Genomic DNA, 125,929 nt, shown 5'->3' with positions numbered 1-125,929 from the left:
GTAAGAATAAGAAAGAGTAAGAGTTCAAATGTTCCTACCTTCACTCTGCACAGGCACAACCAAGCAGCAGCAAGCAATGACGCAAGAAACCACTAAACTTCCCCTGTTAACTTCCTGAGTCTCTCCTTTTCTCTCACATTCTCTTTCTGTACATCTCCACCATTATCTCCGCCTCTGTTGACTGGCAAATCAATGAACCAGTAAATCACTCAAACAACCAGTCTATTTAGATATCTAGATATTTACAGTATCTACAGTACCATTCTCATCAACGGGGCTGTAGTGGAGCAGGTTGAGAGCTTCAAGTTCCTTGGTGTCCACATCACCAACAAACTAGAATGGTCCAAACATACCAAGACAGACGTGAAGAGGGCACGCCAAAGCCTATTCCCCCTCAGGAAACTAAAAGGATTTCGCATGGGTCCTCAGACCCCCAAATGGTTCTACAGCTGCAACATCGACAGCATCCTGGCTGGTTGCATCACTGACTGGTACGGCAATTGCTAAGCCTCCAACCGCAAGGCACTACAGAGGGTAGTGTGTACGGCTCAGTACATCACTGGGCCTAAGCTGCCTGCCATCCAGGACCTTGACACCAGGCGGTGTCAGAGGAAGGCCCTAAAAATTGTCAAAGACCCCAGCCACCCAGTCATAGACTGTTCTCTCTACTACCGCATGGCAAGCAGTACTGGAGTGCCAAGTCTAGGAGAAAAAGGCTTCTCAACAGTTTTTACCCCCAAGCCATAGGACTCCTGAACAGGTCGTGTGTGCCCCCCCACCCCAACCCCTCTTTTACGCTGCTGCTACTCTCGGTTTATTATATATGCATAGTTACTTTAGCTATACATTCATGTACATACTACCTCAATTGGCCCGACCAACCAGCGACCCCGCACATTGGCTAACCGGGCTATCTGCATTGTGTCCCGCCACCCACCAAACCCTCTTTTACGCTACTGCTACTCTGTTTATTATATATGCATAGTCACTTTAACCATATCTACCTGTACATACAGTGGGGCAAAAAGTATTTAGTCAGCCACCAATTGTGCAAGTTCTCCCACTTAAAAAGATGAGAGGCCTGTAATTTTCATCATAGGTACACTTCAACTATGACAGACAAAATGAGAAAAATCCAGAAAATCACATTGTAGGATTTTTATTGAATTTATTTGCAAATTATGGTGGAAAATAAGTATTTGGTCACTTACAAATAAGCAAGATTTCTGGCTCTCTCAGACCTGTAACCTCTTCTTTAAGAGGCTCCTCTGTCCTCCACTCATTACCTGTATTAATGGCACCTGTTTGAACTTGTTATCAGTATAAAAGACACCTGTCCACAACCTCAGTCACACTCCAAACTCAAATCAAATCAAATTTTTATTTGTCACATACACATGGTTAGCAGATGTTAATGCGAGTGTAGCGAAATGCTTGTGCTTCTAGTTCCGACAATGCAGTAATAACCAACAAGTAATCTAACTAACAATTCAAAAACTACTGTCTTATACACAGTGTAAGGGGATAAAGAATATGTACATAAGGATATATGAATGAGTGATGGTACAGAGCAGCATAGGCAAGATACAGTAGATGCTATCGAGTACAGTATATACATATGAGATGAGTATGTAAACAAAGTGGCATAGTTAAAGTGGCTAGTGATACATGTATTACATAAGGATGCAGTCGATGATATAGAGTACAGTATATACGTATGCATATGAGATGAATAATGTAGGGTAAGTAACATTATATAAGGTAGCATTGTTTAAAGTGGCTAGTGATATATTTACATCATTTCCCATCAATTCCCATTATTAAAGTGGCTGGAGTTGAGTCAGTGTCAGTGCCAGTGTCAGTGTGTTGGCAGCAGCCACTCAATGTTAGTGGTGGCTGTTTAACAGTCTGATGGCCTTGAGATAGAAGCTGTTTTTCAGTCTCTCGGTCCCAGCTTTGATGCACCTGTACTGACCTCGCCTTCTGGATGATAGCGGGGTGAACAGGCAGTGGCTCGGGTGGTTGATGTCCTTGATGATCTTTATGGCCTTCCTGTAACATCGGGTGGTGTAGGTGTCCTGGAGGGCAGGTAGTTTGCCCCCAGTGATGCGTTGTGCAGACCTCACTACCCTCTGGAGAGCCTTACGGTTGTGGGCGGAGCAGTTGCCGTACCAGGCGGTGATACAGCCCGCCAGGATGCTCTCGATTGTGCATCTGTAGAAGTTTGTGAGTGCTTTTGGTGACAAGCCAAATTTCTTCAGCCTCCTGAGGTTGAAGAGGCGCTGCTGATGTGTATGCCGAGAAACTTAAAACTTGCTACCCTCTCCACTACTGTTCCATCAATGTGGATAGGGGGGTGTTCCCTCTGCTGTTTCCTGAAGTCCACAATCATCTCCTTAGTTTTGTTGACGTTGAGTGTGAGGTTATTTTCCTGACACCACACTCCGAGGGCCCTCACCTCCTCCCTGTAGGCCGTCTCGTCGTTGTTGGTAATCAAGCCTTCCACTGTTGTGTCGTCCGCAAACTTGATGATTGAGTTGGAGGCGTGCGTGGCCACGCAGTCGTGGGTGAACAGGGAGTACAGGAGAGGGCTCAGAACGCACCCTTGTGGGGCCCCAGTGTTGAGGATCAGCGGGGAGGAGATGTTGTTGCCTACCCTCACCACCTGGGGGCGGCCCGTCAGGAAGTCCAGTACCCAGTTGCACAGGGCGGGGTCGAGACCCAGGGTCTCGAGCTTGATGACGAGCTTGGAGGGTACTATGGTGTTGAATGCCGAGCTGTAGTCGATGAACAGCATTCTGAACAGCATTCCGATGAACAGCATTCGCCCTTGCTGTCTCTGCCTGGCCGGTTCCCCTCTTTCCACTGGGATTCTCTGCCTCTAACCCTATTACAGGGGCTGGGTCACTGGCTTACTGGGGCTCTCTCATGCCGTCCCTGGAGGGGGTGCGTCACCTGAGTGGGTTGATTCACTGTTGTGGTCATCCTGTCTGGGTTGGCGCCCCCCCCTTGGGTTGTGCCGTGGCGGAGATCTTTGTGGGCTATACTCAGCCTTGTCTCAGGATGGTAAGTTGGTGGTTGAAGATATCCCTCTAGTGGTGTGGGGGCTGTGCTTTGGCAAAGTGGGTGGGGTTATATCCTTCCTGTTTGGCCCTGTCCGGGGTGACCTCGGATGGGGCCACAGTGTCTCCTGACCCCTCCTGTCTCAGCCTCCAGTATTTATGCTGCAGTAGTTTATGTGTTGGGGGCTGGGGTCAGTTTGTTATATCTGGAGTACTTCTCCTGTCCTATTCGGTGTCCTGTGTGAATCTAAGTGTGCGTTCTCTAATTCTCTCCTTCTCTCTTTCTTTCTCTCTCTCGGAGGACCTGAGCCCTAGGACCTGAGCTCCAGGACTACCTGACATGATGACTCCTTGCTGTCCCCAGTCCACCTGGCCATGCTGCTGTTCCAGTTTCAACTGACCTGAGCCCTAGGACCATGCCCCAGGACTACCTGACATGATGACTCCTTGCTGTCCCCAGTCCACCTGGCCATGCTGCTGCTCCAGTTTCAACTTCCACCTGACTGTGCTGCTGCTCCAGTTTCAACTGTTCTGCCTTATTATTATTCGACCATGCTGGTCATTTATGAACATTTGAACATCTTGGCCATGTTCTGTTATAATCTCCACCCGGCACAGCCAGAAGAGGACTGGCCACCCCACATAGCCTGGTTCCTCTCTAGGTTTCTTCCTAGGTTTTGGCCTTTCTAGGGAGTTTTTCCTAGCCACCGTGCTTCTACACCTGCATTGCTTGCTGTTTGGGGTTTTAGGCTGGGTTTCTGTACAGCACTTTGAGATATCAGCTGATGTACGAAGGGCTATATAAATAAATTTGATTTGATTTGATTTGATTCTCACATAGGTATTCCTCTTGTCCAGATGGGTTAGGGCAGTGTGCAGTGTGGTTGAGATTGCATCGTCTGTGGACCTATTTGGGCGGTAAGCAAATTGGACTGGGTCTAGGGTGTCAGGTAGGGTGGAGGTGATATGGTCCTTGACTAGTCTCTCAAAACACTTCATGATGACGGAAGTGAGTGCTATGGGGCGGTAGTCGTTTAGCTCAGTTACCTTAGCTTTCTTGGGAACAGGAACAATGGTGGCCCTCTTGAAGCATGTGGGAACAGCAGACTGGTATAGGGATTGATTGAATATGTCCGTAAACACACCGGCCAGCTGGTCTGCGCATGCTCTGAGGGCGCGGCTAGGGATGCCGTCTGGGCCTGCAGCCTTGCGAGGGTTAACACGTTTAAATGTCTTACTCACCTCGGCTGCAGTGAAGGAGAGTCCGCATGTTTTCGTTGCAGGCCGTGTCAGTGGCACTGTATTGTCCTCAAAGCGGGCAAAAAGTTATTTAGTCTGCCTGGGAGCAAGACATCCTGGTCTGTGACTGGGCTGGATTTCTTCTTGTAGTCCGTGATTGACTGTAGACCCTGCCACATGCCTCTTGTGTCTGAGCCGTTGAATTGAGATTCTACTTTGTCTCTGTACTGACGCTTAGCTTGTTTGATAGCCTTGCGGAGGGAATAGCTGCACTGTTTGTGTTCGGTCATGTTACCAGTCACCTTGCCCTGATTAAAAGCAGTGGTTCGCACTTTCAGTTTCACACGAATGCTGCCATCAATCCACGGTTTCTGGTTAGGGAATGTTTTAATCGTTGCTATGGGAACGACATCTTCAACGCACGTTCTAATGAACTCGCACACCGAATCAGCGTATTCGTCAATATTGTTATCTGACGCAATACGAAACATATCCCAGTCCACGTGATGGAAACTCCACTATGGCCAAGACCAAAGAGCTGTCAAAGGACACCAGAAACAAAATTGTAGACCTGCACCAGGCTGGGAAGACTGAATCTGCAATAGGTAAGCAGCTTGGTTTGAAGAAATCAACTGTGGGAGCAATTATTAGGAAATGGAAGACATACAAGACCACTGATAATCTCCCTCGATCTGGGGCTCCACGCAAGATCTCAGCCCGTGTGATCAAAATGATCACAAGAACTGTGAGCAAAAATCCCAGAACCACACGAGGGGACCTAGTGAATGACCTGCAGAGAGCTGGGACCAAAGTAACAAAGCCTACCATCAGTAACACACTACGCCGCCAGGGACTCAAATCCTGCAGTGCCAGACGTGTCCCCCTGCTTAAGCCTGTACATGTCCAGCCCCGTCTCAAGTTTGCTAGAGAGCATTTGGATGATCCAGAAGAAGATTGGGAGAATGTCATATGGTCAGATGAAACCAAAATAGAACTTTTTGGTAAAAACTAAACTCGTCGTGTTTGGAGGACAAAGAATGCTGAGTTGCATCCAAAGAACACCATACCTACTGTGAAGCATGGGGGTGGAAACATCATGCTTTGGGGCTGTTTTTCTGCAAAAGGACCAGGACGACTGATCCGTGTAAAGAAAAGAATGAATGGGGCCATGTATCGTGAGATTGAGTGAAAACCTTCTTCCATCAGCAAGGGCATTGAAGATGAAATGTGGCTGGGTCTTTCAGCATGACAATGATCCCAAACACACCGCCTGGGCAATGAAGAAGTGGCTTCGTAAGAAGCATTTCAAGGTCCTGGAGTGGCCTAGCCAGTCTCCAGATCTCAACCCCATTGAACATCTTTGGAGGGAGTTGAAAGTCCGTGTTGCCCAGCAACAGCCCCCAAAAAATCACTGCTCTAGAGGAGATCTGCATGGAGGAATGGGCCAAAATAACAGCAACAGTATGTGAAAACCTTGTGAAGACTTACAGAAAACGTTTGACCTCTGTCATTGCCAACAAAGGGTATATAACAAGTATTGAGATAAACTTTTGTTATTGACCAAATACTTATTTTCCACCATAATTTGCAAGTAAATTCATTAAAAATCCTACAATGTGATTTTCTGGATTTTTTTTCTCATTTTGTCTGTCATAGTTAAAGTGTACCTATGATGAAAATTACAGGCCTCTCTCATTGTTTTAAGTGGGAGAACTTGCACAATTGGTGGCTGACTAAATACTTTTTTGCCCCACTGTAGTACCTCAATCAGCCTGACTAACCGGTGCCTGCATGTAGCCTCGCTACTGTATATAGCCTTGCTACTGTTATTTTTCACATCTTTTCACTGTTGTTTTTATTTTTTTACTTAACTATTGTTCACCTAATACCTTTTTTGCACTGTTGGTTAGAGCCTGTAAGTAAGCATTTCACTGTAAGATCTACTACACCTGTTGTGTTCGGTGCACATGACAAATAAACGTTGATTTGATTTTAGATTCAGATTATCCGTTTTATACAGTACCGGTGTAGAGTCAGGTTAGACAACGTACACAGTAAAAAAAGTGTTGTTTCTAGATGTCAAATGTAAAACTGTATGAGCATGTATAGCCTGTTATACTGAAACAAATATTTCATTGCCAAGTTGAGGTGACATAACTTAACATTTTAAGGCAGCAGAGTAACGTGAAAATAGAACTTGGGAAATCATGTTGAGTTATTAACCTGACCCGATATGACACTGTCCCTTATGGCATGAAGTGACATCCCTGAGAGACAAACACGAACTAAACAACACATACTTAATGGCTCCTATAAATGGTTGATCTAAAAGCGCAGATCAAGTCTTTCATTAAATCAAGTTTATTGAATAAAGCATCTTTTTTATGATTTTGTGGTACAAAACACAATGCTACCAGTTGTAAATAGGTTGTCTTACAGTCAGAAAATACACTATCACTATTTTTTTATCTGTGAGTTTTTGGATCAATCAATTCATTTTCTGACTGATTACAATTTGCATTCGGTGTCCTGAGGTTTCTTATGATCCATTTTAACGTAATAAATGCAATCATTTAGGAATTTATTATGGAACATTTAAACAATTGAAATATGACCGGCATGGCCATTCTAGTAGTTCTGGAATTCCGGCGCTCTGTGAGTGTTAAAATGAAAGTGAGGAGCCGTCAACAGTCAAACATGAAAACCATTTCACAAATCAATTAGGAGGAAAAGCGTGTCAAAATGTCTCAAAACACCTTCTGTACCACATTTTCACGTAGAAAGTGTTATAGAAACATCATGCAATTATGTTTTATTTGTTCCATCTGGTCTGAGACAACATTAAACTTGTGTGTGGATCCCCAGGGTATGCAGGTACCACATGTTGAGACACTGGACTCTCTCCTATGTGAGTTCTCTGATGTGACTTCATACTGGAGCGCTGGGTGAAGCATTTCCCACACTGTGTGCACTCATAGGGCTTCTCCCCGCTGTGGACCACAGCATGTCTGATCAGGTTGCACTGCTTGGTGAAACTCCTGCCACACTGTTCGCAGGTGTACGGTTTCTCTCCGGTGTGACTCCGGAGGTGTTCTTTGAGCTGGCTGAAACGCTGGAAGCTCTTCCCACAGAAGGTGCAGCTGAAACGCCTCTCAGTGGTGCCGCCCGACCTCCACTGAGTCCTCATTCTCTTCACCATGTTAAAACTACTGCGACTCAGGCTGTATCCAGAGAAGGTAGAGGTGGTGGCCATGTTTGACCCTGTCATGCACTCACTCATTCTCACAGTTGCTTCTGAAGCCCTGTGCTGATGCTGCCTTGGCTGTAGAGCTAAACTATTTCCTTCATTATTTGAGTTCAGCGTCTCACTGCTCTGTCCTTCTGGCATCTGTTGTCTAGTCTCATCAGCCAATGTCCTGACATGTTTTTTCATGTGTGCTGCTGTACTGAACATGTTAGCATGTGGTTTCCCTCTAGAAGAGTGAATCGATGGCCCTACACCATCTGTCATAGTAGGTAGGGATGGCAGCCCACTGTGAGGTGGAAAAATTGAGATATTCTGAGAGTGCTCTTCTGTGGAATGAAAGGAAAAATCTGGGTGGCCTTCAGGGTCAGTTTCTCGGCCTGGATCCACAGATGTCCACTGCTGCCCATCAGTCTCATCCATGACAAACTGGTCAGGTCCTGCCAGGGCCGTGGTCTGATCCAGCTCCTCCTCTTTCTCATCCTTCACCATCACTAGCTCTTGTGAGTCCTCATCCTCGGCTGGCCGGTGCTGCTCTGTGCTGAACACCTTTGATTTCTCTACAGACATACACCGTGGTGTGCCTGGTTCCTTTGGACCATCAGAATTGGGGTAATGTTCCACTGAGTCTTCAGGAGATATGTTGGGTTGTGTGATGAAGTCCTCATCAAAGTGCCGTTGCTCAAAGGATGGTGGTTGCCCAGGCTTGGAACCAGACTCTAAAGATTTGGGATAAATATAAAAGAAACATTCAAAAAGACACTTAACCCTTTACACTTGTGGGATTTGGTTCTATATGAATAGGGCTAAATTTAAATGTTTTTTACAAAGACATATGAAATGCATAAGCATGGTAGCACTTGAAAGGGAGCAGTTTGGAGATTATGGGGAAATTATTAGACTAACGTTGAGGATACAACAGTTCACCTGACACAAGACTGAATCCAAACATTACACTCTTGATTTTATGTGCATTTTACATTTACTGTACTTTTTGCCACATTTGTTGATAACAAAAATCAGAAAATGTTCTGGATACATTCAGTAACATGATAAGAATATTCCTGGAAATGTGGGGTGGGTGCAACATAAGACAGAAACATGACAAGGGTTTGACTGAGAGGACTAACTGGTGTCTCCAAGTGGCCACACTCCTCTCCAAAGTGTACACAGGTCCTAAGTCATTTCAATACACTTTCATGACTCAAACAAGTCTTCAACTATAAGGTGCTTTGCAGAACTAGAACAAGCACACTTGTAGCTGTTTTGTTTGTAACGCAGCCCTGCATCCCCGCCTTCACACAATTAATGTTGTTGTTTACTTAATCCAAAACCTGACCATTTTAAATTACAATCTGGGTCAGCTGGGCATCATTTGAAAGTTTGTTATATTGCCAACTTGATCAGCTAAGTTATAAAATACAATCTTACAGTGTTAGGCTTTCACAAGGGAATTCAGAGAAACATACCGTAATTTTGGTGCGCATAGAAAGGAGTAATGAGTGCATTCAAGTGCGTGTTCTGTGCCAAATTCTCTTCACAATAGGCCCCCAAAAAATAGGCTCATTCTGTTCAGAACAACCCCATGGTATGACGCCATGTCATCTTGTAACTGTACATCAAACATGGTGATCATAAATGATGACACTGTTTATGACATGGGTTTTATGATACGGAAATGTGAAGTGCACATTTGAACTCACGGGTGTTTGGCTTGCTCGTATCAATGCCGTATGTATTATAATCCTCAATGTCTCCTCTTTCAAAATACATTGAGTCCTCTTAATTTACAGCATTTCACTCACTCAGACAACAACAAATGTGCAAAAGTTTGACAATTAGCGGGAGGGATAGGGGCAACAACTTGTCGCGTGTGGTGCTCATGTCAGAGCGGCTGTCAGTCAAAACACACACAGCACTGTGAAGCGGCGCAGAGCCTGGGATCTGACGTCATTTACAGCATGTTACTGTACAGCCACTACGTTCCAATTTAGGCACTTATCTGTGCCCAAATCTGCCATTTTCAACCCGTATAGAGGTACGAGAGTAAAGGGCTACCAGTAGCAAATCATGACAGCTTTGGAACGGACTGTGTGTGTATGTGCACTCCATATGGCAGAACATAAAACGCCCAACACCAGTGTAGCAACTTGCAACGTGTGTAACACCACACCCACACAGTCTTCCATAGGCAGACAGAGCAGTACCCCTTATGGTCGCACCCACCCTCTCCAGTGATCCTGAGCTCTTCCTGAAGGTCAGTCTTCCACACATCCTCTGCCGTCTCCTCATCTTTGATCAGTATTGGTTCAGTCTCTGCTCTCTGCTCCACATCTGTAGGCTGTAACAGGGGACTGAGGTTATCACTCTGGGACACACCATATTTAACACTTTCATACTCATGAATCACACAAAAACTGTAAATTCTCCTGACATTCCAATAACAGAATTGATCCAAGAGGTCAGGTCTTTGTAATTGTAAAAGGTGATGCATCACACCTGGGGTTGAGAGTCCTCTTCAACAGCCATCTCTCCATCTCTCCACTGTGAGCAAATCCTCTGCTTGTTCAAAACAATCTTGACTGGATATAAAGATCTCTCTGCTGCCATGGGGTAATAAAATAAAATTGTAATCAGTTAAATATTAGGGCTATTCACACATTTGGGTTTTGGATAGGCAATCAAATAATCTAGCTCCACCTTGTTACAGCGGTGATATGTGAATGCTTCTATACAGCCGTTACACATTAGCTAATATAAAGCACAGCAGCCACATTTTGAACTAAGCTGTTCTTGGCGCCACTTCGTTGTCAATTCGGGAGAAAAGTCTAAGTTAAAGATGCCCCTGTCTAATTGCAGATGGTTCTCCAAAAAAACAGAAAAATATTAAATACACATTTTACACTGAATTTCAGCTTCCAGACACATGTAGAAGAAGATGACAGAGTCACATACCATGATACAATATGTATTAACCCTAGATGATTGACAGGGGGCTCTGTTGAAGCCACCACAGAGCCATTTTGGTACTCCTCCTCTAGGGTAAAAAAATCATATTTTGGAAGCTATAGAACAGGCCTATTGCACTGTTTATATCTCAATATTAAATCATTTCTGGGTAACAATTAAGTACCTTACTGTAATTGTTTTCTCATTTAAAAAAAAATCTTAGCTAAGAGCAATTTATCAAGCAAGAACTTTGCTAGGACTGTCAGAATAGTCTGAGAAGGGAGGAAAAAACTGAAAACTAGCTGATTTTGGCAGAGAGGTTTGGAACTTTCTTATTGGTCTAACTAATTTACCAAAACTCCATCCCACCAAAACAGGCTGAAATTTCAGGCGGTCTTTTCGAATGGGTCTTACACTAAAACAGCATTATCATAATTTTCACAATTTCACAGTATTATTCCAACCTCATAGTGTGGAAATATATATAGATCACAGGAAAATCAAGTTTTGGACTGCACTGTGTCTTTAATGTCTACATTAGCTTTGACAATTATATTCTATTGCAGACACCTTAATGCAGGGATCATCAACTAGATTCAGCTGCGGGCCAATTTGTTATTGAGCAGATGGTCGGGGGGGGGGCAGATTTTTAAAAAAAAATGTTTTTTTAATGTTGACCGCAAACTGACCGCAAGAAGCCTAAACAGATATAATATTTGACTAAAACATAATAATTTCAAACCTTGATTACATTTTGGAACATTGTCCCGCACAGGGTGCCTTCTTTCGGATGGGACGTGGTCATTCAAAATCCTATGGAGCTTATTGTAAAAGTATGGGTGTTCACTCAGGTGTCATGGCTAAACTCCCAACCTGGCAATATATATATATATATATATATATATATATACACATACATAATATATGTATATAGATATGTGTATGTATATATAACATATATATGCACATGTATGTATATATACACACACACATACATACATATAAGTGTATATATACAAATATATATATATATGTGTGTGTGTGTGTGTATATATACACACGTATATATGTATGTATATACACATATATATATATATATATATATGTATATATATATATATATATATGTGTGTATATATAGATGTGTGTATATAATGTATTTGTATATAATGTATTAATGTATTTGGCTAAGGTTTATGTAAACTTCCGACTTAGTACTAATGTTACATGTCATTGTGTACTTGAAATGTATAGAAATACTGTTGAATTCCATTCATTCCTATGGAGAACTACTCTGTTTCCACTAAGTTCTATATAAGGGGTTACCAAAATTTTTCACTTAAGCTCCCCTTCAAGCATTGGGGAACATCCCATACCCCCGCCTGCGTGCCATGTCTATTTCTATGGGCACAAGGAATGTTCACGACACAAACTGTTCACACCCCTCTTGCAGGCAGAAAGAAATCTTTGATGGTTTAAAGCTAATTTCCTGCAATTCTATACATTTTGCCATGGGATGGAGATGTTTTATTTTTTTTGTTGCCATTTTGAAGCTAAATTCCTGCTATTCTACACATTTTGCTACGTCTTCTGTGTATTCATGTTATATTTGTGTTACTCAAACGTTACAACAAAATCAATGGGCTAAAAAACTAGCTAAAAAGCGTTAGCTGTCATGGGATAGTTGATCTGAATATTTCTGACAAGTTATAAATAGCGCTCTAAGGTCTGCAATGACTGACATGACAAGAGGAACACTGCGGATGTAATACCCAATTTCAAAATTGCACCTTGTGCATGCTACTATTACAACTTTCAAGAGTAGGTTGAAAGCCGGGTATAGAATAATGATTTGTATAAACCCTGGATTACTGACAACGGGCGCTGTATTGAAGCCCCCATCAGTCATCTTGGCACAGCCATCTTGGCATTCCTCCTCATTTGTAAAAAATATATATATTTTGGGAGCTATAGAAATGCATTTCTTAATGTCTACATTCGTTTTTGGCACGTTTATTCTATTACAGATACCTTCATGCACACTTTTAAATTATATTGTGAGCTAAACATACAAATAAAATAAAATATTGAAATAAAATCCTTAACTTTTTGGGGGGGAAGAGTACTAATGTTACTGCCCCACCACAGGAAAAAAATATATTCCATTCATTCGTATGGAGGACTGCTCCTACTAGGGAGTGCCAATATAACCGACCGGTGGCTTCAAAGCCCCTCAATGTCCAATAAATAACATCAGCAATCCAGGGTTTATATAAATCATCATCACTGGAAACTAGTGATGACCGGACTGTCACTAGTTAACACAGTCACAAAGTCATAATTATGGCTAAACCCCGGCCATTTCCACAATTTATTATGTTACGGTCAGATGTTAACCCTAGACACACTGCTATCATTATGCCTCATCTTAAATTATGACCAGAATGCTACATTTTGAAGCCAATTTTGACTTTGTGGATGTGTTATCTGTGGAAACCTGGGGAATGTCAATATTACAGCCGGTGACTTCGAAGCCTTTCATTGGCCACTACATAGCAATCCGCAATTCAGGATTTAAACATGTCCGAGAATATTCAGAAAGATATATTACATCCACGTTTTGTATCGAGTGAAAACCTTTTGCATGTGTGTTTTGGTCGCACTGAAACAGTGCAAAACAGAGAACTACACACATGCAAAATGAATTTCTCACTCGATACAAGACTTGCATTTAATATTTTTCTGAATATTCTGTTTTTGTTCAGAACCACCTGCAACTGGATACGGACATTTATATGATACCATATTCTCCCCGAATCGAGAACAGAGAAACTATCGCCAAAAACAGGTTAGTTGAAAAATTGCCTACTATGATTTACACTAGCTAATGTGTAACGGATGTAACTTAACGTTATAGAATCATTCACATATCACCGTAGTAAAAGTATATACAAAAATCTACTACCTTTTCTCCTGACTCGTCCTCGCGTCTTCTTCAGCTCTCCCTCCATCATTTGACACTTCCTTTTCAGTCCATCAATATCTCGCTGGCTTTGGGTTACTTCCAAACGTATAACTGCACAGCTATCATCAACTCGTTTGTTTATTTCTGCTACAGCTGCTTTAGCTAATATCTCCATAATGGATACTAACTGCGACTGAAAATTGCAGCTGGCCATCTTGTCCAATCCAAATGACAGATTTGTATTCTCTGTGTGAAGTATATAGTCGAGTATTTCAATGCTAATGTTCAATAAAGAATCCGTAGATGTTAATAAACTGCAACAATTTTTTCAAGTGGGAGATGCGTGCGCAAATGCACACGTGACGTAAGTAAATATTACCGTAAATAAGACTGCAACAGCCCTTCAAAATTCGTACATTTAGGGTAATCATATCTATTGAATAAAGAATTCAGGTTGTAAAACGTATTCTCTATTTAGTGAAAAGATATGGCTACGTGTAGGGGAGAGTGCAGAGCAATGCAGGTTGGTGTGGTTATTAACGCATAAAAAGCCTACATTTAGGGCTCCCGAGTGGCGCAGCGGTCTAAGGCACTGCATCTCACTGCAAAAAAAATATCCAATTTGCCTTCTCTAGTATGCCATGGGCCCAAATACTGACCTGCCGCAATCATGTGGTGACATTGAGCTAGAAATGGAGGAGTCTAGTGGGGGCAAAGGTGGCTGGATAACTGCAGTGACTGTGGAGGGAGGTAGCTGCACTGCAGTACAATGACACTCACATACCCATACACATTTTGATACATATTGTGAATCATCTGTAAACAAGTTGTTATATGAATGATTTATTAACTGCACTGTTATTATGTGTCCTGTTGGTGGTGTGTGGAGATTCCAAGGTGAATATGTGGTTCATGGGTTAACTATTGATTAAATTAGTGTTTAATGAGGGTTTTAGTTGTTGATCTTCAACTAGTCTGACCTGAGGTGGAAGCCAGATAAGAATAGTTTTTTGCCAGTGCCAGGATGGGGCCTTGTTGCACCCTAAAATGTTCCAGCAGCACCATGCTTGCCTCTCCCTCCTGTTTCCTCCACACCCTTAGCCGTTGATCCCTGCCCCGAGATACCAGTAGCTTGGGCTCCTCTGAAGCGAGCCAAATCAGGTAGAGGATGGACACCCGCAGATCCTCGCTAGCCCACGTCCTCTAACCTGCACAATAGGGTTGGGGTGGTTTCATTAGTTCTTAATCACTGATGTTGTGTTCAGTGATGTATTTAATTAATTTAGTTCATTGGCTTACAGAGTTGTTGGCAAACTTGTAAAACCATATACCTGATTTAAGACTCAAGGGTTTCAACCCATCACCATGGTAACCCACTGCTGCATAACCCCCAGTGACAGCCACACAGAGAAGTGGGCTCCGAGGTTGACATCTTCTTTCCCTTCTGAACAACGGACTCCTGTCAAAGCAAACAACTACAATAACAAAGTGATTTTTGAACATCCAAGTGACAGAAATGGACATTGACGAACTACGGCATATCTTGGGATCTCCAAACACATTCACCGAGCGGCTCAGAGCTGGTCACCTTCGGGGTCAAAGGTCACACAGTTCAGAGGTCTAGGACTCGACACGGCTGTGACCAGACTGGCCTTGGAAGATGCATCCAGAGATGCCGTCACAGCTGATCACCTGTGACCTCACTTCCTGTTAACGGCCAAGCGATTGTGCAATTTGAAACTCACATATAGTCCTTTCCTAGTTTGTCAGGTCAGTGACATATTGTTTTTATTGACAGAGGGCAGAAATATACCTGTCTAGTCTTTTTGGATGAGATGGAGGGTCCCCTGTCCAGTCCCAACTGCCATATCCCCACCCCCTGGACTCAGAGGGGAAGATGGAAATCACTGTGATTAGAGGCCACCATAATCTCTAATATCGTCACAACTAGGGTAATAAACAATATACCAACCTCTGAGGTAGCTAAGACAGGTCAATATGGCCTGTAATAACATTGCTGTAAAAATCACTTACACAAACAGCATAAGATAAGCCACTGTACCTGTTCTCCGGTTGAGTATCTTGTTCATCTTTTAGCCACCTCATCACATGCACCCCTTTTCCTCCAATTCCCATCATGCCTTGTGGCCGGGCATAAGCGGGAGTGTGGTGGGGCTTGTTGAGAGCTTGCTGGAGAAACAGGGCTGGTCATGAGGTGAGCACGGTGCTGCAGGAACCTCACACAACCCTTCAGACCACTCTGGGCGTCCTCTTTACAGGAAAAGGAGAGGAAGACTTAACTCAGGGTTTTCTGTCTGAGGAATATCTAGAGAGACTTTGCTATACAGATAGAAACAGGTAGAAAATGATAAATTCTATTACCTGAAGAGTCCGATGAGCCAATACCTTCAGACTCAAACCTCTTGCCTGCAGAGGAGAGAATGATAAAAGAGGAGATGAAAAGCTGTTAGAGAAAACCGATCATAGTTGCCTGGACAGGCTGGTTGAGGCTGTTCACCATTTCTCCATATGCCCAGAGAGGTGACTTACTAAACAAGCTGTAGGTTTCCAGGAGATGGAGCAGGAGGCCATGGCGCACCTTGGCAAACAGGAAATGTTAACTGGAGAGCAGGGAACATAGTGCGTCCCACTGACCTTTCATCTGACCAAAGACAGACAACCAAGAGTTAAAAGTCGTGTTTCCCTGCTCAGACATTGACATAGTATCTATGTCTCTGTGTTTTGTAATATATACATGTCAAATCAAATCAAATCAAATTTGTTTATATAGCCCTTCGTACATCAGCTGATATCTCAAAGTGCTGTACAGAAACCCAGCCTAAAACCCCAAACAGCAAGCAATGCAGGTGTAGAAGCACGGTGGCTAGGAAAAACTCCCTAGAAAGGCCAAAACCTAGGAAGAAGAGAGGAACCAGGCTATGTGAGAGGAACCAGGCTATGTGGGGTGGCCAGTCCTCTTCTGGCTGTGCCGGGTGGAGATTATAACAGAACATGGCCAAGATGTTCAAATGTTCATAAATGACCAGCATGGTCGTATAATAATAAGGCAGAACAGTTGAAACTGGAGCAACCAAGAGTTAAAAGTCGTGTTTCCCTGCTCAGACATTGACATAGTATCTATGTCTCTGTGTATGTGGTGAGTTTGTGTATGTGTGTGTGATCTTTATCCTAGTACCTACCTGCCATCAGAAGATGAGCTTTGGTCCAGTCAGCCTGTCATGGGAGGAGGAGCTCTTTTTTAAAGGCCAGTCTGACTTTAGGATTGGTCAGAGCCAGGAGGTCATTTGGGCCGTGACAGAGGGATGGATCAATCTGGCTGCAGAAGAACAAGAAAGAGATGGACTGTGTTTATGTTCAATTTCCTACCATTCTCCATTCAACAGGGTATAATCACTCATTTCCTCCCTTAATGACACAAACAGGGAAGCAAACTTACCAAATAAGTTGCAGAAAAACTCCTGTAAACAACAAGCTAATACTTTTCAATTCAATGATGCGTGGTCAGTGTCCAGAGTAGCAAGATACAGTATTATTCCCACATGTGCCTGTGCTATATCTGGCTACAGGAAAAACAGGTGCGCTCACAGTCTGTTTATTTCCTCTATGGACACCGTAGGACTTATTAATGATCATATGATCACATGCTCTTCCCGGGAGAGGCTATGGGCGTCTTTATGTTGTTTCTGTCAGTAAGCATGTTGAGAAGGGCCTGTAAGTAAGCATTTCACTGTTAGTCTACACCTGTTGTTTACAAAACATGTGGCAAATAAAATGTGATTTGATTTGAAATAACAAAATTTGATTCAATCACATGAAGGACAAAACACTCACTATCCAGAAAAGGATTAGACTATACATAGGCATCATTCAGTTTACCTAAGTTACTGGGTAAACAATATGAAAAGGATTAGACTACATGTACATACGTTTACATAAATTACTGGGTAAACAATATGCCAAGCAATATGCCAAACGGTCAAATGCATTTGGTATTGACCCGACGATTGGTGTCTGGGGTACTTGCTCAGATTAAGCCTCTCAAATGGCCAGTTTAGAAATCCCCTACAATAACCCATGTGTAGCCTACAATATGTATTCCATTTTATTCACACTTAGACAGTCAACAAAGTTGAATTTGTTTGGTGACAAAAATATAACAGACAAGACAAATTGTGGGCTATAACATGGGAAACAACAATACAGTACCATCTAGATAAGCTATATAGATTAGCTATATTGTCGCAAGTAGGATATTATATATTTATTTGCATTCGAAATTTGGATCACACGTATGCAATTGGATTGTAAGGATAAAGATGTATTTACAGTGCCTTCAGAAAGTATTCATACCCCATGAATTGTTCCACATTTCATTGTGTTACAGCCTAAATTCAAAATGGATTAACTAGGTTCTTTTAACCCATCTACACACAATAACAAATAATGACAAAGTGAACACGTTTAGAAATGTTTGCAAATTAATTTAAAATGAAAAACAGAAAATGCTTTGGTTCTGACTTCAAGTGTAGTTGGTTAGGCAAAGCGAGAGGGATAACCAAGGGGAAACTGCTCCCACAGTTTTGCTTCGGTACTGCAGTTTATTTTACGCCCGGGCCAGAAAGACCATTTCCATAGATGGCCACGTAGAGATGTCAGATTTGAACATTCTTAGCAAGACAGTTTAGTCATTACCTTTGTGCACAAAACATCCATTGTATTATTAGTGGCCCAAAATTTGTATCACTTACTGCCGAAGATATTAACATTTTATATTCATCCAAAGACCAGGTCGCACATGCCCTTAATGCTATTACTGCATTTTCTATTGCATCAGGATTAAAACAGAATGTTTCTAAATGTGAAATCTTATGTTTATTTGACTCTGATGATAAAGAAATTGAAAATATTCCTGTAAAGGACTGTGTTAAATATTTAGGAATACATCTGTCAAAAAACCACTTAGTCAGACAACATTTGAATTTCTCTCCTAAAATTAAGAGAACTAAAAATATATTTAATAATTGGCTACAAAGAGATCTTTCTATACTTGGGAGAGTACTTCTGTCCAAGGCAGAGGGACTGTCTCGTTTTGTGTACCCCTCATTATCGTTATGTGTAAATCCAGCTACTTGTAAAGAGATCAATAAGATGGACAGTAACAAATAATTAACGAGCAGCAGTAGCGAGGCTATATACAGGGGGTACCGGTACAGAGTCAATGTGCGGGGGCACCGGTTAGTTGAGTTCATTGACGTAATATGTACATGTAGGTAGAGTTAAAGTGACTATGCATAGTTAATAAACAGAGAGTAGCAGCAGTCTAAAGGGGTGGGAGGGGCGATGACAATGCAAATAGTCTGGGTAGCCATTTGATTAGCTGTTCAGGAGTCTTATGGCTTGGGGGTAGGAGCTGTTAAGAAGTCTTTTGGACCTAGACTTGGCACTCTGGTACCGTGTGGTAGCAGACAGAACAGTCTATGACTAGGGTGGCTGGAGTCTTTGATGATTTTTAGGGCCTTCCTCTGACACTGCCTGGTATAGAGGTCTTGGATGGCAGGAAGCTTGGTCCCAGTGATGTACTGGGCCGTACACACTACCCTCTGTAGTGACTTGTGGTCGGAGGCCGAGCAGTTTAGCTACATCTAATGCAGAGTATGGGATATATTGGGAAGTGCTGAAATGTAAAATCCGCTCAGCCTGTATTACTTCTGGAAAAAGGCTTGCTTTAAGAAGGAGATGTGAGGTAACTGAACTCTCTAAGACAATTGCGGATATCACAGAGATTGAGCATCTTGATCTTAATGAGAAAGCTAAATTGAATGATTTACAGAATCAACTAGATACATTGTATGAGGAAAATGCTAGAGGAGCTTTCATAAGATCCAGAAAACAATGGCTTGAAAAAGGTGAAAAGAACAGTAGATACTTTTTTAATTTGGAAAAGAGGAGAGGGAAACTCAACACACTTCGGAAATTTAAGATTAATGGGGTTACCACTGAGGATAGAGAGTTGTTATCAGACTTTACCACTAAGTTTTATGAGAATCTTTACTCCTTAGATAACAATTTGAGTGACTCTAAGGATCTCCTTGATTCTATAGAGAATGTTAATTCGATGAGTGAAGAATTCAATCGGTCTTGTTGTCAAGATTTATCCATTATGGACATCCAGTACGGGGTTGCTCAGTTAAAAAAATAACAAATCTCCAGGTTGTGATGGATTAACCTCTGAATTTTACAAAACCTTCTCTGAAGAAATAGCACTATTTTTACTTGAAACCTTTAAGGAGGCGAAAAGAAGGGAGAACTACCTGCCTCTCTGAAGCAATGGGTTATTACTCTTATACCTAAACCACACAAGGATCTCGACTAAAAAATGATAGCCTTAATTTTTGCAAAAAGGTTAAAGTGTTGCTTGAATGATCGGATTGATGAATGTCAACCAGGGTTTATGAAAGGGTGCCATATATTTAATAATCTGAGGCTGGTGTTAGACTTGGTTGAGTATTGTGATCTATTGGATGACTTCCCTGTTATCCTATTTTTGGATTTTCAGAAAGCATTTGATACAGTAAGTCAGAATTTTATCTTTGATTGTCTTAAGCATTTTTTTGTTGATGCTATTAGAACTCTGTATAATGGTGGCAATAGCTGTATGAAACACTGTCATGGAACATCTTCAAGGTTTAACATTTACAAAGGAATACGACGAGGTTGTCCACTTTCACCTTTTTTATTTTTGTTAGTATCTCAAATGTTATGCTCATTAGTTCATAAAAGTCCATTTGAAGGCATTCCATTCCATTCCAGAGAGATCAGATATCCCAACTGGTGGATGACACCTCACTTTAAAAAAAAAATGTGTCACAAGCTAGATTAGCATTGGATATCGTGAAGCAGTCCTCCAAAATCTCAGGTCTGGCATTAAATCTTTCCAAATGTGAGATGTTTGTTTTGAAATGAGCAGATTGTAACATCTCAATCCAGCAGATTGTAACATCTCTGAAAAAGATACTGTAACCTACCTCAGTGTAAAGATCACCCAAAATCTTAAGGCTGTGAATGATCTTAATTTGAACCCTGTAACTGAATCTGTCAAAAAAAAATATCCTCATGGTTAGGGAGGGATTTAAGTCTTCAAGGAAGGGTGCTTTTATCCAAAGCTGAGGGGTTATCTCGTGCATCCTATCTTTTTTCATCTATTGACATTCCCAAATCCACTTGCTGTACTTTAGATAGGCTTTTGTACAACTTCATATGGAAAAACAAGCCACATAAGATAAAAAGAGATGCTATCACCAACAGGGTTTGTGATGGCGGTCTAAATGTCTTAGACTTCACTCTCTTCAATCAGATATCAAAGGTCAACTGGATTAAAAGGTACATAAAAAAAATCCTCATAGTTTCTGGAATATTATACCTCATTTTGTTTTTCAGAAGTTCGGAGGGCTTAATTCTTTACTACAATGTCCATATATTGTGGGTAAACTTCCTGTGAAACTGGCAGCTTTTCACAAGTAGGCTTTAATGTGCTGGGCTTTGTTGTATAAACACAACTTCTCACCTCATAAATGTTTTATATGGAACAATGGGTCGATATTACATAGAAACAAGATGTTATTTAACCATAAATGGTCCTCGAAAAACATTGTCCTTGTCAGCCAATTAGTTAATATTAGAGGGAATCTATTTACACTGAAAGAATTTATGGAAAGATACAACTTTGAGGTTTCAAGCAAGGAATATGACACTGTTATTAAAACTATACCTAGTGGGATAAAAACTTTACTTCAGAATAATGCATATTTTGGAATATCTCCGATTGTAAGCGATATCCAGGTGAATGGCATTGGTCTACTAGATATGAAATTCAACAATCGTTTATTAAAGGATATTTTCTACGGGAAGTCTATTCCCTCTGCGATATTTTGCTGGGCTTCATCGTTTGATGTAAACTGGCACCGTGCTTGGCTCACTCCACACAGATTTATGGTGACCAATAAAGTAAAGGAGATCTCCTTTAAGATTATCCATAGATTCTATCCGTGTAATAGCTTGCTTTCTAAATATATACCTGATGTTACCAGTGAATGCAGTTTTTGTGAACTAGAAACTGAATCTATTGAACACTTATTCTGTCATTGTTTATATAGTGAAGTGTTCTGGACTGATGTAAAACTATATCTTGGCCTCAAATTGCATACAACCATAGAAATGTTTAAGTTTGACATATTATTTTACTACACTGATTCCACAATTGAACGTGAGTATGTCATAAATCTCTTTATTTTATTAGGAAAACATTTCGTACACAAATCAAAATTTATGAAGAAAAAGCCCCTTTTCTTAATTTTTTAATCTGATTTGGAAAACTATTTAGAGTCTTTAAAACGTATACAAAACAAAATGTAAAAAAAATGTATTCGCTATATGTCTGTATTTGAATTGATATAATGTGGATTATTTTTATTTTATTTATTTTTATTTTATTTTTGGATTCGTTTTATTTTAGTTTATGTTTTGCATGTTACTGTTAATAAAAAATAAATAATAAAAGGAGCTATTTCCTTGTCGGAGTTTACCCAGAATACGCCGAGCGGCCCATTGCCAACGTACACCGTGTGTTAACAGATATACTTTTTGAGGAGATAAGAAACTCCTTAGTTATCAATTAACGGCCGCGCGGGGCATTCTGGGTGATTCTGGGACAAGACGAGCTCTCCTACAAGGAGTGAATGGGAGTCAATTGGGCGCTAGTTCAAAAACCCAACATTAGCATGAATTTTGTAAACAAGAAGTACGATATCATTAACAAATCCGAGACGTGAGATAATTAACTTATTATCTGTAATATCGTATAGCTTTGGAATCGGGACAATGTACTTTCAAGGAAAATAGGCAAGTTTCTCGACTCATACCCTGACTTTGAGAATGGAACGTGACGATGAGTTTTTAGCAACCACATGACGCAGAATGACAACTTAAACGCGATTGGGCGACAGTCTGCCTCCATTCATTTCCAAATGAGATTCCCATCTCCTCCTTTCTCTATTATCGCTGGTATTATTACGATTCCTTAAAAGTATATCCGCTCCTCCCCTCAGTTTGTTTTCGCGGAAGTAAAATCCATCAGCGATAGCTATCCGACTATTGTCTTTTCCTACCGAACATTCTTTAGAAACATAACACTGGTCCGATAAAATGTTGTTCCAGGAGAATATGACCAACTGTGTTACTTTTCAGACCAAATTATCATCCGTTATGGATGTGTTGGCCAAAGCTGCAGTGACCGAAATAAGTAAATTGTTTGATGATGGATTTGCTGTGTTACGCTTGGAAATGTGCCACAGAGAAAATGAAATTGAAGCCTTGAAAAGAAAATTATTCATGGAGAACGAACGGCAAGCGACGAGTTCAAAACAGCGAGAAGCAGGCAATTCTTTCACATGCTCTTCGTCTTCCAGAAGGACAGAGCACGGTAAGCCTGCGCGCGTGCTTGCTTACTGTACTAGCTAACTAGATTGACTTATCTACAATGTGTTGTTGTCTAGTGTCCATCTCAGCTCGGGTCAATTCTTCAAGAACATATCAAATACAGTAACAACATAACTGACAATAATTTAGCTCAATGCCTATCTAGTGTACATATTGCCAGGAAACCCAACGTTGAATTGCATTGAATTCTGTTGTGCAGAAAGGAGTTTGAGTCAGGGCAGTTTCCTCTCACGACCTCTGTTGAATACAATTATATTTTAACCTACTTTATCGGTTGTCCGTGCAGTTGGTCTTTTTGGCGTTAGGAATGTGACAATATATCCACGGAAAATTATGATTACATCAACTTTACAAAGCTCTGGTAGTGGGTTCAGATTTCTATCACCTGAAGCATGCACATAACCATGTAAGCACGAGCTCGGCAAGTATGCATGCATTTCATGAATGTATTTTATTATCTTGTGCACATGCTTCAGGTGATAGATACCCGAAAGCACTGCCAGTGCTTTAGAAAAGTTGATGTAATTATACTTTCCTGTGGATATATTGCCTCACATACCTACCTCCAAAAGGAGCAACCACACAGACAAATATCAACAAGTTCAAAATGAATTTTATTCAACATTCTGACTTGGAGAGGTTGTGAAGGGAAACGTTCCAGATTCAAACACTCATTTCTGCCCTACATAGAATTCAATGCAATTTGAGGTCAGGTTCCCAGGCAAGTGTAGATAATGGGTTTCAGTTCTATTGTTGACCTTTTGTTAAGTTGTCCAGTACACTCTCAACTTTGTTTTACAGTGCTTATGACATATAGCTACTGACAGTTCAGTTAAACCTTCCCTTTCAGGGTCCAAGGGGTCTGATGAGGATGCTGGTGAAAGGACTTCATTTGAGCAGACCACCAGGGACAAAGTAATCACACCTAAAGACAAACAACTGGATCAAAATAGACCACAGCCACCTGCAGAATCAGTAGAGGGGCTCAATGAACAGTACAGGTCTGGCCAGCGAGAGAAGGGTAGTGCACTAGAGTTTGTGAAGACAGAGCACGAGGAGGAGTATGACGTTATTTCACTACATACATCAGGAAGTGAACATGGCACAGAGCTATCAGATCATCAGGAAACTGAGTTTGCCATGGATTGCAGAGAGAGTCATCTGTGGGCGTCTGTATCAGAGATCAACTGTGACTCTGAGGGTCCTGATTGCTCATATGGTACAGAACAATATAGACAGGATCTCAATACAGACATACAGCTTATTCAAAGTGCTGTGGAGGGTCTTGATAGCGATCCATCATCAGAGATGGGGTACATAAACAGACTAATGAAAGAAGAGATGCGAGCACAGTCTGGTTGGAATGACCAAAGAAGGACCCCTATAGATTTGGTTCAGGCACAACCAGGTCATCACAGAGAGCAAACTATGCACCCAGAGAGAAGGGAGGATGGGACAACTACCAGAGTGCCGTCAGACAAACAAACACGAACCAATGAGGGTGCAGCATATTCTAACGTTTGGCTAAACAATGTATTCTCGCTTACCCCAAATGGTTTCAACTCAGCAAAGGTAGCCTCAAGGAGTACCCCAGCAAGAGAGAAGTGGTTTGTTTGCACCTTTTGCGGAAAGAGCTTTGACAGGGTCAGTCACTTGGAGATGCATCAACGGATTCATACAGGAGAGAAACCGTACAACTGTGTGACATGTGGGAGGTGTTTTGCTCAGCAGAGTAATCTCCGCACACATCAGCGTGTACACCGGGGCCTCAGAACAAAGCAAACGAAAAGTAATCACAATGACGAGATGACTAAGAACATTCTAGAGAAACCAGCTGGGGCCCGTCCCACACATTATGAAACACAACCTCATTAATATCAACTTTTTCTAATGACTGAGAACAGAGAGTTCCTGAGAAGACAGTCAAGACACTCGTGCAAAAAGCCGCAGGATGCTACTTTTGTCTTCCTATTCTGTAAAGTGAGAACAGTGCGACCCTACCACAACTGTTACACTAGTGGTGCTAATATACTGTAGGGAGTTAAAGTTACAGGTTTACATCCTCCTGCTTGTATATTTTAAAAGGAACAGTTATCAAGAGGTGGATCTCCATCGTCTTTTAAGTTTTTGTAGGACTATGCCAGAGACAACACATCTGGAGAGAAAATACAATGCACATGCTTTTATCAATGCATACATTTTTATGAATAAACATGAACATTCTCTGAACTTTGAGCCCTTGTTGTTGTTGAAATACACTGAGAATACAAAACATTAACACCTGCTCTTTCCATAATAATAATAATACTTTATACCATTTCTATAGCGCTTTTCATAGAATCTCAGTGCTTCAAGAGCAACAAAAAAAACACGCAATATGTGATGATAGGTGAACCAATAGAGGCCAAGTCTTTGAAAGCTGCATCCTCTGAAGATGGAGAGGATCAGTTCATGGCTTGAGCGGAGAGAGCTGTTCAGAGGATGGTGATGGAGTCTGTTGGTGATCTTGTAGAGGGCACGTCTGGGAACCAGCCTGACTCTTATAGCCACGGGTCTTCTTCTCTTCCAGTCTGTGGAGCGCCCACTTGGGTGATGCCTCAGCAGCTCTGGACACCAGAAAGTACACCACACAAAGTTCAGAATAGTAGCCAGTCGTCCTCACTACGAGCGCTCTGTCTTAGCACTAATATATTCCTGCATCTCACATTCCTCTCACGCTTCAGGCGACTCCTAAAAATTGTTCTCAGAAGATCGGGAATTGGCAGCCAGGAGAAACAAAAAAGCTGGTAATGTGTCCAGATGCATTTTTCAAACAAAAATATTAGCCAGCTAGCTAGAAAGCCAAACAAAAAATTGTTAACCTGTCAGTAAATCTGCAAATTCGTGGCCCTAAAACACTAGATATACAGTACCAGTCACAAGTTTGGACACGCCTACTCATTCCAGGGTTTACTATTTTCTACATTGTAAAATAATAGTGCGACATCAAAACTATGAAATAACACACATGGAATCATGTAGTAACCAAAAAAGTGTTAAATCAAAATGTTTTATATTTGAGATTCTTCAAAGTAGCCAGCCTTTGCCTTGACAGCTTTGCACACTCTTGGCATTCTCTCAACCAGCTTCACCTGGAATGGTGAGGCTAGGGCACCATGTCAACTATAGAACATGACAGACTGACCAGGTGAATACAGGTGAAAGCTGAGATCCCTTATTGATGTCACTTGTTAAAGAGACAGGTTAAAGAAGGATTTTTAAGCCTTGAGACGTGTATTTAGAGGGTGAATGAACAAGACATTTTATATTTATGCCCTTCTTTGAGAGGCATTTCAAAATCTCCCTGGTATTTGTGGTTGAATTTGTGTTTGAAATTCACTGCTAGACTGAGGAACCTTACATATAATTGTGTGGGGTACTGGCATGAGGTAGTCATTTAAAAACCACAGTGTTACACACAGAGTCCATGCAACGTATGTGACTTGTTAAGCAGATTTTTTGTCCTGAACTTATTTAGGCTCGCTATAACAAGGGGTTGAAACCTTTTTCAATCAAGACATTTAAGCTTTTCATTAAACTTTTTTTTTTAATCAAAAAACATAATTCTACATTGTCATGGGATATTGTCTGTAGGCCAGTGACAAAAAAATCTCAATTTAATCCATTTGTAATAACCCTGTAACACAACAAATCAAGGGGTGTGAATACTTTCTGAAGGCACTGTATACAAGAAGCCCATGCTGATGTAAAAAAAAAAAAGACCAAGTAAACCTAAAAATGGCAATTAATGTGAACATGAGGTTGCCAAACACTCACTTCAGTCCAACTGTATCCAAGTTCAGTTCACAGGAGTGAGTAGCAGGCCTCCATGACCATTGGGTTAGGGTAGAGCTGAGGGCAGTTCCCTTTTCAACCAACTCCTTTCACCCCTGTCTAGATATTCTGTCCTCCGGGGTGTAGGAGGATGTTGATGGAGTGTGGTTTTGGCCGCAGAAACCCATTGTTATGGTTGGGGAGTGCCTCTGAGATCTGGTAAGAACTGGTGTCACAGTCAGCCTCATCACCTCCAGCACGTCCTGTCTGTGGCCCCAGTCGCCCCTTCGGTCACAACCTCCCTCTGGCCACCCAGGTCACTGAACATTGGGGGGGGATGTCTGTGGGCCACACACTGCCATCCTTGTCCTGGGGACGAGGAAGGAAGGCCAGAGTCCTGAAAAATAGAGAGCCACATATTGCAAGGCATTAAGATAAACAGATAGGACTTTCAGTTATGACAGAGTAAATTTAGTGTGCATTTTCAAACAGCCCCCCTCATACTCTCTCTGCACTCGCACTAGCTAGATTGGTACAGGACAGGGCGGCCTAGGTAGTCCAAATCACCCTCACGAACCGTCCCCCACTTCCCACCAAGGGTGGATTGACTGCCTTTGTAGATGGGATGGTCCTAACGAGAGGGATCACAATAATCCACAGATTAAACATCAATGAATAAATCAGTATGATACTGTACATAATGTTGTAAATGTACAATATTGTTGACGCTTTTATGAACTCTCACCTCAAGGGACATAAGGCTTTTTTTTCTTCATTCTACTGTCTAGTCTGAGAAGTGTACAGTCTTCATTCTGTGGGTGGGGTGACAAGTAAAGAAAGACAAAAATGATTGCTGGCAGACACTCATTCAAGTAGATGATAACTATTAACTGAAAATCACCCCTCTAAGAAAATGAGAGATGACTGAAAATACGAGTAACAAGTGTTTGAATTGAAAGTACTCTACCTGTCGTCTGGGATCTGTGCTGGAAGAGTTGAGTCTTGAGGAGGAGGCCTGTCTGGAGAGTGTTGATTTCTAACCTATGAAAGAGCTTTTTAGAAACTAAGGAGGATTTAAGGATAGGGAAAGGGGGTTCCAAGTGTTGTGGAAATCAACTCATGAAGCTCCATCTCTAATGTCCTGTTATGGCGTCTATGGTATTAGTTAACTAAGATAATAATGACGATGGCCAACACCCCAGCAGCCACACCTATAATGATCATCACTAGAGTGTCAAAGATCACTTCCTGCACACTCCGAGATGTCTCGGAGTGAGGGAGTGGAAAGGAAAGAGGGAATGCACACAAAATTGTAAACACATACAACCAAAGGTAGCGATTGCAGTGCCATGTACAGTGGGGCAAAAAAGTATTTAGTCAGCCACCAATTGTGCAAGTTCTCCCACTTAAAAAGATGAGAGGCCTGTAATTTTCATCATAGGTACACTTCAACTTTGACAGACAAAATGAGAAAAAAAAATATCCAGAAAATCACAATGTAGGATTTTTAATGAATTTATTTGCAAATTATGGTGGAAAATAAGTATTTGGTCACCTACAAACAAGCAAGATTTCTGGCTCACAGACCTGTAACTTCTTCTTTAAGAGGCTCCTCTGTCCTCCACTCGTTACCTGTATTAATGGCACCTGTTTGAACTTGTTATCAGTATAAAAGACACCTGTCCACAACCTCAAACTGTCACACTCCAAACTCCACTATGGCCAAGACCAAAGAGCTATCAAAGGACAACAAAGGGCCCCACTGTATATAGGATGCAGGTTTGTTGCAACTTTAGTGAGCTCTGTATTTCAGATTATTATCACAAGTGGGCAGCAATATTACAAATATTACTAATCAGGCATCAAATAAAAAAATAAAGAATGATCACATGCGCCAATACAACAGGTTTCACCTTATAGTGAAACGCTTACTTACAAGCCCTTAACCAACAATGCAGTTAAGAAAAATAAGAAAAATAAATAAAAGTAACAAATAATTAAAGATCAGCAGTAAAATACCAGTGTTTTGTTGTTTTTCTGTTCAGATCTTAGCAAAATACAGGAGTAACTTTGCCCATTTGCCCCTTACCTGTAACTGTGATGTTATGTTCTACTTTCCTTGTCCCAACGCCGTTGTTCGCCACATATTCATAAACTCCAGTGTCATTCTGTTTCGGGGCTCGGCCAAACAGAAGCCTTGCTCCATCCACAGTCAGGCCATCTGGCAGAGCCTTTACCATGTACTGATGATGGAAGGGAAAGGGTGAGGAAAAGGAATAGAGGGGTAGAAAGCGAGAGCAGTAAAGGGGAGAGAGAAAGGTTTTGAGGTTCAACTTGATGTTTTTTGTGAGAGATAAATGCAGAATCTCCTCCCTCACCTTTTTGTCTTTCAGTTCATCTTTTCCCCTCTCTATCTCACCAAACTCCTGTTCCCCAATTGACATGTTTTGGTCCAGCTCCTCTTCATCCAATACCTTGTCCAGAACATGCATCTCTGTGGACACCTCAATCTCCTCAGCCATGAGGCTGTCCTGGTCAAAATCCTGACATGTCATGAGGAAGAAGAACACATTCTGTATACTGCCATTAACTTACATTGTCAGAGAAACATATGGACTCAGAATCACTTAACCAATAAATTGAGCATCACAAATGTATTTTATTTCAAAGATTGACTGTATTGGAATGGACCTTGGATAAACTACACCACAAAAAAAACAGACTGAAAGAAAGGGATGGGCTTATGGGGCCACATACCACACAAATCTCTTCAGAGTAAGACAGCACGTCCTTACAGGCAGACCGCCTTCCTCATCCTCCCATTATTCATCCAGAACAGGAGGAGGAGGAAGACCAGTAGGAGGCAGGACACCACTAGAGGGTGGTAGGGATGAAGAGGACAAAGGACCGAGAGGGAAGAGAGGAGGAATGAGTGAAGAGGAGTGAACCTCTCTTTAAGAATTGGTTCTCTGTGCTTAGGAGTGGAGAGGTGAGGGAGGAGGAGGCGGTGGGGGAGAGGAGGATGTAGTTGATGTTAGCCTGCAGGGCTGGAGAGACTGGCAGGAGGAGGGCAGTGATGCACATGAGGTCACAGAGACGGCCTTAGGCAGCACAGAGGCCTGGAGTAGGAGTCTGTTCTCCATGCTGTCGCTGGTAGTTGGAGTAGACCCTCCCTGGTGCAGCTTGCTGATCCTGGGCCCCATGAGGATGGAGCAAAGTCAGTGCCTTTATCTCTGGTGGAAGTATCTTGTCCTGGAGGCAGAGCTGAGTGATTTCTACTAATGGGCCAGCGGCAAAGTCAAAACTGGCTATACATTGTAAAAAATTAATGAAAACAAAAATATGTTTTTTTTTGCTTAACCTTAAGATTAAGCATAAGGTTAGCAGTTCGGTTAAGGTTAGGTTTAAAATCGGATTTTATGACATTGTGGCTGTGCCAGCTAGTGACTACCCTGCAGAGCTGCCTCCAGTACATAAGTCATCCCAAAAAATGCCAACCTGTGTATTCACACAGCACAGAGAGGGTCTGGGCCTTTTACAGTACATCTAGGACAAACATAAAACACAGTACCTGACTGGCAAGACATTCCAGGTTCATTATTTAAACAGTCTGTGTAAAACATACAAACTGCAGGTAGCCCAGTGGTTAGAGTGTTTGGTCAGTAACTGAAAGGTTGCTGGATCAAATCCCTGAACTGTCAAGTAAAACATCTGTTGTTCTCCCACTGAACAAGGCAGTTAACCCACTGTTCCTAGGCTGTCATTGTAAATAAGAATTTGTTCTTAACTGACTTGCCTAGTTAAATAAAACACAAAAAGCTATCCCTGTGTTTGAGCCTTTCCCTGAAAAAGTGAGCAGTAACAGTGAAAAAGGTTCACTCAACTCAGATAAAGATTGTTGTCTATATAGTTTGGTTGAGTAGCAGTTGTGTGCTTTAGATAACTTGATCAATAAATGAATGACATCAGTCCAGAATCATAGTATAATGCACCAATGTTGTTCTGGACAGAAAACCAGTCTGAATTGGTGATGATGTTAGATTGGTTCAGGAGACAATAGTACTGTAGTCTGTTCCCTGTGCATTACTACAGTACAGCCCATCAATGTACATACAATGTAATTACATAGATAAACCACTGCCAGACTGGAATATATTGTGCCAATCGAATAATGTATTATAAAAACAGCACAGGGATTAAATCAGAGTTGAAAGGAATCAAAAGGCACAATCAAGTTGGGCTACTCAGAATAATATACATGTACATTGAATGGGCATAATGGTAAGTCTTGGGCTCCCGAGTGGCGCAGGAATCTAAGACAGTGCAAGAAGTGTCACTGCAGTACCTGGTTCGAATCCATGCTGCATCACATCTGCCGTGATTGGGAGTACCATAGGGCGGCGCAAGGTTGGCCCAGCGTCGTCCAGTCGTCATTGTAATTAAGAATTTGTTCTTAACTGACTTGCCTAGGTAAAAAAAAAAAAATCCCCGAGAGACATTAACAGGGACCCAAACTTACTCAATAAATCGTGGAACAACTAATAATGTGGACAACTAGCTAATACTTCTCTCTCATATATATATATATATATATATATATATATGTGTGTGTGTGTGTTTGCGCGTTTAAGATGCGTGTTCGGTGTCCAGAGCAGCAAGACACTGTATTACGTGCCTGTGCCATGTATCTGGCTTCCGAAAAGACAGGTGAGCAGGCGGTCTGTTTTTGTCCTCTACGGACACCGTAGGACTCTTTAATGATCATATGACCACGCGCTTCTCCCATCCTTTGTTGTCGCGGAAGTAAAGACCCATCAGTGGTATCTAGCAAAAGTGGTTAACAGTTAACTCAGGCAGTTTACCTTCCCAAAAAGTATACTTAACTGGGTGTGTCTCCCATAGACACCAATGCAATAGCAGCTGGGTCTGACTTCCATGAAAACAGGAAGAAAAAAAACAGCGAGTTGCTTCCTCTTCCGTCTCTGGTAGTTTGCTATTGTATTGTCTTTTCCGACTGAACATTATCTTTAGAAACATAACACTAGTCAGATAAAATGTTGTTCCAGGAGAATATAACCAATTGTGTTACCTTTCAGACCAAAATAACATCGGTTATGGATGTGTTAGCCAAAGCTGCGGTGGCAGAAATAAGTAAAATGTTCGATGATGGTTTTACTGTTTTACGCTTGGAAATGTGTCGAAGAGAAAATGAAATCGAAGCGTTAAAAAGAAAATTATTGTTTGTGGAGAACGAACGGCAAAGGACGACGTCCAAAGCGAGAGAAGCAGGCTGTTCTTCAACATGCTCTTTGTCTTCCAGCAGAACAGAGCAGGGTGAGACAGCTCGTGTTTACTATACTCATAGAAATAAAATCCATGTATTATATTGCTAAGACTGTACTAGCTAGCTGTGTTTAGAATGGACCAGTACATGGGCTTGAGGAGACGATACATATGACGAGCACCGACGCCCAGGATCCTTCAATTTAAAGACCCATTAACCAGCTATATAAACGTTATAATGTAAAAAAAAAAAAAAAAAACACGTTGGGTTGTCAGCAACATATGGAGTTATGCAGAGCAACTACAGTCATTACTGCCCTTACGTACTCCCAAAAAAGGTAAATAAGACCATTTATTTATTTTTTTACCGCATGCGCCAAAACCACCTCCAATAAAATCACTCATTACTACTGTATCGCATGCTGATCCACCAGCATTACAATATTCCGAAAGGTCAAATCAAATTTTATTTGTCACATACACATGGTTAGCAGATGTTAATGCGAGTGTAGCGAAATGCTTGTGTCATTGATTTTATTGGAAGTGCGTAACGGCAGTAATAATTGTACCGAACCTATTTTGACGTAACGTTCGCAGAGCTGGTTAATGGGACTTTTGCCTCGTTCTATTGCAAGTCGGAAAAAGAAAACTCTGGAATTTCCGACATGCTAACTGTTGTAGCGATACAAGTGCCGCGTTCAACGAATCAGCAATTCGGAAATGTCCGCGTTTCCTACTTCCGATTAGAATGTTTACGCGGCATTTGAATTGAAGGGTCCTGGGCGTCAGAGGAAAGGTCGTTATATTAAGCTTATCCCCAAGCCCAGGTACTGGTTCAGGTATGCCGTGTTCACATGCTAGTCGGAACTAGGAAACTCGGAAATTTCCAACTTGATGTGTTACTACTACCAGTTAGCAAGGTGGACATTTCCGACTTTCCTAGTTCAGACTAGCACTTGAAAGGTGCATTTGAGTAGACCTATCTGAAATGTGTTGCTGTCCATCTCAACTAAAGGGTACATTCTTCAAAAAGATAGTATTGACAATATGACTGACATTTATGCCTAGCTAGTGTAGATAATTGATTTCAGTTGTTGACCTTGTTCAATTGCTCAGTGCTCTCTGAACTTTTACATTGTTTTTGACATTTACTGACAGTTCATTTAAACCTTTCCTAGGGTCCAAGGGGTCTGATAAGGATGCTGGTGAAAGGACTTCATTTGAGCAGACCGCGAGAGACAAAGTGTTCACACCTAAAGATGACCAACTGGATCAAAATAGACCACAGCCACCTAAAGAATCAGTAGTGGGGCTTAATGAACAGTACAGGTCTGGCCAGCGAGAGGAGAAGGGTAGTGGACTAGAATTAGTGGTGAAGACCGAGCAAGAGGAGGAGTATGACGTTATTTCACTACATACATCAGGAAGTGAACATGGCACAGAGAGATCAGATCATCAGGAAACTGAGTTTGCCATGGATGACCGAGAGAGTCAGCTGTGGGCGTCTGTATCAGAGATCAACTGTGACTCTGAGGGTCCAGATTGCTCATATGGTACAGAACAATATACACAGGATCTAAATACAGACATACAGCTTATTCAAAGTGCAGTGCAGGGTCTGGATAGCGATCCATCATCAGAGATGGGGTACATAAACAGACTAATGAAAGAAGAGATGCGAGCACAGTCTGTTTGGAATGACCGAAGTAGGACCTCTACAGATTTGGTTCAGGCACAACCAGGTCAGCACAGAGAGCAAACTATGCACCCAGAGAGAAGGGAGGATGGAACTACTACCAGAGTGCCATCAGACAAACAAACGCGAGCCAATGAGAGTGGAGCATATTCCAACGTTTGGCTAAACAATGTATTCTCGTTTGCCCCAAATGGTTTCAACTCCCCAAAACTAGCCGCACAGGGAACCCCAGCAGGAGAGAAGCGGTTTGTTTGTACCTACTGCGGAAAGAGCTTTGACTGGGTCAGCCACTTGGAGATGCATCAACGGATTCACACGGGAGAGAAACCGTACAACTGTGTGACGTGTGGGAGGTGTTTTGCTCAGCAGAGTAATCTCCGCACACACCAGCGAGTACACAGGGGTCTCAGAGCAAAGCCAACAGTCTACTGATGGTTATCACCATGACGAGACAATTAAGAACATTCTAGAGAAACCAGCTGGGGCCCGCCCCACACATTATGAAACAACCTCATTAACCACGTTTCCATCCAGTTTTTATGCGAGGAAAGTCATACCATATTAAAACAAAATTACAGCTGTGATGTTTCAGTGCAATTTCATAAATTCTGACAGATAATTTGTTTGTTCTACCTTTTTGTGTCTGTAAAATGTATTATGTGAGAAATGACAGTGGAAACACCTTTATGTGCAAATATTAATATAATAACCATATCAAAGTAAACTTGGAGTCACAATTATATTGTGGGTGGTCCTCCCATACGACTTGGGAAACCATGGTTTATTAGGCTACAGATTAAGTTATGAACTTCACAGCCCAATAGGCAAAAACTAGTTGCATCATTGTTTCCATGTTATTTCAACAACAAAAATGTAATCTGATGACGTTGAATCAACCTGGAAAACTGATTGGATTTGCCAAAAGTCATAACTGTAAGGAAATGGTCTTTTTCATCCAACTTTTAACCTAAATCTAATGACATGGTGACATTTCACAGTAGTTGACATCAACCAAATGTAAATATAAACTAGACGTTGAAATTGTCTATGCCCAGTGAGGTGATGAAAGTGCACAGTGATCTTGATGCTCCTTTCCAATAAATATCGAGGGTCTTATTCTGGTGACATGATCAACGCTTGACTGCCGTGCTTGACAAATAAAAATATTCATAATCTCATCATGTAGACTACCCTACCCGTACTGTATGTGAGCTGTTGGCTATAGCGCACATGCCACGACCAGAGTAGGCATATTTGCTATATAACGCAAATGTTTTTGTGACCAAACTATCGGTAGTTGAAAATGTGATGGAAAAGCATTGAACTTTATTCAGTACATGAAAACAAGTCAGTTTGGGGTAAACACTGGTTGGAAATACAAATATTTTATGGGGATTCTAGAATATTCACATGAAAATCTGTCACCAATTGGATGGAAACCTAGCTATTGACAAAAGCTATCAAGAGAAGGTATCAAGAGCCGGATCGCCATCGTCTTTTTAGAACTATGCCAGAGACTAACAATTCTGGAGAAAAAAACAGTGGACATGCTTTTACGAATAAACATGAGAATTCTCTCGAACAGCCCTTTTGATTTTTTAAAATAGAAAGAAACATGAAAATAACATTAACGCACAAGGGTAGGGTATATTTAGTATATCAGAACTAAAAGGTTAGCTAAAATGACAGCACAAGCACAACTGATAAGTGCTTAGACAATACTAGGTTTACAGTTGACAAAGTGATGCTGCAATTTAACAGGCCTCCATGACCATTGAGTTAGGGTGGAGCAGAGGGCAGTTCCTTTTTCAACAAACTCCTTTCACCCGTCTAGATGTTCTGTCCTCTGGGGTGTAGGAGGATGGCGTTGGAGTGTGGTTTGGGCCGCAGGAACCCGTTGCTGTAGTGGAAGTGGTTGGAGAGTGCCTCTGAGATCTGGTATGAACTGGTGTCAAAGTCAGCCTCGTCAACCTCCAGCACGTCCTGTCTGTCGCTCCAGTCTTCCCCTTCCGTCATGACTTCCCTCTGGCCACTCAGGTTGCTGAGCATTGAGGGGATGTCTATGGGCCCCACACTGCCATCATGATCCTGGGGCTTCATGGGGACAAGGGAGGAAGGAAGGCCAGAGTCCTGAGAAATAGAGAGCCACATATTGTGTGGCATTGAGAGAAACAGATAGGCCTTTCAGTTATTACAGAGTAAACTTAGTCTGCATTTTCAAACTTTCACGCATCCTCTTCCTCTCTCGGACACAAATACACACCAGGGACATATTGCTGCTCTTTAGGTACGACTCCACCCTTTGTTTGCGCTCTTCCCTTTCTCCCTCCATCTCAGCCCCCCTCATACTCTCTTTGCACTCGCGCCAGCTAGATTGGTACAGGATGGGGCGGCCTAGGTAGTCCAAATCACCCTCTCGAACCGTCCCCCACTTCCCACCGAGGGTGGATTGACTGCCTTTGTAGATGGGATGGTCCTAACGAGAGGGATCACAATAATCCACAGATTAAACATCAATGAATAAATCAGTATGATATTGTTGAAGCTTTTATGAACTCTCACCTCAAGGGACATTAGGCTTTTTTTCATTCTACTGTCTAGTCTGAGTAGTGTACAGTCTTCATTCTGTGGGTGGGGTGAAAAGTAGAGAAAGACAAAAATGATTGCTGGCAGACTCATTCACAAGATGACGATAACTAATAACTGAAAATAAGAGCAAACAAGCGTTCGAATTTAAAGTACTCTTCACCTGTCCTCTGGGGTCTGTGCTGACAGAGTTGAGTCTCCTGGAGGAGGCCTGTCTGGAGAGAGTGTTGATTTCTAACCTGTGAATGAGAGCATTTCAGAAACAGGGGGATTTGAGTATTTAAGGATAGGGGGGGGGGTTCAAAGTATTATGGAAATCAACTCACATCCTTTTGCTAAGCGCCATCTCTAATTTGCTGTTTTTGCGTCTGTGGTATCGGTTGACTAAAATGATGACGATGATCATGACGATGACCAACACCCCAGCAGCCACACCTATAATGATCATCACTAGAGTGTCAAAGATCACTTCCTGCACACTCCGAGATGTCTCTGAGTGAGGGAGTGGAAAGGAAAGAGGGAATGCACACAAAATTGTAAACACAAAAATACAAAGGTAACGATTGCAGTGCCATGTATATAGGATGCAGTTTTTTTTCCAATTTTAGTGAGATCTGTATTTCAGATTATTATCACAAGGGGGCAGCAATGTTACAAATATTACCAATCTGGTGGTGTGACCAGTGTCATGTTTTTCTGTTCAGATCTCCCCAAAATACAGGAATAACTTTGTCTATTTCCCCTTACCTGTAACTGTGATGTTACATTCTACTTTCCTTTTCCCAATGCCGTTGTTCACCACACATTCATAAACTCCAGTGTCATTCTGTCTCAGGGCTCGGCCAAACAGAAGCCTTGCTCCATCCACAGTCAGGCCATCTGGCAGAGCCTTACCATCCCTGCAGATGGAGACAAATGTACACACATACAGGGGATTAAAGAATAGCAGAAAACAGGAATGCCCACATTAATACTAATCCTCTCAACAATGTACTCATGTAACCTGGGGCAGAAGGTAGCATAGTGGTTAGGTCATTGGGCTAGTAGCCGAAAGGTTGCTAGATCAAATCCCTGAGCTAACAAGGTAAAAATCTGTCATTCTGCCCCTGAACAAGGCAGTTAACCCACTGTTCCTATACCATCATTGTAAATAAGAATGTCCTTAACTCACATGCCTATTTAAATAAAAAATAAATAAAAACATACTCATCATGACTCATGGAATAGCAGACTCACTGCATGAAACAATGGCTATGTCCATGAAGGCAGACACCGTGGGTACCCTTAACAAAAAAAGACTGCAGCTATTCTGCAATTACTGCCTACAATATTCAACTGCAGTTTCAAAACTCCAATTCTTTGTAAGGGCAGGGTTTCTCAGTTCAACAGTTTTAACACAAATCATGAAAAAACAAACATTAAAAGCCTTTTGTTCAACTAGACACTACCAGATTTAAAGCTCTGACAAGAATGTCAGGTAAGCCACAGTAGTAGCCTGTAACTAAATCAAAACAATAGGTCAGTGTGCGTTGGTTAGGTGTTTTAGTCAGTGTTGTACTCGAGACCACATATTCAGTGTCTCAGTCCACACACCACATATTGAGTCTCAGTGTCGGATACATTTGTACTCGATCTTGACTAGGTCTCGGACAGTGAGGACTCTAATTTCTTCCGGAGACCTGGTTTTGGCATGGAGTAGCTCACAGAAGAATGACATCTGTAGCGTAGGAAAGACGTTTCAACTTATGATATTGACCAGTAAATGCCAACTAAGGCAAGAATGGGTATGCAAACAAGGAATTGAACAAGTTTAGTCCAAAGCGTTGGTTAGTAGGCTATTTGTGATGCACAATTGTCATCATGAACTGTTTGCATCAGGGGTGTATGCATGGATGGGCCTGGTTGGACACAGGCCCACCCACTAGGGAGCCAGGCCCTGACAGGCCCACCCAATCAGACTGATGTGGTTTAAGCATTTTTGTGGACTTAGATCATCACATTTTTGTCCTTCTATTAAAAAAAGTGTGATTGAGAGTGTTAATCTGAAAAATCTATAGGAAAACAAAAAAATGTTAAACATAGGAAAACATAGAATGTTTCACACAGGGGTGTTTTTACTTTGCTGGGCGGGCCATTTGGAAACTTTTTTGACAAAATTAGACTACACCACTGCATAGGACCAATAGAAAGACAGCAGTCACACACAGCATGATGTTTGGGATAAGCAGTCCATAAACTCAGACATAATAAGCCAGTAGGTCTCAATCAGAATACAAAATCACAACCATTAAGCATTTCCCAATGGAAACGTACAACTACTACTTCCCATTGCACAGAAATTCACGTTTAGCACACAAAGTAACCGGTGACCTTAAGTTTACAGTGGAACTGACAGCGTTTTAACTACTTTGCAGATATGAAACAAACAGACAATCATAATCAGTAAAACATACAACATTCCCAGTTGTTGCTACAAAATCAACTTTATAAGAGGTTTTAAAAATAGGTTATATTTGACTCAATGTTCCAAGATGTACACTAAGGCATTGTTGGCAGAATAGATGGACGCAGTTCAATGCATGATTAATATAATTCACCAATACTTCTTTGTCATCTAAAAAATATTGCTATCAGGTTGTAAATTACAGCTGGCCTGTTACATTGTTTGCTGCCACCATTCGGGATGCACCATTTCAGTTTCAATGACTCAATATTCTGGACAAAAACTGAGAAATGTAACTAAGGATGGGAATGTCAAGACAATCAAACTAGGATGAGCAATGATCACAAGTCAGTCATAATGTGGCTAATAGGCTAGTGTATCTTTTTATGTATCAAGTTAAAAACCCGGAGCCTAACGTTAGCTAGATAGCTAGCTGCTAGGAGGATGTCATGTCATGCCCTGGAGGAGTGGGTGAGTGACTTTTCCCCCTCATTGTTTTTCGGTGACTATACACAACTAGAGATGCAGGTGTCATTTGGTTAGCTAGCAAGAACTTGAATGACTATTATACAGTTAGCATATCTCTTTCGTTCACAAATTTACTCTGGCTATCTACTCCGATGTGAGAGCACTCTCGTCTAAGAGTGCCAGAGCACAAAACAACTGATAAATTTACGAACTTGCAACACCCCCTGAATTTGACCGGTGTTAGTAAATGTAGGCAAAAAGTAGTAATAATTAGTCAAGAACGCTCTAGATAACATGTAAACAGCCTAACCAGCTCTTCTTTAGCGAGTAAAATGGTCATTTGTTCTCTCATTTGTGTCTGGAAGTAGCAAGCTAGCCAACTTTACCCAGTTAGCTTGGGTGCTTTGTTGGGACAAGCATGCATTGGCAGGCAAGCTGCAGAAGGACGAGGAGGCTACAATTTCCCATCGTTTATCAGTGCAATTTTGACGGTCAACTAGCTGAAAAAGTTTGACAGGGTTTTTAATGTTCCTTCTTTAGATTCTAGCTCATCTTGCTCTTGTTAGCATTAGTTGTTGATCTTGTTGATGTGCATAACAGAGAGAGAGCCTACCATTTCATTGGTTGTTTGATCAATAGGACTATAAAGTTCCCACATGTAAAGAGGACTCGTGGAGTTTACATTTTTGCAGACAACATAATTCCCAAACATTCTAAGAATGTATGAAAACGTGGAAATTACCATATTTAAGTGTTAGAAAACGTTTTAAAAGTGTGGTATTCTTCCTGGGAGTGTATATGAACATATTTTAATAAAATTTCATGATGCTAAAATGCTGTCCGTTCCACTTTAAATGTAACAATGTTTCACACACAAGATATTTTCAAAGAGATGAGAAAAACATCAAAGTGCGCTGCAATAAACCCAGTTCCACTCACCAGATGATGAACATTTGAAACTTAACTTGTTTAAAGTTATTCTTGAAAAGGGAGAAGCTACCAAATTAGAAACAACATCCTCTTTGATAACACCTGCTGCAGCCGCTACAAACTAGTTAGAGAAGGCATACGTTTTTTGTAAAAACGGTCCCTCCCATTAAGTCAAAATGTGATTGATTGGTTCCACTGTCACTCCACAAAATGTTGCCCTAATACAGTTGAATGGCAGATGTCTTTATCTTCTGTTTATTCGTATGGCCTAGTCAATGGCTGATTTAGCTAGCTAGATTTATCTCCCAAGAGACCTGCAAAGAAAAATGCTGATTGGATCTTTTTTTTCTCTTCAGTGTTAACCCTTTCCAACACAAACTGAAGAGATTAGATCAGAACATTATTGAAAATAATAATATAATTATATTATTATAATTATTTTATAAATCCTTAGCCCTTCTATGAAGGCGTTAGAAGGCCAATTGTTCCCCACTGTGTTTGGGTTAGTAATAATTTGTAGAGTGGCTATATTTTCCCTCAGAATACATTTTTTCACTATTCTGAATGTCTAAAGAATCTATATGTTGTTCTGAAATATGAACGCAGACATACTAGATCTTTTTTACTCTTATTATGGTGGTGATTTGACAAATTACAATCATGGTCTTGAATTGGACTCGCATTTTTCTGATCTCGGTCTTGACTCGGCCTCACACGACCCCTTGTCCTCCTCCCAGTGTCGGTCTTGACTTGGACTCGATTTGCTCCAGTCTTGGTCTTGAATCGGTCTCGCTTTAGGTGGTCTCGAACACAACACTGGTTTTAGATAAATGCATTTTCGTTGTATCATGTTGAACACAAAGGGAAACCAACCATTTGCATTCACTTGTAAAATCAGTTTAATTGCTGCTCCTATTGATCTGAATAGGAAATGCCGCTTGGCCTGGGATTTGTGCCTACTATGAAGTAGGGACTATAATAGAGACAAGTATCTGACCCCACCAGGAACTAGGTCCACTGAGAGGGCTCACGTTGCCCTAGTTTCACTGTACCTAGCCGGGTTACCATTTTACTGCTCACCCCAACAAGAAGCTTCTCACATTTCTGTTCTCACTCAGCCCAACCTTCTAACCAATCCTTCATAATGGAATCAACGCCAGAGATTACATCTGACATTGAATATACTTTTTTTGGAAAAGTATATCTTCTTCAATTATATCTAACTACTGCAGAAACAGATTCATGGATTTTTATCATACTACAATAGTGAGTATTTAATTGGGCGTTCTGTAAATTATTGTAATGCTCGCAGAAGAATCTTTAATTACGTGCAGACCCTGTGTTTTACTGCGTATTAGAGTGATATTTGATCAAGTCCTTAAGATGCGCCTCCAACTCTTTCCCCCTTCCTCCTTGGCTCCCTCACTCATGCGAAAATGTCTCTCTCCCAATCGGTTTTCTTATTCTGTAACTGGACACGATGCCTTTTATTTATTCTTGAATGGAACAAGGAGAGAAAGGCACCCTCCTAATTGACATACTCTTCTTTGTGTGTGTGTATATTTTTCACACCAGTATTTGTATAGTATATTTTATAATGCAGATTGTGTTACATTAGACAAATAATACATAGACAGAAACAAAGACAGTCAGTCAGACATCCAGACAGACAGGTAATACCTGGTCCAGGTGAAGTTTTTTGGTTTGGGGTTTCCTCCAGACTCACAACGGAGTTCAGCTCCCTTCAGTCCCATGTACCAGTTGCCATCAAAGCCGGTGACAGATGCATCTGGGGGAACTATCAACACAAACAATGTCACTTTAATCCATCCTAGCGTGGCCATCTAGTTACCACCTTCCCATGGTGACAGCTGAGGGTAAACTCACATTGCACCACCAGGCGGTTGCTGATCCTGCGGGGTTGTTCCAGAGCAGGGTGCCAGACCAGGCAGTCCAACCGCATGCCATTCATGCTCCTCAGGGGGTGCAGGGAGAAGTGAGTGGACACGACCCCGCCCTCGGAGCTGCGGTTCTGGGCCTGGCCAGGAAGGTCCGTGTCCCAGGTCAGGCGGGGTGCAGGGCAGGCCACGGAGCGGCAGGAGGCAGCCACGCGGAAGGACTGGCCCTCCTCCAGAACCACCGGGTCCAGAGAGGAGATGGGGAAGGCTGGGGGGAAGGGAGGTAGAGGGGCACGGTCAATCTGAGGTATATTAGATTGCATTTTATACAGTTAAAGAGTTTTTAAGTAAGGCTTTGGTTAGTCAGAACTGAGAGAGTTCCTTCGGTGGAAATGGCTATGATTATAACAATGAAAATAGTAGCTTGGTTTACATTTAGGATGAAAAGGAGGATGGTTAAAGAAATGTCTTACTCCACACAGTGAGTGACAGCTTCCTCTCAAAGTTCCCATAGGGGAATGTGCTGATGTGACAGATGTATTTCCCCTCATCAGACTCCTCCGTGGTCAGGATGAGCAGAGCAGAGTTCACCATGGAGCGACGGCTCTCAAACCTCACTCTCCCAGAGTACCGCCCAAACTCTGATACAAAAATGAGACACAGACAGATTTGTTTCTGGTAAACATCAGTCATTGTAGACAAATGCAAGAAAACAACATGATAGTGATTACGTGATGTGTGAGTTGGTGAGGGCATGGTGATACCAACCTGTCTGTCCCTCTGTGCGGTGGGCGGTGATGATATGTTCCTTGGTGCCATCAGGTAGCTCCTTGATCCAGCTGACCTGAACTACCTGCTCGTCCTCCTGAACCTGGTACTGACAGGGCAGCCGCGTCTCACCCTCCGTCAAGGACCACAATGCAAAGGATGGAGGAGGCTTCACAAACCCACCCCTCACACACACTGCTTTATGAGAGAGCGAGGAGTGTGTGTTTGTGTGTGTTGGAGAAACAGGGTGAGATAATGGGTGTGAGAAAGAGTAATGCATAAACATAATAAACAAGAGCAAAAATGTTCCTTTGAAATGTCTGGGGGGGATAGACAGTCTGTAGTTAATGATTACACCTATTTTACAGACAGGGGAGAGTGGGAAACAGACAGATACACACAGGGACTCAGAGGTAGAGTATGTACCACAAAGCTGTTTAACTTGCTTCTCCTGTTTATGACATTTTCCTTTACCACATCTCAGTTTGGCAGTCACGCTAAGGCCATTAATACACAAACACACTGAAAATAAGTGCACTTACCACAAAGCAAGCCTACTTTAAACACAGGTATGGGCCTATACATGCTACAAAAATGTACTCATTACTAATCAATCAAAACAAAAGATGCAGGAAAATAGCCTGTGTTTTTTGTTTTCCAAAGAATGTTACTCTACCAGATTTCTATGGTGAGTGTTGTTCAGCACTCCCTTTCCGAAGTGTCATGGTATGCAACAAAAATACACACTCAGATATAAAAGCTATATAAATACATATATTTGTTGTTGAAAACCCATTCCCAAATCTTACCAAATCCCCATAACACCAAACAGGCTGCCTCCCACTGGCCCTGGTCCCAGACAGGTAACTTCATCCCTCGATTCACCAGTTCCTCACAATATCAACGTTGAACTACAAGCTTCTTAATGTTATGAAATAATTCCTTTTCGGAATCTCATTACTGGAAATATGAGAGTAAACTGGTGCCACTTAAAAGTGCAATTGAAGTGTATTGAAGCAAAAAGATTCAGCTCCTAGCGCTGTTTACGGCAGAGGCAGGTAGACGGGCTGTGCGTCAAGTTGGCAGTGTGTCAGGTGTTCACCTCTCTTCGTTTATGCTTCACTAACCAGACTGTTACCATGGTTACTCTATGGATTTGCAGTGTGACCAAAGTCGCCCTAAAAAAAAGACACAATAGTCTCTACAAGCCAGAATGTTTAATAAAATTACATTTACTTTCCCTGTTGTACATGCTGGTTGAGAGAATGCCAAGAGTGTGCAAAGCTGTCATCAAGGCAAAAAGGGTGGCTACTTTGAAGAATCTCAAATATAAAATAGATTGACACTTTTTTGGTGGGTTACTACATGATTCCATGTGTTATTTCATCGTTTTGATGTCTTCATTATTTTTCTACAATGTAGAAAATAGTACAAATAAAGACAAACTGAGTAGGTGTGACAACTTGTGACTGGTACTGCATATACACAACATGGCCAAGAAAGAAATTACTTCCTAGCGAGGGTGGTAGCATGTTGTCACTAGAGGGTCATGTTGAATAATGGGGTGCTGTGGAAAACAAAAAGCCAGAAAAGAACTCTGAAGAGAATGAGTAGAAAGAGTGTTTTAGGTAAGAAAGAGAAGTTTAAACTCCCATCGGAATTACTTTTCAATTCGACATCTTTCTCTGAATTAAAACTAAAGAGCCCATTACGTCTTTAAATCATCTTCTCGTCAGTAGGCTTACAGTATTGTTTTTCCTAACAGGACCAGAGAATGAAAGACAGGGCTTCATACAATCACAACTTTGTGTATGTGAGAAAAGCAGAGATGGGGATAACAGGAGTAAAAACATCGAGCACACTATACAAGCTACTTATCAATAAAGAAACATCCAAATCTTTGTACACACACACACCACTTTTTCACTTTGAATTGAATTATAACTTAATAAAAAACATGTATAGAAAACAAAAACAACCTTATAGAAAATGTATTTAAACCCAGAATTCTAGCATGCATAAAAAAACAAACTGGAATGACAATCTTTAGCATTGATGTCAATTATGTCATTGATCATCAATTATGTCAAACCAGTTGTGAACTTTCATTGGTTGTTCTCACAGAAATGTACGGTATTAGAGTTCTAACTGCTTGAATAGAAATGATTGGCAGTCATATTGTGGCTCAGAAGATTAACTGCACCAAACTGTTGTCTAAGTAGCAACATTAAGCTGCCAGTTACAGTACATCTGGGTTCGAACCGAGAGGTTTAGTGGTCAGAGAAGTGGTTCTTTGCCAGAGATCACCGGCCAGCATTTCGTAGTTCACACATGGGTAAGGCTGTTACTGTGCTTGTTTTAATGTTTTACAAATGTGGCACAATCTGGTGATTTGCTATGACAGCAGACGACTTGCAGTGAGGATACAATCACATGTCCCTGGTCAGAGTGAGATGAGTGGAGGACAGTGGACACAGGATAGAGACAAGGCAAGTCCATTCAAAACAGCTTCATGGAACAACAGGTTATTCAGGAAAGTCAGTCTGAGAAACATTGTAAGAATGCTGTCCCAAAAGGCAGGAATGATTTACTCATTCAATGTTACCAAATCATGATAACTTTTGTGTAAAAAAAGGCCAGTGTAAAATTAAATGAGAGCCACATATACATGGAATAAGACTCTACAACACACAGAGTCTCAGTTACAAGCTCAGGAATGTAGTTCCTTTGCAAACTGATGGAGACAGTTGGCCTACAGACAAGAAACACCGTAACGGAATTTTACAGTGTCATAAAACATGGTCACGGCATCCATTTTCTGTCTTTGGAAGATCATAGCTTCATCCCATTCTGTTAACATCCATGACAATGGTTCAATAGTAGAGTACATGATGATCTAGAACCCTGCGTATCCCAGTAGGATCAGGGGCCTCCACTGACCCCCCCTTCACACCGAGGTCTCCGACTGCAGCCTCATCACAAACTTGTGGCTCTTGGGGTCGATAAACTCCTCACCGATACGCAGGAAGGGGAGGGGCTGCACCGTGACGACAAGGGAGAAGTCGAGGCGGCGCAGAGAGAAGACCAGACCCTGACGCAGGGCAGAGGTTACCGGCTCCTCGCTCACTAGAGTCCACTGGCGCCCCCTGCCATTCTCACGCTGGTACTGCATGGTAGGGCCTGGGCTCACGTAACGCTCCAGGAATGCCTGGACAGACAAAATAAAATACAGCCTTTCAAAATCAACCTGAATGAGGAAGACATGTGAATAGGTACAGAGAAGATGATTAGTTGTGTACAAGTTAGAATTTGAATTCTAGATCTGATCAAATGCATGCTATTTATTAGGGCTGGGAGGATACCAGTATAGCAATGCACTTGAGTATTGTGGCAAGGAAAGCAGATTTGACTTCTTTGTTTGAAAACAAATACAATTATGCGGTCATCCAGTCACATGTATTTATTTTCCAAGCTGTGGCAGACAATATTTTACATATAGCAGGTTTTTAAAACCAAACTGTTTCGCGTTTTAAATTTTGTCATGGGAAAAAAATAACACTGGTATCGTCCCGGCCCTACTATTTATCCCAAAAGCCGTTCTAATATTTTACCCAGAGTCACACAATGTAACTCTTCTATTTTAGCATGACATATTATAGACTCCAAGAGAACATGATCAATTCTACTCACCTTGGGGGTCATGTTGTGGGTGATACAGAACTGCAGGTGTGTGAGGATGCTCTCCATGCTGTGATAGGGCTGCTGGCGCGTGGTCCTCAGGTACTTCTGCATGGCCCGCGCCATGGGGGCGAAGATGGCCTGAGCCGCCTCCCGGGGGTCCATCACCTCACGGGGGTGTTTGTGGGACGAGACTGCGGGGTCATCATCCTGGAGACGCTTGATGTGGGTGAAGGCCTCTTCCACCGCCACTACCAACCTGGACAACGCCACAATAAATCAATATGATCAGTGTTAGTGTTATTATTACCATCAGCAACAGCACTGTGATACAGGAGAACTCAATGGTCAGTGGCATCAGTCATCATAACTGTGCCTGAAATACACTATGAAAGGGACTGGTTATCCCCCAGCAACGTACATAGCAACAAGACTCACTGGAGACAAACAGAACAGGGACATTAACTGGGTTCTTCTTTCCCTAATCACTTTAAAAAGCATATTAGACATGTATAGGGGGACAGGATGTTGTCGGTCTTACCTGGCCTTGCGCTTGCGGCACCTGCGGTCCATCTCGGCCTCCTCGTAGTAGTACTCGTTGTGGGAGTTGTCTCTCCTGCGGGCCGCAGCAGCGATCATGGCCCGGGACTGACTGGTGGAGTTATTGGTGCTGTTCTCTGTAGATCAATACATCAGCCAGTGGATGGATTAATAGGAGGGAGGGAGTATAGATGGATGAGTGGGTGGACAAATGACTAGATGGGTGGATTGATGGACAGCTGAATGGAAAGATACTGTAAGGTAGAGAGATAGATGGGGGGAGGGGGGGGTTGTAGAATGCTGTTTACCGTCCAGTGAGTAGACTTTGAATCCAGACATCTTCTTGGAGAGGATGGACTTGGGCAGGTTGAGCAGGGCAGGGTTGTAGACTGGGAAGTCCCTGTAGTACTGATCCAGCACCCACACTGCTGCCCTCTGGATACTGGAACACACAAGCATACTATCAACATCGCAATGAGGCTACGTGAACAGCACAGTGCACACACACAGACAAACACGTAACACACTGACCTGAGGTGGCCGACGTTGTAGAAGCGACTAGCCCCGTCGGTGGTGCGCACCACCTTGAGGCAGAAGGCAGGCTGCAGGTGTCTGACCTCCAGCAGCACCAGGGCCAGGTACTGGATGAAGAGCAGCGCGTCCACCAGTGATGCAGCATACTCCACGATGCCTCTGTAGTCCCTCTCCCGGGGCTCCAGCACGCGCACGCCGTAGAACAGCCAATAGGACGCCACGAACAGGAACACCAGCACCATGAGCAGGCAGCGGAAGACGAAGAAGCGAGGCAGGGTGGCGCGCGGCGGGTGCAGGAACAGCGCCCAGGAGGAGATGAGGAGCACCAGGAGCTTGAAGGCCAGGGAGACGTAGAGACCCTCGCAGGGCGTGCCGCAGGGCTCCAGGGCCTCACGCCACAGCAGCTGGGGGAGGACAAGGAAGGCCAGGGGGGTGAACAGAGCGAACAGGCCCAGGCAGCCGCCCAGCACGGGCCCCAGGAAGCGCTTGCATTCCAGGGGGGACGATTCCTCCAGCTCCTTGGAGACGCGCGTCAGGTCCTCGTTGGACACGCTGTGTTCTGATGTGCCTGTGACCACGGTGGTGGTCTCGCCCCAGTTGTCATCCTGCAGACAGGGACAGAGACAGGACATCAGGTAAACGCGGAGGAGAGATTGGAGGGGGGGCTTTATAGCGATATAAAAAGATAGAGAGGTTGTGATTTGGACGGGTAGGAAAGATTATTAACGGGACCTGACGTTTTTCTGACCGCATAACCTGATCCTGGTTCAGTCACAAGGTCAGGAAAAACCAATGTCCCTATTATGAGAGAAATAAATACGGAGATGTAGAGGGGTTGAAGAGGAGACGGTTGTGATTCTAACCCGGTCATCGCCCCGGGTCGACTCTGCGTCTAATAGCGACTCCCCGGGGGCCTGGATGGTGACAGACTTGTCCCCACGGCTGCTGCCGTCTCTGCTCTTGGAGCGATGTCTATCCCGCCGATCCCTGGATAAAAGAAACGGGACAGCCACACAGTTATGTCCAGCGTGTTAAGCCTCTGTCATTGCGTAACCGAAGCCTGGGGGTACATGTGTTTTGTGTGTGCTTGCTCATCAATGTGCCCATTGACTAATGGATCGATGTGTGAGCGTATTACAAATGCGTTTGAGCCTAGTGTTTCACTAAAACATTTGTGGAACGACAGTTTCAAATGTACTTGCTCGCTTGTGCGTTTTTTGTTAACTGACTGACCCTCTGGTACCTGTGCTTGCGGGAACTGCGAGAGTGGGACGACTTGTAGGAGTAGCCCGAGTACTGTGACTCGTTGTCCATGTCTCGGGTCGGTGGACAGGGTTGACAGGCCCCTCTCCCCCCGCCCCCGTGCCTCGTTCCTAGACTCTGCCCAGCTGGCTCTTGAGCTCGGAGATGGACTTGGTGGGCAAGGCCAGAGGCAGCTTCAGCAGCTCAACCTTACTCCTGAGAGAATCTATCCTGGAGGCCAGAGGACAGGGAGAAGAGCCCACCAGACAGATGGAATCAGGGAAACAATGGACTAGAAAAAGGAGGGTAGGAAGAAGAGGAGACAGACTAGACAGGGGGTGTGAAAAGATAATCTTATGAGTAGGATGGGGGGGGCGGGTTGAAGTGGACAGGCCCTGAAATAAAGAGAAGGTAATTAGTGACAAAAACAAACTCATATCCCAAATCTGGTGTTTAAATCCAACCCAATTTCATTTTACATTTCATTTTTTGTCATTTAGCTGATGCTCTTATTCAGAGCAACTTACAGTTAGTGCATTCATCTTAAAATAGCTAGGTGGGACAACCACATGTCTCGGTCATAGTCAGTACATTTTTCCTCAAAGTAGTGGGGGTGGGGTGGGGGCTTGTTCTGTGGGATTTTTTTATTACCTTTATTTAATCAGGTAAGATCAGGTAAGACCAATTGAGGTTAATAACCTATTTTAGGGGAGCGACCTGACAATGAGGCAAAACAGGGAAATAGCAGCATGTGCATAAAATATTAGCAAAAAATACATAAATTCACACAAAAGACAAAGTGTCATAAGTTCAGAGGGAAGCTGGTGCCAGGACAAAGAGGAGCTTTGACTGGGCTGAGTGGGCGCTGCCCTCCCTTAGGGGTGGGTGGGTCAAGAGACCAGAGGTGGCAGAATAGGGTACTGGGGGTTTGGGGTGTAGGGTTTAAGCATAGCCTGAAAGTGTTTGTGGGTATTTGACCCTGACCGTCTGCGCAACTGAAGACATGTTAGCTCTCGGGTTGAATACAAGCTTTTAGAACTCAGGCAGGGTTTGGCCCTCAAGTAGTTCTACAGACAACAAGTCTGCAGTGATGCCGAGGTCCAGGAAAGCTTACAGATCTGATACAATGGAGTCATATTGGGTTACTGTGTTTTCACAAACTTGTTTGCCCTCGCCCTCTCTTTCCCTATCTCACATTCCCTCTTGGTCTCCCTTGCCTCCTGGGTAACAGGGCCTCTCCGCTGCTGGTGAAAATAGGGTGCTCAGATGGAGGGAATTGGAGGTTGACAGTTTCCATGGAAACGGACCTTACACCACCCTCTCCTACCCCGAGAAACTGTATTGGCTCACCATGTTAATTGGACAGTTTGATTTTATCACATATGGGGCAATAGTCAGTCATGGCTATGCATGCAGGGCATTACGTTTAACAACTTACTCCATTAAACTGCCAGTCTATTCTCAACTGTGTGTATCTGTTTGCATGCACAAGTTAACTTGAGCCTCGTCTTGGGAAATGCCCCACTGTTTATGCTATAAAAATTCATAGCCTTTGTACCCTCCAATGGAAACCTAAGGGCCCCAGAGCATTTGCTGAACTTCAGCTCCCATCACATGCTGTGCAGCCCTGGGAGGGTGTGGTGCATATGGCGCAAGCAGGGGCAAAAATGTATAGTCTACTCTGCCTGCATTTCAAAACCATTGTCTGATACATAATGCAAAACAGAGGGAACCCACATGCTCATTGTGGCTTGTTTGTATTCCCATGCTCTGGGCTTGAGCTCCCAAAAAACAAATCCCCCACAGGCTGTCTGTGATACTAGCGATATGATGAACACCTGATCCATCAACGTTTGGTCTGCTGGAGAGACAGAGTTCCCTTTTCTTATTTTAACCCTATATGTCATGTGATCCGGTCAATGAACTCGGCGACCATGGTGATGCCGCACTCACGCCGTCCTCACTTAGCCACATCATGACATCATAAAGACCTAACCAGCAGGAAGGTCTGATTTCACTATTATTAAAACAAGATCCCAGATGTCAAATACAAAGAACTAGCCCATCGGGGGGAGAAAAAAAATCAAATAAAAAACTGGAGACCTCTTCAATGTTGTGATGCAAAACACTAGCGTAATACATAGCACTCAAAATTAAAAAAGGTTTTACCAGGCAATGTTCATCCTGATCAGTTTTTTTCTACATGGACGATACATTGGAGATAATATATGACAACTACAAGAAATAACAGAACAACATGAAACTTCTAAAGAGGCCAGGCCTGGTATTTATAGCAATTTTTAAAAGGCCTTTGATAAAGTAAGACTGGATTTTGTATATATATATATAAATGCCTGGATTTTTTTCCATTTCAGTGAGTCTCTTATTCAATGGGTACAAGTAATGTATAGTAATCCCAGATGTAAAATAGTAAATAGTGGCTACTTCTGAGAGTTTTGAACCGTCACGAGGAGGTAAACATAGGGTGCCCACTGTCACCATATCAATTCGCTATAGCCATCGAAATGCTAGCTATTAAAAGCAGATCAAATAACAGAGGATTAGAAATCCAAGACTTAAAAATAAAAAGGTGTCCATGTATGCCAAAGAATATGAACTGGGTGGGCTGAGATTAAATATAAAAGCAAATATAAAAGCACTAAACCTTGAAAAGCTTCACTTACACAAAAGTTTTACTTTAATTCAAAATGGTTCTCAAGTAGATTATCCCTTGTTTAAAAATTGCCTCTGGGCTTTCTCTTCAACCAGCTTCACGAGGTAGTCACCTGGAATGCTTTTCCACAGTCTTGAAGGAGTTCCCACATATGCTGAGCACTTGTTGGCTGCTTTTCCTTCCCCCCGCGGTCCAACTCATGCCAAACCATCTCAATTGGGTTGAAGTTGGGTGATTGTGGGGGCCAGGTTATCTGATGCAGCACTCCATCGCTCTCCCGCTTGATCAAATAGCACTTACACAGCCTGGAGGTGTGTTGGGTCATTGTCCTGTTGAAAAACAAATGATAGTCCCACTAAGCGCAAACCAGATGGGATGGCGCATCGCTGCAGAATGCTGTGGTAAGCATGCTGGTTAATTAAGTGTGCCTTGAATTCTAAATAAAATCACCAGCAAAGCACGCCCATACATCACACCTCCATGTTCCACGGTGGGAACCACACATGCGGATATCATCCGTTCACCTACATCTCACAAAGACATGGTGGTTGGAACCAAAAATCAAAAATTTGGACTAATCAGACCAAAGGACAGATTTCCACCAGTCTAATGTCCATTGCTCGTGTTTCTTGGCCCAAGCAAGACTTCTTCTTATTGGTGTCCTTGAGTAGTGGTTTCATTGCAGCGAGTCGACCATGAAGGCCTGACTTACGCAGTCTCCTCTGAACAGCTGATGTTAAGATGTGTCTGTTACTTGAACACTGTGTAGCACTTATTTAGGCTGCAATTTCTTAGCCTGGTAACTCTAATGAACTTTGAGTCTTCCTTTCTTGTGGAGGTCCTCATGAGAGCCAGTTATCAAAGCGCTTGATGGTTTTTGCGACTGCACTTGAAGAAACGTTCAAAGTTCTTGGCATTTTCTGGATTGACTGACCATGTTTTAAAGTAATGATGGACTGTCATTTATCTTTGCTTATTTGTGCTGTTCTTGTCATAATATGGATTTGGTCTGTTACCAAATAGGGCTATCTTCTGTATACCACCCCTACCTTGTCACAACATAACTAATTGTCTCAAAACTCATTAAGGAAAGAAATTCCACAAATTAACTTTAAACAAGGCACACCTGCATTCCAGGTGACTACCTCATGAAGCTGGTTGAGAGAATGCCAAGAGTGTGCAAAACTGTCATCAAGGCCAAGGGTGGCTACTTTGAAGGATCTCAAAAATGAAAATTGTTGATTTGTTAAACACTTTTTTGGTTACTACATGATTCCATACGTGTTATTTCAGAGTTTTGATGTCTTCACTATTATTTTTCAATGTGTGTCCCAATGGCACGTTGTGTTAGATAATCCAAGTTTATCATTTTAAAAGGCTAATTAATAATTAGAAAAACCCTTTTGCAATTATGTTAGCACAGCTGAAAACTGTTGTTCTGATTAAAGAAGCAATACAACTGGCCTTCTTTAGACTAGTTGAGTTTCTGGAGCATCAGCATTTGTGGGTTCGATTACAGGTTCAAAATTGCCAGAAACAAAGCACTTTCTTCTGAAACTCGTCAGTCTATTCTTGTTCTGAGAGTCCTCAACTGGCAGCTTCATTAAATGGTACTCGCAAAACACCGGTCTCAACATCAACAATGAAGAGGCGACTCTAGGATGCTGGCCTTCAAGGCAGAGTTGCAAAGAAAAAGCCATATCTCATACTGGCCAATAAAAAGAAAAGACTAAGATGGGCAAAATAACATAAACATTGGACAGAGGAAGATTGGAAAAAAAGTGATATGGACAAATCTAAGTTTGAGGTGTTCTGATTAAAAAGAAGAACATTCGTGAGATGCAAAAAAATGAAAAGATGCTGGAGAAGTGCTTGACGCCATCTGTCAAGCATGGTGGAGGCAATGTGACGGTCTGGGGGTGCTTTGGTGGTGGTAAAGTGGGAGATTTGTACAGGGTAAAAGGGATCTTGAAGAAGGAAGGCTATCACTCCATTTTGCAAGCCCTGCTGTACCCTGTGGATGGCACATAATTGGAATCAATTTCCTCCTACAACAGGACAATGAGCCAAAGCACAGCTCCAAACTATGCAAGAACTATTTAGGGAAGAAGCAGTCAGCTGGTATTCTGTCTATAATGGAGTGGCCAGCACAGTCACCGGATCTCAACCCTATTGAGCTGTTGTGGGTGCAACTTGACCGTATGGTACGTAAGAAGTGCCCATCAAGCCAACCAAAATGTGAGAGGTTCTTCAGGAAGCATGGAATGACTAGAATGCCAAAGGTCTGCAAGGCTGTAATTGCTGCAAATGGAGGATTCTTTGACAAAAGCAAAGTTTGAAGGACACAATCATTATTTCAATTAAAAATCATTATTTATAACTTTGTCAACGTCTTGACTATATTTCCTATTCATTTTGCAACTCATTTCATGTATGGTTTCATGGACATTTCTAAGTGACCCCGAACTTTTGAACGGTAGTGTGTGTACTAGAGGTTGACCGATTATGATTTTTCAACGCCGATTTTTAAAATGTATTTGTACTAATGACAATTACAGCAATACTGAATGAACACTTATTTTAACTTAATATAATACATCAATAAAATCAATTTAGCCTCAAATAAATAATGAAAGATGTTCAATTGTTTAAATAATGCAAAAACAAAGTGTTGGAGAAGAAAGTAAAAGTGCAATATGTGCCATGTAAGAAAGCTAACGTTTAAGTTCCTTGCTCAGAACATATGAAAGCTGGTGGTTCCTTTTAACATGTCTTCAATATTCCCAGGTAAGAAGTTTTAGGTTGTAGTTATTATAGGAATTATAGGACTATTTCTCTCTATACCATTTGTATTTCATTAACCTTTGACTATTGGATGTTCTTATAGGCACTTTAGTATTGCCAGTGTAACAGTATAGCTCCCGTCCCTCTCCTCACTCCTCCCTAGGCTCAAACCAGGAACACAACGACAACAGCCACCCTCAAAGCAGCGTTACCCATGCAAAGCAAGGGGAACAACTACTCCAAGTCTCAGAGCGAGTGATGTTTGAAACGCTATTAGCGTGCACCCCAGTAACTAGCTAGCCATTTCACATCGGTTACACAAGCCTAATCTCGGGAGTCATAAACAGCGCAATGCTTGACGCACAATGAAGAACTGCTGGCAAAAGGCACGAAAGTGCTGTTTGAATGAATGCTTATGATCCTGCTGCTGCCTACCACCGCTCAGTCAGACTGCTCTATCAAATCATAGACTTAGTTATAACATAATAACACACAGAAATACGAGCCTTAGGTCATTAATATGGTCAAATCCAGAAACTATAATCTCGAAAACAAGACGTTTATTCTTTCAGTGAAATACGGAACCGTTCCGTATTTTATCTAAGGGGTGGCATCCATTAGTCTAAATATTCCTGTTACATTGCACAACCTTCAATGTTATGTCATAATTACGTAAAATTCTGGCAAATTATGCGGCCCAAACTGTTGCATATACACTGACTCTGCGTACAATGAATGCAAGAGAAGTGACAAAATATATACTTCTGTGTATTGATTTTAAGAAAGGCATTGATGTTCATGGTTAGGTACACATTGGAGCAACGATACGCACCACATCGATTATATGCAACGCAGGACACGCTAGATAAACTAGTAATATCATCAACCATGTGTAGTTAACTAGTGATTATGATTGATTGATTGTTATTTCTAAGATAAGTTTAATGCTAGCTAGCAACTTACCTTGGCTTCTTACTACATTTGCGTAACAGGCAGGCTCCTCGTGGAGTGCAATGAGAGGCAGGTGGTTAGAGCGTTGGACTAGTTAACTGTAAGGTTGCAAGATTGAATCCCCTGAGCTGACAAGGTGAAAATCTGTCGTTCTGCCCCTGAACGAGGCAGTTAACCCACCATTCCTAGGCCGTCATTGAAAATAAGAATGTGTCCTTAACTGACATGCCTAGTTAAATAAAGATTAAATAAAGGTGTAAAAAAAAAATTGGGGCCAAATCAGTGCCCAAAATTACCGATTTCCAATTGTTATGAAAACTTGAAATCGGGCCCTAATTAATTGGCCATTCCGATTAATCGTTTGACCTCTAGTGTGTACAGTTGTGGCCAAATTAATTTCCACAAAAGTTTGCTGCTTCAGTGTCTTTAGATATTTTTGTCAGATGTTACTATGGAATATCGAAGTATAATTACAAGCATTTCATAAGTGTCAAAGGCTTTTATTGACAATTACATGAAGTTGATGCAAATAGTCAATATTTGCACATCCTGACTGATGGCAGCCCATTCTTGCATAATCAATGCTTGGAGTTTGTCAGAATTTGTGGGGTTTTGTTTGACCACAAGTTCTCAACGGGATTAAGGTCTGGGGAGTTTCGCGGCCATGGACCCAAAATATCGATATTTTGTTCCCCGAGCCACTTAGTTATCACTTTTGCCTTATGTCAAGGTGCTCCATCATGCTGGAAAAGACATTGTTCGTCACCAAACTGTTCCTGGATGGTTGGGAGAAGTTGCTCTCGGAGGATGTGTTGGTACCATTCTTTATTCATGGCTGTGTTCTTAGACAAAATTGTGAGTGAGCCCACTCCCTTGGCTGAGAAGCAAACCCACACATGAATGGTCTCAGGATGCTTTACTGTTGGCATGACACAGGACTGATGGTAGCGCTCAACTTGTCTTCTCCGGACAAGTTTTTTCCAGATGCCCCAAACAATCAGAAAGGGGATTCATCAGAGAAAATTACTTTACCCCAGTCCTCAGCAGTCCAATCCTTGTACATTTTGCAGAATATCAGTCTGTCCCTGATGTTTTTCCTGGAGAGAAGTGGCTTCTTTGCTGCCCTTCTTGACACCAGGCCATCCTCCAAAAGTCTTTGCCTCACTGTGCATGCAGAAGCACTCACACCTGCCTGCTGCCATTCCTGAACAAGCTCTGTACTGGTGGTGCCCCGATCCCGCAGCTGAATCAACTTTAGGAGACGGTCCTGGCGCTTTCTGGACTTTCTTGGGCGCCCTGAAGTCTCTTTCACAACAATTGAACCACTCTCCTTGAAGTTCTTGATGATCCGATAAATGGTTGATTTAGGTGCAATCTTACTGGCAGCAATATCCTTGCCTGTGAAGCCCTTTTTGTGCAAAGCAATGATGGCATGTGATTCCTTGCAGGTAACCATGGTTGGCAGAGGAAGAACAATGATTCCAAGCACCACTCTCCTTTTGAAGCTTCCAGTCTGTTATTCGAACTCAATCAGCATGACAGAGCGATCTCCAGCCTTGTCCTCGTCAACACTCACACCTGTGTTAATGAGAGAATCACTGACATGATGTCAGCTGGTCCTTTTGTGGCAGGGCTGAAATGCAGTGGAAATGTTTTGGGGGGATTCAGTTCATTTGCATGGAAAAGAGGGACTTTGCAATTAAATGCAATTCATCTGATCACTCTTCATAACATGCTGGAGTATATGCAAATTGCCATCATACAAACTGAGGCAGCAGACTTTGTGAAAATTAATATTTGTGTCATTCTCAAAACTTTTGGCCACGGCTGTATATAAGACCTAGCCATACCACCATATCAATCTAAACAAACATAGATGGCACCATAGTAAATGGGTGGTAACCATGAATGGGTGGTAACCAACCCCAGTGTAGCTCACTGTAAACAAGCGTAATGGTAGGGCCAGTATCTTCTGGCAAATCTAATCCATATAGTGTAGATAGGGAAAATATGCAAACATCTGCCAAGTATGCTGGCATCTATCAGATTCATCTGCCAGTGCTTGTAGAAAATTCATACACAAGCAAGCCCATTACCCACTCGGACCCCTTGAGTAGCTACCTCAAATGAAAGTCAAATGATATATCCAAATCAACCTCAGTCACTTTTAGAAGTCTAATCTGGCCCTGTTGTCAGGGATTTGAGATAATGACCCAGTCAGATAAGGCAATGCCAAAGGCAGGGCTTGCCTGACAGTGCATAAACTATCATGCACGCCTCGTTGCCCCACAGTGAGCATCACAGATGCCTTTACCTTTTCTGAATACACATCTCTCTCTCTTCACATGGCTCTACAATTACTAGCATAATATAATGACAACATCTCCTTCCTCTCTTCCAAATCTTAATGGGTTAATGGAGCTTTGTAAATATAAACAGATGAGGTGATACACCTCTAACTACATGCCCACACAGAAATACCATTTAAAGCCATTGGACAAATCAATGTTTTCTACATTTCATGAAATCCAAACTTTCACCAGCTGTTTGAGGGAGTGGAAAAGTCCAAACAACTGATTGTGGCAACGCGGTATGTAACTTCATGTATGAGTAATATGAAGCCAAAAGACTGCCACTGTGAACATAAACATGCACAGCCCAGTACAGTGGTAGAGAGTTAGTGAGTATGAGGGGGCCACACACACCACCCCCACCCACCTACTGCTAACTGCAGTGACAACAGAAAATCCAGCGAAAAACAGACAACTGCACTCTCAACCTTTGTGCCCAGTGCTCCTATGAAGTGGAGCAGGTGTGTGTACAATGTAAAAGATGGGGTGTGGCCAAATCAACATACAGTCTGTGGACTGGACAAAGCAGGCTTGTTACAACATTGTTACCAGAGGGGCAAGACAGTTTACCGTTCACTTGCCAATACATTTTTCTGTGACCATATCCAAGCATGGATTTGAGGTTACCACTGTCCAAAGTCTTGCCTCAATCACCACTTGTCTCTTTTGTCGTGATGTGCCCAACAATGTTTGTACCCTGTTTTGTGCTGCTGCCGTGTTGATGCCATGCTATGTTGTCATCTTAGGTCTCTCTTCATGTAGTGTTGTGTTTGGTCGCAATGTGCATTTTGTCCTATATTTTTATTTAATTTATTTTTAATCTCAGCCCTCATCCCCGCAGGAGGCCTTTTGCCTTTTGGTAGGCCATCATTGTAAATAATAATTTGTTCTTAACTGACTTGCCTAGTTAAATAAAAAATCTAATAAATACAACTATGCCTCTAATCTAATGGGCCTGTTTATTTTGAGAGCCACGGGCAGCTGGGACAAAAGCATTTGCACTGGGAACTCTACATTAGCCCTAGCAAAAGCTAATTACATGAGAAAAATAGGCATAAAATAAGCAAATTAAGATTAATATTGTAGGCAGATTGCTGTGGCAAAGTTGGTCGTTTAGGACCATTTTGATTTCATAGGCCTAACTTAACGTTTAACCTAAAACATTCAAAACTCAGTAATTGTGTAGTTTACGAAGTGAAAGCTTAACATTCGCCATAATTGGGGCTACTGTAGTAGCCTACTGTAGACATACTGTTTCACTTTAGTCTCTAGACAAGATCACACATTTCTAACATGCATATCTACAGTCCTTGTTAATATCTTGCTACGTTGTTACAGTGTTGCAAGTGCAACAAGGTTACAAACACGTAATTTAGCCACCAGCTGAATCAGATCCACTGTAGCTAACTATATTCGTAACAAATAGTGTCATGCCTCATTTCATTAACGGTCGGTTTGGAACAGGGATTTAAATTAAGTGTATCCACAAAAGCCTGAATGAAACAATAACCTCTTACTAAATGAGCAATAACCTAGCAAACACAAAACACGTTTATCGAAGATTCAACTACGATATATACAAGTTATAAATGCCCATTTTATCCGACCTAAGCATAAATGTATCCTCCATTATATGAGGGTTAGCAAACAATAGGGCGAGACTCTCCGGTCACTATCGAGCACAAATGGATGATCCGTTTTCCGTCTGCGAATCTTTTCCCCCATTTATTTTCGAAAGGGGAAGCCCTGGACGAATGGATCATGCACATTGAATTGAACACCAACCTTCGGCGAAATTTCTCACAGAGCTTGAAGCCACACGTGTCCTCTCAGCGTGTCGTTCCCATGTCGTCGGGATGAGGGTTGGCTAATTTCTCCCAAATTGTTGGGACTCAGGATTCAACTCTTCGAACCACGTAGCTACGTGGCCTGGGTGAAAATAACAATAGGCCCGATCACGCCAGGGGTCCTCTCTAAACTTCCCTGCAGTTTCGGTCTGGAATGAAACCCGAGTGAGAATATAGTCTCTTACCGACTTTTGTTTCGGAACCATGAAACCTCACCCTAGCAATATATATTGTATTCCCCCTTTACTTCAATGGTGAATTATTTACAAACATGTTCACTATATATATCCACACAGAAAAAGACGCTTTCGACCCCCGCCCCAAAAACAGCGTATGGCTACTTATCCCCAAATATACATTCAGGTATTTTCACTTTCCTCTTTTCCCCCACGACTGACTGGTAGACAGGGTTGCCAGGTCAAGCTACAATTGTACTAAAATGTCTTCTGAAAACCCGCCCAGAATGCCTGGAAACTCTCCCCAAAACATCGCAGCAAGAGATGAGTTGCCACATTTAAACCCCTTTGCCGTAACGTTATTCAGCGAATTAAGAAGTAATATCGATGTCATTTTTAACATGTTTTCCAACAAAATAATAATTCTCGCGAGTTTAAGAATTTGTCACAAGAGAAAAGACAAATCGCCCTTAAACTCTCCAGATAATTTCCCATCAATGGAAGTCGATGTAACTTGTTTTGCCTGCTATGATTAAGCAATAAGGCCCGAGGAGGTGTGGTATAAGGCCAATATACCACAGCTAAGGGCTGTTCATAGCCCTTAACCGTGGTATATTGGCCATATACCACAAACACCTGAGGTGCCTTATTGCTATTATAAACTGGTTACCAATGTAATTAGAATTGTAAAAAGTTCGTTTTTGTCATTCCCGTGGTATATGTCTGATATACCATGGCTTTCAACCAATCAACATCCAGGGCTCAAACCTCCCAGATTATAATTGTAACCTCAGGGGGTGTGGTATATGGCCAATATACCACGGCTAAGGGCTGTATCCAGGCAGTCCGCATTGCGTCGTGCATAAGAACATCCCTTAGCCATGGTATATTGGCCATATACCACACCCCCTCATGCCTTATTACTTAAATAAATCATGTTTGCTCATATGCATAACTATAGATAAATCTGACAGGAGAGTTTGAGTGATGAAAATTGGACAGGGGATCCCAAAATCTCTGTGTAAGAAACACTTGGACGAACTTCAAAAAACAAATGTTGGGCTATTTGCTGGCAATTGTGCCTGTTATTATGTGCCAGATGTTTAAGACTACTTGTTATGAATTGACTATTTGTGAGATTGACTTGTTATTTCAATAGGCATAGGCTACTGACAAGAATCAGAGTTTATAATTGCAATTCAACTTTGCCATGGTTTGCTGAGCTAGTTGCAGGTAGCCTTATAGGCCCTGATAGGCCAACATGCCGAAGTCCACAATGAAACTGACATTAAATGTGGAGAATGATACATTTGAGATAGAGCGGTGACCATGATCACAATTGATAACTCCCAATTTAATTAACTAAAAATGGCCATTAATAATTGCATAATAACACAAGGCTACAACAACAAACTGAGTTATAGGCTATTTACAGGCTATTCCATTTGCCAGCTCCAAGTAGGCTACACAAGTTGCACAAATTGATTTGCAATGACTCCAGTGATCTCATCATTTCATTATATTTATTGTATCAAATGGTAGGCTACAGTAGCCTGTAATGGCATAGAAATTAAAAGCCTACTTGATGGCCAACAGATGCAATGTAGCCTATCATTCTCCACATTTAATGTACTTTTCATTGTGGACTTTTTCCTCATAAAACACGCACGTGAGTGAGTTCCATAACTTCCACTTGCTCAGCGCTCCAGACCCTAGATCTGAGCATGAGTAAAATCCTTCGCTTAATATTATCAATAAGAAAAGTCAACATTAGAATGCAGTTTACTTTAAACCACCTCTGAGCGAATTTATCTAAAGAGCCCTATTGCACCTAAAGTCGTTTTCCATTGCTTTGTTACCATTATATCAGTTCTAGTGTGTTAATATGTTTTGTGGAAAAGGGGTGTCTACAAAATGACCAATCTAAATAGCTTACCTACAACTTGTAAAAAGTTGTCAAGACATGCTCGTGTGCTGCTCTGTCTCCATGACTCAGCTGCCTCTGCTGCAGCACTCTCTCAACAAGTGCTCTCAATGCACACACACCTATGGGGAGTGATTCAGACCAGAATTCAGCCACTGAAGCTACTGATACCTCTCACCAAGTCACCTAACGCCAATAGATACCGTCATGAATAAACATGGACTGTCAATGGAGACAACTTTTTTCTAAGATGTCAAACTGCCGACACGTACACAGTGTCAGTTTGCTTGTAGTTTTTTAATGAAAGATCTCACCACGAATGCCTTAAAAACGTTTACAGGTAGATGGAGTGATCTTCTGGTCAGACTTCGGAGGCGCACACACCACCCACCACTTCCGAGTATATTACTCGCTAATGTCCAGTCTCTAGATAATAAGATAGACCAAATAAGGGCAAGGGTTGCTTTCCAGAGAGACATCAGGGATTGTAACATATTCTGCTTCACGGAAATGTGTCTCTCTCTGGATATGCTGTCGGAGTCGGTACAGCCACTTGGAATCTTTGTGCGTCGCGCCGGCAGGAATAAACATCTCTCTGGGAAGAAGAGGGCCTGGGGAGTATGTTTCCTGATTAAATACTCATGGTGTAATTGTAAAAACATACAGGAAGTCAAGTCCTTTTGTTCACCTGACCTAGAATTCCTCACAATCAAATGCCGACTGTATTATCTCCCAAGGGAATTCTCCTCGGTTATTGTCACAGCAATGTATATCCCTCCTCAAGCCGATACCACGACGGCCCTCAAAGAACTTCACTGGATTTTATGCAAACTGGATACCATATATCCTGAGGCTGCATTTATTGTAGCTGGGGATTATAACAAAGCAAATTTGAGAACCAGGCTACCTAAATTCTATCTGCACATTGACTGTAGCACTCGCCCTGGAAAAACACTGGATAATCGCTACTCCAACTTCTGTGATGCATATAAGGCCCTCTCCTGCCCTCCTTTGGCAAATCCATTTTGCTCCTCACTTCCTATAGGCAGAAACTCAAACAGGATGTACCCGTGCTAAGGACTATTCAACACTGGTCTGACCAATCGGAATCCACGCTTCAAGATTGTTTTGATCACGCGGACTGGGACATATTCCGGGCAGCCTCAGAGAATAATATTGACGTATATGCTGATTCGGTAAGTGAGTTTATAAGGAAATGCATAGGAGATGTTGTACCTACTGTGACTATTAAATCCTACCCTAACCAGAAACCATAGATAGATAGCGGAATTCGCACAAAACTGAAAGCGCGAACCACCGCATGGAAAGTTGACTGGGAATATGGCCGAATACAAACAGTGTAGTTATTCCCTCCTCAAGGGAATCAAACAAGCGAAATGTCAGTATAGGGACAAAGTGGTCGCAATTCAACGGCTTAGACACGAGACATATGTGGCAGGGTCTACAGACAATCATGGACTACAAAAGCAAAACCAGCCACTTTACGGACACCGACCTCTTGCTTCCAGACAAATTAAACACCTTCTTTGCCTGCTTTGAGGATAATACAGAGCCACCAACGAGGCCCGCTACCAAGGACTGTGGGCTCTCCATCTCTGTGGCCGACGTGAGTAAGACATTCAAACGTGTTAACCCTCACAAGGCTGCCGGCCCAGACGGCATGTGTTTACGGACATATTCAATCTCTCCCTATCCCAGTTTGCTGTCCCCACATGCTTCAAGATAGCCACCATTGTTCCTGTACCCAAGAAAACAAAGGTAACTGAACTAAATGACTATCGCCCCGTAGCACTAACTTCTGTCATCATGAAGTGCTTTGAGAGGCTAGTCAAGGATCATATCACCTCCATGTTACCTGTCACCCTAGACCCACTTCAATTTGCTTACCGTCCAAATAGGTTCACAGACGATGCAATCGCCATCACACTGCACACTGACCTTTTTTAAATGTATTTTCATTTCACCTTTATTTAACCAGGTAGGCTAGTTGAGAACAAGTTCTCATTTGCAACTGCGACCTCGCCAAGATAAAGCATAGCAGTGTGAACAGACAACACAGAGTTACACATGGAGTAAACAATTAACAAGTCAATAACACAGTAGAAAAAAAAGAGAGTCTATATACATTGTGTGCAAAAGGCATGAGGAGGTAGGCGAATAATTACAATTTTGCAGATTAACACTGGAGTGATAAATGATCAGATGGTCATGTACAGGTAGAGATATTGGTGTGCAAAAGAGCAGAAAAGTACATAAATAAAAACAGTATGGGGATGAGGTAGGTAAAAATGGGTGGGCTATTTACCGATAGACTATCTACAGCTGCAGCGATCGGTTAGCTCCTCAGATAGCAGATGTTTGAAGTTGGTGAGGGAGATAAAAGTCTCCAACTTCAGCGATTTTTGCAATTCGTTCCAGTCACAGGCAGCAGAGAACTGGAACGAAAGGCGGCCAAATGAGGTGTTGGCTTTAGGGATGATCAGTGAGATACACCTGCTGGAGCGCGTGCTACGGGTGGGTGTTGCCATCGTGACCAGTGAACTGAGATAAGTAAAAGACCATCACTAATATTCTAAATTGCAGAGCATTTAATAAAACATCCATATTTTCCTGTGATAGTGACACTTGCTTTTAATTTAAAAGTGAATGTTTTCATAAACCTATAGGCCCACCAAGAACCCATGTTGAGGCTGAGCAAGACCTATCCCATCTGGACAAGAGGAATACCTATGCAAGAATGTTGTTCATTGACTATAGCTCAGCATTTAACACCATAGTACCGCCCAAGCTCATCATTAAGCTTGAGGCCCTGGGTCACAACCCCGCTCTGTGTAATTGGGTCCTGGACTTCCAGATGGGCCGCCCCTGGTGGTGAAGGTGGGAAACAACATCTCCACTTCGCTGATCCTCAACACTGGGGCTCCACAAGGCTGTGTGATCATCCCCCTCCTGTACTCCCTGTTCACCCATGACTGCGTGGTCATGCACAACTCCAACTCAATCATCAAGTTTGCAGACGATACAACAGTAGTAGGCTTGATTACCATCAATGACGAGACAGCCTACAGGGAGGGGGTGAGGGTACTCAGAGTGTGGTGTCAGGAAAACAACCTCTCACTCAACGTCAACAAAAGAGATGATCATGGATTTCAGGTAACAGCAGAGGGAGCACCCCACTATCCACATCAACGAGACAGCAGTGGAGAAGGTGGAAAGTTTTATGTTCCTCGGTGTACACATCACAGACAAACTGAAATGGTCCACCCACACAGACAGTGTGGTGAAGAAGGTGCAACGGCGCCTCTTCAACCACAGGAGGTTGAAGAAATTTGGCTTGTCACCTAAAATCCTCACAAACTTTTACAGATGCACAATTGAGAGCATCCTGTCAGTCTGTTTAACTGCCTGATACTGCACCGCCCACAACCGCAAGGCTCTTCAGAAGATGGTGAGGTCTGCACTATGCATCACCAGGGGAAAACTACCTGCCCTCCAGGACACCTACAGCACCCGATGTCACAGGAAGACCAAAAAGGTCTTCAAAGACAACAACCACCCGAGCCACTGCCTGTTCACCCCGCTACCATCCAGAAGGCGACGTCAGTACAGGTGCATCAAAGCTTGGACCGAGAGACCTAAAACCAGCTTCTATCTCATGGCCATCAGACTGTTTAACAGCCATCACTAACACAGAAAGGCTGCTGCCTACATACAGACTTGAAATCATTGGCCACTTTAATAAATGGATCACAAGTCACTTTAATAATGCCACTTTAACAATGTTTACATATCTTGCATTTGTAATCTCATATGTATCTATTGTATTTTATACCATCTATTGCATCTTGCCTATGCCGCTCTGTTATTGCTCATCCATATATTTATATGTATATATTCTTATTCCATTCCTTTACTTACATTTGTGTGTATTAGGAAGTTGTGGAATTGTTAGATAACATGTTAGATATTGCTGCACTGTTGGAACTAGAAGCACAAGCATTTCGCTACACTCGCAATAACATCTGCTAACCATGTGTATGTGACCAATCAAATTTTATTTGATTTACATGACATCTACATCATGCTTTGACGTCGTGTACACGCGACACTTACGTGTCACGTGTAAGTTTAAGTGTCTGTTTAGTTTATTATTAAGTATCTCACCATGAAGGCCTTACAAACGTCTACATAATGTCTACATGTATATGCTTTTGCACAATTTTTTTTATTGCCAATCTCTGCCTTCTGACTTCAGTACGTTCAAGATAACTGGGAACTCGGGAAAAAAAGAACTGACTGGGAAAAATAGTTTTGAACTATCATCCAACTCGGCATTCCAATTCAGAAACGTTGGCATCTTTCTGACCTGAAAATCACTGATGTCATGATTTGACTATGTTTTTTCCCAAGAGTTTCAAGTTTACCACAAATTTACCGGTGTAACAGACACAATCACTCACCATGCAATCCTTAAGCTATACATTGTGGAGACGTCTTATGGTTAAAAGCAGGGCTTGAATTGAGGGGGTATGTGAGGAAAAAGGCCTAAGCCTTGCTATAGAGACGGGCAAAAAGCATATACTACCCCTTGTTATACTACCCCAGCCTTAGAAAAAAACTACAGTCCAGATTATATAAAGCGATCTAGGCTATAGAAATGATTAACTCCACGATTATTTCTACATAATCTTCTAGCCTATTGAAGGTCTTGCTCAGCCTCAACATGGGTTCTTGGTGGGCCTATAGGTTTATGAAAACATTCACTTTTAAATTAAAAGCAAGTGTCACTATCACAGGAAAATATGGATGTTTTATTAAATGCTCTGCAATTTAGAATATTAGTGATGGTCTTTTGCTGTAGACATAGCCTAACAAGATAGAAGCGGTGTGGGTCTATCCATAGACCAAACAGTTTAACAGATACATTTATTCAGAATTGCATTGAATCAGGCTATTAATTTCAGTGCAGTTGAGTTCTTACGCTTAACCTTAGCCTAAACGGAACCGAAAACACCCCAGCCTGTTTTGATCACAGATCATGATCAAGCCTGAACATGTCAGCTATATCTGTCATTGATTTAGCCCACTTTCACCTACAGATCTGATACACCTGAAGGCCTATATTTAATCTGGATTTGACAAACAATAGCCTGACTAGAATCATTTGACTTTTCCCCACGCAATATGTGTTACCATATTTATTTACAATAACCCGGCGCAAACCAGCATGGAGTACACTGTAACGAGTGTCGTCGGGAGAAGGAAAAGAGGACCAAGGTGCAGCGTGGTAAGTATTCATAATGTGTTTAATAAATACGAACACTTGAACAAAAACAACAACTGAACAGTTCTGCAAGTTGCAATACACAAAACAGAAAACAAGAGCTACCTAAGTATGGTTCTCAATCAGAGACAACGACAGACAGCTGTCCCTGATTGAGAACCATACCCAGCCAAAAACAACGACATACAAAAACATAGAAAAACATAGAATGCCCACCCTAGTCACACCCTGGCCTAACCAAAATAGAGAATTAAAAGCCTCTCTATGGCCAGGGCGTGACATACACATACATTTACATATAACAATTCCACACACAGACATGGGGGGAAACAGAGGGTTATATGCCAGACGAGTATTTAGGGAATGCAAACCAGGTGTGCGGGAAAACAAGACAAAACAAATGGAAAATGAAAGGTGGATCGGCGATGGCTAGAAGACCGGTGACGTCGACTGCCGAACTCTGCCCGAACAAGGAGAGGGACCGACCTCGGTGGAAGTCATGACAACCTCAGTAAACAGCTGCAGCTCCCATCCATACAGCAGTCGATAGGGTGAGTACTCTGGAGGCCTGGATGCTGCTGTTGTGTGCAAAGAGAATTACCTTCCGGTTGTCCTCTCACCATTCCTGGTAAACGTCAAGGAACTTGCCCATGGCAGTCTTGAGGGTCTGGTTGGTCTGTTCATCCAAACCTGGAGGAGGGGGTAGGACAGGGCAATATATTGACAATGGAAGATGTTGAAATGTCTGATTATGTACCTTGGAAAATGCATTAATTTAATACACATTTTAACTATTGGTGACAGAATATAATCTATAATATCCGTACCTGGTTCCAGAGTTCATGACCTCAGTCACTCAAGATGACCTCAGGAGAATCGTGGGTGTTGAAGATGTCCATCGTCTTGAAGGTGGCCTCGCCAGTCTTGTCCTTGATGGGCATCATGCAAAAGGAAAATCAATAGTTGGTTCCAAGCACACTTTTTAAATGGGTTACAAAAGGGAATTTAGAGTTAAAGCATGTTCTCTTCCTTTACTGACCTTAATGAGTATTGCCTCCACTCACTTCATAAAGTAATCGGTCCTCGTCAGACACCAGCTGTTGCCATTCCTGGATTTCATGAAGGGTCCGATGAGGTCCACCCCTAACATTTAAAGTGTTATAGAGAAGATTACTTCATTCTTACCCGTATCTGTGTCAGTCAGTATGCTGATTTTCATATTTGTAAGGATAATGACACACATTCTATAATATTGAACTCTGCTGTGGTCAAATAAAGCAACCATTACAAAACAACTTATCAGGGCAAAACTCCTGCCAGTCTTCACCCTCTTAAACTTCTGTCAGGCTGGACAGGTACTGACTTTTAAGCTCAAGGTGACAAATTTTAAAATGTATTCTCTCTCATATGACATTAATTAAAATCATCATAATTTCAGATATAATAGAATGTGATTGATAAACAAAACGTTATTTCACTTGCTCAGCTGGCCACATCCTTGACAATCCCACACCACTAGAAGTGTGGGTTGATTTTGGCAATCATTCACTCCGAAATGGCCAACATGCATCTCAGTCAGCATGGCCTATAACTAAATGTATAGCTAGCAACTTGTAGATGACCTAGCTAGATGTAAAATGGTTGTTCATAGCTAAATCCTTGCAGTTATGTAATAGAAGTTAACTGCTTAGCGTTACCCCGAATAGTGCATTTCTGCCCCCTACAAATGTTGCACCTCTTGTCGAGATCAGTGCTGCCTTCATAGTACTTCGCCTGGTTGGAAAGATTAAATCAAATCTCCTCTAGGGATATCATTGAAGTGCAAACTACACACAAACAGAAAGCTACAATAACAGTTAGCTAGCGAACATTAGCTAAATAAAACTGTCTGGCTAGCTTTCTGACTAGGCAGGCTGATGTAAGTAAATAAGTAACGTTACAGTAGCGCTACCAATTTCAATCTAAAAAAGCGTAAATTATTTAAATTATTTATTCCTATTTAACAATATTTTGTTATGTAAAGAAATAGTATACTATTTCCAGTCTTCTGAAGCATTAGGCACTGTCAAAAACATCCTTCTTCTTCTTTCATTTTTGGACAGTAATTCTTTGCATTCTCTCGGCAGTGAAGTCCGGAAACCCAAAAACCTTTCAGAATCTGGCTGTTTTCTTCTCTTTTTTTTAAACTAGCAAAGTGCAAAGAAATGTTAATTCAGGTTGAGTGTGAATTTTTTGCTTGATTTGGTTAAAAGGACAGTGAATCGGTTCATAATTTGAAAACATGTTACCATGTTGTTTTAGCCTATTGATGATAGTCATTACTCTGTGTAATTCTGTAATGTATCTGTCACATCCTGATCTGTTTCACCTGTCTTTGTGATTGTCTCCACCCCCCCTGCAGGTGTCGCCCATCTTCCCCATTAACCCTGTGTATTAATACCTGTGTTCTGTTTGTCTGTTGCCAGTTAGTTTTGTTTGTGAAACCTACCAGCATTTGTTCACCTGCGCCTTCCTGTTTCTTGATCCTGGTTTCCAGTCCTTCCCAGTTTTGACCTTTCTGCCTGCCCTGACCCTGAGACTGCCTGAAGTCCTGTACCTTACCCCACCTTACTGGATTATTGACCCCTGCCTGCCTTTGACCTGTTGTTTGCCTGCCCCTGTTTAAGGAATAAACTTTTGTTTCTTCTACACTGTCTGCATCTGGGTCATACCTTAAACGTGATAGTACGAACTGGCCATGACTGACCCAGCAGACTCGGACCAGCTCCGCAACGCCACCTCCTCCCAAGGAGCCACCATTGGAAGGCACGAGGAGTAGCTTCGCAGTCTGATTGATGGACGACTACGGGAATGAAGGAGAGGAGAGTCAATTCCACTTCGCCTCTGAGGTATCCCGGAAGTCCCCGATGGCTCTGTTGCCGAGAGAACCCGAGGCTACCCGAGTTCCCACAAGAGCCTCCAAAGACTGACAATTCACCTCTTCCCGAGCCCATGCAACTAGGCAGAGCTAGGCTGTCTCCAGTCGAACGGCTATACAGGCCTCACACTAAGAGTTGCCTGTATTGTGAGACTACTGGTCATTTCGTCTCCACCTGTCCACTAAAAGACCAGGCTCACCAGTAGGAGCGAGTACTCTTTTGGGCCATACGGAGAACTTTTCCTCTCCCCTTACTTGTATTCCTTTTCATACTGTTGTCTTTGGCTATGCTGGATTAATTGCTAAAACATGCTATTCTATAAAATCATTTCTCTGTAATTAATATCACCTGATTGAGCTAATCATGTAAATGTAACTAACTAAAGAGTCGGGCACCACAAAATAATATTTATAGAGCTGTTATCTTCCGAATAAACTCTTAAAGATCTAGCAATATTTTACATCAACAGCAGTCAATATCAATCGTCATCTTACTTCAGTCTCATAATCTGAAAGTTGCAAATTCTTGGTTTTCTGCAAGAACCCTGGCTAACAAGTTGAATCAGCAATGCAAAATTGGGTTTAATTATTTATTTACTAAATACCTAACTAATCACACAGAATTCACATACACATAATTAAATCATAACCTGATTACAAATTGCGTCATAAAGGAAAACGTCCCTAGCGGGCGGAACAGATATGACAGCTTGTTACACAAGGGAAAAGGGCCTGGGTTGAGTGAAAGAGCGGGAGACTGGAACAAAGGCGAAGCTGTGCCATCGTAAATACAGTATCTTATGCATTCTAAATTACCGCCCATGTGGAAAAGGAAAATGCAATAAATATTTACTCTGAGCTGCGCTTCAGTAGGTTGGTGGTAGATGGCCGTGTTGCCAAACCGAGTCCTCTGTCCTTTGAAGAATGTCTCAGGTTGTCAATTGGATACGTTGTAGTAATGTTGGTGTGTGATAGACGGGATACTCTGTCCGTTCCTTCCTAACCTGCGTTTGCAGCTGCGGTCGCTAACTCAACAGCTAGGAGGTATCACTTCTATAGTGAATAAGAGTTCAAAGTTCATACCATTTGCAACCAAAGCTCATGCTGATGTTGGCTTCATTCTGAACCATTCTGACATAGGACCGTCGCCCTCATATCCTCGGAACAGGAAGTTCTACTGTCAAGGCTTTATATAGGAAGGGAGAAGAGGGCGTGTTTGAAAAGTTTTATAGCCCATGTCCCTTCACAAAGGCGGGCCACTGAGTGAGCAGCCCTAACTTATGAAAACCCACATCTCATATTTTTAGAGGCTAAAATCACATTTCATCCTATCACAAATAATTTCATATTCAAACATTTAAATTGAACAACAAGTCCATTAGAATCCGATAACTCCGATAACTTTCCACTGTAGAGTTCATGTCATCTTATCATTAATGAGAATGTCTCAGATGACAACCGAACTGACATCATTTTCATTAAGTACCACCGCATATGGTCAATTGTTCAGATTACCAGAATATAGTTAATTTCCCCCCACATTCTGATGTTCTCAGAATCTCTATGTTAACCAAGGGTTTTTTAAATGTAACCTCAGTAGGTTATAGAGAGGAAAAAGGGGGGGAAGAGGTATTTATGACCGTCATAAACCTATCCCCCAGGCCAACGTCATGTTAGTCCCCCCATGTTGGGTTCAATCTTGCGATTAACCTGCATGTTGCAACCCAACATAAAAATGATCGTGGGTTGTCCTGGTTGTGTACCATCGATGTGGTCCCCATCTGGTGGTTGACCAGGGTAGGGTGTCAGCAAATGAAGAAGTCCGCTCCATGGCTGGACAGCAGACGTCCAGTTGATGATCGCTGTTGCAGTCCCCCCTCTGGTGTGGTCGACCCGGGTAGGGTGTCTGCAAATGAAGAAGTCCGCTCCATGGTTAGGCAGCGGATGTCCGGATTGGGATCGCCGTTCCGGACCCGTCGTCTGGTTGCCCAGACTGGAAGATCTGGGCAGTAACTTAGGCAGATGTTAACAACGCACACACACTCATGAAATATATCATTACATTTCCTCCCAAATGAGCGGCGTTGTGGCACTAACTGATGGTTGTATGGGGAAGTTGTTTATGGCTCTATCACTTTCTACATGCCAAAGAAAATGAAACAAAATGAATAAAAGCATAAACAAAACAAAATATAGTTATGCCACCTTAATCATCAAATTGGACTGTATTCTATCTATGTCCATGGTCTTGGCAAAATTACCCTATCATGGCATTGTCTAATATCATATCTAGGGCTTTCCTAATTTGCGGGGTGTTGCTTAGGGTGCTATCCTAAGTTGATAACTATATGATAAGTCTACAGCTGTAAGGCACTAGTTTTGGGCAGTCTACAGGGATGACCTATGGACTTCTGAGAAGAAAACTGGTGAGTACTATAGCTGTAGAGTTAAAGGCCTCAAAATAAATGTTCAACTTCACTAAGGCTGGTATTTTGCTCGGACCCATATGTGATCCCTGCATAAATCCTAATTGGATGTTCCGTTGTGCATGTGAGTTTATGCTCACGCAAGCACACATGTCAAGGGAAAGAAACCAAGTATGGCAGATTACAACTTGTTCAGAATGAGTCTGACGTAGTCCGGTAATTTTCAAGTCAATGCCTGGAGGTCAGTCAGAATTGGTGTCGAGGGAGTCTGTAGTGGTTTTACTACCAGTCACTATCTTCCACTATTGTAGTGGCGGTAGGTAGGAAGAAGTATACTTCATAGCTATGTTATCCACGGAGGAGCTAACCTCATGACGGAAGTACTCTAAGTATTAGGCCAGTCGTACGTGGTGTGATCGTGGTTCATGACTTCTAATCACTTTTCTGCTGAACAGAGGGTTCTATTTATTAGTGGCGTGTGTAACCATTGGAAGAGTACAATGGAGATTCCCTTCCCCGTGTTGCACTCTGAGTGACTCCTATGTCGCTGTTATCAAAAGCAGTTTAACTTGTGAGGTTACTAATCCTCTTACTGAGTGTTGCTGGACTGACTGTGGTATTGGTACTAGTACTCAGGGGGTCCAGTTGTCCTACCGATTTATTCTGAAATGTTATCCTACAGGAATACATGATTAGAGCATTTTACTAGTTGTCTTGTAGTGACTACTACACATGGCAAGGAATGACTATTGTTGCCATTTGTTTTGGAGGTGGACAAGTCGACTGGACTTCCTTTACGACCAGTGTGGTACACCTCAGTACAATCTTAGATGTGTTCTAAGATAATCCCCGTCTAGGGGCCTGTCTGCTCCTCACTGTTCTCAAAGGGGAGTTTACAACTAGATTTGATTTATGCTCTGGCGGCCTCGTAAGGTGTTGTCCGTAGTCTCGACCCCAACCACCGGCCTCGATAAGGCTCATCATGCGTCTGGGCTACTATTCCCCCCCTTTGTGTCTCGGGATCCCCCCACCAGCGGGTGGTGTGGCGCAAACGAAAAGTTTGGACCCTATGTACAAGTTGTAAGTGGCCGAGTTATTATGAGAGTGGCTGTAACCTTTCAACCAAATCTCCTGGTGTTGGTGCTTCAACACCCTCAGTGGCTGTCGAGGTCTGTCAGTCACCACCGCGTCCGCGTGTGGCAACCTCTTCAGTACCTGCGAACTGAGATGAGGATATCGGTCTGTGATATCGCAAAGTGTTTCACCAGTGGGAGTCATCGGGTCAGTTGCTGGACTGACGCCATTAGTGTCATTGTAAGGGTTGACAGTCCCCCACAATGCGGAAGGTGTGTCATCGGAAGCAGAGTATACTCTGCGCATCAATGTTTTTCTTGCTGAGACGGCCGCAATGTTTGTGGAAGTGTCTGAAGGGCAAGAGAAGTTCATCTCAACTACCGTATTGCACGATTGCACGACTGGCTCGAAATCATGAAAATAATTTTCAATCAGGTTGGCTGATGGAATGTGTTGAGATCTCGAAATATCTCCTTGGATCGGATTCTGCACCAAGAGGTTTCTAAACATCTTTTTCCCAAGCGGTGCATTTGACAGATACCACTCGTGAATGACTGTGTTGCAGCTAGCGTTAGGGGAGGACAGTGTGGTCGGTGGAGAAGGCACTGTGGCCTGTGACCATACCTGGTTGGTTTTCCAATCCATCAATGGGAGTAACCGATCCATCAAGTCTGCTCCAAGTAGCAGGGGTACAGTTTCGAGGCTGGTAACATACACAGGGTGAACGAGCGATACGTCCTGGAAGTGTAGTTTCAGCATGACTCTCAATGTGAGAGGCGAGGTAGTCTGAGTGACCCCTCGAAGTGTAGTGTCGCATCGTTCCACTTTTAACCAACCTTTAGTTGGCTTCAAAGCCCTTTTTAGATCATCAAACAATGTTTGAGAGATGAGTGATATTGTCGCACCCGAATCAATTAGCGCATGACAAGTTAAGCAGTCGTCCAGGACTGTTTCCAGATATGGGCATTTCGATTCGTGTTTAGTGGACATATTCCCCACAAAGTGGAGAGGTCGTTCACAACGACGTGATGTGTCAATTCTGTTCAAGGTGGAAGCAGATCGACTTTTCAGATTTTGAGTGGGCTTGGCTTTAACGAAGCGTTTTACCTTTTTCTTCGCAACCTTTGTATCAGAGTCTATAGACAAAGCCCGTGGGCTTGTTTCTTGATCAAGCGGTCCCTGGATAGGGTCTCGAGTGAGAGCGGAAGAGATTTGAATTTTAACGTCCTTGCTATGGGTGTTAATTCCTGCGGACCTGATGTCCGGTAATTCCCCGTCTAGTCCTTGTGACTTATCTTTTACGCTCTTCTCAAATGTTTCTCGCTTTAGTTCTTCACTTAGTGGAACTTCTGGAGAACATTGGTCTACGTTTTGATCATCCTTCAACCCTTTGTTACCCTTGTGCTCTGACACTTTGTGTGGGTTGGGTGCAGTAACGTAGTGAACAGGTCGATTGTAGCAGTAGTCGTTTTGATGGCGACGTGCTTTACAGTTATTTCGACCTCAGAGGTTATTGGAATCATGGTTTCATGGTAGAAACTGTTGTTGTGTGTCATCTCTTAATGCTCCAATATTTGATAATGCACCCTCTGACTGGAGTGAGTGCTCCTGGTCAAACTTCAAAACCGAGTGGTCAGGGCTCTTAGCGTTGCGAGCTTTTGATGCCTCAAAAGCAGTGCTTGCAAGCTCTCTGAGTTGTAAGATGGGCAAGCCAACGTGGGCTGCAGGGCCCAAGTAGGTAATGAAGGTAGGATACATGTTCGACAGGAACATTTGTTTAAATGGTAACAGGTCTTCCATGCCTGTTTCAGTGAGTAGGCCAAAGTAAGCTGAACGAAGCATATGATAGTAAGCTTGTGGGTGTTCATTCCGAGCATGTTTGACCGTGTTAGCCAGTGAGCTATCGTGTTTGCGAATCGCAGAACCACTGAATTCTAATTTCAAAGCTGTGGCAAGTTTAGCGTAGTCATTTAGCACGTGTTGCTGTTGTAGGCGAATGAACCTTGTCACGTGTCTATTCGACGTTCGCTTCAATAGGTAAACCCTGTCAGAACCCATAGCGTTCGGGTAGCCATCCAACGCGTCCTCTATGTCAGCTAGGAACGTCTCAGTATCGTTTGGCTGACCTGGAACGGGGTCAAAGGTGGGGAAATTCTTGACGAGTTTGTCAAGATATTCCGCGTCAAGCAGGCAGAGAGTGTTGGCTTCATCCTGTGGGGAAAGTGGGGCTGAAAGGCCAAGAGGAGAAGCCAAGCTTTGGCTTTGTTGGCCAAGAGGCGCCATATTACTCAGTGCCGAATGGCCGAGAGGAGAAGACTGAGGGACACATGTTGGAGGTAATGTCTGAAACCTATCATCTTCACTCCTTTGTGTACCGGGCTCCGGTTGCTTGGATGGGTAGTTACGCTGTGGAGCGTGACCATTCTGGATATCCTCCAGATGGTACCTAAGGGTGGTATTCTGCTGCATTGCAGAGTCCACTTGAGCGCTTAGAGTACTGATTTTGGACACGTGAGTGTCACACTTGCTCCTTTCGGTCTCAAACCTATCTGTCATGGTTTGCAGATAGAGGTCTTGAGTATGGAGCGAGAGATTCAGTGATGAGATTTCTTCTGCTTGCTTAGAAATCAAGATTTCCATCTTCATCACCCGAGTTCTCTCATCATTAATTTGGTCAGCGACTTCAATGAGTTCTGCTGATTTGTCATCCAACTTAGTCATTGTGTTCATCAATTGATTGTCTTTGGTCTGCAGAATTTTGAGTAGAACCGTGTTACTCTGAGTAACGTCAAACAATTCAATTGAACAACAATTCCATGTGAATCCGATAACTCTGATGTGTAGACTTTCCACTGTAGAGTTTATGTCATCTTATCATTGATGACAATGTCTCAGATGACAACCGAACTGACATCATATTCATTAAGTACCACCGCATATGTTCAATTGTTCAGATTACCAGAATATAGTTAATTTCCCCCCACATTCTGATGTTCCCAGAATCTCTATGTTAACCAAGGGTTTTTTAAATGTAACCTCAGTAGGTTAGAGAGAGGAAAAAGGGGGGGGAAGAGGTATTTATGACCGTCATAAACCTATCCCCCAGGCCAACGTCATGACAATACCATGTTGCTGCGGGGGAACCAGTCAAAATCTCTCCGGATACTCATCGACTCTGGGGCTGATGAGAGCTTTATGGACGCTACCCTGGCTTCCGAGCTGGATATCCCCACTCAGCCCATTCCCATGGACGTTAGAGCGCTGGATGGGCGCTTTATTGGCTGGGTCACCCACAATATCACCCCCATCAACCTACGTATGTCAGGGAACCACAGCGAGACGATCCAGTTCCTGCTCATTAAGTATCCTCAGGTTCCCGTGGTATTGGGATTCTCCTGGCTCCAGCGACACAATCCCCTCATTGACTGGTCTGCCGGTGCCATCATAGGCTAGAGCCCGTTCTGTTACGCCCATTGCCTGAAATCAGCGCAGCCTGCCCTGGGGCATCTTCTTGAGAGCTCGGAAGCTGCCCCGTACCTCACCACCATTTCCACAAAGTACCTGGACCTCCCGGGATGTGTTCAGTAAGGCCCGGGCCACTTCGCTGCCGCAGCACCGACCATATGCCTGTGGGATTGATCTTCTCACAGGCACCACTACGTCCAAGGGATGAGTGTACTCTCTTTCGGGTCCGGAGACCAAGGCTATGGAGACCTAGATTGAGGACTACCTAGCTGCTAGGTTCATCCATCCTTCCACCTCCCCCGCCCGGTGCAGGGTTCTTTGTGGAGGAGGACAAAACCCGTGCAACCATGCATCGTCTCAATGACATCACGGTGAAGAACTGCTACCCCTCATCTCCTCAGCCTTCGAGCCGCCCCAGGGGGCCACCGTGTTCTCCAAGCTGGACCTACGGAATGCCTACCACCTGGTGCGGATACGGGAAGGGGACGAGTGGAAAACTGCCTTCAACACGGCCAGCGATCACTACGAGTATCTGGACATGCCTTTTGGCCTCACCAACGCCCCTGCTGTGTACCAGGCTCTAGTTAATGATGTTCTCCGCGACATGTTGAACCGGTCCGTCTTTATCTACCTCGATGACATCCTTGTTTTCTCCCGCTCCACCCAAGAACACGTGCTCCATGTCCGACAAGTTCTCCAACGTCTCCTGGAGAACCACATTTTTAAAAAGCAGAAAAGTACAAATTCCATCACTCCACCATCCCCCTTCGTCATCGCTGCAGGGAGCATACAGATGGATCCCGGGAAGGTGAGAGCGGTGGTGGATTGTCCCCAGCCTATGTCCAGATTACAGCTGCAGCGTTTTCTGGGATTTTCCAACTTTTATTGTCGCTTTATATGGGGCAACAGCACCCTGGCTTCCCCCTGTCTGCACTTACCTCTCCCAAGGTTCCGTTCACGTGGTCCCCAGCTGCTGACCGGGCGTTCCTGGATCTCAAACACCACTTCACCACAGCTCCCATCTTGGTTCATCCTGACCCCTTCATGGAACCCAAAAGGGTTCTTACTGAAACCAAAAAGGGTTCTCCTTTGGTGACAGCCAAAAATCTCTGTTGGAACCCCTTTTTCGAAGAGTGTACTCAACAAGTTCAACCTGTTCAGTTTACACCATTTCATTCTGTACTCAAACATATGCCTGATATTCAAGATAACACGCAACATAGCACCAACCTCTGCTCAGACTTAAATAGAAGTTCCAAGAACCTCTACCAGGTGTGACGGTAGTATTCTCAAAAAGACAAAAAGGAGACACAAGAGGGCACCCCACACTCATTTTAGATCCCGAAGGGTCTTTTATTTTCATACTGTATGCTCTCACGCTCAGCACTATCTCCGTTGCCATCTTCCATTTATGGCATTTCAACAATGACACAGACGGTCACATCACACGTCTTTTCTTGGAACTCCATCCGCACACACGCATACACACACACACACACACACACAACTGTAGCATCCTGTTTACATTTCTCACATTTTAGGCATCCAGCTGAGGCCTTGAATAGATTATGTTGCGCTAGGATATGTATGTACAGTCATTTTCAGTGTGGAGACAAATGTGTTGAACAGGAGAAGAGGATGTGGGTTGCTTGTGGAGGGAGAGTAGTAGGGGTGGTGAGTTGAACAGCTACAGTGATGCTGATCGGTTGCTCTGGCTCATCACTTCTTCTGACTAAAATAAATTAGTTTGACATTACCATAGTTCAACAGCTCATTAGACTTCATTAACATACTCCCAGAGATAGACATTCAGTATTCACTGAGTAAAGTAGCCTACCCATCCTCAATTACAATTTAATGAATCAATGAAATAAATTATACAATAGCACATTCAATGACATTATTTTAGACTAAAGGCTACTCCTGCGTCTACCTTGAACAATATCGTAATCATTGAATAAAGTAGCTTACCCATCCACATTTACAATTTCATTCACCAATTAGATAAATAATACTAGCACATACAGTTTAGTTACGTTATTGTAGAATAGTCTACTCCTGTATGCACACTATATTAGGATACCGTTAGGATTTCATTGGTCTTGTCAGTCATGATTTTAAGTCTTCAATCGAAGTTGTATGTTGGACCTCGTTTCCCTTCTTCAGTGAAAAGTAGTTAAGCATCCCCCATTCAATTCAGTTCGAGTGTGAATGTGTAGGCCTAGTGGCAGTGGAAAAATAAACTCATAGCTCCAGCACACAATGGCATATAGGAGTAGTGTATTACAATTTAAAATATGTATATATCCTATAGTACAATGGCATGTAGGGGTAGTCTATTACAATGTAAAATATGAATATATCATATATCGCCACATGTGTATATTTTAATTTACAATTGAATTAATCCATTAAATAAATCCTACTAGCTCATCAAATTACTTTATCATTGGGATATCTCAAGCATCCAGAAATGCATGGACCCTCTGGGAAAGCCTATGAACTCGTCTATTCGACTGAAAGCCACGGACACAACTCTTATTGGTTGTCTGATGTAGGCTACTGGGAACAACACAGTCTGTGATTGGCTAAGAACCTTTAGATCTGTATACAGCAAGATAAGATTACATACAATCCCACGAGTTGTTGAAGGAAAGACAGATTACCTATAGATTGGACATCATGTTGTTTTCTAGGCCATGAGTGATAGCTGGAAATACACAAGCCATAGGCTACACTATAGCCCAAGGTGGTTACATCGGAATGTTGGCTTGCATGGGAAAAGCTGTAAGTTTCTAACATTTACGGTTGAGATTTAATTAACATAAATATAATCTATGCACTTTATGAGCAGGTGTCACACAGACGTTAGTAAGGCGTTGGTATCGTCATGTCAGTCAGATGTTCAATGGTAGGCAATAGTCACACGGTGGAACTGTTGCCTAGGCTGAATTTAGGCCTTTATCATCCCCCATACTGAACATTCAAGCATTCTAATGCCCTTTTTGCATGAACAGGTGAATAAAGTGCCTGTATTCTTAATTTCACATGTTGTGAGCACATGTTAAGCATTTACAAGTGTAGAAAACGCGTGATGTATTTGAAGTTCATTTTCTAATTACGAATTTCCCTGTTTAAATCTTAATAGACTTTTACAGTTCATTCAGAAACTATTCGGACCCCTTGATTATTTCCACATTTTGTTGTTTTACAACTTTATTCTAAAATGGATGAAATCATTTTTTACCCTCAACAATCTACACACAATACCCCATAATGACAAAGCAAAGATTTTTGCAAATTTATAAAAAATATAAAACTGAAAAAATAACATTTACATATGGTCGGTCGTGGACAATAATATTGTCACACTTGCACTTTCTTCAAATAATGCATATTTTTTTCCAGAAAACTGTTGAAATTAAAACATATGTTGGTATCCACATATATTGTAACGGCTGTCGTGGGTTGAAGAAGGTCAACTACAATAAATGCAGCCTCAGGATATATGGTATCCAGTTTGCATAAAATCCAGTGAAGTTCTTTGCTGGTCTCCTACCTGACTCCGCCAATCTCCCCGTGTGCCTCCCCCCCGAATAAAATTTATGGGGCTGCCTCTCATGCACGTTACCTCGAGCCAATTCCTCGTAGTGTCGCCGCTCCGCTCTAGCTGCCTCCAGCTCCTCTTTCGGACGGCGATACTCTCCCGGCTGTGCCCAGGGTCCCTTGCCGTCCAATATTTCCTCCCATGTCCAGGAGTCCATTACAAGCTGCTTGGTCCTTTGGTGGTGGGTAGTTCTGTAACGGCTGTTGTGGGTTGAAGAAGGTGAGGACCAAGGTGCAGCGTGGTACGTGTTCATCTTTAATTATGAATTGAACACTGAATGAAAAAACAACAAAAGAGAATGAACGAAACCGAAACGCTTCTGTCTGGTACAGAATACAAAAACAGAAAACAGCTGCCCACAAACACAGGTGGGAACAGGCTACCTAAGTATGGGTCTCAATCAGAGACAACGATTGACCGCTGCCTCTGATTGGGAACCATACCAGGCCAAACACATAGAATTACAACACACAGAACAAAACATAGAATGAAAAACATAGAATGCCCACCCCAACTCACACCCTGACCAAACCAAAATAGATACATAAAAAAGGAACTAAGGTCAGGACGTGACATATATGTAGGTCTTTGGTGTGCAGTTGAACAAAACAAGAAATTGTTGATAATTCCACAAAGAAATCCTAAAATGGCCTGGACAATATTATTGGCAACTTCTAGAAGTAGTTGAAAATAATTAGATTTCAAGCAGGTGATTCTCATTTACTTTGGAATTGAACTCAACTGTGGTGACTTGAAGGTGCCTGCAGTATAAACATCACACATTCAACCAGTTTGAATTAGAGAAGAAGACTCATTCTCCTGGTTTGTGTCACTGTGTGTACCGCAATGAGCATGGACAAAATAAAGAAAATCAGAGAATTATCTGAGGAGGTCAGACACAAGATTGTAGCCAAGCATGGACAATCTCTAGGCTACAAGTCCACCTCCAGAGACCTTGACGTTCCTGTTTCCACCGTACGTAATGGTATCAAGAAGTTTAAGGCCCATGCCACTGTAGCCAACTTCACTGGACGTGGCCCCAAGAGAAAACTTGATGGAAGATTGCAGCGAGGGATTGTTTGAATGTTAGAGAATGCACCTCGGGCCAACTGCCACACAGATTCAAGCTGACCTTCAGAAGCAAGGTACAACAGTTTCAACTTGCACCATCCGTTGCCAACTCAATGAAAGGGGGTTATATGGTAGGAGACCCAGGAGGACCTCAATGCTGAGAGACAGACATAAGAGGCTTTCTTGACTGCAATTTGCCAAAACACATCTGAACATGCCAAAATCCTTCTGGGAGAATGTCCTGTGGACAGATGAGACCAAATTAGAGCTTATTGTGAAATTGTTCAATAATACTTGTTATATATTACTGCACTGTTGGAGCTAGAAACACAAGCATTTCGCTACACTATCAATAACATCTGCTAAACATGTGCATGTGACCAATACAATTTGATTTGATTTATTTTAACACTTATGAATAGAGGAATTTAACACTTATCTCCCTCACGAGCTTTAAGCACCAACTGTCAGAGCAGCTCACAGATTACTGCACCTGTACATAGCCCACCTATAATTTAGCCCAAACAACTACCTCTTTCCCAACTGTATTTAATTTTAATTTATTTATTTATTTTGCTCCTTTGCACCCCATTATTTTTATTTCTACTTTGCACATTCTTCCATTGCAAAACTACCATTCCAGTGTTTTATTTGCTATATTGTATTTACTTTGCCACCATGGCCTTTTTTGCCTTTACCTCCCTTCTCACCTCATTTGCTCACGTTGTATATAGACTTGTTTATACTGTATTATTGACTGTATGTTTGTTTTACTCCATGTGTAACTCTGTGTCGTTGTATCTGTCGAACTACTTTGCTTTATCTTGGCCAGGTCGCAATTGTAAATGAGAACTTGTTCTCAACTTGCCTACCTGGTTAAATAAAGGTAAAATAAAATAAAAAATACAAATTTGGGGAGTTTCTCCCATTGTTTTCTGCAGATCCTCTCAAGCTCTGTCAGGTTGGATGGGGAGCGTCGCTACACAGCTATTTTCAGGTCTCTCCAGAGATGTTCGATAGGGTTCAAGTCCTGGCTCTGTCTGGGCCACTCAAGGACATTCAGAGACTTATCCCAAAGCCACTCCTGCATTGTCTTAGATGTGTGCTTAGAGTCATTGTCCTGTTGGAAGGTGAACCTTCGCCCCAGTCTGAGGTCCTGAGAACTCTGGAGATGGTTTTCATCAAGGATCTCTGTGTACTTTGCTCCGTTCAGCTTTCCATCGATCCTGACTAGTCTCCCAGTCCCTGCCGCTGAAAAACAACCCCACAGAATGATGCTGCCACTACCATGCTTCACCGTAGGGATGGTGCCAGGCTTCCTCCAGACATGATGCTTGGCATTCAGGCCAAAGAGTTCAATCTTGATTTCATCAGACCAGATAATCTTATTTCTCATGGTCTGAGAGTCATTTAGGTGCCTATTGGCTAGCTCCAAGCAGGTTGCCATGTGCCTTTTACTGCGGAGTGGCTTCCATCTGTCCACTCTACCATAAAGGCCTGATTGATGGAGTCCTACAGAGATGTCCTTCTGAAAGGTTCTCCCATCTCTACAGAAGAACTCTGGAGCACTGTCAGAGTGACCATCAGGTTCTTGGTCACCTCCCTGACCAAGGCCCTTATCCCCCGTTTGCTCAGTTTGGCTGGGCGGCCAGCTCTAGGAAGAGTCTTCCATTTAAGAGCTCTAGGAAGAGTGGTTCCAAACTTCTTCCATTTAAGAGTGATGGAGGTCACTGTATTCTTGGGGACCTTCAATGCTGCAGAACTTTTTTGGTACCCTTCCCCAGATCTGTGCTTCAACACAATCCTGTCTCGGAGCTCTACGGACAATTCCTTCGACCTCATGGCTTAGTTTTTGCACTGACATGCACTGTCAACTGTGGGACCTTATATAGACAGGTGTGTGCCTTTCCAAATCATGTCCAATCAATTGAATTTACCACAGGTGGACTCCAATCAAGTTATAGAAACATCTCAAGGATGATCAGTGGAAACAGGATGCACCTGAGCTCAATTTTGAGGCGTGTGTCGGAATAGTGAATATCAAATTCTCAAAACCTGTTTTCGCTTTGTCATTATGAGGTATTGTATGTAGATTGATGAGGACACATTTTTATTTAATCCATTATAGAATAAGGCTGTAACGTAACAAAATGTGGGAAAAAATCTAAGGGTCTGAATACTTTCCGAATGCTCTGTATATGGGTGATTTTCTATTTTCAACAAGCAATTAAGCTTTTTGTTAAGCCTTCATGTTTAGAAAAACAAATGTTTTTAATACATACAGTATATAAAAATGTAAAAGCCCACTGATTGATTTCTTCTAGCAAGCTTAAGATTGAAAAACATTGACGCTGGATGCTCCATCACTCTGTAAGTGTACTATTTTATTTCCAGATTTTAGATATGATTTTATACATTCCATCACAGTTTACAACTAGTATAATGTTTATGAATGTGCTTGTCTCTTCTGAAAGTCCGCTAGCATGTTGTGCTAACTTCCCAATCCTTTATATGATATGTTAGCTTGATAACTGGTTAGTTTTATTTTAAACTGCATCAGATGACTTGGCCTCCACAATCACCCGACCTCAACCCAATTGAGATGGTTTGGGATGAGTTGAACCGCAGAGTGAAGGAAAAGCAGCCAACAAGTGCTCAGCATATGTGGGAACTCCTAAAAGACTGTTGGAAAAGCATTCCAGTTGAAGCTGTTTGAGAGAATGCCAAGAGTGTGCAAAGCTGTCATTTGTTTAACATTTTTTTTGGTTACTACATGTTTCCATATGTGTGGTCTTCGTGGTCAGTTTATCAAAAACATGAAGTGCCTGCGTAAGCCTATGTACAGTACGTGGGCGAGACGGCAAAATATCAGTACCATCAACTTGCACTTATATCCAAAGCTGTCGGAGCGTGATACGAGGTTATGGTATTTCAGTTGCTTGTCAGCAAAGGCCTGATCCATTTAACAGTGAAATGAGCAGCCCACTACACAATAATGTTTATGGAGCTTTGTTTGCTGTTGGTGAGGCTACATTTCTCACCGTAATGTCCATCTGGTCATTGAGGCCGGTCATGTCTAGCTATATACAGTGCCTTGCGAAAGTATTCGGCCCCCTTGAACTTTGCGACCTTTTGCCACATTTCAGGCTTCAAACATAAAGATATAAAACTGTATTTTTTTGTGAAGAATCAACAACAAGTGGGACACAATCATGAAGTGGAACGACATTTATTGGATATTTCAAACTTTTTTAACAAATCAAAAACTGAAAAATTGGGCGTGCAAAATTATTCAGCCCCTTTACTTTCAGTGCAGCAAACTCTCTCCAGAAGTTCAGTGAGGATCTCTGAATGATCCAATGTTGACCTAAATGACTAATGATGATAAATACAATCCACCTGTGTGTAATCAAGTCTCCGTATAAATGCACCTGCACTGTCTGTGATAGTCTCAGAGGTCCGTTAAAAGCGCAGAGAGCATCATGAAGAACAAGGAACACACCAGGCAGGTCCGAGATACTGTTGTGAAGAAGTTTAAAGCCGGATTTGGATACAAAAAGATTTCCCAAGCTTTAAACATCCCAAGGAGCACTGTGCAAGCGATAATATTGAAATGGAAGGAGTATCAGACCACTGCAAATCTACCAAGACCTGGCCTTCCCTCTAAACTTTCAGCTCATACAAGGAGAAGACTGATCAGAGATGCAGCCAAGAGGCCCATGATCACTCTGGATGAACTGCAGAGATCTACAGCTGAGGTGGGAGACTCTGTCCATAGGACAACAATCAGTCGTATATTGCACAAATCTGGCCTTTATGGAAGAGTGACAAGAAGAAAGCAATTTCTTAAAGATATCCATAAAAAGTGTTGTTTAAAGTTTGCCACAAGCCACCTGGGAGACACACCAAACATGTGGAAGAAGGTGCTCTGGTTAGATGAAACCAAAATTTAACTTTTTGGCAACAATGCAAAACGTTATGTTTTGCGTAAAAGCAACACAGCTCATCACCCTGAACACACCATACCCACTGTCAAACATGGTGGTGGCAGCATCATGGTTTGGGCCTGCTTTTCTTCAGCAGGGACAGGGAAGATGGTTAAAATTGATGGGAAGATGGATGGAGCCAAATACAGGACCATTCTGGAAGAAAACCTGATGGAGTCTGCAAAAGACCTGAGACTGGGACAGAGATTTGTCTTCCAACAAGACAATGATCCAAAACATAAAGCAAAATCTACAATGGAATGGTTCAAAAATAAACATATCCAGGTGTTAGAATGGCCAAGTCAAAGTCCAGACCTGAATCCAATCGAGAATCTGTGGAAAGAACTGAAAACTGCTGTTCACAAATGCTCTCCATCCAACCTCACTGAGCTCGAGCTGTTTTGCAAGGAGGAATGGGAAAAAATTTCAGTCTCTCGATGTACAAAACTGATAGAGACATACCCCAAGCGACTTACAGCTGTAATCGCAGCAAAAGGTGGCGCTGCAAAGTATTAACTTAAGGGGGCTGAAAAATTTTGCACGCCCAATTTTTCTGTTTTTGATTTGTTAAAAAAGTTTGAAATATCCAATAAATGTCGTTCCACTTCATGATTGTGACCCACTTGTTGTTGATTCTTCACAAAAAATACAGTTTTATATCTTTATGTTTGAAGCCTGAAATGTGGCATAAGGTCGCAAAGTTCAAGGGGGCCGAATACTTTCGCAAGGCACTGTACATGTCCTTGTATGAACAACAACCATTTAACACACTCCATTACATCTGACAGTGTGTAAGATACAGAATGGATCATGGTTTGTTATATTGTTGTTGTTTGAACTTGAGGTCTTGCATTACTGGAAAAGGTGAGAATTTTCTTGACAATAGGTCCAGAGCAGGGAGTTTCCCCTGCAGCCTCAGGCCCGTCCAGTGATGCCACACACAAACACAGTTGTTCATTATAGCTTATTTGTCTTCCTACTAGCAGTAATATATGATTAATAGGAATACTGGCCAGGGTACAGGGTTTATAATAATATGCAAGGATCAATAAGTGCATCGAGGACGTCGTCCCCACAGTGACTGTACGTACATACCCCAACCAGAAGCCGTGGATTACAGGCAACATTTTCACTGCGCTAAAGGGTAGAGCTGCCGCTTTCAAGGAGCGGCACTCTAACCCGGAAGCCTATAAGAAATCCCGCTGTGCCCTCTGACGAACCATCAAATAGACATAGCGTTAATACAGGACTAAGATCGAATATTACTACACTGGCTCTGACGCTCGTCAGATGTGGCAGGGCTTGCAAACTATTACAGACTACAAAGGCAAGCACAGCTGAGAGCTGCCCAGTGACATGAGCCAACCAGATTAACTAAATCACTTCTATGCTCACTTCGAGGAAAGTAACACTGAAACATGCATGAGACATCAACTGTTCCGGACGACTGTGTGATCACGCTCTCCACAGCCGATGTGAGTAAGACATTTAAACAGGTCAACATTCACAAGGCCGCTGGGCCAGACAGATTACCAGGACGTGTACTTTGAGCGTGCGCTGACCAACTGGCAAGTGTCTTCACTGACATTTTCAACCTCTCCCTGTCTGAGTTTGTAATACCAATACGTTTCAAGCAGACCACCATAGTCCCTGTGCCCAAGAACACTAAGGTAATCTGCCTAAATGACTACCGACCCGTAGCACTCACATCTGTAGCCATGAAATGCTTTAAAAGGCTGGTCATGGCTCACATCAACACCATTATCCCAGAAATATCCACAGAGGATGCAATCTCTATTGCACTCCACACTGCCCTTTCCCACCTGGACAAAAGGAACATCTATGTGAGAATGGTGTTCATTGACTACAGCTTAGCGTTCAAAACTCATCATCACTAAGCTAAGCTAACAGCTCCCTCTGCAACTGGATCCTACATTTTCTGACGGGCGGCCCCCAGGTGGTAAGGATAGGTAACAACACATCTGCCATGCTGATACTCAACACGGGGGCCCCTCAGGGGTGCGTGCTCAATCCCCTCCTGTAGTCCCTGTTCACTCATGACTGCACGGCCAGGCACAACTCCAACACCATCATTAAGTTTGCTGATGACACAACAGTGTCTGATGACTGACAACGATGAGACAGCCTATAGGGAGGAGGTCAGCGACCTGACCATGTGGTGCAAGTACAACAACCTCTCCCTCAACGTGATCAAGACAAAGGAGATGATTGTGGACTACAGGAAAAAGAGGACTGAGCACGCCCCATTCTCATCGACGGGGCTGTAGTGGAGTAGGTTGAGAGCTTCAAGTTCCTTGGTGTCCACATCAACAACAAACTAACATGGTCCAAGCACACCAATACAGTCGTGAAGAGGGCACGACAAAACCTATTCCCCCTCAGGAGACTGAAAAGATTTGGCATGGGTCCTCAGATCCTCAAAAGGATGCACCATCGAGAGCTTCCTGACGGGTTGCATCACTGCCTGGTATGGCAACTGTTCGGCCTCCAACCGCAAGGCACTACAGAGGGTAGTGCGTACGGCCCAGTATATCACCGGGGCCAAGCTTCTTGCCATCCAGGACCTCTATACCAGGCGGTGTCAGAGGAAGGCCCTAAAAATCGTCAAAGACTCCAGCCACCCTGGTCATAGACTGTTCTCTCTACTACCGCACGGCAAGCGGTACCGGAGTGCCAAGTCTAGGTCCAAGAGGCTTCTAAACAGCTTCTACCCCCAAGCCATGAGACTCCTGAACAGCTAATCAAATGGCTACCCCGACTATTTTCACCCCGCCATGCTGCTACTACTCGCTGTTATTATCTATGTTATTATCCACTTTAACAACCCTACCTGCATGTACATAATTATCTCAATTACCTCGACATTACCTCGAAATATATCACTAGCCACTTTAAACAATGCTACCTTATATAATGTTACTTACCCTACATTATTCATCTCATATGCATACGTATATACTGTACTCTATATCATCGACTGCATCCTTATGTAATACATGTATCACTAGCCACTTTAACTATGCCACTTTGTTTACATACTCATCTCATCTCATATGTATATACTGTACTCGATATCATCTACTGTATCTTGCCTATGCTGCTCTGTACCATCACTCATTCATATATCCTTATGTACATATTCTTTATCCCCTTACACTGTGTATAAGACAGTAGTTTTGGAATTGTTAGTTAGTTGTTAGTTAGATTACTTGTTGGTTATTACTGCATTGTCGGAACTAGAAGCACAAGCATTTCGCTACACTCGCATTAACATCTGCTAACCATGTGTATGTGACAAATAAAATTTGATTTGATTTGACCGGTGCCCCTGCACATTGACTCTGTTCCGGTACCCCCTGTATATAGCCCCGCTATTGTTATTCACTGCTGCTCTTTAATAATTTATTTTTCTTATCTCTTACTGTTCTCTTAATTTTTATTTTTGGGGTATTTTCTTAAAACTGTGTCATTGGTTAAGGGCTTGCATGTAAGCATTTCACTCTAAGGGAATACCTGTTGTATTCAGCGCATGTGACAAATAACATTTTATACTGTGGCTGTAGATACTTTTGTACCTGTTTCCTCCAGCATCTTCACAATGTCCTTTGCTTTTGTTCTGGGATTTATTTGCACTTTTCGCACCAAAATACGTTCATACAGAACTCCTTCCTGAGCGGTATGACGACTGTGTGGTCCCATGTGTTTATACTTGCGTACTATTGTTTGTACAGATGAACGTGGTACCTTCAGGCGTTTGGAAATTGCTCCCAAGGATGAACCAGACTTGTGGAGGTCTACAAATGTTTTCTGAGGTCTTGGCTAATTTCTTTTGATTTTCCCATGATGTCAAGCAAAGAAGCACTCAGTTTGAAGGTAGGCCTTGAAATACATCCACAGGTCCACCTCCAATTGACTCAAATGATGTCAATTAGCCTATCAGAAGCTTCTAAAGCCATGACATCATTTTTTGGAATTATCCAAGCTGTTTAAAGTCACAGTCAACTTAGTGTATGTAAACTTCTGACCCACTGGAATTGTGATACAGTGAATTATAAGTGAAACAATATGTCTGTACACAAATCTAGGAAAATGACTTGTGTCATGCACAAAGTAGATGTCGTAACCGACTTGCCAAAACTATAGTTTGTTTACAAGAAATTTGTGGAGTGGTTGAAAAATGAGTTTTAATGACTCCAACTGATCATTTATTCTGGTGTTGCTCCTATGCAGCTTGTTTCTGGTCACAGGTTCAGAAATGGTTAAAAAAAATCACGCCATTGACTTCAAATCAAGCAAAAGTCAATCAATCAAAAATATAATAATGCGCATTGGAAAGGTTTTAATCTTTACCTCACAATCTGTGGATACTATGCAATTAGAAAAGTTCAAAATGTATGTAAAACATCACAGCACATTTGAAAAATATATGGCACATGGAAACCAAACGAGGGTGGTCTATGGTGATAGGTGGGATGGGCTTAGTTAGAGTGACTGAGGGGTGGGATTAAATACTTTATGTTCGGTATTGTATTGTTGTTATGTGTTTGCTTTATATAAAAGTACCATGTGTGTGAAATTTGTATTAAAAAGTTTGTATATGTAGCTGAAAAGCTGTAAAAACAAATCAAACAAAAAAATGTGTCCTCCGAAGAGGGGGATTAGTGGATGGGGTAATAAAAAAATATTTATAAAAAACTAGAATACACCAGGTGCAATTTCAAAATTTGGTTGTGAATTTGTCTCTTGTTACATTGCCTTCAGAAAGTATTCACACTCCTTGTTTCTTTCCTCGTTTTGTTGTCTTACAGCCTGAATTTAAAATGGATTAAATTTAGCGTTTTTGTCAATGGCCTACACACAATACCCCATGATGTCAAAATGGATTTTTTTAAATTAGATTTTTTTAACAAATTCATTAAAACTAAAAAGCTGAAATGTCTTGAGTCAATAAGTATTCAACCCTTTGTTATGGCAAGCTTAAATAAGTTAATGAGTAAAAGTATACTTAACAAGAACCGTAATAAGTTGCATGGACTCACTCTGTGCAATAATAGTGTTTAATTTTTGAATGACTATCTCATCTCTCTACCCCAGACATGCAATTATGTGTAAAGTCCCTTAGTCGAGCAGTGAATTTCAAACGCAGATTCAACCACAAAGACCAGGGAGATTTTCCAATGCCTCTACCTATTGGTAGATAAAAAAATGTAAAAGCAGACATTGAATACCCCTTTGAGTATGGTGAAGTTAATAATTACACTTGAATGTTGTATCAAAACACTCAGTCACTATAAAGATACAGGCATCCTTCCTAACTCAGTTGCCGGAGAGGAAGGTAACTGTAATATTCATATGTGTAAACATATTGAATTATAATTGGATGCATTTTACCGCCATATCATACTGTGCTATGATTGGTTAAGACCACCCAGATGGTTAGGTCATGGCAGTTGATCATGGTTGGAGATACTGAACATACAAGTTATAGCTAGCTAATAAAGACCTACGTTAAGAAATATCCTATAGTACTGCATTTTATTATTTTGTACAAAGCGTGCAAAACAAGACATGGTGTCAGAGTAAAAGGTCTTAAAATATGAATTTTTCTGGAGTTCCTTCACCTCGAATGGACTGATAGTCTACAAACTTACCCGATGCATGGCGTAAGTACAAACAGCATGTGAAGCTAATGTTCATGGGGTCCTCTGAAGGACAGAGGAGAAGAGGTAAAGTGCAGCTACCTGCTCCTCAGGATCGGTGAAAAAAGGAGAGATATATACAATACATGGACACTTACCGTGGTGTGAGGATCGAAACTATGCTTGGCCTATCATGAGGGTGTCTGTGTATGTTAAAAGCAACATTTTGCAACATATGGTGTGACTAGCGGAAAGGCTGTGGCTGGCCTTGGGTGTAGGCAGCTATCATGAATTGTTGGGGGCACATACAGAACGTAGGGTAGGGAACAAACGGTCTTTTGTTAGATAACAGGAGCCAGGTGTGTGATAACTGTATCGAGTGCATGAGCGCATAGGTATTCTACACAACTACAACGACTGACCGCTGAAGCGCCTAAGGGGCTGGGACCAGCTCGTGTGCCAACAATCAACGATAGGCTGGGTGAGTTTAAACCACGCCCAGTCTCTACTCTGTGACAGGCCAGCTCGGAAGCAGGAACTACTTCTGTCAGAGTATATTATAATATCTTTGCCAGGAACAAGTCAGTTCTCTGTTCTACTCTGTGTGGTGTTACAGCGAACCCGTATATACGAAAATTGCATTTACCACTTATTGCTTAGCTAATAAAAAATACATAGTATACAATCGGTGACTCAATGTCATATTTATCCTGATACCAGATTCGATTGACGCAACCCTTAACAGTGGCTGAATCAAAGGTACTGAAAACATACTACGATCGTTTTGAAGCATATTTTGTGCCGAAGACCAATACGATATTCGCTAGGTACAAATTCCATAAGAAAGTACAGGGAGCTAGCGGGCCTTTTGAACAGTTTGTGACAGAACTGCGTCGGCTTGTGAAAGACTGTGATTATGCAAACAAGGATGAGATGGTCAGAGACCGTATTGTATTTGGAATACACTCACCGCGAGTGAGAGAGAACCTTTTGAATGTTGGGTCTGAGCTAACGCTGGACAAAGCTATCGACGTAGCCAGATCTCACGAGCTAGCACATGGGCATGGAAAAGTGCAAACAGAGAGCACGGGACATTTTGTTTTGGCCCGGAATGTGCAAACAAATAGAGGACATTGTTGGTAAATGAGCCATATGACTTGAACGACACCCCTCAAACACCAAAGAGCTAATGTTACCTCACTGTATCCCAGACCCACCCTGGCAGATCATGGCAACCGATCTGTTCATCTGGAACAAAGAGGACGCAATCCGAAGAGACGCAATCCGAAGCGGTGCAGCCAGCGGGTTTCTCCACGCATCGCGCCGACAGAAACAAACATCTTTCTGGTAAGAAGACGGGCGGGGGCGTATGCCTTATGGCCAACGTGACATGGTGTGATGAAAGAAACATACAGGAACTCAAATCCTTCTGTTCACCTGATGTAGAATTCCTCACAATCAAATGTAGACCGCATTATCTACCAAGAGAATTCTCTTCGATTATAATCACAGCCGTATATATCCCCCAAGCAGACACATTGATGGCTCTGAACGAACTTTATTTAACTCTCTGCAAACTGGAAACGATTTATCCGGAGGCTGCATTCATTGTAGCTGGGGATTTTAACAAGGCTAATCTGAAAACAAGACTCCCTAAATTTTATCAGCATATCGATTGCGCAACCAGGGGTGGAAAGACCCTGGATCATTGTTATTCTAACTTCCGCGACGCATATAAGGCCCTGCCCCGCCCCCCTTTCGGAAAAGCTGACCACGACTCCATTTTGTTGATCCCTGCCTACAGACAGAAGCTAAAACAAGAAGCTCCCACGCTGAGGTCTGTCCAACGCTGGTCCGACCAAGCTGACTCCACACTCCAAGACTGCTTCCATCACGTGGACTGGGAGATGTTTCGTATTGCGTCAGACAACAACATTGACGAATACGCTGATACGGTGTGCGAGTTCATTAGAACGTGCGTTGAAGATGTCGTTCCCATAGCAACGATTAAAACATTCCCTAACCAGAAACCGTGGATTGATGGCAGCATTCGTGTGCAACTGAAGGCACAAACCACTGCTTTTAATCAGGGCAAGGTGTCTGGTAACATGACTGAATACAAACAGTGCAGCTATTCCCTCCGCAAGGCTATCAAACAAGCTAAGCGCCAGTACAGAGACAAAGTAGAATCTCAATTCAACGGCTCAGACACAAGAGGCATGTGGCAGGGTCTACAGTCAATCACGGACTACAGGAAGAAACCCAGCCCAGTCACGGACCAGGATGTCTTGCTCCCAGGCAGACTAAATAACTTTTTTGCCCGCTTTGAGGACAATACAGTGCCACTGACACGGCCTGCAACGGAAACATGCGGTCTCTCCTTCACTGCAGCCGAAGTGAGTAAGACATTTAAACGTGTTAACCCTCGCAAGGCTGCAGGCCCAGATGGCATCCCCAGCCGCGCCCTCAGAGCATGCGCAGACCAGCTGGCCGGTGTGTTTACGGACATATTCAATCAATCCCTATACCAGTCTGCTGTTCCCACATGCTTCAAGAGGGCCACCATTGTTCCTGTTCCCAAGAAAGCTAAGGTAACTGAGCTAAACGACTACCGCCCCGTAGCACTCACATCCGTCATCATGAAGTGCTTTGAGAGACTAGTCAAGGACCACATCACCTCCACCCTACCTGACACCCTTGACCCACTCCAATTTGCTTACCGCCCAAATAGGTCCACAGACGATGCAATCTCAACCACACTGCACACTGCCCTAACCCATCTGGACAAGAGGAATACCTATGTGAGAATGCTGTTCATCGACTACAGCTCGGCATTCAACACCATAGTACCCTCCAAGCTCGTCATCAAGCTCGAGACCCTGGGTCTCGACCCCGCCCTGTGCAACTGGGTACTGGACTTCCTGACGGGCCGCCCCCAGGTGGTGAGGGTAGGCAACAACATCTCCTCCCCGCTGATCCTCAACACTGGGGCCCCATAAGGGTGCGTTCTGAGCCCTCTACTGTACTCCCTGTTCACCCACTACTGCGTGGCCATGCACGCCTCCAACTCAATCATCAAGTTTGCGGACGACACAACAGTGGTAGGCTTGATTACCAACAACGACGAGACGGCCTACAGGGAGGAGGTGAGGGCCCTCGGAGTGTGGTGTCAGGAAAATAACCTCACACTCAACGTCAACAAAACTAAGGAGATGATTGTGGACTTCAGGAAACAGCAGAGGGAACACCCCCCCCATCCACATCGATGGAACAGTAGTGGAGAGGGTAGCAAGTTTTAAGTTCCTCGGCATACACATCACAGACGAACTGAATTGGTCCACTCACACAGACAGCATCGTGAGGAAGGCGCAGCAGCGCCTCTTCAACCTCAGGAGGCTGAAGAAATTCGGCTTGTCACCAAAAGCACTCACAAACTTCTACAGATGCACAATCGAGAGCATCCTGGCGGGCTGTATCACCGCCTGGTATGGCAACTGCACCTCAACCGTAAGGCTCTCCAGAGGGTAGTGAGGTCTGCACAACGCATCACCGGGGGCAAACTACCTGCCCTCCAGGACACCTACACCACCCGATGCTACAGGAAGGCCATAAAGATCATCAAGGACATCAACCACCCGAGCCACTGCCTGTTCACCCCGCTGTCATCCAGAAGGCGAGGTCAGTACAGGTGCATCAAAGCTGGGACCGAGAGACTGAAAAACAGCTTCTATCTCAAGGCCATCAGACTGTTAAACAGCCACCACTAACATTGAGTGGCTACTGCCAACACACTGTCAATGACACTGACTCTACTCCAGCCACTTTAATCATGGGAATTGATGGGAAATGATGTATATATATCACTAGCCACTTTAAACAATGCTACCTTATATAATGTTACTTACCCTACATTATTCATCTCATATGCATACGTTGATACTGTACTCTATATCATCGACTGCATCCTTATGTAATACATGTATCACTAGCCACTTTAACTATGCCACTTTGTTTACATACTCATCTCATCTCATATGTATATACTGTACTCGATATCATCTACTGTATCTTGCCTATGCTGCTCTGTACCATCACTCATTCATATATCCTTATGTACATATTCTTTATCCCCTTACACTGTGTTATAAGACAGTAGTTTTTTTGGAATTGTTAGTTAGATTACTTGTTCGTTATTACTGCATTGTCGGAACTAGAAGCACAAGCATTTCGCTACACTCGCATTAACATCTGCTAACCATGTGTATGTGACAAATAAAATTTGATTTGATTTGATTTGACTACATCGTAACAGTGGACTACTACAGCAGATACTTCGAACTCGACAAGCTTCACAGCACCACATCTGCAGCTGTGATGCACAAGCTGAAAGCAGCCTTTGCCAGGCATGGCATTGTAGAGACTTTAATATCTGACAATGGGCCCTGTTACAAATCAAATGAGTTTGAATCCTTCACAAAAGCATGGAAGTTTACACATGTCACCACAAGCCCACATTACCCTCAAAGTAATGGAAGTAATGGAAAAATCTGTGCAGATTGATAAATCATTCATGGACAAAGCAAAAGCAGACAAGAGAGACCCCTACCTCAGTCTCCTTGAATACCGCAACACTCCAGTTGACAACTTCAAATCACCAGCCCAGCTGTTGATGAGCCGTAGACTTCGCTCAGTCCTTCCCAGCATCAACCAGCATCTGCAACCTGAGGTCGTCAGCTACAAGGAAATGTATGAAAAACGTGCACAGAGACAACAACAACAAAGGCGATACTACGACAGGTCAGCTAGACCACTGCCACCACTGATCGACGGAGAGTCAGTTAGAATCCAGGAGCATGGCCTCTGGAAGCCAGCAGTCGTCATCCAGCCAGCTGACACTGAACGTTCATATCACGTCCACACTGCAGAAGGAGCGGTGTACCGCCACAATTGTCGTCACCTACTGAACACAAAAGAACAACACACTGATGAGATGAACTGTTCCCCTGGAAGAGAGCGTGATGGACAAAACACACACACAGCACAACATACACCATACTTACCTACAACACCACAAGAGCTGTTGACTGACACAGAAGCATGCACAGCATCATATAGCACAAGGTCAGGAAGAGAGGTCAAGCCCAGAGCTGTCCTAGACCTGTGAAATGTCAATGGGTGTAGGCAGATCGCTGCCCTAAAAGAGTTCCAGACTGTAAACTTATTGAAAGTTCCTTGAAATACTTTGGTATTGTATTTGTTTGAAATGTTAAGATGCTATTTCTACTGTGAAAGCTGAGTTGCTGAGAATCCCTTGTTCGAAAAGTAACAGTATGTTGGATCATTGTTCAGAGTCTATGTTGATTCAGTTGGTGTAGTATGCAATGTAAATGGTTACTTACCTTGAGTTCAAACTGCAGAGCATGTTTTCAAAAGAAACGCTTACAATATGTAAACATTTTATTTGTTTTAAAAGGGGATGTAATTTTCATGTGTAAACATACTGAATTATAATTGGATGCATTTTACTGCCGTATCATACTGTGCTATGATTGGTTAAGACCACCCAGATGGTTAGGTCATGGCAGTTGATCATGGTTGGAGATACGTGAACATGCAAGTTATAGCTAGCTAATAAAGACCTACGTTAAGAAATATCCTGTAGTACTTCATTTTATTATTTTGTACAAAGTGCAAAAAAAGACAGTAACCACTCAGGGATTTCACCATGAGGACAATAGTGACTGTAAAACAGTTACAGAGTTTAATGGCTGTGATAGGAGAAAACAGGATGGATCAACAACATATCATTAACATGGCATAAGTCATTACAAAATGTGTAGAATTACAGGAAAATGTTTCTCCACCCCATGGCAAAATGGGTGGAATAAAAAGGAAATTAGCTGTAAAACAAATTAGCTGTAAAACTGCACAGCCGTACTCTACTTTCTATCTACAGCCCAAAATGTTTTTGGTGTTTCAAATAGTGTATTGCATTGTGGCAAATGGAATGGGTGGAGTGGAAAGTCACTTTCTTTTTTTAAGGTGGTTACAATGCTGTGAAAAACAGTTGTACTGCAGTAGACCTAAAAAAAGTAGTTATTCCTGAAGTTGTATTTGCAGGGGACTCCTATTTTGAAAAAAAAGTTTAAAAATCCATGCTCGTGCTGCCAGCATAATACCCGGCTGCAAGGAGATCAGTAATCCTCAACTGTAGCTAGGGTTGCAAAATTCCAATAAACTTTCAATAAATTCCTTGGTTTTCCAGAATTCCTGGTTGGTGGATTCTTGCAACTAGAAGGGAATAAGCAGGAAATCCAGAAAACTCCAACCAGGATTTCTGTAAAACCAAGGAATTTATTGAAAAGTTCCCAGAATTTTGCAATAACTGTAACCCCCCCTCTATTCTTGTGGAACCTCAAGGCTGATGTAGTAGCCTATTGTAGGCCCCTTATGTAGAACTACTACTCAGAAGAAGAAAAAAAACATACCAAGCCATGTACTACACCACATGCCTGGAAATAGTAAAGAAGCAACACAAGAGGATTGGAAAAGCCATGTTTATTTAGTTATCAAGGCAATAATCACATTTATTCCCCAAGTGGTCAGAGATCACCTTCACTTACAAACACACCCCGTATCATTTGACATTTCCATCAATACATAAAAACCTCTGGGCATGATCCTGCAAATTATTAATAGATTTAAAATAAAAGTAGATTTTTATAGACTGCAAACAAAATAAAATACCATTTTGATATACACATTTTAATGCATATCAGGATGTGTTCAGACACTCAATTCTGATATTTTCTTCACTAATTGGTCTTTTGACCAATGAGATCAGCTCTGAAAAAGTTCTGACGTGAAAAGATCTGATGTAAATATAAGAATTGGGCTGCCTGTGTGAACACAGCTGTAGTGGAAATTACAGATCAGTATACTACAGACAGAGAAAAGAAAGGTACTGCACATACTACAACCGCATCCTCAACATATACACTTGCAAGCACTCACTCACCTCCCACTTACACACACTGCACGCACACACATTCAAACAAAGCTTAACGCCTACTTCCATGATACAGTAAACAAAACATTATTTGACTGAACAAAAAAATGAATATGAACATCTTTTACACTGGCATAGACCAGTGCAATCTGACCCTGATGAGTCCGGATGCATCCGGGCCAGTCAATTCCAGTTGTGTTAAACCTCACCTGTGTAAGTCCATCAGGCTCACACAGATAAAACAATCTATTCTACTTAACTTTTTTGCCTGTCTGCCTATCGTGTGTAAAAAATATTTAAAAAACTTTAAAGAAAAATGCTGTTTGTTCCTGCTTGGTTGGGAGAGTAGTGGTCACTGGTCACAGGTTAAAACGCCTGGAGGTAATCAATAGGCGGCGCTAGCAGGTTCCCTCGTGGAGCTGAAGAGGACATCTGCCTTGGTGCTGATGAAGTATGTTACGAGTAGGGATGTGAACAACACAGCCACTCCCACGCCTAAGGTCAGCATCTATGAGAGACAAATTAAGAGGAAGAAAGAGGTGAATACTGTAGGAGAGAAAAAACATGATTGTACTCGTCAATGAATTTGACACTATTTCCCTACCTAAACATGATAATTGGTTCAAACAGAAATCACTTGAACCTAAGCAACACAACTGTAATTGATTAAACAGATGTGGATCTTGGAAGGTAAGAAGACTGCAGTTTTACCTCCAAGTCCCGGCTCGCTACTAGGAAAATTCGAGCTTTGATGAACTTCCACCGTGATTCTGTCCATGTGGAATAGTCTTTGGAAGCATACTCTCCGAGCTCGAAGGCAGGGGACACTGCTTTGGTCAGGCGTACCGATGCACGTACACAGAAAGAATCCCTCTCGGTACTGTTGGGTGGGACAATGCCCTGAACCCAGAGATAGGAGTACATCTGCGAGAGAAACAGTGAATGAGAGTGTGGTGGGATTCCAGCACCATAGTGTACAAATAAACACTTTTTTTTCTCTCCGATGTAAACAGTGATACGCTGTACATCTATCCATCTACAGACAGACAGATCCAGCGGCACACCTACCTGTCTGCTCTCGTTTGGCAGCTCATCTGGCTTCTGGCACTGACTCTGGGTGAGGTTGGTGGCTGCTCCAGTTAAATTGGCCAGGAGGTACTGGACCAGACGAGTTGGAGTGGAAGACATGGCAACACCAACATAGTACTCTGGTGGGCTGGGCTCTAGGAGACAGAAAAATACAAAGCAATGAAGGCCCAAGTACCCCAATACCTTCTTTATGGATGCAAGTGTGTCTGACTAGTAAACATGTACACATGCTTCATATCTGCCTGTGTGTTTATGACATTGGTAGAAGCAGACTGCCTTTTGTAGGGTCAAAGGGTGTTTCCTAGTGTGACTCACTGAGAATGTTCTTTAGTTCTGGGGCCATCACTGCCTGAAACCAACTGTTGTTGGAACTAACCAGAAACCCATACAGCATCTGTGTAACCTGAGAGAGAGATCGAGTGTTAGGTCAAATAATTCTGCTTACTGTTCCAAAAAACTTGCTGAGAATGAACAAGTGACTTATGTTAACAGAAATATTGACAGTCATAGAAAATAACAGACTATAACAGTATGACGGATCAGTTTGACATGTACAACAGCTGAACAGGTAATCATTCGTCGGGTCTCACTATTTTGGGGTCTGCTTTGATGGTGTTGACTAGGGACTCGTCTCCCCCGGCTTGCTTGTAGAGAGCACGTGCAACCACCGTAGCCACATCAGTAAGGGACTGAAAGAGTAGAGGGGAGGGAGGGAGAATACATTATTGTAACAATGGATCACAATGTAAGGCAACTGTACCTACTGCAATGGATGGATCAATGGGATTGCTCTGGTAAGAAAACCTTTGCAGTATCAGTCACAAACTCCAGCTGTTCCTCTGGACTCAAGTCAGATGGATAAGTCAGGTTCAGGTTAGCAGCGTTGTCGTAAAAACTCTCATAGTACCTGTGCATGGGCAAACAGGACAGAACACTCCTCACTACTAATGAAGAAATCAGGCAAGCTTAATATCGCCGTAATAAAAATGAACAGCAACGACAGACCACAGTCAAACGCTGACTCACCTGTTGTTGAAAGCGGATTCGTGGTCTGCAAGCACAATCCCTGGGATTGGCTGAGCTCGCAAGAAACGCTGGAGGGAGGAGGGCGGGAGTGGCTGAGAGACATTAGGCTCAACCAATAAGAAGCCGAGCCCAGCCGTGGAGGACTGTAAATTGTTCACAAGATTCTTAACCTGAAACAGAGTAAGAGGTTGGGAAAAGTGGGTTGAGAGAAAGGATAATAAAGAGTATAGAAAAAAAACGTCCGGCCCAGGTAAGAGGCACAAAGAAAGAAGAAAATAATTCCTCCCTCACCTCGTCATTGACAGTGTTGTTCCTCCTGGACACAGGGTCTGAGTGGAGGAAGAGGTTGGTGCCACTATGCACGGCCACCTTACAAATAACATAAAAGATCCATCACTCAGTATCGGTTGATTGTATACCCATCATGTGTTTTGCAAAAAGATGCCTGCGTGTGTTTGAGTATTCAATGACACTGTATACGCATGTCCTTACCTGACCAATCTCTAGTACGGAGTGAATATTGTCCAAGTCTATCACAAACTTGCCGTTCTCCATGTCGTAAACCATCCGAGAGCTGCCAATGTAGTCAAAGGTTTCCTGAAAGAGAGGAATAAGCGATCAACATCCTCACTCATATAGTACAACACTAAACAATACTGCTATATGATAGTGACCACATGGGACTCATGTACCTAATCGACACATACTAGACTAACTTGCTTAGGGAGACAGAAGGAACTCACCCCTTGGAAGAAGGCAAAGAGGATATTCCGTGTGGGAGGGGCCGCGTGAGTGACTTCACGCAGTGCCTGGGCAGCAGCAAGCAGAGTGACAAACCCTGAGACACTTCCCTCTGCTCCAGTTGAAACCTCCCAGAAAAATGCCCTGCTGTCCAGCTACAAAAACAGAGAGTGCTATTTATCACATACAACTGGGAAGAATCCACTTGAACACCCCTACAACTCGTAATTACTAGTGGGAAACTCATCTGTCATCTCTGAGCTCTGACGTCACCTACTAAGGAAATGGCCACAATAACAGAATTTTCAGCAGTTAAATGGAACAAAACAATATTTCTAAAAAACAATCTATTAACATGGGGTTTGAACACCATTTTTTTTTAACAAGCATGATAGCTGTACTTTTAGTTTATTGTTGATGTAGCTTGTTGGCCATTAGCCAATTGGGTTTCTCAACAAGCTCAAAGCATCCAACTGGTATTTACAACTGGTAATTACTACCTTTCCACTTGGTTATGAACACAGCATTAAAACATCTGTGAACATGTGACAATATGTGTAAGAGTAGGCCTTTGTGTCACTCACCCTGGCTGCTGCTATAACAACGCTCTCGTTCTCCTTGTGGCCGAAGACGGTGTCGTTATAGGGCCGGATGGAACCCCAAACATTATAATCACCCAGAGGGTCACACACCATCTCTGTGAGAGGTAGATATGTGGGTGAGATATACACTGAGTGTACAACACATTAGGAACACCTTCCTAATATTAAGATATACCCGTTTTGCCCTCAGAAGAGACTCAATTCTTTGGGGCATGGATTACAAGGTGTCGAAAGCGTTCCACAGGGATGCTGGCCCATGTTGACTCCAATGCTTCCCACAGTTGTGTCAAGTTGATTGGATGTCCTTTGGGTGGTGGACCATTCTTGATACACACGGGAAACTGTGAAAAACCCAGCAGCGTTGCAGTTCTTGGCACACCCCGTTCAAAGGCACTTAAATCTTTTGTCTTGCCCATTCACCCTCATACACAATCCATGTCTCAATGCTTAAAAATCCTTCTTTAACATGTCTCCTCCCCTTCATCTACACTGATTGGAGTGGATTTAACTGGTGACATCAATAAGGGATCATAGCTTTCACCTGGTGAATCATAGCTTTTCACTCAGTGTATATGACGAAATGTGTATACTAACTATTCACATATACACAATCATTTTATACCTGCCTTTTACCATTATTTCCAGCATTATCTACTAGGTTTACAGCAGTTAGAAAGTCTGCTGACAAACCTAGCCACAATGCCAAATAGGCTTTGTGTGATTAAGATCTGCAGATATATACGCCTTCCACATTTACGCACATTAATTGAATTGAGACAAGCCGTCTCCAATCAACCAATGTCTGGTGTGTGTGTGTGTGTGTGGGGGTGATTCTTCACCTCACAATTCAAGATCCGCAGAGCTATGCCTTCCATGGCTTAACACGTCTGCATGCTTCCCAGCCGATACAGGAAGAGGTATATGTTGTGACGATTTTGTTAGCTTTGAACTTTGGTAAGGCTTTTTTTCAGCAGTTTGGGCACACATTTCTTTGTTGTTGAGGCAATCAGAAATTTGTATCCAAAGCCCCTTTGTCTGATTACTGAAGAATCCCCACTCTTGATCAAAGTCTGTTGTCATTCAACGAGAGACGACTCGTTTCCAAGCAAATTTTCTAATTGAAAATTCTGCACCAAACAATGCTGAACACGCCGCTCACACACATTAGATTTACACATGCTATTCAATCATTTTATCCAAACAGCTCCCGTGCGTTAACGAGTGTCTGCGTAGCCAGGCGCTAAAATAGAACTTGGTTCTATTGGTGCAAGTCCCGCCTCTCCCATCTCATTAGGAGCATATATGACAAACTGAGGTCCACACTCCAGTCCAGTTTGTGGTGGTAATGCACCTTAAAGTTGCCAACCGCCATATAAAGTCCAAAGAAGAAGACTGAAGGAGGAGAGATTACTAGAAACTAACTAGATTACCCTTTAATCTGTGGATTAATTGTCAGAGTAGAGGACTTGTGCATTTCAGGTAAAATAACAACCCAATGATTATATCCCAGGAACAATTAGCTAGCAACAGCAAGCTAGCTAGCTATCTATGAATGTTTCATGCGTTTCGACCTACCACCAAATTAATATAGTTGGTTCAGAGTTCTTTTTGATATTTCAACCTGCGTGTCCTGATCGCTTTTGGACAAAATCAACATGCGTGCGATGGTGTACGTGGACGCACCCGCACGACCAGTTGAACTAGAACATGTTGACACCTTTAGGCGATTTTATTTTTAATTAAATAGGCAAGTCAGTTACAAACAAATTCTTATTTTACAATGACGGCCTACCCCGGCCAAACCCTCCGCTAACCCGGACGACGCTGGGCTAATTATGCGCCACCCACCAATCCGATCCCCCCCACCCATTAGGCAAGATTAGGCCGCTGCCTATGGCGGCACTTGAATTTGGGGTGGCATCTTGACAATTGGCTGCCGGCCTCCGGTGCCCCCGATCGGCTACCACACTGCCCGCGACACCCCAGCCACCAGCCCATAGTGTTGCTGCAGTTCCAGCCCCCACTCAATTTCCGCTTCGCTTGGAGTTCGCTCCCACTATCCCTGGTAGCTATTGGGATGTGTGTTTATATGGGATTATCCAATTGTGAAACATCAATAAAAATATAAAAAATAAATCTGCCAATTAAACAACGGTCTCTTTTATGTTTGTATGTGATGAAGACGATTAAGGCAGTAGCCTAACCTAGCCTGTCCACTACTAGTGGATATAATTTTAGCTATAGAGATTTAAACAATTTACTACCATGTCTAAGAGACAAAAACTATCAGGAAGCAATATTTTTTTTTAAACTATGAGAAAATAGGCACAAAAGAAATTTGCTGGTGAAATTCACCAGTGTGCAGTAATGTCCATCAGCCGGTGTGGAGAATGACAAGCCAAAGAGGACAGGCCACTCATTCGCCGAGAACGACGAGCCCCCGTTCGCTGATTCTAGCAGCGAATAGGACAACCCGGGGGAGTCTGAGCCATGCACTTCCACCGATGATGAAAGCTCGCTGGCTGAACAAGAACAGGTGGTCGCACCAGGCCTAGCCACACCTCCAAACAACGCCAGCGAAGACCCTACTATCTTGGACCCAGACATAGAGTAGTCGCTCCCCATCCCTGATGACAGTGGTGGTGCTGCTGCTAAATCTGACTCCCAGACAAAAAACATAAAAGATCCTGGTGAGTGACCAAAATATATGAATGGATCTTTATGGGATATGTTAGAGCAGGCTGGGCCACATCAGGATAAGGAGGGGAATACTAAAATAGGAGAATGGCAAACAGGGAGAGGGTGGAGAGACCAAGGCTTGTCTATTCCAAGCAAAACGATGGAGCCTTCGGTTTTTGCTCAAAACTTTTCACACACACGAGTGCAAATCTGCGCTGGTAAGGGATGGAACCGGGGACTGGAACAATCTGTGCCACCTCAGCTGACATCAGAAGTCGCATGACCACCTAGATAGTTTCCAGAGGTGGAAGGAGCTGGAGATCAGGCTGGTGTCCATGCAAACTCAGATGATTTGATTTCAGAACCATGGACAGCTACCGAGAGAAAACATCGCTGACTGCTATGCAGCACCACTGCAGAGGAAAGAGGCCACTCTAGGTGGAGACTAAATAAATAAAATGATTGAAACTGGACAATCAAATTCCATTCGTAAATAAACTAAATTCGTCAAGGCTGGGCCATAAGCATAAAGCTTATTTTACACTGCTCCAGTGAAACGAGGCCCGCCATGTATTTATGGAAGCACTCCTTTCCAAATCTCAAATTAAGTGTTATTTTTATTGTAACAATTATGGGGTCGTGCCATGTGTGATAACAGTTGGGATATTATTCATAAGAAACTTGTTTTCCTACTATAGGTAGTAGGTTACACAGTGATAGCAACATTGTAACTCTCTGACGCAAGGGGTTAAATATAACTGGAGCTTATTTCTTCACCTTCCAAAAAAATGTGGTAAGCCTACCTGTTTGACAGACAATTATCCTATCCATAGATGTCGGTACAGCCAAATAGGTATTTAATCAGTGCATGGCTCAGTGTCTGGAAAGAGCTTGGTGTTTGACTAAAACCAGTGCTTGAGGGTATCACATATCCCTTTTGCCCTTTCCTTTAACAAAGGGTATCTGTTGTTTCCTTTATATTTTGAAATGAATACATAAAACGAATCCAGATTATATCAAGCATTCTAAACTCAGCAAAAAAAGAAACATCCCTTTTTCAGGACCCTGTCTTTCAAAGATCACTCACAAAAATCCAAATAACTTAACAGATCTTCATTGTAAAGGGTTTAAACACGGTTTCCCATGCTTGTTCAATGAACCATAAACATTTTTATGAACATGCACCTGTGGAACGGTCATTAAGACACTAATAGTAGGCAATTAATAGGCAATTAAGGCCACAGTTAGGACATTAGAGAGGCCTTTCTAATGACTCTGAAAAACACAAAAAGAAAGATGCCCAGGGTCCCTGCTCATCTGCGTGAAGGTGCCATTGGCATGCTGCAAGGAGACATGAGGACTGCAGATATTACCAGGGCAATCAATTGCAATGTCTGTACTGTGAGACGCCTAAGACAGTGCTTCAGGGAGACAGGACGGACAGCTGATCATCCTCGCAGTAGCAGACCACGTATAACACCTGCACAGGATCACACCTGCGGAACAGGTACAGGATGGTAACAACAACTGCCTGAGTTACATCAGGAACGCAGAATCTCACCATCAGTGCTCAGACTGTCCTCAATAGGCTGAGAGAGGTTGACCTGAGGGCTTGAAGGCACGTTGTAAGGCAGGTCCTCACCAGTCATCACCGGGAACAACGTCGCGATGGTGGGCACAAACCCACCGTCGCTGGACCAGACAGGACTGGCAAAAAGTGCTCTTCACTGACGAGTCGCGGTTTTGTCTCACCAGGGGAGATGGTCGGATTTGCGTTTATCGTAAAAGGAATGAGCGTTACACCGAGGCCTGTACTCTGGAGCGGGATCGATTTGGAGGTGGAGAGTCCGTTATGATCTGGGGCGGTGTGTCACAGCATCATGGGACTGAGCTTGTTGTCATTGCAGGCTATCTCAACGCTGTGCGTTACAGGGAAGACATCCTCCTCCCTCATGTGGAACCCTTCCTGCAGGCTTATCCTGACATGACCCTCCAGCATGACAATGCCACCAGCCATACTGCTCGTTCTGTGCGTGATTTCCTGCAAGACAGGAATGTCAGTGTTCTGCCATAGCCAGCAAAGAGCCCGGATCTCAATCCCATTGAGCAGGTCTGGGACCTGTTGGATCGGAGGGTGAGGGCTAGGGCCATTCCTCCCAGAAATGTCCGGGACCTTGCAGGTGCCTTGGTGGAAGCGTGCGGTAACATCTCACAGCAAGAACTGGCAAATATGGTGTAGCCCACGAGGAAGAGATGCACTGCAGTACTTAATGCAGCTGGTGGCCACACCAGATGCTGACTGTTACTTTTGATTTTGACCCCTCCCCTTTGTTCAGGGACAAATTATTCAATTTCTGTTAGTCACGTCTGTGGAACTTGTTCAGTTCATGTCTCAGTTGTCGAATCTTGTTATGTTCATACTAATATCTACACATGTTTAAGTCTGCTGAAAATAAACACAGTTGACAGTGAGAGGATGTTTCTTTTTTTGCTGAGTTTATAACAATGCTTAACTCGGTGATGCCTTATGGTAGAAACACGCTCTAAAATGCCTGCGAAAGACATGACTCCGATGCATATGGGGATATATTGATTCCTCTCGATGACAATCTGAAGCTAAACTGCAGCCTATAATATTCAAGGAGATTAAAAAAAAATGGACTTTGCTATTCTGTCCCTATTAATTGAGCTTTTATCTTCTGAAAAGAGATGTTTGTTTAAACCCAGGCAGCTTTTAGGGAAGCACTTCTGTTGTTGGGTTATACAACAAACGAGTAGCCAGCAGTTAAGGCGTACAGTTTTCTGCATCAGTAGAGCCTCTGTCTGGGTGCAAAGGTAACTTTTGAAAGTGCCATGCTTCATAAGGGATATCTAAGATGTAATTATTTTTGTCTCGCCTAGGGCGGCAGAAGGTCCAGGGCCTTGGTGATTTTATCAATGTAATCAGATTGAAAATATTAGGCTGTTATTGTCATTGAACAGATTATATAACCTACTAACCAGATGTGTTAAAAATTGTGTTTAATATGTAGCATAGGCCTATGGGGGAGCGTCAGATTTTGTCTCGGCTAGGGCGGCAGAAAGTCCAGGACCGGCCCTGCCCCCACCAAACACAGAAGCACAACCAGAGATTCCTTGATTGATTGGAGACAATTAAAGAACGTTTCCTAGGATTTTCTACCTGCAGCAAACCTAGTGGATAAAACTTGAAATACTGGTAAAAGCAAAGTGCCTAAAAAGCATGGCTCTAACAATAATGTATCTCTGCTAACGACAGTGGCTGTTTGTGTACCTGGGTTGATGCTAAAGTTGATGTCGTTGCGTCTCATGCAGGTTGGAGTATTGGTGACTGCGTGCATGTGGGAGAAGAGCTGCATGGCACACAGAGGGTACTGCGGGGCACTGCCGTTCACTGCACGATTATGGTCCAAGTAGCACTGCAAGTAGAGTGGATACATTTATCAGAATGAAGGGTACAGTTTCAATACACAGAACTACTGTAGAAAGTTATTCGGATAAAGACAGTTAATGGTCATTAAGTGACATGATATTAATCCTGACTGGGTTGTGACAGCTTGAAGTGATCCCTCACCTGTTTGATGAACTCTGTTTCGTTGTCTTCTTTCAAGGAGAAGACAGGGAAGTCAAATTCCTCATAGGATAGACCGTTCCCCCGAGGGTTCCATACAGTAGTGTTACAGTGTGCCAAATTAGGACCATAGTTGTCAGAGTATACACCTGAGGAAAAAGTAAACCAAGTAAAACAAATGATGTTTAAAAAGCACCCCAGTTAGAAAAGATCACATACAGTACCAGTCAAAAGTTGACACATCTCTCATTCAACATTGTCTTTATTTTGACTCTTTTCTACATTGTACACTAATAGTGAAGACATCAAAACTATGAAACAACACACATGAAATCACGTAGCAACCAAAAAGTGTTAAATCCAAATATATTTTAGATTCTTCAAAGTAGCCACCCTTTGCCTTGATGACAGCTTTGCACTCTTGGCATTCTCTCAACCAGCTTCACCTGGAATGCTTTTCCAACAGTCTTGAAGGAGTTCCCACATATACTGAGCACTTGTTGGATGCTTTTCCTTCACTCTGCGGTCCAACTCATCCCAAACCATCTCAATTGGGTTGAGGTCGGCTGATTGTGGAGGCCAGGTCATCTAATGCAGCACTCCCTCACTCTCCTTCTTGGTCAAATAGCCCACACACAGCCTGGAGGTGTGTTGGGTCATTGTCCTGTTGAAAAACAAATGATAGTGGGACTATGCACAAACCAGATGGGATGGGGAAAATCGCTGAAGAATGATGTGGTAGCCATGCTGGTTAGGTGTCCCTTGAATTCGAAATCAATCACTGCCAGTGTCACCAGCAAAGCACGACACAATCACACCTCCATGCTTCACGGTGGGAATTACACATGCGGAGATAATCCGTTCACCTACTCTGCATCTCACAAAGACACAGTGGTTGGGAACCAAAAATCTCAAATTTGGACTCATCAGACCAAGGGACAGATTTCCACCAGTCTAATGTCCATTGCTCAGGTTTTTTGGTCCAAGCAAGTCTCTTCTTATTATTGTTGTTCTTTAGTAGTGGTTTCTTTGCAGCAATTCGACCATGAAGGCCTGATTCACGCAGTCTCCTCTGAACCGTTGATGTTGAGACGCTGTCATCAAGGCAAAGAGTGGATACTTTGAGGAAACACAAATATAACACTTTTTTGGTTACTACATGATTCCATGTGTTATTTCATAGTTTTGATGTCTTCACTATTATTCTACAATGTCGAAAATAGTAAGAATATATATATATATATATTTTTAAACCCTTGAATGAGTAAGTGTGTCTAAACTTTTGACTGGTACTGTAGTCATTTTGACAGACTGGAGTCCTAACGTCTGATCCACCTACCTGTGTTCTCATTGGGACATGTCGTGTGTGGCGAGAACTCTGGTGGGCTAGTATTTGGGACCACCACTGCAACCCCAGCTACCCTGTTGGATTCATTCTTCATCTTCATCATGATGGACCTGTCGAGAGAAGACAATCCTTGAGCGTGACGCGGCTACTAGGACATGGATCATATCATTGTGCGGCTGTGATGAACGATACTCACTCACTGACTGTGTTAAATGTTTTTGGCTGTGTGTATAGCCTACCTGGTGAAGAGGGATGATTCCAACAGAACCATATAAGGAGGATTGGGTCCTTTGCTCAAAGGCCATTCCAGATCTGCCTCAGACTCCAAGACATGGATCACTCCTGTATCACCTGATATCGAGGCTGACACACAGGATAGAAAAAACACTTGTCTTAGTATGCAAATCTTTCATCTGTATTCCAGCATTACAAAAAGTACAGCTTGGATAGAAATCACAGTCAGTGTTTCCCCTGTATTAATTTAGCAGTGGCACACCGCTGCTGCTAAATTGTTGCCGCCACACACATTTTTAAAAAAAATACATTTTCAGGAGGGAAAAATGAGTTCAGTGCAAATTTAAGACTAAAACCTGTCAGAAAGCTGGTAGAAAAGATAATTGACCTTTATATATTTTTTAATAATCTAAACTTTTAAGAGCTTAGAAATCACCAAAATAAAAGCTAAAACAATGAAACCAATAAAATAGACTATGAATTTAGGAGTACTATTGGCATGGACTGATAACCAACCGGGCACGCAGGCCACAGGCCCAAATTGGGGTCCTTGTTGATTTTGGTCCTCCACCTCTGGATCCACTCTTTCTAAAATTATCCGCCGCAATTGTTGCAACCCCTATTACAAAACTGTTCAACCAAAGGTCTTCGAAAGCCAAGTTAACAAACAGATCACGGACCATTTCGAATCCCACCGTAACTTTGCCGCTATGCAATCTGGTTTCCGAGCTGGTCATGGGTGTACCTCAGCCGCGCTCAATGTCCTATCGACAAAAGACAATACTGTGCAGCCGTATTCATTGACCTGGCCAAGGCTTTCGACTCTGTCATTCACCACATTCTTATCGGCACACTCAATAGCCTCTGTTTCTCAAATGACTGCCTGATTCACCAAATACTTCTCAGACAGAGTTTAGTGTGTCAAATCGGAGGGCCTGTTGTCCGGGAACTCTGGCAGTCTCTATACGGGTGCCACAGGGTTCAAGTCTTGGGCCGACTCTTTTCTCTGTACACATCAATGATGTCGCTCTTGCGGCTGGTGATTCTCTGATCCACCTCTACACAGACGACACCATTCTGTATACATCTGGCCCTTCTTGGGACACTGTTAACTCGTCTGGAGGTTAATTTCAATGCCATACAACTCTCCTTCCGCGGCCTCCAACTTCAATTAAATGCAAGTAAAACTAAATGCATGATCTTCAACCGATCGCTGCCCGCACCTGCCCGCCTGCCTAGCATCACTACTCTGGATGGCACTGACTTAGAATATGTGGACAAGTACAAATACAAGAGTGTCTGGTTAGACTGTAAACTCTCCTTCCAGACTCCTATTAAGCATTTCCAACCCAAAATTAAATCTAGAATCTGCTTCCTATTTCGCAAGAAAGCATCCTTCACTCATGCTGCCAAACATACCCTCGTAAAACTGACTAACCTACTGATCCTTGACTTCGGCGATGTCATTTACAAAATAGCCTCCAACACTCTGCTCAGCAAATTGGATGCAGTCTATCACAGTGCCACCCGTTTCATCACCAAAGCCCCATACAGTGGGGCAAAAAAGTATTTAGTCAGCCACCAATTGTGCAAGTTCTCCCACTTAAAAAGATGAGAGGCCTGTAATTTTCATCATAGGTACACTTCAACCATGACAGACAAAATGAGAAAAAAAATCCAGAAAAATCACATTGTAGGATTTTTAAAGAATTTATTTGCAAATTATGGTGGAAAATAAGTATTTGGTCACCTACAAACAAGCAAGATTTCTGGCTCTCAGACACCTGTCCACAACCTCAAACAGTCACACTCCAAACTCCACTATGGCCAAGACCAAAGAGCTGTCAAAGGACACCAGAAACAAAATTGTAGACCTGCACCAGGCTGGGAAGACTGAATCTGCAATAGGTAAGCAGCTTGGTTTGAAGAAATCAACTGTGGGAGCAATTATTAGGAAATGGAAGACATACAAGACCACTGATAATCTCCCTCGATCTGGGGCTCCACGCAAGATCTCACCCCGTGGGGTCAAAATGATCACAAGAACAGTGAGCAAAAATCCCAGAACCACATGGGGGACCTAGTGAATGACCTGCAGAGAGCTGGGACCAAAGTAACAAAGCCTACCATCAGTAACACACTACGCCGCCAGGGACTCAAATCCTGCAGTGCCAGACGTGTCCCCCTGCTTAAGCCAGTACATGTCCAGGCCCATCTGAAGTTTGCTAGAGAGCATTTGGTTGATCCAGAAGAAGATTGGGAGAATATCATATGGTCAGATGAAACCAAAATATAACTTTTTTGTAAAAACTCAACTCGTCGTGTTTGGAGGACAAGGAATGCGGAGTTGCATCCAAAGAACACCATACCTACTCTGAAGCATGGGGGTGGAAACATCATGCTTTGGGGCTGTTTTTCTGCAAAGGGACCAGGACGACTGATCCATGTAAAGGAAAGAATGAATGGGGCCATGTATTGTGAGATTTTGAGGGAAAATCTCCTTCCATCAGCAAGGGCATTGAAGATGAAACGTGGCTGGGTCTATCAGCGTGACAATGATCCCAAACACACCGCCCGGGCAACGAAGGAGTGGCTTCGTAAGAAGCATTTCAAGGTCCTGGAGTGGCCTAGCCAGTCTACAGATCTCAACCCCATAGAAAATCTTTGGAGGGAGTTGAAAGTCCGTGTTGCCCAGCAACAGCCCCAAAACATCACTGCTCTAGAGAAGATCTGCATGGAGGAATGGGCCAAAATACCAGCAAGTGTGTGAAAATCTTGTGAAGACTTACAGAAAACGTTTGACCTCTGTCATTGCCAACAAAGGGTATATAACAAAGTATTGAGATAACCTTTTGTTATTGACCAAATACTTATTTTCCACCATAACTTGCAAATAAATTAAAAATCTTACAATGTGATTTTCTGGATTTTTTTTCTCATTTTGTCTGTCATAGTGTAAGTGTACCTATGATGAAAATGACAGGCCTCTCTCATCTTTTTAAGTGGGAGAACTTGCACAATACTTTTTTGCCCCACTGTATACTACCCACCACTGCGACCTGTATGATCTTGTTGGCTGGACCTCGCTTCATATTTGTCGCCAAACCCACTGGCTCCAGGTAATCTATAAGTCTTTGCTAGGTAAAGCCCCGCCTTATCTCAGCTCACTGGTCACCATAGCAGCACCCACCTGTAGCAAGCGCTCCAGCAGGTATATTTCACTGGTCACCCCCAAAGCCTTTCCTTACAGTTCTTTGCTGCCAATGACTGGAACGAATTGCAAAAATCACTGAAGCTGGAGACTCATATCTCCCTCACTAACTTTAAGCGTCTGCTATCAGAGCAGCTTACAGATCAATGCACCTGTACATAGCCCATCTTTAAATTGCCAATCCAACTACCTCATCCCCATATTGTTAAATATATATATATATATATTTTGCTCCTTTGCACCCCAGTATCTCTACTTGCACATTCATCTTCTGCACATCTATCACTCCAGTGTTAATTTGCTAAATTGTCATTTTTTCGCCACTACGGCCTATTTAATGCCTTAGCTTTTTGACTTAATTTTCACACACTGTATATAGATGTTTCCATTGTGTTGACTGTACGTTTGTTTATTCCATGTGTAACTCTGTTGTTGTATGTGTTGGACTGCTTTGCTTTATCTTGGCCAGGTCACAGTTGTAAATGAGAACTTGTTCTCAACTGGCTTACCTGGTTAAATAAAATGTGAAAATAAATAAATAAAAACAAGAGAAAAATGTGGAATTACAGGAAAGTAGCCCCTTTTGGATACAGAAAAGGCCTTGCTTATGTCTACAGGGGGCAAATCTGTCATCAAGGCAAAGGGTGGCTACTTTGAAGAATCTCACATATAAAATATATTTTGATTTGTTTAACACTTTTCTGGTTACTACATGATTCCATGTGTGTTATTTCATAGTGTTGATGTTTACACTATTATTCTACAATGTAGAATAGTTTTAAAAAATGTTAAAAAACCTGGAATGAGTAGGTGTGTACAAACTTGACTTGACTGTATATAAACTTATCAGAATTGGTCAGGAGCCCGTAAAACAGCTGCTATGCACTGCAGCACCATCTTACACGCACACACACAGTCTCACAGGTTGAGCTCTCTAGCATCTTGAAAGTGCCCCACGGTAGGAGTATTAGGCATATTTAATGTTATTTTAAAAAATGCTATCGTAATCCAGTGTGTGTCACGCTATGTCACTCACACTGGCAGCCAATCTGATGTGTAGCATTGAGCAGTCGAACGCATGGTACAGTGTTATTCAGCTCCACATAAATCTTCTGCTCAACAGAGTTACAGCTCACATCTGAAAGACAAAAGAAAAATACAATTGAAGTGGCCAGTTTCTGTAGGGATGTATTCCCATCCCCAAGACACCTAACCAAATTGCTACACATCCAATGAGATTTCATCCAGATTCATCCTGAAGCCTGTAATGCCTGTATAGCCGCCCACTCACTGCTTGACTTAAGATCACGAGCTATCAGTAGATATCAGTTTCACAATCGTGTTAACTAGCCAGTTGGCTAAGCTAGCTAAGTGCACATCATACGGGACTTCAACAAACTAGCTACATAATTGTGTTTGCCGAAGAGTGCAATGGGGTAAAAATATGACCTCGCTGTCAGCAACATCGTTGTAACTGGCTAGAATCTAGATATAGCCTTGGTCTATAAGCTAACTACTATACCGTTTACAGTAACGTTAGCTGCGAGTTGCAATGGAAATAGCCAATGCAATACCCTAACAGAGGATAACTTGCTAAGCCAAACTAAAACGGTAATTATAATCGTTGTAACTGGCTAGAATCTAGATATAGCCTTGGGCTATAAGCTAACTACTATACCGTTTACAGTAACGTTAGCTGCGAGTTACAATGGAAATAGCCAATGCAATACCCCAACAAAGAGGAAAACTTGCTAAGCCAAACTAAAACGGTAATTATAGGTAACTGAACGCATGTAGCTAGTATTATAAACAAAGGGTAAACTTACTTTTGTAAAGCCAACAAACTAAGAATATTATAGCCCATTTCGACGATTCCAAACCCATCTTCCTGATTTCAGAAACAACGCTGCGAAGCCATAGATATTAAAACCAAGAGATGGGATACATGGATGACGTCGGCGCTATGGGGAAACTCCCAATGGCGCATGAATCCGGAAGTATTTTAATTTGAAGCGCTCCGTATAGTCTACCACCTTGTGGCATGAATGAGAACTGCAAGGGTGAGCAGAGAGTTTCTGTCTTAGCGTGTCGTCCTAAAACCCAGAAATCTGTGACTTGGTTCGCTCAGCCATATGGGAAAAATGAATGGCGAAAGAATATGTTTTTTAGAATAAACTCCGAAAATAAGATCTGAGGTTAACACAAGATTATCTCATAGAAGAAAACGAATAACATATCCTAGAATTGTGTTAACCACACACCTTATTTTCGTCATTTATCCAAAAACGTAATTAACTAACTCCACCATGTCGGTCGGAGTTAGTGCCTATGTAACCGATGTGAAATGGCTAGCTAGTTAGCGGTGGTGCGCTCTAATAGCGTTTCAATCGGTGACGTCACTTGCTCTGAGACCTTGAAGTAGTGGTTCCCCTTGCTCTGCAAGGGCAGCGAATTTTGTAGGGCAATTTAGCTGACAATTGGAAACGTTTCAAACAGAGATTCAATATCTACCTAGCAGCCAGTGGTGCAGGGGGAGAAGATGACAAATTGAAAGCTTCCATTTTTCTGCATGTTATTGGAGAGGATGCATTGGACATTTACAATAGCTTTCAGCAAGACGAGGCAAACTTCACATTGACTGTGCTAATGGCAAAATTTGAGTAGTACTTTGTACCAAGCCAGAACGTCACGTTTGAGAGATACAAGTTTTTCTCTCATAATCAGAAACAAGGAGTCAGTTTTGACCAGTATTTGACTGAGCTGAACACACTGAGCAAAAGGTGTGAATTTGAAAATCTGAAAGACTCACCAGTGAAAGACAGGATAGTCTGTGGCATACTTGATAATGGACTCAAGGAGAGATTGCTGCGTGAGCAAGATTTAACTTTGGATAAAGCAGTGAATATGTGTCGAGCAGCTGAAACCACCAGAGCACAAGCTAAAGAGCTGTAATAGAGATGAGACGTCAGTGTATGCAATAAAAAGAGAGGAGCAATACACACAACGCCTTACAAAACAAAAACAAGCAAAAGAGAGAAATCAAAACATGTGGATTTGTCCACAAGCCAAAAAAAATGCCCTGCATATGGCAAATCATGTAACAACTGTAGGGAAAATAATCATTTATCAAACTGCTACAAAGAAAAAGGTTCACACAGTCGAGGAGATGGAAGAATTCTTTGTTGATTCTGTGGAAATATGCAATGCAGTAAATGCTGAATGGAGTGTGCCATTGACTGTGAATGAAACTGTAATACCATTCAAGCTTGATACTGGAGCACAGGTAAACCTGTTGTCGCTGGATGACTACAAAACACTGAAGGTGAAGAGCAAAATACACCCTGTGAAAATTAAGGTTACTGGGTATACTGGGGAGAACATACCAGTCAAAGGTAGCTGCATAGTAACTTTACAGCATAAAGGAAAACAGTTCAGAGCACAGCTGCTGATTGTGGAAAAGAGTGTACAGCCTATTCTAGGAATCATTGCATGTGAAAAGCTCAATTTGTTGAAAAGAGTGTATGTAGTGACATCACAGAATGAAAATCACCAAGAATCAATACTGGCTGAGTATGAGGATGTGTTTGAGGGTCTTGGATATTTACCAGGAGAACACAAAATATGTACTGATGACAAAATTACTCCAGTTGTGCATGCATGCAGAAAAGTTCCATTTGCACTAAGGAAAAAGCTCAAAGAGGAACTCGGACACATGGAAAAGATGGATGTCATCACAAAAATGGATTAACCTACAGAATGGGTAAACTCACTGGTTAGTGTGGTGAAAAAGAACGGCGATCTCAGGATATGTCTAGACCCGAGAGATCTCAACAAAGCAATCAAGAGAGAGCATTTCAAGTTGCCAACCAGAGAAGAGATAATGTCGCAGTTTGCTGGAGCAAAGTGATTCAGTAGGCTTGATGCCTCATCAGGATTCTGGCAAATGAAGCTAGACGATGCAAGCTCAAGGCTATGCACATTCAACACACCTGAGGGCAGGTACAGATTTCTTCGTCTACCATATGAGATTCTCTCAGCGCCAGACGTCTACCACAAGACAATCCACATGATCGTCTAGCACATTCCAGGAGGTGAGACTATGATAGATGACATCATTGTATGGGGGTCCACAAAAGAAGAACACGATGCGAGAGAGAGACAAGTGCTGGACCTGACACGGAAAGTCAACCTAAAACAAAACAAGGACAAATGAGAGTTTGGTGTGAAAACACTTACCTTCGTGGGAGATGTACTTTCAGAGGACTGAGTCAAACCAGACCAGAGGAAAACATCAGCCATCAACAACATGGAGCGCCCAAAGAACAAGGACGATGTGAGACGCTTCATGGGCATGATCACCTACCTTGCAAAGTTCATACCTCAACTGTCAGCACAGTCCGCTCCACTCAGATGTCTTCTGGAACAGAAAAATGAATGGGAATGGTCCCATGATCAGGAAAACTGTTTCAAAAACCTAAAGAAGACAATCACAGAAGAGCCAGTGCTCAGGTTCTATGATCCAGAGAAAAGCACAAGGATTTCTGCAGACGCGTCACAGTTTGGCCTGGGAGCAGTTCTTCTGCAACAGCATGACGACACATGGCAACCCGTCGCTTATGCGTCCAGAGCCTTGACAGGCGCAGAGACAAGGTATGCACAAATAGAGAAAGAACTACTGGCAAGCACATATGCTTGCGAAAGGTTTCACCAATACGTCTACGGACGAGAGTTCGAAGTAGAAACCGACCACAAACCATTGGTGTCAATCATGTCTAAGCCACTGAATGATTGTCCAATGAGAATCCAGAGAATGTTGATCAGACTGCAAAAGTATGATGTGAAGATGATCTATACCCCGGGAAAGTTCATGGAAATATGCAGGTTGAGTAAACAAATGTAAACAAATGTGATGTGACATGTGTAGTTACGTAGAAAAGTAGTTTTCTTTTAAAGGAAAGAAGATGTGTTGTTATGTGTTAATAACATTTAGACTACGTTACCCAGCAGGCTATGCGGGCGCGGGAGTTGGTTAAAGAATGCCTTGCATGGCTAAACATGGAGTTTTCTAGCTGAAGTATATGTTCATTAAAAGTAGTTAAACCTACGCCCTGGTTTGTCATTATATAAGGAACAAACATAACAGTGCTGTGACCCGGATCACTGGTTGCTGCGGAAAAAGGAGGAGGTCAAAAGGGGGGTGAGTGTAACGATGTGAAATGGCTAGCTAGTTAGCGGTGGTGCGCGCTAATAGTCTACAAAAAAACGCCATTCCTATTTATTTCTATAGAGCTCTCCAGCTTGTAGTCCTAAAAATAGGAAATTATTTACGTCTGGTTTGTTCAGCCATTCCTATGGGAAAAAAATGTATGGGGAAAGAATAGAGTTTTGGAATAAACACCGAAAATAAGGTCTTTTTTATTTTTTACCTATATTTAACCAGGCAAGTCAGTTAAGAACAAATTCTTATTTTCAATGACGGCCTAGGAACAGTGGGTTAACTGCCTGTTCAGGGACAGAACGACAGATTTGTACCTTGTCAGCTCGGGGATTCGAACTCATCCTGCCTGAGAGAGTTAACCTTAATGTCTATGGGCGCGTTTGAGTGGTCAGCCGAAAGTAGCTGACGGAAGTCGACAAGTAAAGTCAGAGGAGGTACATATGCACCAACAACTATTTCTGCTTTTTCTAGGAAACACGACAATTGCAGGCATGGCATTCACCTTTTTTATTACCCATGAAGTGGATGCAATTGAAATTTCACCTCTACACAAATCAGAACATGATCAACATGGTCCAAGGAATTAATATCTTGATGATAATAAAATTAAATACCAGCCCAAGCTCTTTTTAACATTCACAAAACTTGTTTTTCATTTTTGCGATGTTTTTCTCAAAATATGACCAGGTAGTGAGTGCATTGGCTACTAGAATGACAGAGGTGTTTTTGCAGCATATGGGATATGCTCGGTTGTTTGCCATTGAGCGGAAAGGAAGAAAGAACTCTCTAGGAGAAATAAATGCGGAGATGTATGTTTCTTGATTAACTGCTCATGTTGTGATTGTGGTAATGTACAGAAACTGAAGTCCTTTTGTTCTCCCGATCTGGAATACCTCATCCTCAAATGCCGTCCCGATTACCACCCGAGAGAATTCTCTTCGGTCATAGCCAGTGCCATGGATATTCACCCCCAAGCTGACACCGCAATGGTTCTCAAAGAACTACACTGGACTTTGTGCAAACTGGAAACCACATATCCTGAGGCCGCATTTATTGTACTTGGGGTCATTAATAAAGGAAATCTGAGGAAAACGCTACTGAAGTTTAATCAACACTTCTCCTGTGCTACTTGTTCATAGGGCACTTTTGACCATTGTTATTCCCCCTTCCCGGGACGGCTATAAGGCCCTCCCCTTCCCTCCCTTCAGAAAATCAGATCACACCTCCATTCTGCTTCTCCCCGCCTATAAGCAGAAACTTATATAGGAAGTAACCGTGTTAAGGACTGTTCAACGTTGGTCTGGCCAATCAGAATCTATACCTAAAGTTTGTTTTGATCAGGCAGACTGGGATACGTTCCCGGTTGCCTCTGAGATTAGTATTGACGTATACACTGACTCTGTGACTGAGGTCATCAGGAAGTGGATAGAGGAGGTTGTTCCCACTGTGACGATTAGAACTTATCCAAACCAAATAACATGGATAGATGGCAGCATTCGCACAAAACTAAAAGTGTGAACCACCAAAGTTAACCACGGCAAGGTGACTGGGAACATGGATGAGTACATATAGTAAGGTAATCCAACAGGCAAAACGACAGTACAGGAATAAAGTGGAGTTGAAATTCAACAACTCAGACACGAGACGTATGTGGCAGAGACAACAGACAATCACAGATTATAAGGGAAAGCAAGCCACGTTGCTGACACCGACGCCTTGCTCACAGACAAGCTAAACACCTTCTTCGCCTCCTTCAAGAAAAACACAGTGCCGCCGACGCAGGCCACCGCCGCTCACGAGGACTGTAAAAGCTCTCATTCTCCGTACATGTACAAACCATCTGGCTGGAGTGTTTACGGACATATTCAATCTCTCCCTAGTCTATTGTCCGTACTTTCTTCAAGATATCCAACATTGTTCCTGTACCCAAGAAAGCGAAGGTAACTGCACTAAATTTCTATTGCCCCGTAGCACTCACTTCTGTCATAATGAAGTGCTTTGAGAGTCTAGTTAAGGATCCTATCACCTCCACCCTACCCAACACCCTAGACCAGGCCTGGGCAACTCCAGTTCTCGGGGGCCTGATTGGTGTCACACTTTTGCCACACTTTAGCCCCAGCTAACACTCCAATAATCAACTAATCATGATCTTCAGTTAAAAATGCAATTAGATTAAATCAGGTGTGTTTGCTATGGATGGGGGAAAAGTGTGACACCAATCAGGCCCCCAAGGCCTGGAATTGCCCAGGTCTGCACTAGATCCACAACAATTGGAGACTACAATTGGAGACATGATGGCGCCAATGGAGATGGCAACATTGCGACTAGCTCTTAAGCAACTCTGCAGTATTTTGTTTGTTTATTTACCTGCCACCCTAGACCTCAATTTGCTTACCGCCCCAATAGATCCACCAACTATGCAATCGTCACACTGCACACTGCCCTGTACCATCTGAACAAGAGGAAAACCTATGTAAGAATGCTTAATATTGACTATAGCTCAGCATTCAACACCATAGTACCCTCTAAGCTCATCATCAACTGGGTCCTGGACTTCCCGACGGGTCACCCCCAGGTGGTAAAGGTAGGAAACAGCACCCCCTCTCCACTGATCCACAAGAGTACGTGCTCAGCCCCCTCCTGTACTCCCTGTTCACCCATGACTGCGTGGCCAAGCACGCCTCCGGCAACTCAATCATCAAGTTTGCAGACGACACAACAGTAGTATGCTTGATTACCAACAACGATGAGACAGCCCACAGGGAGGAGGTGAGGGCTCTACGAGTGTGGTGCCAGGAATATTACCTCTCACTCAAAGTCAACAAATCTAAGGAGATGATTGTGGACTTCAGGAAACAGCAGAGGGAGCACCCCCCCATCCACATCGATGGGACCGCAGTGGAGAAGGTGGAAAGTATCAAGTTCCTTGGCGTATACATCACTGACAAACTGAAATGGTCCACCCACACAGACGGTGGGGTGAAGAAGGCGCCACAGCGCCTCTTCAACCTCAGGAGGCTAAAGAAATTTTGCTCAACACCTAAAACCCTCACAAACTTTTACAGATGCACAATTGAGAGCATCCTGTTGGGCTGTATCACTGCCTGGTACGGCAATTGATCATCAAGGACATCAACCACCCGAGCCACTGCCTGTTCACCCTGCTATCATCCAGAAGGCGAGGTCAGTACAGGTGCATCAAAGCTGGGACCCGAGAGACTGAAAAACAGCTTCTATCTCAAGTCCATCAGACTGCTAAACAGCCATCACTAAGCACATCTGCAGCGGCTGCCTACAGACATAGACTAGGAATCACCTGCCACTTTTAGAAATGGATCACTAGCCACTTTAATAATGTTCCGTATCTAGCATTAATCATCTCATATGTATAAACCACACTCCACACTATTCTCTGGTATCTTAGTCACTTTTTAATTGTTTTAACATATTGTATCCCCCATTTCATACAATTTTGGCCCATTCCTCCTGACAGAGCTAGTGTAACTGAGTCAGGTTTGTCAGCCTCCTTGCTTGCACAAGCTTTTTCAGTTCTGCCCACAAATGTTCTATATGATTGAGGTCAGGGCTTTGTCATGGCCACTCCAATACCTTTGACTTTGTTGTCCTTAAGCCATTTTGCCACACCTTCGAAGTATGCTTGGGGTCATTGTCCATTTGGAAGACCCATTTGCGACCAAGCTTTAACTTCCTGACTGATGTCTTGAGATGTCGCTTCAACCACTGTACTGTCCGTGCTGTCTATACACACACCATCATGTACATACAGTGCATTCGGCACCTCTTCACTTTTGACACATTTTGTTACGTTACTACCGTATCCTAAAATTGATTAAATAAATTGTTTTCCTCATCAATCTACACACAATGCCCCATATTAACAAAGTGACAACAGGTTTATAGATTTCTTTGCAAATTTATTTAAAAAACAGAAATACCTTATTTACATATTTATTCAGACCCTTTGCTATGAGACTCGAAATTGAGCTCAGGTGCATCCTTTTTCCATTGATCATTGTTGAGATGTTTCTACAACTTGATTGGAGTCCATCTGTTGTAAATTTAATCAATCAATCAGATTCCAAACTCTCCACCATGGCCAAGACCAAAGAGCTCTCCAATGATGTCAGGGACAAGATTGTAGACCTACACAAGGCTGGAATGGGCTACAAGACCTTCGCCAAGCAGCTTGGTGAGAAGGTGACAACAGTTGGTGCGATTATTCGAAAATGGAAGAAACACAAAAGAACTGTCAATCTCCCTCGGGCCTGGGGCTCCATGCAAGATCTCACCTCGTGGAGTTGCAATGATCATGAGAACGGTGAGGAATCAGCCCAGAACTACACGGGAGGATCTTGTCAATGATCTCAAGGCAGCTGGGACCATAGTCACCAAGAAAACAATTGGTAAAACACTACGCTGTGAAGGACTGAAATCCTGTACTGTTGGAGCTGTTGGAGATAAAAACATAAGCATTTCGCTGAACTTGCGATAACATCTGTAAAATATGTGTACTCGACCAATAAAATGTTATTTGATGCCATGCCCTTGTACCTTCCTAATTATTAGTTGTGATTGTGCAACATGGAATTGTTACAGATGTGATTGCATGTATGGTAATTGATTGCATGTCAGCATTACTACAGCCTGCAGTTTATTTCATTAATTCTCAATATTTAAATTGCTTTTGTCAGTAAGCATGTAAAGAACAGAATTTGATTCAATCACCTGAAGGACAAAACACTCAGTACAGAAAAGGATTCGACAATACACGGACATCAGTTCACATAAGGTAAACAATATGCCAAGCAGTCAAATGCACTTGGTATTGACCTCACGACTGGTGTCTTCGGTACTTGCTCATTAAGGGACGGTTTCCCGGACACAGATTAAGCCTCGAAAATTACCAGTGTAGAAACCCGCCACAATAACCCTTGTGTAGCCTACAACATGTATTCACACTTAATAGACAATCAACACATTTGAATTTGTTTTGTAACAACAATATTACTGGCAAGACAAACTTTAGGTTATAACATGGGACACAACATTGAAGTAACATCTAGATAAATACATTTAGCTATATTGTCACAAGTATGATATTTCATTTATTTATGTTAGACATTTGGATCACATGTAGGCCTATGTAAATACATTGTAAGGATAAAGATGTATATAAGCTCTCAATAGTCGTCCACCCAAAACAGTAAACATGCATTGATATTAACCAATGATAGAAATTTCCAGTCACAACAGTCAAACGTTTATGACCTTTGATCACATGGTTGTTGTAAAGGTCATGCCACAGAATTTCTAAACATAGAGGTGCAACATCGCGAGACTTCCGGGCAAGCTTCTGAAACAGACCAAGCCGACCACACCGGAATTTGGGGGTTTCAGAAGTAAAGGAGAGAAGTAAAAAACGATTCCTTAGTTGTTAATTTTCTCGAAATCTAATGCCACGACCTAGATTCGAGCCAATGTCTTGGGTAGTTAAACATGTTATTACTCCAATCTCGAGAAAATGACAAACTGACATGTTTCCATTTCCGTCAAAAACAGCTTTATATTGAAGGAGTGCCTTTTATTTGACGACTTGACATGCGCAGTTTGGCGGGAGAGACCGTTTCTACGTCTGTGCTTTGTTAGCCAACGTCGCCAAGACATCGCCTAGAAGTGTGATTGGGGATGTCTGCTGGGGAAGCAGTTTCTGAACTGTTTTTTATATAGACAGAATGGATCACTATTCAATGAATTTGTAACGAACTTTAAAATAATTCACTGTTGTGATCGAACTTGATCATAAAAACTCATTTTAGATCCCAAACGGCCGTCAAATTGTTTGGGGGGGTGCGATCGTAATTAACCTAAGCTTTCCACCGCACACCAGGGCTTTTGTCACGGTAGAATATATTCAAGGCATAATGTACAGACAAAGGTATAGTAGGATGTGGATACAGTGGGGGTAAACCTGTGCATATAGTGATAATGAAAGGTTGCTTCAGTAGCTGACAAGTATAGCTCGTGACTTCAAGCTCCAAGACAATGGGGGCCTGTGTGAAACCGGCAAGAATAACTAAGTTCCCTCTGATCACTGATTTTTGGAACGCTTCAGAATACAGTTCTGCCCTTTACACTTTGTAAATGAATAATTAGAGCGAAAATGAGCACACATATCTATATATTTTATACAAGTAATCATACAAATAATTCTTAAAAGATTTTCAAATATATATGTGATATATACGCACTGGACCTGAAGCCATGCACTGGACTTGTATGATAACCCGGCTACGCATACCTTTCCCTAACGATTGCTGTTCTGGTTTGTAACTATTGTTTTATTTTACTGTAGAGCCTCTAGCACTACTCAACACGCCTCGGCTAACAATTTAGTTCCACCTCCCACACACGCAGTGACATCACCTGGTTTAAATGCTATTTCTAGTGACAATATCTCTTTCATTATCACTATATGCACAGGTTTACCCCCACTGTATTCACATCCTACTATACCTTTGTCTGTACATTATGCCTTGAATATATTCTACCGTGCCCAGAAATCTGCTCCTTTTACTCTCTGTTCTGAACGTACTAGGCGTCCAGTTCTGTTAGCCTTTAGCCGTACCCTTATCCTACTTCTCTGTTCCTCTGGTGATTTGGACGTTAATCCAGGCCCTGCAGTGTCTACCTCCACTCCCATCCCCCAGGCTCTCTCATTTGTTGACTTCTGCAACCGTAAAAGCCTTGGTTTCATGCATGTTAACATTAGAAGCCTCCTCCCTAAGTTTGTTTTATTCACTGCCCTAGCACACTCCACCAATCCGGATGTCCTAGCCGTGTCTGAATCCTGGCTTAGGAAGACCACCAAAAACCTTGACATTTCCATTCCTAACTATAACATTTTCCGACAAGATAGAACTGCCAAAGGGGGCGGAGTTGCAATTTACTGCAGAGTTCTGTCTTACTATCAAGGTCTGTGCCGAAACAATTTGAGTTTCTACTTTAAAAAATCCACCTTTCCAGAAATAAGTCAGTTACCTTTGCCGCTTGCTATAGACCACCTTCTGCCCCCAGCTGTGCCCTGGACACCACATGTGAATTGATTGCCCCCATCTATCTTCAGAGTTCGTACTGTTAGGTGACCTAAACTGGGACATGCTTAACACCACAGCCATCCTACAATCGAAGCTTGATGGCCTCAATCTCACACAAATGATCAGTTAACCCACCAGGTACAACCCCAAATCCGGAAACACAGAAACCCTCATAGACATCATCCTAACCAACCTGCCCTCCAAATACACCTCTGCTGTCTTCAACCAGGATCTCAGCGGTCACTGCCTCATTGCTTGCGTAGAAGATGCCTGGTTAATCTTTAAAAGTGCCTTCCTCACCATCTTAAATAGGTATTCCCCATTCAAAAAAATGTAGAACCAGGAACAGATATAGCCCTTGGTTCACTCCAGACCTGACTGCCCATGACCAGCACAAAAACATCCTGTGGCGTTGTAGTGACATTGGCCTGGGGGTAGGTTTATGACAGTCATAAATACCTCTTCCCCCCTTTTTCCTCTCTCTACCCTACTGATGCTACATTTGCAAACCCCTTTGGTTAACATAGAGATTCTGGGAACATCAGAAGGTGGGGGGTAATGAACTATATTCTGGTAATCCGACCAATTGAACATAAGCGGTGGTACTTAATGAATATGATGTCAGTTCGGTTGTCATCTGAGACATTCTCATCAATGATAAGATGACAAACTCTACTGTGGAAAGCCTACACATCAGAGTTATCGGATTCACATGGAATTGTTGTTCAATTTAAATGTTTGAATATGAAATTAATTTGTGATGGGATGAAATCGGATTTTAGCTTCTAAAATGTGAGATTTGGATTTTCATAAGGTTAGGGCTATGCTCAATCAGTGGCCCGCGCCTGTGAAGGGACATGGGCTATAACACTTTTCAAACACGCCCTCCTCTCCCTTCCTATATAAAGCTTTGACGACAATGTAACCTCCTGTTCCGAGGATGTGAGGACGACTGTCCGATGTCAGAATAGTTCAGATAACTACAGAACGAAGCCA

The 125,929-nt window shown here is 42.7% G+C and overlaps 6 protein-coding genes and 2 long non-coding RNA genes across 16 annotated transcripts; 2 read left to right on the top strand and 6 right to left on the bottom strand.

Moving 5' to 3' along the window:
- Positions 1 to 6,644: 6,644 nt before the first annotated feature.
- On the bottom strand, positions 6,645 to 13,809 carry LOC112226733 (zinc finger protein 782). The gene is made up of 4 exons (XM_024391250.2): positions 13,460 to 13,809; positions 10,045 to 10,148; positions 9,772 to 9,886; positions 6,645 to 8,264 (listed from the first exon to the last, which is right to left on the bottom strand). The coding sequence occupies exons 1-4, from the start codon at positions 13,671 to 13,673 to the stop codon at positions 7,114 to 7,116; spliced, it is 1,584 nt and encodes a 527-aa protein (XP_024247018.2). The 5' UTR covers positions 13,674 to 13,809; the 3' UTR covers positions 6,645 to 7,113.
- An 8,348-nt stretch (positions 13,810 to 22,157) lies between these two features.
- LOC112226740 (zinc finger protein 473 homolog) lies at positions 22,158 to 25,204 on the top strand. The gene is made up of 2 exons (XM_024391259.2): positions 22,158 to 22,958; positions 23,826 to 25,204. Exons 1-2 carry the CDS (start codon positions 22,682 to 22,684, stop codon positions 24,848 to 24,850), a joined length of 1,302 nt encoding a protein of 433 aa, XP_024247027.1. The 5' UTR covers positions 22,158 to 22,681; the 3' UTR covers positions 24,851 to 25,204.
- A 35-nt stretch (positions 25,205 to 25,239) lies between these two features.
- Positions 25,240 to 44,046, bottom strand: LOC112226732 (nectin-4). Of its 5 annotated transcripts, XR_002949779.2 has the most exons (12): positions 43,670 to 44,046; positions 42,861 to 43,058; positions 42,566 to 42,733; positions 42,082 to 42,360; positions 41,875 to 41,992; positions 37,101 to 37,252; positions 36,680 to 36,845; positions 36,517 to 36,592; positions 36,330 to 36,392; positions 36,031 to 36,243; positions 26,792 to 27,185; positions 25,240 to 25,581 (listed from the first exon to the last, which is right to left on the bottom strand). XR_002949779.2 is itself a non-coding variant. In XM_024391249.2 (11 exons), the coding sequence occupies exons 1-11, from the start codon at positions 43,731 to 43,733 to the stop codon at positions 27,036 to 27,038; spliced, it is 1,647 nt and encodes a 548-aa protein (XP_024247017.1). In that variant the 5' UTR covers positions 43,734 to 44,046; the 3' UTR covers positions 26,548 to 27,035. The 5 variants fall into 5 exon arrangements, 4 of the variants coding, with proteins under 4 accessions (XP_024247017.1, XP_024247014.1, XP_024247013.1 ...); XM_024391249.2 differs by lacking the exon at positions 25,240 to 25,581 and having other exon boundaries at positions 26,548 to 27,185; XM_024391246.2 differs by lacking the exons at positions 25,240 to 25,581; positions 26,792 to 27,185 and adding an exon at positions 35,072 to 35,948 and having other exon boundaries at positions 42,861 to 43,055; positions 43,670 to 44,040.
- LOC121841181 lies at positions 27,293 to 31,194 on the bottom strand. Of its 4 annotated transcripts, none has more exons than XR_006080188.1 (7): positions 31,134 to 31,194; positions 29,167 to 29,980; positions 28,878 to 29,031; positions 28,376 to 28,420; positions 27,756 to 27,829; positions 27,534 to 27,600; positions 27,294 to 27,419 (listed from the first exon to the last, which is right to left on the bottom strand). It is a non-coding gene; the product is annotated as an uncharacterized LOC121841181 (long non-coding RNA). The 4 variants fall into 4 exon arrangements; XR_006080186.1 differs by having other exon boundaries at positions 28,878 to 29,331; positions 29,546 to 29,980; positions 31,134 to 31,192; XR_006080187.1 differs by lacking the exon at positions 31,134 to 31,194 and having other exon boundaries at positions 27,293 to 27,419; positions 28,878 to 31,119.
- On the top strand, positions 31,569 to 34,897 carry LOC112226741 (zinc finger protein 473 homolog). The gene is made up of 2 exons (XM_024391260.2): positions 31,569 to 32,122; positions 33,250 to 34,897. The coding sequence occupies exons 1-2, from the start codon at positions 31,843 to 31,845 to the stop codon at positions 34,197 to 34,199; spliced, it is 1,230 nt and encodes a 409-aa protein (XP_024247028.1). The 5' UTR covers positions 31,569 to 31,842; the 3' UTR covers positions 34,200 to 34,897.
- A 1,150-nt stretch (positions 44,047 to 45,196) lies between the features above and the next one.
- On the bottom strand, positions 45,197 to 60,103 carry LOC112226729 (vang-like protein 2). Of its 2 annotated transcripts, none has more exons than XM_024391241.2 (8): positions 59,400 to 60,103; positions 48,856 to 49,249; positions 48,476 to 48,599; positions 47,610 to 48,217; positions 47,387 to 47,520; positions 47,080 to 47,215; positions 46,551 to 46,797; positions 45,197 to 46,068 (listed from the first exon to the last, which is right to left on the bottom strand). In XM_024391241.2, exons 2-8 carry the CDS (start codon positions 48,924 to 48,926, stop codon positions 45,808 to 45,810), a joined length of 1,581 nt encoding a protein of 526 aa, XP_024247009.1. In that variant the 5' UTR covers positions 48,927 to 49,249; positions 59,400 to 60,103; the 3' UTR covers positions 45,197 to 45,807. The 2 variants fall into 2 exon arrangements, with proteins under 2 accessions (XP_024247009.1, XP_024247010.1); XM_024391242.2 differs by having other exon boundaries at positions 48,856 to 49,085.
- A 6,979-nt stretch (positions 60,104 to 67,082) lies between these two features.
- On the bottom strand, positions 67,083 to 69,208 carry LOC112226728. Its single transcript, XR_002949778.2, has 3 exons — positions 67,906 to 69,208; positions 67,694 to 67,795; positions 67,083 to 67,556 (listed from the first exon to the last, which is right to left on the bottom strand). It is a non-coding gene; the product is annotated as an uncharacterized LOC112226728 (long non-coding RNA).
- Positions 69,209 to 97,613: 28,405 nt separating this feature from the next.
- ncstn (nicastrin) lies at positions 97,614 to 114,581 on the bottom strand. Its single transcript, XM_024391240.2, has 17 exons — positions 114,427 to 114,581; positions 113,637 to 113,738; positions 109,395 to 109,518; positions 109,147 to 109,265; positions 107,811 to 107,956; positions 107,511 to 107,655; positions 101,522 to 101,634; positions 100,940 to 101,092; positions 100,689 to 100,793; positions 100,488 to 100,565; positions 100,197 to 100,366; positions 99,975 to 100,077; positions 99,761 to 99,859; positions 99,486 to 99,573; positions 99,150 to 99,304; positions 98,793 to 99,005; positions 97,614 to 98,589 (listed from the first exon to the last, which is right to left on the bottom strand). The coding sequence occupies exons 1-17, from the start codon at positions 114,482 to 114,484 to the stop codon at positions 98,467 to 98,469; spliced, it is 2,094 nt and encodes a 697-aa protein (XP_024247008.1). The 5' UTR covers positions 114,485 to 114,581; the 3' UTR covers positions 97,614 to 98,466.
- Positions 114,582 to 125,929: the final 11,348 nt, after the last annotated feature.

This window comes from Oncorhynchus tshawytscha, linkage group LG28 (assembly GCF_018296145.1).
Source record: "Oncorhynchus tshawytscha isolate Ot180627B linkage group LG28, Otsh_v2.0, whole genome shotgun sequence".
NCBI classification, from domain to species: Eukaryota; Metazoa; Chordata; class Actinopteri; order Salmoniformes; family Salmonidae; genus Oncorhynchus; species Oncorhynchus tshawytscha.
Note: the sequence above shows the minus strand (reverse complement) of the source record. Positions and strands in the feature narration are given on the sequence as shown.

Bases quoted from the DNA above. Each gene is read 5' to 3' on its own strand.
- LOC112226741 (XM_024391260.2), top strand. From the start codon at position 31,843: ATGTTGTTCCAGGAGAATATAACCAATTGTGTTACCTTTCAGACCAAA. The intron at 32,123-33,249 runs GTGAGACAGCTC...AACCTTTCCTAG, and splicing joins TTCCAGCAGAACAGAGCAGG to GGTCCAAGGGGTCTGATAAG.
- LOC112226732 (XM_024391245.2), bottom strand. From the start codon at position 43,733: ATGAAGTTACCTGTCTGGGACCAGGGCCAGTGGGAGGCAGCCTGTTTG. The intron at 37,253-41,874 runs GTATTACCTGTC...CTCCATCTGCAG, and splicing joins AAAAACTTCACCTGGACCAG to GGATGGTAAGGCTCTGCCAG. The intron at 36,593-36,679 runs GTGAGTTGATTT...TCTCATTCACAG, and splicing joins ATGGCGCTTAGCAAAAGGAT to GTTAGAAATCAACACTCTCT.
- LOC112226733 (XM_024391250.2), bottom strand. From the start codon at position 13,673: ATGGCCAGCTGCAATTTTCAGTCGCAGTTAGTATCCATTATGGAGATA. The intron at 9,887-10,044 runs GTGTGATGCATC...CCCCTGTTACAG, and splicing joins AAGAGGACTCTCAACCCCAG to CCTACAGATGTGGAGCAGAG. The intron at 8,265-9,771 runs GTGGGTGCGACC...CCAAATCTTTAG, and splicing joins GCTCAGGATCACTGGAGAGG to AGTCTGGTTCCAAGCCTGGG.
- LOC112226729 (XM_024391241.2), bottom strand. From the start codon at position 48,926: ATGGACAACGAGTCACAGTACTCGGGCTACTCCTACAAGTCGTCCCAC. The intron at 47,521-47,609 runs GTCAGTGTGTTA...TGTGTGTTCCAG, and splicing joins TACAACGTCGGCCACCTCAG to TATCCAGAGGGCAGCAGTGT. The intron at 46,798-47,079 runs GTAAGACCGACA...GGCGTTGTCCAG, and splicing joins TGCCGCAAGCGCAAGGCCAG to GTTGGTAGTGGCGGTGGAAG.
- ncstn (XM_024391240.2), bottom strand. From the start codon at position 114,484: ATGGGTTTGGAATCGTCGAAATGGGCTATAATATTCTTAGTTTGTTGG. The intron at 109,519-113,636 runs GTGAGTGACATA...CCTGTGTGTCAG, and splicing joins ACATCAGATTGGCTGCCAGT to CCTCGATATCAGGTGATACA. The intron at 101,093-101,521 runs GTGAGTGACACA...CTGTTTTTGTAG, and splicing joins TTGTTATAGCAGCAGCCAGG to CTGGACAGCAGGGCATTTTT.
- LOC112226740 (XM_024391259.2), top strand. From the start codon at position 22,682: ATGTTGTTCCAGGAGAATATGACCAACTGTGTTACTTTTCAGACCAAA. The intron at 22,959-23,825 runs GTAAGCCTGCGC...CTTCCCTTTCAG, and splicing joins TTCCAGAAGGACAGAGCACG to GGTCCAAGGGGTCTGATGAG.